General features: G+C 32.8%; 6 protein-coding genes, 4 long non-coding RNA genes and 1 pseudogene across 41 annotated transcripts; 8 read left to right on the forward strand and 3 right to left on the reverse strand.

The window, feature by feature from the left end:
• Positions 1 to 14,882: 14,882 nt before the first annotated feature.
• On the forward strand, positions 14,883 to 20,445 carry LOC112708719 (putative disease resistance RPP13-like protein 1). 11 transcript variants are annotated; one of them, XM_072203830.1, is made up of 9 exons: positions 14,883 to 17,990; positions 18,215 to 18,262; positions 18,418 to 18,452; positions 18,554 to 18,584; positions 19,186 to 19,290; positions 19,433 to 19,473; positions 19,584 to 19,688; positions 19,807 to 19,996; positions 20,189 to 20,445. In XM_072203830.1, coding segments are annotated over exons 1-3 (3,096 nt in total). In that variant the 5' UTR covers positions 14,883 to 14,944; the 3' UTR covers positions 18,420 to 18,452; positions 18,554 to 18,584; positions 19,186 to 19,290; positions 19,433 to 19,473; positions 19,584 to 19,688; positions 19,807 to 19,996; positions 20,189 to 20,445. The 11 variants fall into 11 exon arrangements, with proteins under 11 accessions (XP_072059931.1, XP_072059933.1, XP_072059932.1 ...); XM_072203832.1 differs by having other exon boundaries at positions 19,186 to 19,250; XM_072203831.1 differs by having other exon boundaries at positions 19,202 to 19,290.
• Positions 20,446 to 30,378: 9,933 nt separating this feature from the next.
• On the forward strand, positions 30,379 to 38,201 carry LOC112710017 (probable LRR receptor-like serine/threonine-protein kinase At1g05700). 2 transcript variants are annotated; one of them, XM_029288849.2, is made up of 14 exons: positions 30,379 to 30,533; positions 30,638 to 31,187; positions 34,015 to 34,502; positions 34,609 to 34,747; positions 34,861 to 34,932; positions 35,055 to 35,126; positions 35,380 to 35,460; positions 35,699 to 35,871; positions 36,014 to 36,252; positions 36,368 to 36,494; positions 36,696 to 36,764; positions 36,857 to 37,046; positions 37,172 to 37,500; positions 38,062 to 38,201. In XM_029288849.2, exons 1-14 carry the CDS (start codon positions 30,440 to 30,442, stop codon positions 38,091 to 38,093), a joined length of 2,655 nt encoding a protein of 884 aa, XP_029144682.1. In that variant the 5' UTR covers positions 30,379 to 30,439; the 3' UTR covers positions 38,094 to 38,201. The 2 variants fall into 2 exon arrangements, with proteins under 2 accessions (XP_029144682.1, XP_025617869.1); XM_025762084.2 differs by lacking the exon at positions 38,062 to 38,201 and having other exon boundaries at positions 37,172 to 37,782.
• A 20-nt stretch (positions 38,202 to 38,221) lies between these two features.
• On the forward strand, positions 38,222 to 39,407 carry LOC140175426 (uncharacterized). The gene is made up of 3 exons (XR_011866191.1): positions 38,222 to 38,293; positions 38,411 to 38,516; positions 38,707 to 39,407. It is a non-coding gene; the product is annotated as an uncharacterized lncRNA (long non-coding RNA).
• A 1,574-nt stretch (positions 39,408 to 40,981) lies between these two features.
• Positions 40,982 to 43,097, reverse strand: LOC140175425 (uncharacterized). Its single transcript, XR_011866190.1, has 3 exons — positions 42,465 to 43,097; positions 42,138 to 42,326; positions 40,982 to 41,339 (listed from the first exon to the last, which is right to left on the reverse strand). It is a non-coding gene; the product is annotated as an uncharacterized lncRNA (long non-coding RNA).
• Positions 43,098 to 45,101: 2,004 nt separating this feature from the next.
• Positions 45,102 to 52,735, forward strand: LOC112708720 (probable LRR receptor-like serine/threonine-protein kinase At1g05700; annotated as a pseudogene).
• Positions 52,736 to 69,785: 17,050 nt separating this feature from the next.
• On the forward strand, positions 69,786 to 78,358 carry LOC112708723 (LRR receptor-like serine/threonine-protein kinase IOS1). 6 transcript variants are annotated; one of them, XM_072203840.1, is made up of 14 exons: positions 69,787 to 69,941; positions 70,040 to 70,571; positions 71,807 to 72,300; positions 72,426 to 72,518; positions 74,172 to 74,243; positions 74,379 to 74,450; positions 74,523 to 74,603; positions 74,940 to 75,112; positions 75,246 to 75,484; positions 75,570 to 75,696; positions 75,922 to 75,990; positions 76,094 to 76,283; positions 76,410 to 76,779; positions 78,040 to 78,358. In XM_072203840.1, exons 4-14 carry the CDS (start codon positions 72,490 to 72,492, stop codon positions 78,061 to 78,063), a joined length of 1,446 nt encoding a protein of 481 aa, XP_072059941.1. In that variant the 5' UTR covers positions 69,787 to 69,941; positions 70,040 to 70,571; positions 71,807 to 72,300; positions 72,426 to 72,489; the 3' UTR covers positions 78,064 to 78,358. The 6 variants fall into 6 exon arrangements, with proteins under 6 accessions (XP_072059938.1, XP_072059940.1, XP_072059939.1 ...); XM_072203837.1 differs by having other exon boundaries at positions 69,786 to 70,571; positions 72,426 to 72,564; XM_072203839.1 differs by lacking the exon at positions 78,040 to 78,358 and having other exon boundaries at positions 69,786 to 70,571; positions 72,426 to 72,564; positions 76,094 to 76,114; positions 76,256 to 76,283; positions 76,410 to 77,039.
• Positions 78,359 to 82,368: 4,010 nt separating this feature from the next.
• LOC112708725 (ubiquitin carboxyl-terminal hydrolase 23) lies at positions 82,369 to 87,020 on the forward strand. 15 transcript variants are annotated; one of them, XR_011865242.1, is made up of 11 exons: positions 82,369 to 83,211; positions 83,394 to 83,484; positions 83,711 to 83,775; positions 84,083 to 84,187; positions 84,271 to 84,357; positions 84,888 to 84,998; positions 85,280 to 85,452; positions 85,632 to 85,958; positions 86,298 to 86,400; positions 86,479 to 86,579; positions 86,747 to 87,020. XR_011865242.1 is itself a non-coding variant. In XM_072202310.1 (11 exons), the coding sequence occupies exons 7-9, from the start codon at positions 85,330 to 85,332 to the stop codon at positions 86,367 to 86,369; spliced, it is 522 nt and encodes a 173-aa protein (XP_072058411.1). In that variant the 5' UTR covers positions 82,369 to 83,211; positions 83,394 to 83,484; positions 83,711 to 83,775; positions 84,083 to 84,187; positions 84,271 to 84,357; positions 84,888 to 84,998; positions 85,280 to 85,329; the 3' UTR covers positions 86,370 to 86,400; positions 86,476 to 86,579; positions 86,747 to 87,020. The 15 variants fall into 15 exon arrangements, 14 of the variants coding, with proteins under 14 accessions (XP_072058411.1, XP_072058406.1, XP_072058417.1 ...); XM_072202310.1 differs by having other exon boundaries at positions 86,476 to 86,579; XM_072202305.1 differs by lacking the exon at positions 86,298 to 86,400 and having other exon boundaries at positions 86,440 to 86,579.
• Positions 87,021 to 90,057: 3,037 nt separating this feature from the next.
• Positions 90,058 to 91,832, reverse strand: LOC112710018 (uncharacterized). Its single transcript, XR_003156615.3, has 3 exons — positions 91,490 to 91,832; positions 91,164 to 91,219; positions 90,058 to 90,926 (listed from the first exon to the last, which is right to left on the reverse strand). It is a non-coding gene; the product is annotated as an uncharacterized lncRNA (long non-coding RNA).
• Positions 91,833 to 98,533: 6,701 nt separating this feature from the next.
• Positions 98,534 to 100,586, forward strand: LOC140175018 (uncharacterized). The gene is made up of 2 exons (XM_072201909.1): positions 98,534 to 99,654; positions 100,583 to 100,586. The coding sequence occupies exons 1-2, from the start codon at positions 98,534 to 98,536 to the stop codon at positions 100,584 to 100,586; spliced, it is 1,125 nt and encodes a 374-aa protein (XP_072058010.1).
• Positions 100,587 to 100,999: 413 nt separating this feature from the next.
• LOC112708729 (probable LRR receptor-like serine/threonine-protein kinase At1g05700) lies at positions 101,000 to 112,866 on the forward strand. 2 transcript variants are annotated; one of them, XM_072203842.1, is made up of 13 exons: positions 101,000 to 101,154; positions 101,242 to 101,788; positions 108,838 to 109,328; positions 109,463 to 109,601; positions 109,729 to 109,800; positions 110,118 to 110,189; positions 110,260 to 110,340; positions 110,706 to 110,878; positions 110,999 to 111,237; positions 111,334 to 111,460; positions 111,674 to 111,742; positions 111,843 to 112,032; positions 112,151 to 112,866. In XM_072203842.1, exons 1-13 carry the CDS (start codon positions 101,061 to 101,063, stop codon positions 112,566 to 112,568), a joined length of 2,712 nt encoding a protein of 903 aa, XP_072059943.1. In that variant the 5' UTR covers positions 101,000 to 101,060; the 3' UTR covers positions 112,569 to 112,866. The 2 variants fall into 2 exon arrangements, with proteins under 2 accessions (XP_072059943.1, XP_072059942.1); XM_072203841.1 differs by having other exon boundaries at positions 101,022 to 101,154; positions 101,239 to 101,788.
• A 1,667-nt stretch (positions 112,867 to 114,533) lies between these two features.
• LOC140174934 (uncharacterized) lies at positions 114,534 to 116,855 on the reverse strand. Its single transcript, XR_011865080.1, has 3 exons — positions 116,689 to 116,855; positions 116,320 to 116,448; positions 114,534 to 114,922 (listed from the first exon to the last, which is right to left on the reverse strand). It is a non-coding gene; the product is annotated as an uncharacterized lncRNA (long non-coding RNA).
• Positions 116,856 to 121,896: the final 5,041 nt, after the last annotated feature.

Raw genomic sequence — 121,896 nt, forward strand, 5'->3', positions numbered from 1 at the left:
ACTTTACTGATGAAATATACTGGATGTTGGCCGACCTCGTCTTCTCTTATCAGGGCTGATGAGACAACCTTGTCTGCTACAGATAAGTATAGGACGAGGTCTTGTCCAGCTATGGGTCGGGTCAGAATAGGAGGTTGGCTTAAGAATTTTTTGAACTCCTGGAACGCCTCCTCGCATTCAGGGGTCCATTCAAACTGACATCCCTTTCTCAATAAGGAAAACAGTGGAAGGGATTTTAGTGCTGATCCTGCCAAAAATTTGGAGAGGGCTGCAAGTCGGCCATTCAGCTGTTGGACCTCTCTCAAACAAGTCGGGCTTTTCATCTCCAGGATGGCTCTACACTTATCGGGATTGGCTTCGATCCCTCTTTGTGTTAGCATAAATCCTAGAAATTTCCCCGCCTCCACCGCGAAGGCGCACTTTGCGGGATTTAGTCTCATCTCGTGCAGCCTTATGGTGTCAAAGACTTGTGAGAGGTCTAACAAGAGGTCGACTTCTTTCTTGGTCTTTACCAGCATGTCGTCGACGTATACTTCCATTAGGCTCCCAAGGTGAGAGGCAAACACCTTATTCATCAACCTCTGGTATGTGGCCCCTGCATTTTTCAATCCAAATGGCATGACCACGTAGCAGAAATTAGCTCTGGGTGTGATGAATGATGTCTTCTCCTGGTCTGGCTCGTACATCGGGATTTGGTTATATTCCGAGTAGGCATCCATGAACGACAAGTATTGATACCCCAAGCTGGAGTCTACTAGAGTATCGATGCTTGGCAGTGGATAAGGGTCCTTGGGACATGCATTATTTAGGTCGGTATAGTCCACACACATTCTCCATTTGCCATTTTGTTTTTTGACTAGCACTACATTGGCTAGCCATGTTGGGTACTTGACTTCTCTGATGAAGCTGGCTTCCAGGAGCGCCTGTACTTACTCCTCTACTACTAGGGCTCGTTCTGGGCCGAGCTTGCGTCTTCTTTGTTGTACAGGTCGGGATCCCAGGTAGACCGAAAGCTTATGGGACATGAGCTCGGGGTCTATCCCGGGCATGTCGGAGGCCTTCCAGGCAAAGAGATCGGAGTTATCTCTTAGGAGCTTAGTCAACCCTTGTTTTAGGGTCTCCCCTAGGTTGGCTCCTATGTGAGTATTTTTTCCTTCCTCTTCGCCGACCTGTATCTCCTCGGTTTTTCCTCCCGGTTGTGGTCGCAGCTCTTCTCTAGCCCTTGTACAGCCGAGCTCTATTGTGTGAACCTCTCTGCCTTTTCCTCTCAGGTTTAGGCTTTCATTGTAGCATTTCCTTGCCAACTTTTGGTCTCCCTTTACCGTTGCTATCCCCGCTGAAGTTGGGAATTTCATGCAAAGGTGGGGAGTGGATACCACTGCTCCGAGTCGATTAAGGGTAGCTCTGCCGATTAAAGCGTTATATGCTGACCCCGCGTCGATGACTATGAAGTCTATACTCAGAGTCTTTGATTTTTTCCCTTTTCCAAAAGTGGTGTGGAGGGGCAAAAATCCTAGTGGTTTTATTGGCGTGTCACCTAATCCATACAAGGTGTCGGGGTAGGCTCTTAATTCTTTCTCATCCAACCCTAGTTTGTCAAAAGCGGGCTTAAAAAGGATGTTCGCTGAGCTTCCTTGGTCTACTAGGGTTCTATGGAGATGGGCGTTTGCTAGGATCATAGTTATTACCACTGGATCATCGTGTCCAGGGATTATTCCTTGCCCATCCTCTTTTGTGAATGAAATGGTAGGGAGGTCGGATGATTCTCCTTCGACTTGGTAGACTCTCTTAAGATGTCTTTTGTGAGAAGATTTGGTGAGTCCCCCTCCCGCAAACCCCCCTGAGATCATATGGATATGTCTCTCTGGAGTCTGTGGTGGTGGGTCTCTTCTATCCATATCATCTCGCTTTCTCTTTCAATGACCGTCCGACCTTTCTATGAGATACTTGTCAAGCCGACCTTCTCTAGCCAGCTTTTCTATCACATTTTTAAGGTCGTAGCAGTCGTTTGTGGAGTGACCATATATTTTATGATACTCACAGTAGTCGCTGCGGCTCCCCCCTTTTTTATTTTTAATGGGTCTAGGGGGCGGTAGCCTTTCAGTATTACAAATCTCTCTGTATACATCCACTATAGAGACTTTCAGAGGAGTATGAGAGTGGTATTTTCTTGGCCTCTCGAGACCGAGTTCTTCCTTTTTCTTGGTTTCCCTCTCCCTCTCTTTTGTTGAGGGAGGGTGCCCAGGTCGCCAACTCAGGTCTCTTAACTTAGCATTCTCCTCCATATTGATGTACTTTTCAGCTCTTTCCTGTACATCACTTAGAGAGACGGGGTGTCTTTTAGATATGGACTGTGAGAAGGGGCCTTCTCTAAGTCCATTGACTAACCCCATTATGACTGCCTCTGTGGGCAGGTCTTGAATCTCTAAACATGCTTTGTTGAATCTTTCCATATAGGCTCGTAAGGATTCTCCGACTTCCTGTTTTATTCCCAGGAGGCTTCGGTGCATGTTTCACTTTGTCTTTCTGGATAGAGAACCTCATCAGAAACTTCCGTGAGAGGTCTTCAAAACTGGTGATTGACCTCGGGGGGAGGCTGTCGAACCACTTCATCGCTGCTTGCGATAGAGTGGTCGGGAAAGCTTTGCATCGTGTAGCGTCGGAGGTATCAACTAGGTACATCCGACTTTTGAAGTTGCTTAAGTGGTGCTTCGGATCCGTGGTTCCATCGTAGAGGTCCATATCGGGGCTTTTGAAGTTCCTCGGAACTTTTGCCCTCATTATGTCCTCACTGAAAGGATCCTCCCCTCCTAGGGGCGGTTCTTCTTGCTTGTCACGGGAGTTCCGGCCTTTGAGGGAGGATTCCAACTTTAAGAGTTTTCATTCTAACTCTTTTCGTCGTTCCATCTCCTCTTTTAGGTTCTTTTCGGTCTCCTTTTGTCGCTCCCGTTCTTGTTCTAACTGTTCCAGGCGACTGTGGACTAATCCCATGAGTTCAGTTGAATGGGATGGTCTCTCTTTCTTTGATTCGCGCCCTTCTGAAGAGTTTACCTTCGGATTTTTTACTCCGGAGGTACCTTCCCTGTGTTGATCATTAGTTCCCTGGTGGAGGGTAAAGTCTGCATCATTATTACCTGTGTCCAGATTCTCTTGTTCAGAATCTGACTCCACATGACCCTCTTCGGGGGATCTGTCCGCCATCACTGGTTGATCTCTCGGCTCCCCGGCAACGGCACCAATGTTACGGTGGGTAACCGGAGATTAATGGATTGGATGGTGTTGATTGGCCCAATCGCTTGAAAGAGGAAGCCTTCGTGTGGGTCTGCACCTCGGGGGCCTCCGTCCGACTTGCTCATATGAGGAGAAGGGGATGGTACCTGCAAAGACACTCCGATGCCTAAGTTAGCAAGGGTGTGAACAGGTCTAGAAAGTATTGGGACTCGGAGATACCTGAAGGGTGTCAGTGTATTTATAGTGGTGAACCAATAACCACCGTTGGAGTAGTGCCATCTTTTTAGGGCGTTAACCGTCCCATTATCTTAGGGAGGTTATGATATGGCTCTTGGAAGTAGTTAGAGAGATTCTAGGGGCAGTTACTCACTTGAATGAGTGTTTATCTGCCAGTTAACTCTCGTGCCCGACTTCTTTAGAGCAAGTCGTGGTTAGAACCGACTTCATTGGACGAAGGTCGGAATTGGGTGAGGCTCAATCCGTGGGATTAGGCCTTTTGTTTGGACCTGGACTTTTACTGTTGGGCCAGGGTATGAACAATAATAATAATAATAATAACAATAATAATAATAATAATAATAATAATAATAATAATTTTGGAAATGGAATATATAAAGGAATTTGTCTTCAAGTGGACTGACTAGAGATATAGCAGCTGATGACATCTCCAAGCTTACCATGTTAAAGTCCTTGTGAGTATCTATCTCATCTCATTTGGTTAATATTCAAATAATGTATCCCAATAAGCGATTAATATGGTCATAAATCACTCAATTCCATTGCGTTATTCTTTTTCTTCAAATTTACATTGTATGCACTATGCAGCCAATATTTAAAGGTATAGTTGTCTTAAAAATTTAAACATAAATACTGCAATATAACTAGTACAAAATAATAATAAAAGAAAAGCCACCTTAACATGGGGGATAAAATATCAGATAACAACAAACGGAAACATAAAAGGAATATATATTAAATGGTTTCAGATTAACTAAATAAGAAATTTATTTGAACCTAAAAATGTACCGTAAATACCAATATAAAAAATTATTGAAAAAGCTTTCTTGTCACAACTCACAACTTCATAAGAGATGAACCAGCAAAACATTTTATGCAGCAAAACCAAGGAATAATATCAAAATAAGAAACAAATTTATAAGTAAATCATATTTGTCATTGCATCAACTACCATTTATTTTGATACACACCAGTTCAGAATAATTTTTAGTCATTCTCTACTTACATAGATTTAAATCGAAAAGTTATAAATAATGAGAATGGAAATTAAGGACTATGCTTAATTAGATAAATAGCATTATAGGGTTGTTATACCACATGATCCTTTTCAGTTTGTGGCTTTTAGAAATTTTTAACAAGATAAATCTCAAGAACGTTGGTGATAGGTGGAAGGGTAGAGAATTCTGTCCCAAAAAATGAAAATCGATATTCACTAATTGATCCCATGGTAAACTGGTAAAGTATCATTTTAGCCTATTTATTTTTGATAAAATGATTACCCAAAAAAATCATATATTAGCCTCCAAGTATTGTCTTAATCTAATAAGTGGCAAATTAAATTGTTTTCACCCAAGATATGGGTTTTGATGTTGTCCTGAAGATATCGTATCTCATTACCATAGTCTTTCTCTGGGAAATTAAGATAACAAACTTCCTCCTTTTTTTTTTCTCTTTAAAACTAAAAAAGTGCTTAGCAGTGAACTCACTAATCATTGATATGCTATGATGTACGGACACGAAATACGCTGACACGCAAATTTTAAAATTTTATAAGACACGAGGATACGTATACATATAAAATTAATGAGTTTGGAAAACTCTAAATTAAATTGATGATGATCAAACATTATTAACAGCAAAATTATTAATCTAATTTTAATTGATATATTAATTAAATTAATTTTGCTGTGCAGGTTTTTAATTGGGTCGAAAATGAATGAATAGCAGCAAGCCCAAAATCAAAACTTGCAATCAGCCTTATTTAATGTCTCCTACATTATGGCTGAATGGTTACAATAGATGTTGGGCCAAAATAAAATTTATTACTACAAGCCCAAAAGAAAGCTTTCCTATTTATTCAATACTTGATCCAAAAATTCATCAGGAAAGCAAATGTTACTAATTGGACTAGATTAATTTTGTTGATACAAAGCCCAAGATTATTTTTGATGAATGTTTCCAAGTTTGGTCCGAAACCAAGTTAAAGAGAAAGCAAATTGGCTTCATGCTTTCCAACGGATTCCATTTCTTGTTAAGGATGGATTTCAAATTTAATATGCTAGCATTAGAAACATGAGAGAGAACTTGACTTTGATTTGATGGGAATCATTTCTATCAATGCAGCACGCTACTCTAAGGAAAGTAAAAACAACTTTGTAATGATATTGATTAACACATTCAATTGCTTTCCTTCCAAGTTGCTTATTCTCTCTCATCTCTTTCCTTCTTCTCTTTCGGTTATTGTCGAGGAAGCCATGGAAGCTACACCTACTCATCGAAAGGAAGAAGCTGCATGCATCAAGACCATCAAACTAATGATGGCAAGAAAACATATCAAAATAAAAGTATGCTGTGGCTAAGATTATTACCAAAAAGTGGTAAGATTTGGTGAGGTAATCTCGGATCTTTCATACTCAGAAAAAAGGAAAGAGAGATTCTTGGAGGCATGGCTTGTCTCTGATTCTGCTCAACCACCACAGGAAGTAGCTAGAGTGGTGAAGTGATGGAAGAGGCAGAGATTAGAGCAGATGAAGTCATCATCATCATGAAGCATCAAGGGCCAGAAAATTCATCTTGGAGAACAAGCCAAGGATGGAGCGTCTGGATTGATGAAGGGTGATGACTAAGGAAGAACTAGAGGTATTTGCATGTTGGGTTTTGCATGAGTTACCTCTTCTCTCTATGTGGCCGAACCGGTTTTGTTTTGAAGGAAAAGAAGTTAAGCTCGGTTTTGTGTTTCAACTGTGAAGGCTTCACTTCTCTATAAAAGGGGTGAACAGTCACGGTTTGATTCAAGGAGTTAGAAGTAAGCAGTGAGAGTGCAAGGGACAGAAGTCTCATAGCTACCTAAGCTTACAGATTTTCTTCTCCTTCAATGTATTCTATTTAGTATTTTTCTGTTTAATTTTGTCATGTCTTGAGTCTCATGAAAAAAGGCAAACAGTGAGGTTTGTATGAAAAAGTCATAGAGCAGAAAAAGGTAGAGAGTGCAAAATTAAAAGAAAAAGCCATAGATGTCCTTAGAGTTCATTTGTTCATCTATGTTGTGTTTCATGATTCTGTGGGAATCCCCTTGTAAGTTGGATTAGCACTTTACAATTTGTAATCTGGATGATTATAGTGAAATTCCATCATTGTTGTGATGGAGACTGGATGTAGGCTGCACTGCACTTAGCAGCTGAACCAGGATATATCTGGGTGTAATCTTCTCTCTCTTCTTCATCAATTCTGTTTCTGCTGCACATGAGCTAAAATGAAAAATGTCTCGTGCCAAGTGACGAGATAAAAGTAAAATGTCTCGTGGCTAGGGACGAGACAAAAACAGAAAAGTCTCTTCAAAGACCAAAAAGTGTAATCAAGAAAAAGGGGGTTAAGATTCAACCCCCTTCTCTTAGCCACTGAAACCATCAAAAATATAAAGTATTTTTAGATAAATCGTAATGATATTTTGATATTTTATTGATATTAAAATATAAATTAATTTTTTAATTATTTTTAATATCTTATTTTAATTATATCAAGTATTTAAAATATCTTTTTGTTTTAATAAATAATAATATATACTATATTTAAATTTATTTCAATAATATATGTTAAGAATAAGATTGGACACAGCAGACACGCGTATCGGACGAATGTCGATAAATATCGTGTTCGAAATGTGTCCGACACGCCCCGACTTTGTCACCGGCCACGTGTTATGGTAGATTTTATCAACAAGTATGTTCCTAGAAACGCTTTATTAAAAAATGAATTATTGGGTGTTAGTTACCTGAAATTGCAAGCTGTATGTATGTGTTGGCAATATGCATGCCTATTTTTTTTTGACTCAAGTCCAAACTAAATTTATGCCTGCTTTCCTTAGGTACATGCTAAGCATCATTCTTTGACTTGAATTTTTTACTACAAATTGCAACTTGGCAAAGAGTATCAAAATTCATTTTGTAATCTCACATTGGGTGTATGCATTAGTTCAGTATTTCTTTTATTGGTATGGATACACTATTTCTTTAGTTCAGTATTTCTTCTTACCATTTACATTCTGTTTAAGCGATCTGAGTTCTTACATATTTGAATTTTGGATATTCTAATGTGCTACATATCTGACAGCAAAATAGCGAGTGATGACGAAGTTCATATCTCAGAATCCATCTATGATTCAACTTGTATAATGTGTTTTTTCCTAGCTATCATAAGACCACCTAAGTTTTTACAATTTTTTTCTCTTTTTTTTTTCTTCTTATAATTGCTCCCACTATTTTAATTTGTACTTGCACAACCATCAATATAATTGTGAGAAAGACTAAAGTGAATATCCTTTAATTTGTAGCAATCTGTTACTAATTCTTATCGTGTTTGTGCTTGTAAAAGAAAAATAAAAGAAGAATATAATTACCCAGGAAGGAGAAATTTGACTATAAGTATGTGTTGCTGGAAATTCTGATGTTCCTAATATTAAAAAGATTGTAATAGTGGCAATAATTTGTAGTTCTTGTGCATGAATACGACGAATAAAGATGCAATTTACACTACTTTTCATAAGAAAAATCAAAAGGGTCCTACAAAATTCCACTATATGTATTATCATTATCAAAAGGGATAAATTATTGCATGTAGACCCACGTTGTCACAAATCATTGAAATTTTAAATTGCTGCATGTGGACCCAAGGTGCCACAAATCATTGAAATTTTAAATTATTGCATCTGCCACAATGAAATGAAGTGTTAAAAAGGTAGAGAGGTGTATCCGAAATTACCCAAAATTAAAAGTAAAACTCATATTCGTAAATTAATTAATATTAATATTACAAAAATACTACGTATACAAGTGTTTTCATTAGCCAAATTAACTAAGTTATTAAAATTTAAACTTCAGTCACGCTCTTTTTCTTTCTTTTCTCGTTTTTCTTTAAATATCGTCATCGTCGCTATCGCTACTACCATCACCATGTCGTCAGCTCGTCGCTGCTGCTACTGCCACCATCTTCTTCTTTTTTTTTTCTGTGTTCAACATTTTGTTGTTGTTCTTCTTTTTTTTCTTCTTACGTTTCTTCTTTCTTCTATTTTTAAGATCTTCTTACTGTTATTGTTGGTTCATTTCTTCTTTTTTGTAAATTAGATGTATCTTTTTTTATTGAGTGAAATTGAAAAGGTACGAATGTCTTTTATATTGTTTTTCTATGCGCAATATTTATACACTATATGTGAGAATTTGTATGTTATGTTGAACAAAAATGTGTGTTATACTTAAATATTTGTGTGCTGTAATAAACCAGAATTTGTTTAATGATTTCGGACAAATTTATGAGTTACCAGGCTATTAACTTCGATTACTTGCGTTATTTTTCTATACTCCATATTTATGTTTTTTTCTTGATTATGATTATTTATAATGATCTTAGTTTTCTTTAATTGAGTTGTTCGAAAAATTAGTGTTATTTTATGATTTTGATTTTTGTGCTATATACATGAATTTGTGTGTTATAATGAACAAAAATATATGCTACGCTTAAATATTTGTGTGCTATGATAAACTAAAATATGTTCAATGATATCTGTCAAATTAGTGTGAGGTACCAAACTATTAGTTTCGATTATTTGTGTGCTGTGAAAATGAAGGAATGTGTATGTTGTTTCACTTGGTTTGATTTACACATATGATGTAGTATGGTATATCAAAACTCAATAAAAGAATGTACACATAAATTTTGGTATAGCAAAAATTTGTGTATTACGTGCAAAAATTTGTGCTATATGCCTATATCGATAATTTTGTATTATTTTCTAATTTTTGTGTGTTATACTTCAAATTTGTGTGTTTTCTAACAAAAATTTATGTTCTAAAGTGTAAAAAAGTTTATACCTGTACTGCAAATTCTTTAAATTGTGTACTAATAGAGCACTATTTTATTTTAAAAATGATTTTTATTGTAGTTGAACCAATTTATTTAAGTTAGTTGCCAAAAAAATTTTGTACATGTAGCATTTCTTATTTCCTTTGTCATGGTTGCTCTACAGCAAATGAAAATTTTCTTAGGCATTTTTGTTTATTTTTTAATACATGATAGAATTTAAGTCAAACATCTATAAAAAAAAATTACTTAGGTTGAATTTTAGTAAACAACTTAATTAAAATTTATTTGAAAAAAGAATTTAAATAATAAATATTTATATTAAAATTAGTTTATAAATAAATTATTTTGTATTTAATTTTTTAATTTTAAAAATATTTATTTAAAAAAAATTATAAAAAAGTTTTTATTATAAAAAAATAATTTTTTTTAATTTCTTCATAAACATTTAAATAATTTTTTAAAAAATTATAATTTAATTTTAAAAATTATACTAAATATTAATACTATAACTTATCATAAATTAAAAATAAAAAAATACTTATAAACCTATTTAAATTAGTGCTTATTCTAATCAAGTAAATTAACCTTACTTAATAAATTTTTAATTTAGTTTATAAATTCACCATAAGTATTTTATCTACGCTAAACTGTTCTAGACTTCTAGCATTATTATGTTTCTCAGACCGATAAATAAATGATAAATTTTTTAAAGAAACAACTCCTTATTATTATGTTGAGAATTAAGAATGGTAATGAAATCTTATAAAATGACGCACGAAATAAATAAAAGATTTTATAACAATTGTTATGAATATTTATTAATTATTTATTATCCATGTTTTAACATTATATAAATATCTATCTATCTATTTATAATATATTAAAAGAGAACCTAAAATAATTCCATAATTACCCTTAGACATTTAATTTTGCTCTATATTGTCACATAAAAAAAAAATTTAGGTGGTATAATTTTCTATTTTTATAGTATACCATAAATTTTTTTATTATTTTATCTCTTGGTAATAACCTATTTTTGTATAATATCATAATATAATATATTAAAAAAATACAAAATAGTTCAACAATCATCCTTAGACATTTAATTTTTTTTCTATGTTGCCACAGATATAAAATTTTTTTAGGTAGCATAATTTTCTATTTTTGTAATATGCCATAAATTTCTATTATTTGATTTATTTCATCTCCTCATAATAACCAATTTTTGTACAGTGTCGTAAGATCTTTTTTAAAATATTATTTTTTTAATAGCTATAATTGAATTATAAAATTTGTTTTATTATCTTATATCAAGTGTATTGCTTCTTATTTTTCATTATAAAATTAGTGTTTAACCTTAACTTTATATTAAAAAATAAAACAAAGTAATTCTACAATTATTTTTAGACATTTGATTTTACTCTATATTGTCAAATAAATTTTTTTTTAGATGACATAATTTTCTATCTTTATAATATGTCATAGAATTCTTATTCGTTCATCCCCTTATAATAACCTATATATCTTTGTATAATATTATAATATTTTTTAATATTATTTCTCTTTAATAACTATATTGAATTATAAAATTATTTTATTATCTCATATCAAATTTATTACTTCTCATTCTTCATTATTTTTTATTATAAAATTGATGTTTAATCTTAATTTTTCATATTTTTTTACCTTTTATATTAATTCTTTTTAATAGATAAATATTTAATTAAATTATAATTTCTTCTCTCCTTTCATACTCATTATTATTTCTTATATTTACTATATAAATCAACATTCATTTCATACCTTTTTTTTATCCCCTCTTATATAATTTCATTCAGTCATACCTCTTTTTTATTTTTTCTCTCCACTCTTATTAATTTTTTGCATAGCTAGAATTTGATTTATAATCATAATATTTTTTTTTACTTTGCTAAAGATATGTACTAAATAATTGTGTGATTGTATTCATTAGTTTTCTTTTGTGTAATTATATTCATAAGACACATGAGGTCTTTGTGGCTTATATATCATTACTTCTTTTTTCTTTTAACAATTTATGTTCTTTTAATATTCTTTAGTGGTAATAATATTGTTAAAAATAATATTGTTACGATTAATGAAATTTTAATAAATATAAATTTAATTAAAATTTAATTTTTTCTCTTTTTTCATATTCATTACTCTTTTCTATATTTACTATATAAATTAACATTCATTTTGCATATATTCTTTATCTTCTGACACATAGTTTCATATTTTTTTTTCTTTTTCTCTTTTCACTTTTACTAATTTTTTGCGTTGCACAACTAAAATTTAATTTGGTTGATAACCATAACTTTTTTTAAGTTGCTAACAACGTATGTACTAAATGTTGTATGATTGTATTTATTATTTTTTCTATTTTTATGTAATTATATTCTTAGTTATATAATATTTTTATACTTATATATCACTTCTTTTTTCTTTCAAAAATTTATATTTTTTAATATTATTTAGTTCTAATAATATTATCAAAAATATATGTTATTATTATTCATAAAAAATAAATTAAAAAATTGAATGTTGTTTTTAATTATTAAAATATTAATAATATTCATATTTATATTTCATCCAACAGCTTTATCATTATAATATTTAAATATAACGAAAAAAATAAAATAAAAAACAAAAGTAAAAATTTAAAAAACAAAAATAAAAAATAACTATATAAATTTTGGTGAATAAATTTTAATTGAATTTTTTTATTATTTATAATTCAATTTATCTATAATTTTATTAATTTTATAATTATTAAATTTTGAATTAACTTTTTATTTATTTTAATTATCATTTATCATCCGTTACAAAATTTAAATTAATTTTGATATGCTACTATAAAATTTTAATTTTTTTAATCAATTAAATTAAATACATATCATTAATTATTTAATTAAATTACAAAATTTTTGTTAAATATAATTATTCTCTATATTAAAATTATATTCTTTTTTGTATTTTTCTATTAAATAATAATATTAAATCGTATATAAATTATAAAATAAATATATTGTATAATATTTTTTACAAATTAACTTCTAAATTTAACATTAACTTACATATTATCTAATAGTATTTTAAATATATTATATAATCAATTTAAGTATTTAACTCTCGACCTTAATCTAGTTACTAAAGCAAAGAACATTTTTACTTCATTATTTGTGCTCTGCAAACGGAAAACACGAGATTCCTTTTGCTTGAGAAAACCCAGAGAACTGAATACTTTCCATCGATCTAGCTACAACAACTTCTCTCAACCCCTTTCATTCTGAAGAAAATCTTATGCCCTAAGCTATTCAAGCTGTGATGTTGATGGTTTGATGAATCAGAAGGGATTAAGAGAGGGAGAGAGACAGGTTCTTCTCATTGTTGGAGAGAATGAAAAATCTTCCTTAGAAAATATTTGTTGAGTTATTACACCTTATATACTATGTACTTTTTTTTATGTAATCTCACTAAAAAATAATTACAATGGTAAACCTATTATTGATAAAGAAATAATCTAGGTAACACCCTCCCGCAAGCTAGAATTGTGTAAATCTAACAATCCTAGCTTGGAAACATTGGCAAGAAAAGGACCCGGTGGCAGAGCTTTGGTAAGAAAATCAGCAAGTTGATCCTTGGAACGAACTGGCATAAGATGAATGAGACCAGACAAATGCTTTTCACGAACAATGTGGCAGTCCACTTCAATGTGTTTAGTTCTTTCATGAAAAATGGGATTATTGGCAATGTGAATGGCTGACTGGTTGTCACAGAATAGAGTGATAGACTTTTGAAGCGGCAAGCCAATGAAATCCATTAAGAAAGATAACCAACTAGCTTCACAAGTGGCAACAGCAAGAGACCTATATTCAGCTTCTGCAGAGGACTTGGCAACTGTGGTTTGCTTTTTACTCTTCCAGCTAATGAGCGAGTTCCCAAGCATGAAGCAATAACCGGAAACGGAGCGACGAGTATCGACACAGGTAGCCCAGTCAGCATCGGCAAATCCAGTGAGATGCAGATTAGAAGTAGAGGAGAAGAAGAGACCAGTTGCAGGTCGGCCTTTTAAATATCGGAGTACACGAAAAGCAGCCTGTAGGTGAGAAGTTGTTGCACAGTCCAAAAATTGGCTCAAACGTCCCACAGCATAAGAGATATCGGGTCTAGTATTTGTGAGGTAAAGGAGTCGGCCGATGAGCTGTCTGTAAACAGTGTTGTCTGTTAAAATTGTACCTGATTCCTTTAAAAGTTTCTGACTATAATCAAATGGAGTAGAGAGAGGCTTGCAATCTAGATAACCAAAATCTCTGAGAAGGTCCATGGTGTACTTCCGCTGATAAATGTGAATTCCAGAGTTAGAGCGTGCTACTTCCATTCCCAATAAGTATTTGAGATCACCAAGATCCTTTATTTTGAATTTGTCATCCAAATCTTGCTTGATGGAATTGATTTCACCAATGTTATTCCCGGTTAAAACCAAGTCATCAACATATACTAGAATGGCAGTGAAGCTTTCAGATTGTTTCTTAATGAAGAGTGAATGATCATCAAAAAACTGCTTATAACCAGCATCCACAAGAGTCTGAGTGAGCTTAATGTTCCATTGCCTGCTTGCTTGCTTAAGCCCATATAGAGATTTTTGCAATTTACAAACCAAACCTGGTTGTGACACAGCCAAACCGGGTGGTATCTTCATATAAACTTCTTTGTCCAAATCTCCCAAAAGACAAGAAGGCTGTGGGTTGCAAATGGGTTTTACGGGTAAAATTCAATCCCGATGGCACCATAGAAAGGCACAAAACGAGGCTAGTTGCAAAAGGATTCACTCAAGTGCAAGGAGTAGATTAATGTTACCTAGATTATTTCTTTATCAATAATAGGTTTACCATTGTAATTATTTTTTAGTGAGATTACATAAAAATAATTACAATGGTAAACCTATTATTGATAAAGAAATAATCTAGGTAACACATTTTTTTCTCATCATCTGCTGCACTTGATTTTGAATCATGGCTTCAAAACTTGAAGGTGGAGCTTATCTCTCTTCTTTTGTTGATGCTATCTCAAAGAAGCTATCTTCAATACTTGAAGATGACTCTGTCCTGGAAGGAAATGACTCTGTTCTGGAGTTGCTTGAAAGGTTGGATGAAATTCTGTGTGATGTTGAACATGTGCTTGATGATGCTGAGCTGAAGCAGTTCCGTAACGACAGAGTGAAGAAGTGGCTTGTAGATCTCCAAGATGCTCTCTACATGGCTGATGACTTCCTCGATGAACTCTCCACTAAAGCTGCCATTGCCACTCCAGGTAACTCTTCTTCCTGGTCTCGCCCTGTTGATTCAATTATCGAAGATAGCGGTGTCAATGTCATCCAAAAAATAGTTTTGGCAAACTAGAGTCTCTTGTAGGACGAAAAGGTAAACTTGGACTGGAAAAGAGTGCCAAGTTGGACACATCTTGGAGAATTCCATCCACATCTCTCGTTGTTAGTTCTGACATAGTTGGTCGGGACGAAGACAAGGAGAACATAATCAAATTGCTGTTAGATGATACCTGCGATGCTGAATCACATGTAACTGTGATTCCCATTGTGGGTATGGGCGGGATAGGAAAAACTACTTTGGCTCAATTGGTTTACAATGATGCCAAAATCATGGGAAAATTTGACACCAGAGTATGGGTGTGTGTTGCTGAAAATCCTAACCCTGTTCATGTTACAAGGACAATAATAGGGGCAATAGATTCTTCTCCCTGTAACAGGGATAACTTTGATTCACTTCAAACTGATTTGAAGAAGAAGTTGACAGGCAAGACCTTTATTGTTGTTTTAGATGATGTTTGGGATGAGCAACGAAACATGTGGGAGAATTTTCTAAAACCTTTTCACTATGGGAATAACGGGAGTAAGATTCTCCTAACAACCCGTAGTGGAAATGTTGCTTCTGTGTTCGCACCTAACAGTCTACATTGCCGACTAAGTTTATTATCGGAGGAAGATTGTTGGAAAGTATTTTTGAAGCATTCATCCATTTCTACTGGTTCTAAACAATATGCAATTCTAGAGCCAATTGGTAGAAAAATTGTTGAAAAGTGTAAGGGGTTACCTTTGGCTGTGAAGACACTTGGGGGTTTATTGCGCAATAAGTATAATGAAGGAGATTGGGAGAATGTACTTGATAGTAAAATTTGGGAACTCTCGGAAGATGTCAGTCCTGCATTAAGAGTTAGTTATCACTACCTTCCTTCACATTTAAAGCGATGTTTTGTTTATTGTTCACTATATCCGGAGGATTATCAATTTGACAAAGACAAATTAATTTTGTTATGGATGGCTGAAGATCTTTTACAACCAAAGGAAAACAACACCTTAGAAAATATTGGTTGTGCATATTTTGATGAATTAGTTGCAAGGTCCTTTTTTCAACCTGTTAGTACTAACAGAAAGTTATTTATAATGCATGATCTTATGCGCGATCTAGCAACATTTTTTGCTGGGAAATTCTATTTCAAACTTAAAGAATTTGGCAATCGATGCATGATAGACAACAAAACTCGTCATTTGTCATATGTTACAAAATTTGAGGATAGCATCAAATTATTTCGAGAGGCCTATAATGGAGCAGTACACCTGAGAACATTTTTAGATTTTACTCTGCTTCGCCGTCGTCAATCAATTGATATTGAAAGCGATTCTTGGCTCTTACAACAACAATTAGGGTGTTTAAGAGTTTTGTCATTTAAACGCTCTTCTATAGAGTCATTGCCTGATTCAATCGGTGAATTGATTCTTGTGCGTTACTTGAATCTCTCTTACGCACCTATTGTGACATTGCCCGAGTCAATATGTAAATTATACAATCTCCAAACTTTGAAGTTAAAGAATTGTGCTTGGTTAAAGATGCTTCCCAGCCGCATGGAAGATCTTGTGAACATGCGTCACCTTGATATTCGAGGAACTTCTCGTTTGAAAGAGATGCCGAAGGGAATGAGCAAGTTAAAGTATCTAAACTTCTTAAGTGATTATATCATCGGCAAGCATGAAGAAAATGGGATAAGAGAACTGGGAACGCTGGACAATCTCCATGGCTCATTTTGCATTTCCAAGTTGGAGAATGTCAAGAATAGCGGTGAAGTTTTGAAGGCAAAGATGGGTAACAAGAAGCATATAAACACTCTAGAATTGAATTGGCTTCCAGATGGTGACATTGATGATGTTCAAACTGAAAGAGATATACTTGGCAAGTTACAACCTCATCAAAACTTGAAAAAGTTATCGATTGTGGGTTATCGGGGTGAAACATTCCCAGATTGGTTAGGCCTTTCATGCTACTCCCATATGACCAAATTGAGTCTGGATCGTTGTATGAATTGTTGTAAGCTTCCTTCGTTGGGACAGTTACCCTCTTTACAGCATCTGAAGTTTTCTAATCTTGATGGGTTGGAGAAAATTGATTTAGAGTTTTACAACAAAAGCAATGCATCATTTCAGCAGGAGACGCCCTTCAAATGTCTTGAAACTCTGAAAATTGTAAATATGTATAGTTGGCGGGAATGGCATTTTCCTTATGAGTTTGATGGTTTTCCTAAGCTTAGAATCCTTTCAATAAAAAGTTGTCCGGTGTTAAAGGGAGGTCTGCCTGCTCACCTTCCGGCTCTGGAGAAACTTGAGATTGTTGAATGTGAAGAGCTTGCATGTCGGCTGCCGAGGGCTCCCAAGCTTCACCAATTACTTGTAGAGGGTTCTTCTACGTCTTACTGGGGAGTGGCACCGCACAACATAGTAATTTCAGGAACCCAGCTGGCGAATTCCGTATTGGAGTGGCTACTACTGCACATCCAACTGCCACGTGTCATTGGTCTGCGTATAATTAACTATGAGTCAGCGATATCAATTTCAGGAGATTATTTGCCGGCTTCATTACAATATCTGGAAATCTCTTCTTGTTCAAAATTAACATTCTCCGAGCACGTGCAACACAAGTCGCTAACGAAGATAGAGGTAAAGGGGTGTGGTTCACTGACGTTGTTTCCAATGGCGGGCTTTCCAAATCTCACGGAACTCGAAATCAGTGAATGCCAAAGCATGGAAAAATTTCATGTTGGGGTACCACAGGCTCTTCCGAATCTCCTTTGTTTAAGGATCTCAAAGTGCCCGAGTCTAGTATCCCTGCCGTCGCTAGGGTTGGCTGCGCCCCACCTACAGGAGCTGTGTATAGAAGATTGCCGAAAAATCGATTGTTTTGCTGAGGAGTGCCTCCCTCCGAGTTTCAAAACTCTTGAGGTCATTGAGTGCGAGAAACTAGCGAGTTGGATTACATCAAATGTTTTGCAGAGTGAATGCCTTACCCATCTTAAGCTTGTTTCATGCTTTGATACAAAGCCGTTCCCAGGAGAGGGTTGCCTTCCTGCTTCTCTTGAGTGTCTTATATTGCGCGAGTTTCCAAATCTGGAGACGCTTGACTGCAAGGGGCTTCACCATCTTACCTCTCTCAAAACTTTAGCAATTGCTGACTGTGAAAAGCTTGAGAATATCACAGAAAAACATCGCCTTGCCTCCATAAAAAATATCTCCATAGGGGAAGAATGTCCTTTGCGGCGTAAGCTGGAAAAGATGGAACACCCACGGATTCAATTCATTCCATGTAAGTGTTTTTGCTCTGTTCTTCCCTAAACTCACTGCTCTCCTATTATAATCGTTTGCATCAACCATTTTCATTTCTCTTGTTAATACACCAAGTCAATGTTTATTATCTTTTCTTTCCAATTCTTTAAGGATAACAAATTAGATGCTTACAAAAGAACAAAAAGGTAAACTTTTTCATAATTGCTTCTGTATTGCTTACAGTATTTGTATGGTTTATTGCAGATGCCCAATGTGTTTTACTTACTTCTCGCTATTATGGATATACACAATGTAAGTATTTTCGCTCTGATCTTCCCTAAACTCTGTGTGCTCAGATTACAATGCTAATTATTTGCATCAACCATTTTCATTCCCTTCTTAATACACCATGTCAATGTTTATTATCTTCTCATTTCTTATGGGTGCCATTTTTTCCAATTTTTGAGGATAACAAATTAGATGCTTAGAGAAGAACAAAAAGGTAAACGTTTTCATGATCGCTTCTATATTGCTTACATTATTTGTATGATTTATTGCAGCTGAGTATGATGATTTTTCTGATACTCATTCTGCAACATGTAGTGTGCAATGAGCGCGAGTCAGTGGCATTCGGGTACGCAATACATGAAATGAATTATCTTGCTTTATTACTGAAAAGTCATACCAATTAGGAAAAAAAGGCTTACTTTTCTCATGCCATCAAATTTTTATTTTTATTTTCTTTTTAGTTCTGTCATCTTGATAAAAGTTGGGTTTTTTTCTTTTTAATATTGTATTATTAGAGGTGAAATCCTTTATCATGAATCAAATTGTGTGTTAAACACAACTATGGCCATTTACAAAACGTCAATGACGTTTTGTGTTTCTTCAATTAAAATAATATATTTTTAACAAAACGTCAGTGACGTTTTGTGTTTTAATAATTAAAATAATAGTTTTTATTACAAAACGTCAATAACGTTTTGTTTTTTTATAATTAAAAAATTTTTTTTACTACAAAACGTCAATGACGTTTTGTGCTACCACCACAACTATGTAAAACACTAAAATAATAAAATATTTTTGTATTTCACATTAAAATTAATCATATATAAATTTTTTAGCCATAAAAGTTGTCCTGTCTATTTTCCTATATATAATATTTATGAAAGTATATTTTATCTTAATTCCGTGTGTAAATGCTGGTCTAAACCTAGATTTTATTTGTTGACAAGGTACTACGTTTTTCAGCATACTCTTGCTTTGGGTCTTCCAGATTTGCGCTCATGGAATTCGATATGTATTGTTCATCTGACTCTTTTCATTTGCCAAAATAGAATGTTAGTATCCCAATGTACTTCTAAGGTGTTATATAGTTTGTCAATATCTACAAGCTCTAATATACTCATAGTTATAAGGTGTTATATAGTTTGTGAGTGCAAAAAGACATTAAATGTTGGTTTTTACTTTTTATTATTATAGGGAAGATTGAAGAGTCAACATTAATACATGGCTGAGGCAAGGTGAGAATTGGGGTGCACTAAGTTTGCATTGTCCATGTCTTGCAAAGCCACCTCTTGCACTGTCTCTCTACATTTTTATTGACTGAATAATCCTACCTTGCTTTGTTCAGGTTTATTTATGAATGGAGCAACTTGCTATACCAATGAATCTCTTGAACCACCCACTATGTCAATTAAAGAATTTGCTTCTGCTGCAAGGAAAGCAAATACTCAAGGTTACATACTGTTTATGGCTTTTTGTGCTGATATTATGCTTTATTTAAAATTTCCATCATTGCTCGTACTTGTTCCTTGTCCCTGTCTAATTATAGTTATCTCTGTTTTAAAATGTAGAGTCTAAGATTGCAAGAAGATGCATGTCGTTTCGTAGATATGATAATGCAAGCATTCGATGATAAACTAATGGTTCTTGTAAAAGGCTTCCTTCCTTGATGTATATTGACTTTGAGAAGGCGCAGTTTCAAGCATCTTGTTTGTGTGTTGGCCATTATATCTTGGTTGTGCTTACTGAAAGACATCAGATGTGGGTAATTTTCGCAAAAAAATTAAATTCATCAAATATATGTATATAAACACAGCGCTAGCTCCATAGGTTGATGTTTTCATTTTCATAAAACAAATGTTCTATTTCCTATATTTTGCCAGAATTATGGTACTATGTCATTATGCATCTTATAGTAAATTTGACAATCAAAAACTTTGGTTTCCTGTACAGGTATTGGCTTCCAATGCTTGGTTGCACCTAGCTAAAATGTCTCAAACTAGAAAATCACCTGCGTCTTTAGTGTGTGGCTTCTTGTAAATATAATTGCAATCATTAATATCAGTTCATTTTCATCACTTTGTTACACTAGAACACTGCATCACCTTCATCTTGTAATTTAATGCCTGAGCATGTGACTAAATTGTGATGTTTAATTCAGACACTCAGACTTTGTTGATAAATGAAGTTTTATTTTTAACTTATTCAAAGTGACATTATACTTTATTCTATATATGAGTTATTTATTATTTGTTGATGTTACGGTACTCTTGGATTTCATCAACCTAACCTTATATATTCAAGCAGAGTAACTTGAATTTGATATCTAATTGGAATTGAGTCCAAATTTTACATTATATTATTCTTATTAGAATGTTACCTATTTTTAATTTTTAGACCCATTTTTCTTATGTTCAGATGATAAGATGATTATATCTACCATAATTATATCTACCGATTTTTCTTTTACTCACTGTAAATTTATATTCTTTGCTTTATATATACGTATTGTATCCATTGGAACAAGTATTATCAATATGAATAAACATTTATTATTTAAAATTTCTGTGAAGCTGACTCTATCACTTGGACTACTCACTACTAGAAATCTGGGATCGAACGTGGCTAAACCCATAATATGGTTTATAAATGCAAAAGTAGGATTTCAAAGAAATTTGAGGGGTAACGTAGTCAACTTCCGTTGAATGTAGTTTATGGCATATTTAGAGTGAGGATATTTGTATCATTCTACTTTAATAATTTTAATAAGATAAATTTACTTCTTTATCGCTTTTTTTAACAATTTACTTTTAATGCAAAAAGAATACATATAATAATGTTCTTTCAAAAGAGTAAATAACTAAAAATATTTTCATTATCTAATTTCTTATAAAATATCTTTTAACTTTATTAACGACAAAAATATTTTTAAAATATAAAAAAAAAACAAATCACAAAGAAAAAATCATTTTCATTAACGAAAACGACTAATATAACATACGAAAATGACTTTCATTAAGCTTATATGACACTCTTAAAACATTTGAAATACAAATAAAATGAAAATAATAGAAACAATATTAATAAAAAAATTTTCAAATATTTGAGATAAAAAAGTATTTTATTTCTTTTTTGTTATTTTATTGGCTCAAAACGGAGGTAAATTGATATGTGATATATTTTTTTATCAAAAGTATCAGTTATACTTACGTAAAAAGATTAAAAAATATTAAAAAACATCTTGAACTTAGATATATTTAAGAGAATATAAAGTTATACTTATTAATTATTATACTCGTATATTTATTCATTTAATAAATTTATTAATAAAAAAATATATATTAATTAATATTGTAGAGTAAAAGAATAGATCATTATTTTGGACCAAAGAAATAATGTTTCTAAAGAGTTATGATTTTTCCCGGCCCCTACATGCAAGATGCAAGACAAGTACCGAAGCCCATGGTCCCATAGAGGCATGGACTAAGTCTGATTGAATAATGCATCAAGAGAATCAATCCTGTACCTGCACCTCATGCAATCACAGCTACGAATTCACATGTAGTGTTATTGAGCAGATAGACGAAGACTTAGTTAGAACAATTATTGAGGGCCTTAACTTTGTAGCTGAAGACTTGGACTTAGCTGTGTACTTTATAACAAAAAGACCAAATTGGTATGCATTGTCATTGATTGTTTTTATTGTGCTTCGATGGTTTAAGGAATGATGGGACGGTGACCATCAATAAACCATTACCACTCAAAAAATAAATAAAAAATTCTAGGACGGAACAACAGAAGCTGACTTACGGGTCAACTTCAAAATTCACATAATTTGTATATTAAAAATCTTGAGCTTTAGTTAAATAGCAGCACTGAACCACTCGTAATCTTTGTCACCCCAAACAAAATATAGGATATATATGCATGCAATGACAAAGATATTTCTGTTAGCTTAGTTTGAACACATTTTTGCGTTTTCATCTTCGCTGTGTGTAATGTAATAATTTGTTTCGTCTTTTTGTAATGCCATGATAGATGAGTTCTTTCACACGGATCCATGAACTACTGAACTAGAAATCTAGTATATATCAATGTATCTAGCTGTTAATGTTGTAAGTGTGAGAAGTATTGAAGTTAGTCCCATATTAAAGAAAGCCCGGAAGAGTGAGAAGTTTATAAGATGAGAGATCCATTAATTTGACATCTTAAAATTTTAAGTTGGATGTGGTATTTTCTATGAGAGCCGATGGAAGAGTGAGGAGTTAATTAATAATTTTAAAAAAATTGATAGTAAAAACAAAATATATAATATATATTTTATACGAATAATTATTTTTTATGTATATATATAGCATAATTATTTTTATAATTATATTTTATTATTATAAAATGTAATTAGTTTTTAAAATATTTAATGTACAAATTAAAATATTAAAATAATAATTTAAATAATAACATATAATATAAAAATTTATTTGTTTAGGCTTGATATTTTTAAAAAATTGAGTAATTTTTTTAACAATAAAATTAAAATATCTCTCTTTTTATAATATATTAGTAACAATTTTTTGAAAATTTACTTCTTATATAATTAGAAGCCACATTTTATTAATATTTATAGTTAAAAAATTCTTTTAATTAATGTAGTTATTATAAAAAAACTAAAACTAATTTTAAAAGAAGATATAATAATACTCTTTTAAATTGATTTTTAAAAAAAATATTAATTTTATTTAAATTAAGAATTAATCATTCTAAACATCTAATATAAACTTTTTAAATTAACTATTAAGTATTAAATTAAATAAAAATTATTATAAGATCATATTCAATAATTTAATAAAAATAAATAAATATTCTTGTTTTATACTATAAAAAAATTAAATAATAGTAAAAGTATTTGTCCCCACAATAATGGAATAGATCCGTCCTATTAGACTACATTTCATATAATAAGTGAAAGCTTATCTTTAGAGGAACGAAAAAAGAAAAAGAAAAGAGCTGGTTGCCCTACAGCAAATAAAAAATTTCTTACGATTTTTTTAGTTTATTTTTTAATCATATATATTATTTATATATTAAAATTAGTATTAAAATTAATTATTAATATATTTATATATAAATATATATTTTAATTTAATTTTAATATATATTTATATAATTAAATATATATTTTATATTAAAGACTAATTTTAATATAAATTTTTTAATACATAACAGAATTTGAGTCGAGAATCTAAAAAATAATAATAATTCGACAAAACAACTTATTCTGAATAAGTGAATTAACCTCACTTAATACATTTTTAATTTAGTTAATAAGTTCATCATAAGTATTTTATCTACAGTTATGCACTAAATTAGTCTAATATGTCATTATTGTTTTCAGTTTTTCGAGACAGATAAAATGATAAATCTTTAAAAGAAACAATTTTTTATTATTATGTTGAGAATTAAAATTGAAAAAATAAAAGTGAAACCTTATAAAACGACACAAGAAATAAATAAAATGGAATTTTAATTGTATTTGATTTATTCACACAAATACTTTTTTTTTCCTTTATACAGGTCATCACACTTTCCCCCTCAATAATATGACTATGAGAGGACGACGAGAGAATGAGAGAGGGGAAATACTAGGTGGGGCTAAGATTAGGTTTTCCAATTACGCTCAAAAGATTCTAGGGTTTGGAATCCAGAAGAATACCATCCCTTGAAAAATAAATTTTTTTTATATTTTTGAATAATTTATTGAAAGATATTTTAAAGATAGAATTATATCACTTATTCTATTAGACGGAAAGAATTAACGACATATATCTTTCTCGTAAACGTAAGAAAAGAATAATTTATCTTTTTGCTTTTGTACGGTACACGACGAAAGAGGGCGTTCTGAAGGCGATTACAAAGATGAATCATATGAGGGTACAAAAGTAGATAATATCTGTAGGCGAAGCTAAATTCAAAAGGCAACCACAGGAGAAGGAACGACGAGTGCATGTGAAGCAGAGAGTTCAACATGAGAGGGGGCCTAAGGAATCTGGTAGTGAGAAAGATGTGGTTTGCGCATAAGATGTGGAGGTGAAAAAGGATGCTACGCAAGTCACTGACCAATATGGGAGTGGGCGGAGGAAGAGGGTTGAAGTGTCAGTAACAGAGGAGAATATGGATTGGTTAGTGCGGAGCTTAGTAGGAAGCACTTTGAAACCCTTAGGCCTCCAATCGTTGAAAAGGGCAATTTGTAAAACTGTGCCTCATGTTGTGGAAGTCAGCGAGAGATAGGTGCTTGTAAAATTTTAATGACTTTCGATACCGTGAAGCATGCAGACGAGATGTTTACTTTCAAACTAGATAGGCTGTTACAATTTTTTTCATAGGGTTTAGAGATGGGAGAAGTCCAAACGTTGTGAGACTAGGAGAGTTTAGTTGGAATGCTATGAGGTGCCTTTATATCTCTGGACATCAGCAACGTTTAAAACCATATGAGGTTAATGGGGTGATGTTATTAGGTGTGATATAGGCACAGAAGCAGGATAATCTTTTACAGCTGGACGGATTCAAGTTAACACTTGCACTTTTGACGTCATTAGAGATTAGGTTCACATCTCTGTTGGTGATAGTGGTTTTGATGTCTTCGTTAAAGAGTTGGGTTGTAAAGCATGTGGTGCTAAAAGTACGATGCAGGGCCAAGTTGATTGTACTGTGATCAGAAACTCTAGTTCTGGTGGCAGTAGCTTGACGAAGGGGGTGGTACCGTGGGATCTGGTGGCTGACCTGATGGATTTCAATACAAAAATGATCAACGATGAAGAGGATATAATGGTCATTCATGAGGTGTTTTTGAATGATTTTAATTTTAATTATTCAAATTTAAATAATGTATTTAAGATGATTGATTCGATTAGTTGCACTGAGGGTAATGGAAAGGAGGATTATGGGGGATATGGCTTGAATGAGGAGGTGGGGTTGGAGAAAACAGTAACGCAGGATTTTCACATGTGTGGAGGCCGGGTGCTTCACGGGGCTACAAGGAGATGTGGTTTGAAACAAATGGGCTTCTCTTATAAGGGTCCAAGTAAGGTTTGTAATGCTAATGAGGGTGGTTTGGGATTGGTGTTAAGTAGCCCAAGTCTCAAAGGGTTAGAAGGTGGGCTGCGGTTTGGTGGGAATAAGCATGTGGAGTGGGTGGATGAAGACGGGGCTGAAACGGGTTGGTTGATGGGCCAAGGGTTTGATGGTTTACACCAGGTGAATAGGTTGGCTGCAATGGGTGCTGAACCGGGGCGGGTTGGTGGTTCGCGGGTCTGCAGGAAACATGGGGAGGAAACGATGCGTGCAAGGGAGCGGCTTACGCAAGCCATGCGATGCTGCCCAGAACCTCCCGTTTTTTATGCTGGTGCTGCAGGGAGAGATGATGATCCAATTGAACAGGGACCTTGGACGGCTGATGCACGAGGTTTCATGGCTGATCCGGGGTGCTGCGATCCAGGGAGTGGTGATACCGGTGATGGAGGTCCGATGGCGTCGCGGCTGGTGAAGAGGGCACGGGAGCCGACGGAACTGGAAGAAGATGGTGAGGCATTTCTCTCTTGTGGAAACCATTCGGGGATCCAGGCTCAAGGATAAACATAGAGGTACAAAATGTGGCTAATGGAGAGGGAAGTATGGTGGCTAATGCTGAGTCCAATACAGAGACAGAGTGACAAAAGGGGACAGACGATGACAGAATAACATAACAAGATCAGATAAAAGAAAATGAGAAACCTTGGGCATTGGCAGTGGAGTCGGGTGCTATTTTTTATGATGAAGAAGTGGATATTATGGTAATTTTATAAGCACATAATGAAGAACTAGCGGTGAAGAGAAAAAGGATGAAACAAAAAGAAAAGGCACGAAGGAGTCGGCCTAAGAATCACAATAAGGTGAGTAAAAATGTTTGTAAATAATTTTTAGCTGCTGAAATATTCGGGGGTTGGGGGGAGGGGATGGAAAATTCAGTATGATAAAATCTTTGAAGAACAATTATAAGCTGAACATGTTAGGTTTGGTTGAAACTAAGAGGAAGGATATTACTAATTTTGATGTTGCAAGAATTTAGGGTTATAGTATTGTGGGATGGGAGTATGTGGAGTCTGTAGGGGCTTCTAGAGCTTTGTGGATATAGTGCTTCAGAAGATGGGTTTCGGACAAAGGTGGAGGAATTGAGTGAAAAAGTGTGTCAGTACGGCCTCTATATCTGTCCTAGTTAATGGATCTCCATCTAAGCCCTTTAAAATGGAGAGGGAATTAAGACAAGGAGATCTATTCTCTCATCTTCTGTTTGTGCTTGTGATTGATGTGTTGCATAGGATGTTGGGGGAAGCCGTAAGAAATGGGCGCATTGCTTCGTTGCTGGTCAGGGGAGATCATATTGAATTGTCTCATCTCCAATTCACAGATGATACTATCTTGTTTTGCCCTCCGGAGACAGGAACAATTGCAAATTATAAGAGGATGATGCGTTACTTTGAGTTGATGTCTGGGTTGAGCATCAATTTCGATAAGTCGAATTTGACCTCAGTCAATTGTGAGCAAGAGTAGGTGGAGCATGTGTGTGGCCTTCTGGGGTGTAAGCAAGCGGCTTTACCTATTGGATACCTCGGAATCTGTTTAGGAGCGAATCTGCATTTGACAAAGACTTGGAAGCCGATCATAGACAAGGTAGAAGAGAAGCTCAGCTTATGAAAAGCAAAGGTTCTAAACAAAGTAGGTAAGCTAGTTCTCATTAAATCGGTTTTGAATAGTTTACCGATCTATTACCTTAGTCTGTACAAGATGTCGAAGGTAGTCGCTGACAATTTGGTTGCACTTTAGAGGAGATTTATGTGGTGTAAGGAGGATGGTAACTATGGTATGCCTCTAGTGAAGTGGGAAGTGGTTCAGGCTCCAAAAAAGGATGGAGGCCTGGGGTCGGAGATGCAGTGATTAGGAACACATTGCTTTTGTTTAACTGGTGGTGGCAGTTTTTAAAGGAGGATTGTTTGTTCTTGTAATAATCTGAACCCTAATGTTATGCTATCTAGTCAGACTTTACCAGGGAAGGGGATCCGTAGAAAGACATCTGTCAGTTGAATATAACAGAACAACAGGTGAAAGAAAAATTTATTGTGGCCTGGAGATGAAAGTAGGGAATGGAAGACGAACTCTGTTTTGAGAAGATAATTGGGTGCAAGGTGGGTCTCTGAAAGTTACTTTTCCAAGGCTCTTCTCTATTTCAAACCAACAATGATCTGTGATAGGAGACTATGGATTTTGGAATGGGCTGGAGTGGATTTGGAATTTTCAGTGGAAGAGAAAATTGTTCCAATGGAAGTTGAAATTGGTTCATCAATTTCATGAGAGGTTAAGGCCAGTGAAACTATCACATGGTAGAAAGGATAATATTGTGTGGAAGTTTGATAATAAAGGAATTTTTTTTACTAATTCTTTTGTGCAGGTGATACAATTGGAGACTTTTTCAAAAAAGATTACGAGCTACAACTTCACTAGTTCAATTTGGAGAGGGTTGGTACCTCTGAAAATTGAGCTCTTTAGTTAGTTTGTTCTAATCGGCAGCGTGAATACTAAAGAGAGGTTGAACAGACTAGGCGTTATTCATCAAAGTGACAATATATGTATCCTATGTAAAAAGGAGATGAAATTTGTTCATTATTTGTTTCTTTTATGTGAGTTTATGTAGTAGGTGTGGTGCGCTTGGTTGAGACGTTTTGATAGACCGTGGGCCGTCCCAAGAACAATGAAAGAACTATTTGAGAGTTGGACTGGTATGCATAACAGAAAGGATGAGCAGAAGATGTTGCTGATTAGATTCTTTGCAGTGATTTGGAATATCTAATTGGAACGAAATGACAGAATTTTCAACAAAAAAAGAGCAGGTGTTGAGGACTTACAAAGACGGACGTTTTTGAACTACAAGAAGTGGACTGGTATTGATCATTTTAGTTGTTGATGACAATATTAGAAATGACAAAAAATTGATCTTTTTGTAATTTTTTTTATTTTTTTGTTTATTGCTCCACTTTAGTGTGTTGAGCTTTTTTTATTTGAAAAAAAAAATACGTGGAGTTAAATCGTTGCTTTTATTGCTTATCTTATAGGAAATATTTCAAGTACACCGGAAGTACGGGTACACCAATTATTTTAACCGTTGATCTGAATTATAAAAAATATATAATATATATTAATTAAAATCAACTGTTAAAACAACTGGTGCACCGGTGCTCTCCGATGCGCTTGAAATATTTCCTATCTTATAACAATTATTGAGGTATCTACGAATATGCTTATCATGTTTTTAATTAATTACCGGTGTTCAAGTCCGATCCAGGCAAAGCACAGGACATCACACGAACTAAATCATTAGTAATATAGTAATAACACGTAGAATTATTATGATATTATATTATTATATTTAGATGAAAGAAAGAAAGAAAGAAAAATAATAATATTTATAAAAAATAGTTTAACGGTTTTTATGAGAAGTTATGGGTTTTTTTTAAAACGTTATATATAAATATTTCAAATTAAATAGGTTTTTTAATAGAATTTAATTTTGATATATTTTTAGTATAAAATAATTTAGGGTTGCACACGGATCGGATCGGATATAACCTAAAATTCTATCTGATCCGCACTGTATTCATCGGATCGGATCGGATACGATATCCGTATTTTTTTTAGGCTGGATCCGATCCGATCCGATCTGCATACTTGCGGATCGGATCGGATCGGATATCGGGTATATCCGCATAATTCAAAAAAATAATTTTAAGATTCTATTTGGCTATTTTTACAAAAAAATATCCAGAAAATTCATTTTTTATCTGTTTAAATCTATTTGCTCCTAAAATATTATCAATAATAGTTTTCCTGAATAACAAAAACAAAATAATAACACAAGATTTAAGTTTAATTATTCTAAGTTGAAGTACAACATGAAAAATTAAAAACAAAATATCATAAAATTCATAAAATAACACACTAAAATTCATATCACATTAGGGTTTACTTTCTTAAACTATGCTATTTATATGTGATATGCGGATATGCGGATTTGCGGATCGGATCCGCGGAAATCACGGCCAAATCCGCAATCCGATCCGACAATAGTGCGGATCCGATCCGATCCGATCTGATGGCTCTGCGGATCGGATAATATCCGTAAAATTCGGATCGGATGCGGATAATTACTGCAGATATGCGAATATTATCCGATCTATGTGCAGCCCTAAAATAATTTTATACATGTATCTAATTATGTAACATACTAATGCCACATCAGCCAAAATAATAATATTTTACATTAACTGCGTGAGTAATCATAAAAAAAGCCGAATATAATTATATGATTGTGTTTTACACATATATCAAAATTAAATTCTTTTTAATATGTATCACATGTCAAAAATAATAAATTTACTTGATTAATTTAATTCACTCTGTTTCTTATAAAAGTAATGACAAACAAATATAATAAATTAAGCTATATAAATCAAGAATTATTAAATCAATTTAGTATTTAAGCTAGGTAAATATTTTTGCTTTGAGACTTATTTTTTAGTTTATTAAATTATATCAGAAATTTTAAGAGATTAGTCAATACTTTATTTTTATATTATTAGAATTTAAAATATAGAATTTATTATTTAAAATTAATATTTAATATTTAGAATATTGACTAAATATTAACTTAAAAAAAATAAAATTTTTTAGTTATATAACATTACTCAAATTATATAATAATTATAAAAAAATTAATCTTTTATACTTATATCTTAAATTACTAGATATTAATTTATATAACCAACTTGGATTAGTTGAGTGGTCAGCTCACTCATCTGCTTAAGTAAATGTTGGGAGTTCAAATTTCGTCTTGTATATGCAGAATGCAGCAACCCATGAGCTAATGACAAATCTTTAAATGAAACTCTGAAAAATATCCAAATATATGAAAGTGATAAATTAGTACCAACAAAAAAAAAAAAACAAAAGAAAGAAAATCATAGGAAGAAATAATAAAAGCTGACTCAGGACTTTTTAATTTTTCCCTCTCCTTACGGGTCAACTTTATAATATTACATAATTTGTATATTAAAAATCTTGAGCTTTAGTTAAATAGAAGCACTGAACCCTCGCAATTTGTCACCCCAAACAAAATAGGATATGCATGCAATGGCAAAGATGATCGCAAATTCTGTTTTTCTATTGCTTGGAGCTCTTTCTTTCATAGCAACGGTCCAAGGCCAGGATCAATCAGGTTCGATTACTTACTAAAATTTGAAGAAGTCATTTTCACTTTTAAGTTTCACAATTTCTTTAATTTAATATATAGTTTAATTAATGGTTTCGATTAATTATCAGGATTTATTAGCATAGATTGTGGATTACCTGAAAATTCCAATTACACGGAGAAGAACACGGGAATCAATTACATTTCAGATGCTAATTTCATTGATTCTGGTGTGAGTAAAACTGTGTCATCCCAAGATAAGACTACTCATCCACAATATTTTAATTACCTTCGGAGTTTTCCTAATGGAATAAGAAATTGTTACAGAATAAACGTAACAAGTGTTACTAGATATTTAATCAGAGCTAGTTTTTTGTATGGAAACTATGATGGTCTTAATAAGCTTCCAGAGTTTGATCTTTATCTTGGAGTTCATTTCTGGGAGACGGTAAAATTCACAAATTCTTCAGTCAGCATAAACTATGAGATTATCCACACTCTGTCGCTGGATTATATCCATATCTGCTTGGTTAACAAAGGCACAGGGACACCATTCATTTCAGTTATAGAAATGAGGGTTTTGGGCAATCTCGACACTACTTATCGCACTATAGACTCATCTACACGATTGGCACGATTCCGAAGGTTGTATTTTAGTTCTATCACCAACTTAATATACAGGTGAGTCCTTTTGTTTTCTTTTTTTTTTTTAATATAACTGATAGATTCATATTTCAACACTTAATGGTAATAGAGACTTATTAATTAGTTGTTACATCGGTTGGAAAACTCATCCTGTGTTCACAGAATAAAACACACTAAAATAAAAAGAAAACAGAGGACTCTTTTGTGTATATACACATGTATCAATCTCATGTATATCAATAGATGAATAATAAATTATGGAAAAAGAAACTCTAAAATAACAATGTTAGTAAAATAGTAAAATAATATTTTAATCACTTTTAAATTTGTAATATTTATTATTGTGAGTCCTATTATCTTAATTTAATGGTGATTAATAATAAACTTTTTTTTTCTAAAGTAACAATACAATTTTAGAGGATTCAAATTCATAAATTATATATACATTTTGTTCTTAATATATATAAAAAGTTTTAATATTATTTAAAAATTTAATTTGGTTTAATTTTATTTTTATTATTTAAATTAAATTTTAATTCTTTCTATTTATAATTTTTTAACGGTAAAAACTCAATTACAGTTAATTTTACATAAAATTAATAACGACGAGTAGTTAAATAAAAATTTAGTCAAATCAAATAAATTATTTAACCGTTTTTAATTATTAAATCTACGTAAAATTGATTGCAGTGAATTTTCACACTTTTTAATAAAAAGTTACCATTTACTCAAAAAGTTACCATTTTTTAAGAAAAAGTTACCATTTATCTCTTCTTTATCATTACCACCGCGGCCACCACCATATACAATTTTTATGGCCGTATCAATATTCATCCCCCGCAACACACAGCTCATTCACTTTTCTGCCTCTTGCACCATTATTTGCCAGTGCCATCGTCATTATGATTTGCGATCTGGTGCAAGGAACTAGATTTGGTTTGAGCAGGGCATGACTGTCGGGGCTAGTGGTGCAGTGGTGGTAACAACGACTGCGACAAGTGTTATTGTTGTTGTTTCTAGGAGGGGGAGAAGAAGAAGAGAGAGAGTTGGTAGAGACTAGAGAGTTTGGTGGCAGCAATGGCAAACTTAAAAGAGAATAGGGAGGAAATGATGACGGGGAGCGTAGGGAGAAGGAAATGGTGTGGTGTAGGTGGAAAGAGCGGTGGCAGTGTAGGGTGGTGGCGGTGTTTTTTTTTCTAGAGGAGAAAAGAGAAGGAGACAGGCAGACAGGCCAGCTGCTATTTTTTTATTTAAATAAATATAAAAATTATATTATTTTCACCATAACATAGTTACCTCCTTTTTTAGATGAATATTAAAATATTATTAAAATTTATTATTTTTGTCATCAGTTAATTATTAATATTTTAAAATATAAAATAAAATATATAATTAAATTATTAATTTTAAAAAATTAAATAAAATAATTAAATGATAATAAAATTAATAAATTATGATAATTTTTTAACATTTAAATTTTTATTTTAAAAAATTCTAAAGTGCTTACTTTATTAAAAAGGAAGATATGCTGAGCTGATGTGTCTAGATATTGGAATTATTGAGATTAAAGTTTTTAAATAAAAGAAAAAGTAAATTGAAGCATCAGTACGTAATTGAAATAAAGCAACAATCAAATCATGTCCATATCTATATAGTTTTTAAGTTTTTTGACATTGTTACATGCATGATTTTATTCTAGAGTAAAATAAATTATTATTTTTATTTTAGTAAAAAAAATTAATCATAGAAATATAAGTCAATTTAATATTTGTTAAGAATTAAATTAATTTAATAAAATTGCATAAAATATTCAAGAAAATAATTTATTAAATTATTTATATAATTTTATCAAATTAACTTAATTTTTAATAAATATAAATTAATTTATACCCGATTTTATGTAATTTTGATTTTGAAAATATTTTTTTCATTTTTACGAAAAATTTATGAGAGTAATGCTGCTAGTTAAAAATAAAATTGGAAAAAAAAACTTGAGCAACTATTGATTGTAAGAATAATTAAGAGTAAAGTATCATTTTTGTCTCTAACGTTTGGGATAAGTCTCAAAATTATCCCGAACATTTAAATCATCCTATCTAAGTTCCTAAGGTTTTAAAATTGGCTGTTATCCTACTATTAGGAATCTGTTAACAGAATTAACGGTGGGATAAAATTGAGACGATTTTAAAAAGTTAGAGACTTAAATAGGATGAAAATATTGGGAGACAAAAATGATACATACATACAAATAAATTTTAATTTTATCCTTTAATAATATTAATTTTTTACAGTACATAGTTATTCAAATATTTTTTAACCACATCTAAATAAATTAAACTTAATCACATTACTTTTATTCTAAATAAATTTATTTTTTATAATTTTACTTTTAAATATTTTTACTCCTCATGAAATATTTGTAAAATGATTAGTACATAAACTTGCGAAAAAATATATATATATACAATAAAGTATAACTTGTACCATTTGTCTTTAATTTATCGAAATTCTTCGATGTTTAAGAGTAAAAATATTTAAAAGTAAAATTATAAACAAATAAATTTATCTAGAATGAAAGTAATGCGATTAAGTGTAATTTATATAGACGTGATTAAAAAATAATTGAATAACTGTATACAGTAAAAAATTGGTATCATTGAAGGATAAAATTAAAATTTATTTTTATGTATCGTTTTTGTTCCTAACGTTTCAAAATCGTCTCAATGTCGTCCCGAGTTAATTCTGTTAACGGACCCCACAATATTAGGGACTTAAAAAAAATTATTTTAATTTTTAAACATGAATATTAAATTGTTGTTATTATTGTATAAGTGATGGGAACAAATGTTATGTTGGTTTACAGGTATCAAGATGATCCCTATGACCGGATATGGGAGCCTTATTGGGAAAACAAGTGGAGACTAATAAGCAGCAACCATAGCAATGATGCCCTTGATCAGGATAACTTTAAACCACCGGCAGTTGTGTTGAAGACTGCAGCCACATCAATAAATGCTACTGCCTCATTAGATTTCCATTGGGACATTGATGACAATGAAACTCAGCACCAATACTATTTCTACCTACACTTCACGGAGCTTCAGCAGTTGGGTGCAGATCATACAAGATCATTCAATATCAACATGGATGGTGAGACTTGGAATACAGTTGAATCACTCAAATACGGAAAAGTATACACCAAACATGTTAGAGGACTTTCCTCTGGATGCAAACAGTGTCGCATTTCACTTATTCGGACAGAATATTCTACCCTTCCACCCATTATCAGTGCTCTTGAGATTTATTTAGCAAAAAATTTCTCATCACAGTCAGGAACCGACAAAGACGACGGTATACTATGCTGCTATTTAATTTTGTCTAAACTTAATTAGCTTGCTTCTTGCATGCGTACTCAGTACTCTAGAATATGATGAATATATTTATATATATACACCAGCGGATGCAGTCACAAACATCAAGATGGCTTATAGGGTGGACAGTAGAAACTGGCAAGGAGATCCATGTCTTCCCGATGCATACAAATGGCAAGGTGTAGACTGTAGCACTATTGATGGCTTTCTAAGAATCACATCCTTGTAAGCTTATCATTCATTAAATAACACCTAAATTAGAAAACTATTAACCGTTTAATTGCATAATTTCATTATTGAAATAATTATATTTTTTGAAAATGGAATAATATATAAAGGAATTTGTCTTCAAGTGGACTCACCGGACATATACCGACTGATATCTCCAAGCTTACTATGTTAAAGTCCTTGTGAGTATCTATCTTATCTCATTTGATCACGTATAAATAATGGACTTATGGACCCAATGATTTGATTATCTTTTAATTTTCTCCTTTTGGATTGTAACTGTGCATTTGAAATCCCCTCTCAGAGATTTATCAGACAATGGTTTAAGTGGGAATATACCTAATTTTTTGGCGCAACTGCAATCACTAGAATACTTGTAAGTCCACGTGATTTTTTTGGAAAAGTCTAGGGGCCATCAATTTTTGTGTTTTGTGGCCAGCACTTAACTATCAAAAGAAAAGTGAGTGATCTCCTACCATTTAATGTAATCTCACACCATTAAAAATACTATTGATAGCCAATTAATGGTTACAAAACATAAAAGTTGCTGCCCCCAGCACTCCTCTGATTTTTTATAGCTTATAAAATTCGATAAGGATCTATGTCATATTTGTCTTGTGCTTTTGCAGAAACTTGGCAAACAACAACCTTACAGGTTCAGTTTCAAATGAACTCCTTCAAAAACAAAGTGATGGTCGATTAACCTTGAGGTATATATTATCCTTGATACATACTTAAAACCAAGAATCAATAGTATATTATCTTGGTTCTGTATCATACTACTACTTAATATTAGAAAATGATGTCTTGAACTAGCTTTTTCTTTTATTTGAGTCTTCTAATAATAGTTAGTTAATTACTCTCACAATTTCCAGATTACAAGTTGTAACCGAATACATTAATAATAACCTTGCTTTAACTTTGTTGTCCTCTCAATGCTTATTCTAGTGTGGGGCAAAATCCAAATCTTCTATGTGGAATAACTTCATGCACCCTGCAAACAACTGCTACAAGAAAGAAAAAGAATAATGCAGTAATTACAGTGGTAGCATCAATTGCAGGGATATTGCTGCTTCTAGGGATTGCAGCAGTTATAATCTTTCGCCGAAGAAAGACATATGGTAACTGCTGCTAACTGTCTTATACAATCTTATGAATATAAAGAATATTATATATTATGAAACAGATTAAATAAGTTTGGTTGATTGTACGAGTTTTGATTCTGCGATTCTGCGAATAACTTAAAATTTTCGTGAAAATCAGATGCTGCTAACAACTTTGTGCTTGGGAGGCGTCATAATCCAATTAAGGAGTCAGAATTGGAAACTAAGCAACGAGAGTATTCATTTAATGAAGTGGTTAAGATGACCAACAATTTTGATAGGATTCTTGGCAGAGGTGGGTTCGGAACAGTTTACTATGGCTTTATTGAGGACATTGAAGTGGCTGTTAAGATGCTTTCATTATCATCAGTGCAAGGATATCAACAATTTATTGCAGAGGCAAGTGCTCAACTCAAAATATGGATAAATAGAATAAATTAAGTGAAAGAAATCTCAATCAAAATTTGTTGCTATGTTTGACCAAAACAAAAAAAAAATGGCTTTGGAATGACAGGTTAAGCTTCTAATGAGGGTGCATCACCGAAATCTGACTTCTCTTATTGGTTATTGCAACGAAGAAACTAACATAGGACTCATCTATGAATACATGAAAAATGGAGATTTAGATGAACATCTTTCAGGTACAATCATAATTATTTTTACTTTAATTGAATTAATCTTCTCAAAGTCCCTGTAATTTTACTAAACCTATAATCTAAAATTTTACTGATCTTATATTTTTTAAAAGATTTTAATTAAAAATATTCTATTACTTTAAAATACAATATAACTAAGTCTAAGAATATTATATTTCTTACTTTTTTTTTCTTTCCATCTAACAGGAAAAAACAATAGGGGAAAGTCTTTGAACTGGGAAGATAGACTTCGAATAGCAGTAGATGCAGCCCAAGGTAATCAAGAGAAAAAAGAAACAAACACATGCAAAATTCTTTATCAAATTTTAGTTCTTAACTATTCATGCATGATTGAAATTTAAATTCAGGATTGGAATATCTGCATAATGGTTGTAAGCCACCTATAATTCACAGAGATGTGAAATGTCCAAATATTCTATTAAATGAAAACTTCCATGCCAAACTGGCTGATTTTGGATTATCCAAATGTTTTGCGGCTGAAGGCGATACACATGTGTCAACCAATGTGGCCGGAACTCCAGGCTACCTAGATCCTGAGTATGTGTTTAATTTCAATTATATGATTAATTATCCATAATCATTTCGATTATTGATGAAAGACATTTTGATAAGTGATAACGAAAAATTAACTAACCAACTTATTATTTGATTTGTCGTATTAGGTACACAACATCAAATAGATTAACAGAAAAAAGTGATGTGTATAGTTTTGGAGTTGTTCTTTTAAGGATAATTACAGGTCAACCGGTGATAATAATAAAGGAAGACACAACTCATCATATAATTGAACGGGTTAATTCAATGATTGCTGAAGGGGATATAACAAAAGTTGTTGACTCAAGGTTACAAGGAGATTTTGACAATAACTCTGCATGGAAAGCGGTTGAAATAGCAATGGCCTCTGTATCTGCCACTTCGGTGCAAAGGCCATACATGAGAGATATAGTGACACAGTTGAAGGACTGTTTGGCTGCAGAGTTAGCCCGAAAACGTAATATTTGTGACCTTCAAAATGAAGATTTAGTTGAACAGTTCAGTGTGAATTTAATTAGTACTGATATGACTCCATCAGCTAGATAGGTTATGATAATTAATACTTGTACTAGAAATAAAATAGCTTGAAAATTGTGGTGCATTTTAAGTTTATTTTGTTGTAATAATGTATTTAATTTCTTAGCTATGTTGTCTTGTTGTGTCTGCATTTTAATTAAGTATATGTGATGGACACATGGAGTCCTTAGAAATTTTATTATAACAAGAACTGTTATATTCAGTTATTATCTTATATCTCTCAAGGTAGATTATTGTAACAATTTATCTAATAATTGAGTTGAAAGAAGAAAAATTATACCAGAACCTAATACTGCATGACTAAACGATATTTTTTCGATGTATTGCTCATCTGACTCTTTTCGTTTGCCAAAACTGAATGTTAGTATCCCAATATACTACTGTATATCTATCTACAATCTCTAATATACTCATATTCATAAGGTGTTATATAGTTTTTGAGTACAAAAAGAAATTAATTGTTGGATTTTATTAATTATAGGGAAGATTGAAGAGTCAACACTAAATCACTAATACATGGCTGAAGCAAGGTGAGAATTGGGTGCACTAAGTTTGCATTGTTCATGTCTTGCAAATTGCTGCTACCTCTTGCATTGTCTCTGTACATTTTTATTGACTGAATAATCCTAGCTTGTTATACCAATGAATCTCAGAACCACCCACTATGTCAATTAAAGAATTTGCTTCTGCTGCAAAGAAAGCAAATAATCAAGGTTACATACTGGTTATAGCTTTTTGTTCTGATATTATGCTTTATTCAAAATTTCCATTATTGCTCGTACTTGTTCCTTGTCTCTGTCTAATTATAGTTATCTCTGTTTTAAATGTAGAGTCTAAGATTGCAAGAAGATGCATGTCGGTTCGTAGATATGATAATGCAAGCATTCAATGATAAACTAATGGTTCTTGTGCTTCCTGAAAGACATCAGATGTTTGGTAATTTTGGCAAAAATAAAATTCATCAAATATATGTATATAAACACAGAGGTAGCTCCATAGGTTAATGTTTTCATTTTTCGTAAAACAAATGTTCTATTTCCTATATTCTGCCAGAATTATGGTACTATCTCTTTATTATGCTTTTCTCTCTAAACTTAACAATTAAAAACTTTGGTTTCCTGTACAGGTATTGAGCTTCCAAAAAGACCCTGAAAGCAGTGTGATTTCTTGCCTGAAACTATTGAAACTGCTAGCCTATGTGGTGCGGACAAAACTGGTAGCTACTCAATGCTTGGTTGCACCTAGCTAAAATGTCTCAAACTAGAAAATCACCTGCGTCTTTAGTGTGTGGCTTTTAATCAAATGAAGGAAAACTTCTTGACTCCTCAAGAAGGAAGAGCTTTTCTTCTTTCCATAAATCTTGAACCATTCAACTGATTTTTGGATATATAGAGTTATGAGGTCTGCATGAATAAAAGGCAAAGATGAGGAGGAAAGAGTCTCTCCACATGAAGGACCCAAAAATTTGGCACAAACTTGAAAATTTCCCTTATGTGGGTCATTGATGAGGTTGATAGCAGATGGAATTGATGTTCCAACATCTTGTATTTTGTTTTTATTTTCTCCTGAAGTTATTGCATGTTCTCCAACTGTATATTTTCTGCACCAAAATTTTCTTTTTTGCATCAGAAATTTCATGCAGATATATATTCAAGTGTCGTCAGTGAAGGAGTGTATAGATAAATAGCTTAGAGTACGAGGTCGATGTAGTCTTAAGTCTTAACAGAATTCAGGTACTTTCTGTTAAAGGAAACTTTCTGTTATTTTTGTTTTCTGGTGTAACAAACTCTTAGCTATAGTAGTACGTGCTCTGCTATATAACACATAGCTGTACTTGTAAATACAATTACAATCAATAATCTCGGTTCATTTTCATTACTTTGTTGATAAAATGAGGTGTTATTTTTTAACTTATTGAAAGTGGCATTATAGTATTTGTATGAATTTTTGTTGTGTTACAATCTTGGATTTCACCAAGATAACCTTATACTCAACCAGAGCAACTTGTATTTCCTGGTTCAACCATGGGCTTGATTTATGGCTGAACTCACAAATGGAACATCAAAGTGAATTTATCCATATACATATGCTATGCCTGTTTTAATGGAAGCCGAAGAGAGAATTTCTTTAGTGAAGAGGGTCACTGAATAGAGTTATTTTCTATGTATCTTTCCAAAATTTGTCCCCCTATAAATTTCCACCTTGAATTTGATGTCTAATTTAAATTCAGTCCAAATTTTACATTATATTATTCTTATTATTGCTACCTTTTTCTAGACCCATTTTTCTTATGTTCAGATGATAACATGATTATATCTACCAATTTTTCTTTTACTCGGTGTAAATTTGTATTCTTTGCTTAAAGACTTGTTTTTGTTTAAAATTTCTGTGAAGATGACTGTACTCTATGACTTGGACTTCTAGGATAGAAGGTTGCTAAACCCATAATATGGTTTATGAATACAAAAGTAGGATTTCGACGTAATTTAAGGGGTAATATAGTCAACTTCCGTTGGATGTATTTTATGGCATAGTTAGAGTAAGGATATTTGTAATTTAACATTTTTTTTTGAACTGATGTTCACATTGATCAACATTTACATAGTTTTTCTATACTTTTTCTCTTTAAATATATACCTAATTTTGTTGTACAATATTAAAAGATAAATTTACTTCATTATTTCTTCTTTTACAATTTAATTTTAGTGCAAAAAAAATACATAATTACATATAACGAACGTTCTTTCAGAATAAACAACTAAAAATTCACATCACCAAACCTACAGTCTTAAAGGTGGAGAAGCATGTGGAATGATTTCAGATTTCAGCTTCAACATCTTATATAAGTCTAGACTTGAAGTCTTGAACCCAGTCAACTGATTTTGCTTTATTTTTTACTTTTTTTTCTTTACTTGTCTTCTTTCTATTATTTTCTTTTTCTTTTTACTTTATAGTCACAAAAATAAAAGCTCACGAAAGTGTATTCTAATTTTATTAACAATAAAAATATTTTTAAAATATTTTAAAATGTAAAAAAACATACTAAATCGTGAACAAAAAGTCATTTTGTTAAGAAAAACAATTGATGTGATAATGAAAATGTTTAGGTGACTTCTGTTAAGCAGATATATGACACTTCTAAAACATTTGAAATATAAATATAAATATAAATATAAATATAAATAGCACAAAAATATAGAAATAACATTAATATTTTTTCAAATATTTAAGACAAAAAAATATTTTAATATTTTCTTTTATTTTATTAGCTCAAAAGAGAAGGGGGGTGATGCTAATACATATGATACTTTTTTTAATCATAAGTACCAGATATACTTACAAAGATTAAAAAATATCCAAAAATATCTTATTTTTGATATATTTAAGAGAATATAAAGTTATACTCATTAATCATTCTACATTTTTACTCCTATATTTATCCATTTAACAAATTTATTAATGAAAAATATTGTCACAGCCCAAAATGAGCCACGACTGGCGCTCAGGAAAAAGAGTTCCCTAGTAAGCCTAACAGATTCGAATATAAGATAAATAAAAAATGTTACAAATAATTTTTGATAAATTTACACTTTCTACAATGAATAATTACATAAATGAACAAAAATAAAATAAATAAATATAGATGGATCCTACCTGTGACATATGGAGCAGATGACGTCTAAAAACTCAACAAGGAACAGAGCCCGTTGCAGATCATTACTCGTGAATAAAAAGGTTCACATAATCAAATACTTATTCCTGAAAAATATTTAAAAAAAAAAGAGTGAGTTTTGCGACTCAGTGACTAGACAGTACATCTATAATTCACATGAGACAATCTAAACATTACTATGAAAATAATTTTAGTTAGAAAATAATAATTTATATGAATAAGCGAATCAATAAGGGAGCTCTCATACAGAAATCAAATCAAATAGTCCACACTTGGGCGGCTCCACCTCTAAGGGTAGCCCTTTCCTCTAGTGTGTCCGTACGGAATAACAGATCCAACGTGTGGCCTACACGTTAGGCTAGCAACGCCCCTGCTAGCTGAGGTCTGAGCCAGATGCATCTAGGTTAACGTCATAACCGCCGTTAACTACGGTTTTCTAATACGAGCCTCCCAAACCAATTCAAAACATATAATTTCAAATTCAACCAATCTTTGATCTTTCAAATATATATGGTATCAAATCAAATCAAATAATACTTTCTTATCAAAAATCCTTTTCAATCATATGAAATATCAAATATACTTTACAAATTCATAGTATATAAGTGAGTATTTACAATACTTTAATGTTCCAAAAGCACATATTCAATAAAATCGAATATTCTAAAATAATACAAAACTTCATCAAACATGTATATAGTCTCATGTGCAGATTAAAAATTCGAATTTCACAAAAATAATATTTAGTTCTAATAAATCCATTATTAAAGTCAGATTCAAATCCTTTGTTAATAACTTATAAATATAGTTATAAATTCACGCAACATATATCAAAATAATTATAGATGTAAAGCCAAATAATTATAAATGTAAAGCCTACTCACAACTTGGTCCTAAGGGACCGAGGAAACCAAACCCGAAATGCCGAATTAAAAGCTGAGAAAGGTTGGAATAGAATGGAACGACAGAACACAGAGTTTGGACCGAGCCGGTGGCAGCAACTTCAACTCAACAGCACCAACGACTACGTCTTGGATGTCATCTCGACAACAACAGCAGCATCGCTACCACTTCTAGCCCGTAGCAAACAGCAGCAAAAGCAAATCAATCAAGAAAGATGGCACGAAAATAGAGCGACACAGTAAGGTAGATTAAAGTGGAACAGGAATAAGAAGAGATGTCAAGTACTAGCAGAATGGGGTTTGTTTTACCAAGGGAAAGGTATAGCAGTGGTGGCTCTTGGTGGCGACGACTCCGGCAGCAACTTTCATGGCCCTAGAGACTCCGGCAACCAATGGAAAACCAAAACCAAAAGCAGAACAGAACAATCCTTCTCCGGTGACCTCCTCCACCTGCAACGGAGGCAACCCCAATGTCGGTGGAGGAACAGAAGGCTGGCTCTGTGTCACGGTGGTGGAAGGCAGTAGCATTTTGGCGACGAGCTCCAGCAGAGCTCCCCTTTCTCCCTCCCATTCGCGTCCTCCTTCTCTGCCCTAGTTGGCAACGACGATGACCTCAACCAGGGCGGCGACAGTCTCAATCAACGGCAGTGGGCGGCGACGGGCACAGCGACGATGACAAGACTCCATCCTCCCTCTTCTATGTCACGCACTTTCCTCTTTCTCCGTGGAAGGCCTGTGATCTCACTCTCATCTCTCTCGCACATCTCTTCTTTTCTCTGCGATGGCAACAGCAGCGCCCACCCCTGCTGGCATCGTCTCTTCTTTTCCTTTTCTTCTTCTTCCTTTCTTCAATCGCTCCTCCTCTGATTTCTGTTCTCCTCCCTTTCTCTCGTTCTTTCTCTTATTTGTGGGTGTATGTGTTGTAACATTAGGGATTTTTGGATTAGGGTTAAGGTGGGAAAAAGAGGGATAAGGGTAGTCTAGAAATTTTGATAAAATATGAGGGTAAGGAAGTAAAAAAAAAACACTTGGGACATTACAAATATATCAATTAATATTGTAGAGTAAATTGAATTTTAAGAATGGACAAATTATTTTGTCAAACGGGCTAGTCCGGCTCATTTAGGTCTGACCGTTAAGTCCGCGGATTAAATAGTTAGCCCGTTTAAACCCGCTTTATTCGTGGGCCATAATTTTTTAGTCTGGACCGTTTATGGTGAGTCCGATGGATTAAACGGGTCACCCCATTTATCTTTATATTTTATTTTTTTAAAAAATATTTTGACAAAAAATATCACTCTCAGATTAGAAATCTTTAAAAAATAATATATTTTTTTAATTGATGGGTTAGATTTTCGGGTCAGATCGGGAGAAATATTGGCTAAAAATGCTACTTTTTTTAAAAAAATGCAAAAAAAATAAACAGATCACTCGTTTAACTTGCAGACTAGCTCGTTTAACCCTTTTTTTTTCTTTCAGATTAATTGGGCTCGATCCATTTAACCTAAAATTTAGACGAGTTTAATTTTAGAGATAAAATCTACTTTTTTAAATAAATAAATAGACTAGTTCAATAAATTTAACCTATTTTAACGGTGCTATTATTTTGGACCAAAAGAAATATTTCTAAAAAGTTATTATTTTTCCCCTACGTCGTGCAATACAAGTATTAAAGCCTATGGTGGTCCCATGGACTAAGTCTGATTCAAGAATCAAATCAATCCTGTACCAAATCACATGTAATGTTAGGTACAGTTTATTTTGAGGTACTGATACAGAGATTAGGAGACTAATATTCAGTATTATGTTTGTTAGTTCAGAGATTTATATTAAAATTTTTGTCTTTGTCTCTAAAATTTTAGTATTTTAGTACCTCCAAAAAGTAGGAACATAAGAAAATAAAATTTTTAGAGATGAAAACTTGAAACTTTAATAACATTTTATACCTAAAATACCTTCATTTTAATTAGTTAATTCCAATTTTATCATTTGTACAAATTAAATTAGAATTTTATTCTTATTTTAATTTCTGTCTTTCATTCTACACCAAATAGAATACTAAAATTTATTTCAATCTCTGTTTCTTAATCTCTATTTCTCAGTCTCATTCTTTTCGTCTCTATCTCTCTACCAAATACTACCTTATTGAGCAAGTAGACAAAGACTTAGCTAGAATAGTAGTTATTGAGGGCATTATCTTTGTAGCTGAAGAACTTAGACTTAGCTGTGTACTTTAATTTGTAACAAAAAGACCAAATTGGTATATATTGTCTTTGATTGTTTTTATTGTGCTTCAATGATTTATGACGGCTAAAAAATTTTGATATAGAAGCAAAATGAGTATTATATTTTAACATGGTAATTTTTTGTGTTTTTTAAAATTGTGGGAGTATATAAATTGGACCATCCGATTTATGTTTAAAAAATTGAAAAAAATTCAGAGTACACAAATCGGATCATACGAGTTGTTTGATTTTAAAATTTTGTTTAAGAAATCGCATGGTCTGACTTGTGGTTGGGCAAATATGAATTTCGGATGCTAGAAAACGGACCTTCTGAATTATTTGTTGTTTTCAATTTTTTTACTGACGGAGAACTTGCATGATCCGAGTTCTGTTTCACTCACACCACATGCCTGTGAAGCACCTGTATCCCCATATACGAATCCAACACCACTTTTGCTTCCATATTCAAATTAAAAAGTGATTTATGACATGATGGGACTATCAATTACAATATATATTAAAGCAATAATAAACTATTTCCACAAAATAAATAAATAAATAAATCCTAGAAAGGAATAATAGAAGTTGACTTAGGTCAACAAAAAAGTATAAAGTGAACAAAATAGAAGCTGACTTAGGAAATTTCTTTTTAACTTTATAATATCACATAATTTGTATATTAAAAATCTTGAACTTTAGTTAATTAAATAGCAGCCATGAACCACTTGTAATCTTTGTCACCCCAAACAAATCAGATATGCAATGGCGAAGATTATCACAAATTCCCTTTTTCTACTGCTTGGAGCTCTTTCTTTCGTAGCAACGATCCAAGGCCAGGATCAATCAGGTTTGGTTACTTATTAAAATTTCAAGAGTCGTTATTTTAAGCTTCATAATTTCTTTAATGTAATAAGTTCAATTAATGGTTTCTATCACCAGGATTTATTAGCATAGACTGTGGATTACTTGAAAATTCTAACTACACTGAGAAGAATACAGGAATCAATTACATTTCAGATGCTAATTTCATTGATTCTGGTGTAAGTAAAACTGTGTCGCCCCAAGATAAGACTACTCATCCACAATACTTTACTTATCTTCGGAGCTTTCCTTATGGAACAAGAAACTGTTACAGAATAAATGTAACAAGTGTTACTAGATATTTAATCAGAGCTAGTTTCCTGTACGGAAACTATGATGGTCTTAATAAGCTTCCAGAATTTGATCTTTATCTTGGAGTTCATTTATGGGACACAGTGAAATTCACAAATTCATCAGTCAGCATAAATTATGAAATTATACACACTCTATCGACGGATTATATCCATATCTGTATGGTTAACAAAGGCACAGGGACACCGTTCATTTCAGTTATAGAAATGAGGATTTTGGACAATGCCAACTCTACTTATGTCACTGAAGACCGATCTAAATCATTGGCACGATTCCGAAGGTTGGCTTTTGGTATCACCAACTTAACATACAGGCGAGTCCTTTTTTTTCAAATATATATAATTGATTCATATTTGCAACTTAATAGTAATAGAAACTTATTACTTGTTACATTGGTTGAATTCATCGTATCTTCACAAAGTGAAAAACTATAAAATACAAAAGAAAAAACTATACAGAAGATGAGTATTTAGTTTATAATATGTACGAATTTCATTATTATGAGAATAAAGATAATTGTTATATGACTAACATTTTTTTTAATATTTAAACTAATACTGACCAACTCTATTTTAATTTTTCATATTAAAAACGTTGGGTCCTGATTTTTTTTAAAATAAATTATATACGCAATTTGTTTTTAATATTTATCAAAAATTTTAAAATTTTAAAATATTTAATTTGATTCAATTTAATTCTCAATATTTTAAATAAAATTTATTTTTTCATTTTTAATAGTTTTTTGTTTTAAGCTTTTTTATTTGTACATTTTTACTTATTTAACTCACTATACATGAAACCCAAATTTATTGTGCTGTATGAGTGTGTTTGTGTGTGTCACTCTGTGACTGTATATCAGTGTGTCTGTGCGTCTTGGATCATGTCAGGAAGTGGTTGAGTGTTGATCAAACTCCTAACAATGATTTTGATATTCACACTTTAATTCAAAGGAAGTGAAGCTTTTCCGCTCTATTTGAAGAGCGTGGTGATAATGTTCTTAATATCCCACTATTACATTATTAGGGTATGCTTTTAGTATTGAAGCTCATATTTTAAATAAATAAGTACTTATTCATAAGAATGTCGATGCTCTCATTTGGGCATGTGTTGGATTTGTGCCTTTGGTGAAGATGATAATATTTTATCAATTATTTTTAATTTGAGCTAAAATCTATCATTCATTTATTTTATTTTGATTATGAATATCACTCGTTTTAAAAATTTAAACTGACAATAATATTTTATCAATTAGTTATATTTTTAATATTTTTTCTCAAATAAAAATTATTTTTTGAACATATATATAACTTTAAAACTATATCATAATACTACTTATTTTAAAAATTTAAATTTGATGGTAATCGATGGTTAAGAGAAGAGGGTTGAATCTTAGCTTTCCTTTTTTTAAAATATTAATTTTTTATTTTTCAAAGAACTTCAGGTGATATTTCTGTTTTTTGTCTCGTGTTGAGTTGAGAGACATTTTTATTTTGTCTCGTACCGAATTGAGAAATATTTTTGTTTTTATCTTCTGATAAACAGAAACAAAAAAAAGAAGTAGAAAAGAAGAATTAACACAAGAGATATCCTGATTTAGCCACTAGATGCAATGTGGCCTACATCCAGTCTTCATCACAACAACGATGGAATTTCACTATGTTTTCACAATATTACAAACACCAATTTTTCCCTAGGAACTACCCATTCCTATCTGGAACAAATCCAGATTCTACACCCAATCTGAATTTGACTAGGATTCAACATAGCTTTCAACTACAAAATACCAACCCAACTTGCAAGGGAATCCCCACAAGATCATGAAACACAACAGAAAGATGTACAAAGAAACTCTGAGACATTTTTGGCTTTTTCTCTAATTCTGATCACTGCCTTTTTTCTCTCACTGACTTTTTCTTGCAAACCTCACCGTGTTTGCCTTTTTCACCATGAGACTCAGACAGACAAAACTAAGAAAAAGAAAACAAAATGAACACCATTGAAGGAGAAGAACTCAAGAACCTCGGATAGTTATGAGAACTCTGTGCTTTCACTTTCTCTCCTTGATTTCAACCCATGGCCGTTCACCCTTAATATAGAAGGGAAACCTTCCAAGGTTAAAACCGGTTCAACCAAACAACTTCTTCTCCAAGCAAGAGCAGCGGTGTTTCGGACACAGAAAACCAAAAATCAACATGCATGTACCTCTCTCAACCCTTTTTATGAAACTACTTCAATCTGAACCCTTGATCTTGTCTTTGGCTCCAAAAAAGAATTCAGACCCTTGATGAGCTCCTGACCTAAGACAGCTTCTTGCCTTCCATTTTTGCTTCTTCCTATGTGTAGCACAGTGACTATCTTTCTTCTTTGATGAACAAAAATGGAACTAAACTTTTTCAATTTAGATTTGCTTCTTCATCGGGGCAGATTGTTTCTTTTCTTGGCATCAAAATCTTGAAGCCATTTTTCAAAATCTTTCCTTCTAAAGTAAAGATCTTCAATAGTCTTTGTACTTCATAGCCTTTTTCTTCTGATAACTTCTTCTATCTTCTTTTACGATGGATTGACATGACCGAAAGTAAGAGAGAAGAGAAAGAAGAGAGAAGCTTTCAATGCACAATAAACTCAATTTAATTTTGAGTTTTGGTTACTAAAGAGTGCATTTAACCAAATTGAATTTTAAATTCCAATCACAAGGAGAGTAGGTAGCTGAACCAAGCCTTGATCTATTTCTTTCGTCTTCTAGTTCAGATCAATGATAATGTTGGACCAAGAGAATGTTGACTGTAGATGACATAAGAGTTGTTTCGTGTTTATTTTCTGTCTTGTACGCCCTACTGAGTGTATTGAACTTGTTTTTTCTTTCAAAAAAAAATTATAAATTAAAAAATTATTAAAAATATAAAAATTAAATTTTTAATGTATTTATTTTATATTTATTAAAAAATTATTTTAAAAAATTTATTAACAGTAATCTTATTATCTGTTTCAAGGACATATGTTAGTTAAATTATTATTATTATTATTAGTGCTAAAAAATCAGTATATTTTATGATTTATAGTAATTAATTAATTATTATTAATATTTTTAATGGTATAAAATTATATTTAATAATATAAATTTACATATTTTTTTATAATTAAATACTAATTAAATTTTAATGAAAGTGGTATGCTGTACAGGTATAAAGATGATCCATATGACCGGATATGGGAGCCTTATTGGGACCAAAAGTGGATACAATTAAGCGGTAGACTTAGCAATGATGACATGGGCCAGAATGACTTTAAACTACCAGCACTTGTCATGGAGACTTCAGCTACACCAAAAAATGCTACTGCCTCATTAGACTTCTACTGGGAGGATGATTATCATAACAATGAAACTCAGCACCAATACTATTTCTACTTTCACTTCGCTGACCTTCGGAAGCGGGCTCCAAATCAAACAAGTTCAATCAATATCACCATAAATGGCGTGTTTTGGGCAACAGAGGAACTCTTATACGCTAATGCGGATTCCACTTGTTCTGATGTCCCTTGGTATGGAAGCAAAAAGTATCACATTTCCCTTTTTCGGACAGAATCTTCCTCCCTTCCACCCATCATCAATGCTCTTGAGATTTATTCAGTGAAAGATTTCTCATCACAGTTAGAAACCCAAAAAGATGACGGTATTCTGCTGCTGTTTAATTTTGTCTAAACTTAATTAGCTTCTTCTTTTCATTCTTGTATGCATATTTAGCTTGCTTCTTGTGTACTCTTGAATCTTGATTATGATGAATATATATATATACACCAGTGGATGCAGTCACAAACATCAAGAGGGCTTGTGGGTGAACAGTAGAAACTGGGTAGGAGATCCATGTGCCCCCATTGCATACAAGTGGCAAGGTGTAGACTGTACCTCTTTTGATGGCTTTCTAAGAATCACATCCGTGTAAGTTTACAATTCATTAAATAATAATACTCCCTACATAAATTAAAAACCATTTAACCGTTTAATTACAAAAACCAACCATAAATTCATTATTGAAATAATAATTAACATTTTTGGAAATGGAATATTAAAAGGAATTTGTCTTCAAGTGGACTGACCGGAGATATACCTGCTGATATTTCCAAGCTTACCATGTTAAAATCCTTGTGAGTACCTATCGCATCTCATCTCATTTGGTTAATATATATATATATATATATATATATATATATATATATATATATATATATATATATATATATATATATATATTGTGTGTGTATATGTGTATTTTATGGTGATTATATTAGTGTTATTAAAATTAAAATCATATTTTTTAATAAATTAAATAACATTTTTAAAAAATATTGTTTAACAATAAAAAAATGACATTTTAATTCTAGTCATAATTTTTAAAATATTATAATCATAATAATCATTATAATATAGTCATATTAAAATGACCCATATATATATATATATATATATATATATATATATATATATATATATATATATATATATAATGCACTTCAATAATTTGATTACATTCGTATATTTTTTTTCTCTTTCTGGATTGTAATCGTGCATTTGAATCGCCATCTCAGAGATTTATCAAACAATGACTTAAGTGGGACTATTCCGTCTTTTCTGGCACAACTGCAATCACTGGAATACTTGTAAGTCCACATGATTTGATTGGCTATAAAATTTGATAAAGGATGTCATGTTTGTCTTCTGCCTTTGCAGAAACTTGGCTAACAACACCCTAACAGGTTCAGTTTCAAATGAACTCCTTCAAAAACAAAGTGATGGTCTATTATCCTTGAGGTATATTATCCTTGATATAAATACTTAAAACCAAGAATCAATAATATATATTTGACATTGAAGATGCTTTGCTTATATATATCATACTACTACTAATTATTAAATAATGATGCCTTGAACTAGCTTTCTCTTTATTTGGTTCTTCTAATAATAAATGCTCGCTCAATTTCTTAAGTAGTTATGACTTATGAGTAACCAAGCATAACCTTCCCTGACTTTGTGTTGTCCTATCAATAGTGTGGGGCAAAATCCAAATTTATGTGCATCAACTTCATGCAATCCGCAAACAAATGATACAAGAAAGAAGGAGAATAATGCAGTTATTGCAGTGCTAGCATCAATTGCAGGGATATTACTGCTTCTAGTGATTGCAGCAGCAGTTATAATCTTTCGCCAAAGAAAGCGATATGGTAACTGCTCAATCTTTTATAAAACAGATGAATGAAGTTTGGTTGACTTGCACAAGTTTTGATTTCCATAACTCGAAATAATCTTTGAATAATTGAAATAAATTTCATGAAAATCAGCTGCTGCTAGGAACATTATTCTTGGGAAGCGTCGTAGTTCAATTAAGGGGTCAGAATTGGAATCGAAGCAACGACAATATTCATTTAATGAGGTTGTTGAGATGACCAACAATTTTGATAGGATTCTTGGCAGAGGTGGATTCGGAACAGTTTATCATGGCTTGATTGAGAACATTCAGGTGGCTGTCAAGATGCTTTCCGTATCATCAGTGCAAGGATATCAGCAATTTATTTCAGAGGCAAGTGCTCAAATATGCATAAAAAAAAAATGATATTTGTATACTAAAATTAGTTACTAATATATTTGTGTATAAATACATATATAATTTAATTTATTTTTAATATATATTTGTATTCTAGCATGTATTTTATATTAGTGGTTGATTTTTGACTGATTTTAGTGTACAAGTAGCATAGTTGAAAAGAAAAATATAAGCGAAAGAAGAAATCTTAATGTATAACAAATTGTTGCTATAATGACAAACAAAAAATGGCTTTTGAATCGCAGGTTAAGCTTCTAATGAGAGTACATCACGGAAATCTGACTTCTCTTATTGGTTACTGCAATGAAGAAACTAATATAGGACTCATCTATGAATACATGGCAAATGGAAACTTAGACGAACATCTTTCGAGTATGTGCACAACAAATAGAATATAACTAACAATATTATATTTTTTTTGTTCATATTATTAAACAAACACATGTCAAAAGCTTCTAACATCGTGAAATCTCTTATTTTTTTTAAAGGAAAAAACAACAGGAAAAAGTCCTTGAATTGGGAAGATAGACTTCGAATAGCATTGGATGCAGCCCAAGGTTAGCAAGAAAAAAATTGCATATGCAAATTACTTCGTCGAATTTTAGTTGTTAACTATCTATGCACGTGATTGAAATTTAAATTCAGGATTGGAATATCTGCATAGTGGTTGTAAGCCACCTATAATTCACAGAGATGTGAAATGTTCAAATATCCTATTAAATGAAAACTTCCATGCCAAACTGGCGGATTTTGGATTATCCAAATGCTTTGCAGCTGAGGACGATACCCATGTGTCGACAATCGTGGCTGGAACTCCAGGCTACCTAGATCCTGAGTATGTGTTTAATTTCAATGATATGATTAATTATCCATCATTTTGATTATGGATGAAAGACATTTTGATAAGAGATAAGAAAAATTGACTAACTAAATTATTATTCGATTTGCCATGTTAGGTACACAACATCAAACAGATTGACAGAAAAAAGTGATGTGTATAGTTTTGGAGTAGTTCTCTTAAGGATAATTACAGGTCAACTAGTAATAACAGTAAGGGAAGACACAACTCATCATATAAGTCAGCTGATTAACTCTTTGGTTGCTGAAGGAGATATAACAAAAGTTGTTGACTCAAGGTTACAAGGAGATTTTGATAGTAATTCTGCATGGAGAGCGGTTGAAATAGCAATGGCGTCTGTATCTGCCACTTCGGTGGAAAGACCATACATGAGAGATATAGTGACACAGTTAAAGGAGTGTTTGGCTGGAGAATTAGCTCGAAAACATAATATTTGTAACCTTCAAAATGAAGATTTAGTTGGGCAGTTCAGTGTGAATTTAGTTAGTACTGATATGAATCCCTCAGCTAGATAGGTTTTAATTAATACTAGTCCTTGAAATAAAATAGCTTGAAAATTGTGGTGCATTTTAAGTTTATTTTGTTGTAATAATGTATTTTAGCAGTTTAGCTTGTTAGCTATTTTGTCTCTTGTTGTGTCTTCATTTTAATTAAGTATAAGTGATGGAGTTACTTAGCAATTTTATTATATCAAGAAGACAAGAAATGTTATATTTAGTTTTTTTTTTTTTTGGTATTATACGGGGCTGACGCCCAAGAAAAGAGAAGCCTACATACAAACTAAACGGGGTAAGGTAGCCCCTTTTTCATCATCTCTGAGAATACTTAGAATCTCAGGAGGAGGTAAGTCCCAAAAAACATAGTCAGTTTCTGAGTTCATACTCAATCTAGCCAGGTAATCAGCACTTCTATTTCCTTCTCTATAAATCTGTACAAAAACTATATTCCACTCTCTTCTCCTCAGTTCATTCACTTTTCTGATTATGTGGTTAGGGTGTCTCCCCAACTCCTTCCTCCCATTCAAGAGACTCACCACTGCCGCAGAATCAATCTCAGCAATAATTCTACGAAAACCCATAGTCCAAGCCAAGCTCAATCCCTTGTATACACCCCAAAACTCTGCATCAAACGCTGATCCTCCCCCAATTTTGTAAGTGAAACCCGCAATCCATCTTCCTTCTTCCGTCCGCAGGAGGCCGCCACACCCACTTGCTGGAGGAGTTCTCACTGCCGACCCGTCTGTGTTCAACTTGACCCACCCATGGGGGGTGGGTTCCAGCAGATGTTCCTCTTCATTTTTGCTCCTTGCTTTCCCACTTGGTAAGCTCTTTCTAAAGCCTCATGTATTTCCTTAACTTGTTTGATGATCTCATTGTGTGGTTGAGGTGGTCTTTGATATTGATGATTGTTTAATTCCTTATTCCTCCAGTGCCATAATCTCCAGCATGTAGTAATGAAAATATCTTTCCAGTTCAAACCAGTGTCCGCACTCCATTGCTTCTTGAGGTTAGTTTCTATCCATTGCTCCCAATTAAGTTGAAAGAATTGAGGAATAAATTCAGTATTGATAAGTTTACACCAAATAGTTGAGGCTTTAGGGCAATTTCTAAGCACATGTAATGCATCTTCAGTATCCCCATTGCAAAGTTGACAGTTTTCATTACCCCCGAAAATTCTAGCTTTCCTCTGGTTGGTCATGATTCTTCTGTGCATGGCTGTCCATAGAAAAACTTTTGCTCTTTGTGGTCCCTTCCAACTCCAAAGGTTTATCCAAGTCGAATTTTTCCATTCCGGCCAATTTGATAGAGCTTTGTATGTTGCACTAATAGAGAAGTCTCCATCTTCGGAGTGTCTCCACCCTCTTCTATCGTCCTCATTCTCAGCTCTGGGAGGGTTAATTTTAAGAATCTTCTCCGCTATATCTTGGGGTAAATTGTTAGTAAGTTTTTTCGTGTCCCACATTCCTTCTCCATTGGTCCATTCCCACACCAAACTTTCAGTGTCTACATTAGCTGGGTCACAAACTGCTTCCATGAGAGGAGCTTCTCCTTCAATCCATTGATGTTTCCAGAATAGAGTAGACAACCCATTTCCTACATATTGGATGGTGCCATTATTGAACTTGGGCCAAAGCTTTGTGATTTCTTTCCAAAATTGAGAATCTGTAGTTTTTGAAGAGTTATTACTATTTAAATTCCTCCCTTTACAATACTTGTAGGATAGAACCCGAACCCACAGTGTATTTGGATTTTCCAAAGCCTACCACATATTCTTCAAAAGGAACGCATCATTCATGGTGGTTAGATTTCTGAACCCCATCCCTCCTGCATGTTTTGGTTGACATAGAGTTTTTCAACCCACTAAGTGCATTTTCTTTTGATTCTGGTCATCACCCCAAATAAAACTCCTTTGGAGCTTTTCCACCTCTTGGCAAATCCCTCTCGGAACTCTATCATGTTGCATATTATAATTAAGGATGGGATTCAGCACAGAGTGGGCTAGAGTAAGCCTTCCAGCCAAGGAGAGGCATTTAGATTTCCAGCCCTTAAGCTTGTTTTGAACCCTTTCCAAGATATCTTTGAAATTCTCTTTTCCAGCCCTTTTATTAGTTACCATTGCTCCTAAATATTTTCCCAGTTCTTTTTGCTCTCTAAAACCAGCCTTGCAAAGAATTTCTCTTTTGACTGCTACATCCATTCCTTTAGAGAAGATTATAGAGGTTTTGTCATTGTTGATTTTGAGCCCCGATGCTTTACAGAACCTCTCCATAACTTCCATGACATTTGTAATCTGTTCCATCGTTGCTTCCGCAAAAAGTAGTAAGTCATCCGCGAACATTAGGTGTGAAATCTCAGGTCCATCCCTTCCCACTCTGATCGGCTTCCAACGTTCCTTTTGAACTTGTTCTTCAATCAAATAGGACAGCTTATCCATGCATACGACAAAAAGGTAGGGAGACATTGGATCTCCCTGCCTCAAGCCCCTGATAGGATCAAAACTGTCTGTTCTGCTACCATTCCAGATTATATTATAGCTGACCGAACTGATGCAATTCATGATTAGCAAAATCAATTGTTCTGGAATTTTAAACTCCTGTAATCTTTGTTGCACAAAACTCCAGCTCAACCTGTCATAGGCCTTTTCAAAATCTATTTTGATGGCCATGAACTGTTTCTTCCCCTTCATCCTCTTCTTATCAAATAAATAAGTCTTGTGTCTTATAACTCTCAAGGTAGATTATTTGTAACAATTTATCTAATAATTGAGTTGCAAGAAGAAAAGTTATACTACCACCAGAACCAAGTAGCATGACTAAATATGATACTTTTATTGGACCAGTCATTTTCATTGGCCCAACACAAGCAAAATCAGGCCCAACTAGATTAAATCATCTTTACAGCTCCCCACCTCTCTTTCTTCTAGAAGTAGTGACTCATCATACAAAATCTTACCGTTAGAATAAGAATCGTTTGTGATATTTACAAGTTTTGTTAGGGTTATAGTGAGGTGTACAGAATTCTCTTTGTATATATATCTATGATTCTGAAGAATGAAAACACACAACAAAATTCATAATACACAGTTTATTAATCTTTATTTCTCTGACCATTGTCTTAGTATGGTATCAGAGCTTTTAGAGCTCTGCTGATATCCAACTATGGTAAAAACCACCAACCTAAATAATCAGTCTTCTTCATCATCCTCAATTTCGATGGCTACAGCCATAGAGCCTTTCTCAAGATTTTTCTTCTCCATATTATATACATCCTAGTGAAAGTCCTACATCTGTTCTTGTATCTCCAGTGCTCACAGGAAACAATTATCATTCCTGGAGCAGAGCCTTTTCCATGGCTGTCATATCCAAAAATAAATCTGGGTTTCTTACTGGAAGCTTACCTTCTCCATCCTCTGATGATCCTCAGTTTCCACTATGGGAGTGTTGCAACAACTTGGTGCTCTCATGGCTTTACCATTCCCTTTCTCCATCTATCACTAATAGTGTGATTTATCTCTCTACTGCTTCTGCTGTCTGGGATGATCTCCGCGAGCGTTTCTCTCAGACAGACTTGCTGCGCATTGCTGAACTTCAGGAGGAGGTATATGCCCTAAAACAAGGAACGCAATCTGTCACTGATTTCTACACTTCTTTAAAAATTTTGTGGGAAGAGCTTGAAAATTCTAGACCTCTTCCTTCTTGTTCTTGTCCAGCCAAGAACCACCGCACTCAAGATTGTCATTCGCTTTTTGAAGGGACTTGATGAGCGTTTTTCTGTTGTTCGCTCCCAATTGCTCCTCTTAGATCCGCTACCTCCTATCACCAGAATTTTTGCCATGGTAATTCAACATGAGCGGCAACTCCATGCTTCTTTTGGTGTTCTGGAAGAGCCAAGGATCCTCACCGCCGCTGCAGAAAATCGCTATTCTTCTTCTGGGCAAGGTCGCTCCTTTAGTTCTGGAACAGGGCGCGGCTCCTCTTCCTCCTCCAAGATATGCACCTACTGTGGAAGGACGGGTCACACCGTGGAAGTTTGTTATAGCAAACATGGGTACCCACCCGGCCACCCTCGCCACCCGAGACGGCCACAGTTCAACGACCGGACCCCTGTCTCAGCTTCTAATTGTGCCGTTACACATTCTCCAAGTTTTGCCTCTCATGCCCTGGTGCAGCAAGATAGGGCAGCTTCAAGGGCTTCTTCAGAACCGGTTTTGGGCTTAACTCCTGCCCAGCACAGCACCTTATTGGCCTTTTTGAAACGGGCTGAGGTTCATTGTTCAGAAAACAAGGATGAAAATGCTCCTATTTCATCTCAAACTGGGCTTCTTCCTAGCCCAAGTTTGGGTACTCATTGCTTTTGTTCATCTTATACTTTTTCAGTTTTAAATAATGCTGCATCTCAATCATATTTTTCTGGTGCTTGGATAATTGATTCGGGTGCTACTGATCATATTGTTTCTAATTTGTCACATTTTATTTCATATTCAGAAATTAAGCCAATTATTGTTCATATGCCAAATGGTTCTCAAGTTGTTGCCCGTTATAAAGGGATTATTAAATTTTCATCATCTTTAATTCTTTATGACATTCTTTATTTGCCCCAATTTCACTTCAATTTAATTTCAATTTCTAAACTCACTTCTATGTTGTCTTGTGAACTCACTTTTTTCCAATTCTTTTGTATTTTTCAGGAATCGAACAACTTGAAGATGATTGGTTTGGGTAGATTAAGAGAATGATTGTATGTCCTAGAAAAAGTGTTTGGTTCCAACAACAAAGTTTTCTCTCCATCACACTCAATAAACTCCACACATTCTAACCCTCTTACCTCTTCCAACTTATGGCATTACCGTTTAGGACACCTTTCTGGGCAACGCCTTAATATTTTACATAAATAATATCCTTTTATTTCTTTACACCATGATGTTGCTTGTGATGTATGTCATCTTTCTAAGCAAAGAAAACTCTCTTTTTCACTTAGTTCAAATAGAGCAAGTCAAAGTTTTGAATTGTTACATTTGGATATTTGGGGGCCTTTTCGTAGAAATTTTGTTCACCATCACAAATATTTTTTGACCATTGTTGATGATTTTAGTCGTTTTACTTGGGTTATTCTACTAAAATCTAAAAGTGAAATACATCAACACGTTAAAAATTTTGTTAATTTGGTGGATACTCAATTTAATTCCAAGGTTAAAATTGTTCTGATAATGATCCTGAATTTCTTTTGCATGATTTTTATTCCTTAAAAGGCATTATACATCAACGAAGTTGTGTTGAAACATCTCAACAAAATGGGAGAGTTGAACGAAAACATCAACATATTTTAAATGTTGCACGTGCTCTTCTATTTCAATCAAATATTCCTCTTATTTTTTGGTCTTATGCCATTAACCATGCAGTTTATTTGATAAATAGAGTGCCATCATCAATTCTTAAATTCAAAACTCCCTTTGAGATTTTGTTTAATAAATCACCTAACTTCAATGACTTGAGAGTTTTTGGTTGCTTGTGTTATGTTTCTACTTTGACAAATAATCGTTCTAAATTTGATCCTAGAGCACACAAAGCAATTTTTCTCGGTTATCAACATGGTTTTAAAGAATATATTGTTTATGTTTTAAATGAGAAAAAAATTTTAGTGTCCAGAAATGTAGTTTTTTATGAACTTATTTTTCCTCTTGTCAAAAATAGCTCATCATCCACAGAAACCATTAGTCCTCACACACTTTCTAAGCCCATTCTTTCTTCTGATCCATCACACAATAATCAACCTTCATTGCCCATTAATTCAAACCCAATGCATCTTGACCCACTCATTCCTAGTACTGCCTCCTCCACTTCACCTAATGACCCGTTACCAATTTTTTCCCCTTTTCCCTTTCATGACCTTACCTCACCTTCCCATGGCATCCAATCTTCCTTCCCTGAAAACACACCTTCCGTGACGACCCCCCAACCATCATCTCTTACAAATGATCTTCAAGTTTCTTCTTCTCCCATGCATGATCCTCAGTCTTCTTCATCTCCTTCTCCCCAACCCATATCTTCTATCCCCTCATCACCTATAATCACACCCTCGCCTAATCCACCACCTCGCCGTAACTAGCGCCTTCCTCGGCCTCCGATTCACTTGTCAGATTATGTTTGTAATTCTTCTCTTACTTCTCAACCCTCTACATCCTCAAGTTGTCGGTATCCACTCTCTTCTGTTTTTTCAATTTTTTCACTATCTTTTGCTCACAAAACTTACATTTCGTCACTGCATTCTGAACATGAACCAAAAACCTTTCGGGAGGCTAATCAGGTTCCTCATTGGCGCCTTGCCATGAAAGAAGAGCTTGCTGCGTTGGAATTAAACAAAACTTGGTCTCTTGTTGAGTGTTCCCCAAAGGTGAAACCCATAGGTTGTCGATGGGTGTATAAAATCAAACGTCGTCCAGATGGCTCAATTGAAAGATACAAAGCACGTTTGGTGGCCAAAGGTTTCACACAGACGGAAGGGGTCGATTTTTTGGAGACATTTTCACCAGTTGTCAAACCAGCCACTGTCCGCATAGTTTTGGCTTTAGCTTCTATTAAACAATGGCCAATTCAGCAACTAGACGTCAATAATGCCTTCCTCCATGGCGATTTATCTGAATCGGTACACATGGAGCTGCCACCGGGCCTCTCTTCTAGTCTTCCAAATCAATGTTGCCGTCTCCACAAATCCTTGTATGGGTTGCGCCAGTCTAGTCGAATGTGGTATGAAAAACTCTCCATTCTTCTTCTCTTTTGTGGATATCAACAGACTGTTTTCGATTATAGTCTATTCATTAAGACTGTGGGCAGAGAAATATGTATCTTGTTAATATATGTTGATGATATTGTGGTTACTGGAAATTCCATTTATGAGATTACAACCATTAAGCGGACCTTAGACTCTCATTTTAGGATTAAGGATCTCGGGACTTTAAAATATTTTTTGGGTATTGAGGTGGCTCACTCTAGTAAAGGGATTGCACTTTCACAGCATAAATACTGCTTAGATCTTTTGACTGATTCTGGTCTTTTGGGAGCTAAGCAAATTAGTGTTCCCATGGATAGTGCAACTAAACTTTTTCAAGATGACAGTCCTCTTCTTCCAGATCCCTTTGTTTATCGTCGCTTAGTTGGTCGCTTGATTTATTTAACCACTACTCGCCCGGATATCACTTATGCAACTCAGCAGCTTAGTCAATTTTTAGCTACACCAACTCAAGCTCATTACAAAGCAGCTGTCCGTGTCCTTCGGTATCTTAAGACTAGTCCTGGCAGGGGGCTTTTCTTTCCTCAGAGTTCTAATCTCTAAATTTGCAGTTTTAGTGATTCAGATTGTTGGGAATAAGACACCATTCCCCCTTGAGAAAACACCTTTGACAGAAAAATAAAATAGATACAATCACAACGCAAGAATTTAACGTGAAAACTCCAATTACCGGAGAAAAAACCACGGCCGTTGTCAAATGACAACCAGAGAATATCACTATGTGAAAATTGTTAGAATTAATAGACTTCTTTCTCTCACCGGCACCCTAGTACACCCACACTCTCTCAAAGCAAATATCTAACTACACCTCACAACACTCTCTAATCAAAGAGTACAGAGGAAAAGAAAAATCAGATACAAGCTTAAAGTGTTTTCGACTGGTGCAAAAACAAATGGAGAACTTAGCCTCATATTTATAGCCTAGGTCACCCACTCCATTTGCTATCCTAAGCAATGTGGGACTAATTCAACCAAATCCTAACACAGATTGGGCCGGTTGCCCGGATACACGTAGATCTTTAACTGTCTATTGTTTCTTCTTGGGAGATTCTTTAGTATCATGGAAGACTATAAAACAAACTACTGTAGCCCGTTCTTCTACCGAGGCTGAATATCGTGCTCTTGCTAGTACCACTTGTGAGCTCTTATGAATTCTCAATTTGCTGAAGTTCTTTAATGTTCCTTGTGCTCGTCCTCCTCTTTTGTTTTGTGACAATCAGAGTGCTTTACATATTGCAGCGAATCCAGTTTTTCATGAGCGCACTAAACACTTGGAAGTAGACTGTCATTTGGTTCGTCAGAAGGCTCAAGCTGGGGTAATGAAGTTACTTCCTGTTCCTTCTTCTGGTCAACTTGCAGACATCTTCACAAAGCCTCTTTCTACTCAACTTTTTCACATCAATTTGTCCAAGCTGGGGATTCTTGACATATACCATCCTCCAGCTTGCGGGGGCATATTGGACCAATCATCTTCATTGGCCCAACACAAGCAAAATCAGGCCCAACCAGATTAAATCATCTTTACAGCTCCCCACCTCTCTTTCTTCTAGAAGTAGTGACTCATCATACAAAATCTTACCGTTAGAATAAGAATCGTTTGTGATATTTACAAGTTTTGCTAGGGTTATACTGAGGTGTACAGAATTCTCTTTGTATATATATCTATGATTCTGAAGAATGAAAACACACAACAAAATTCATAATACACAGTTTATTAATTTTTATTTCTCTGACCATTGTCTTAGTAACTTTCTCGATTTTTTCCCCGATTTTAAGACAGGCATTAACATATCAATAAAGCTATACATCTAAGTCATAATCCTAATTAAGGCTGGATTTGATAAAGTAAGAGGTGCTTGTGACAAATACTCATTTTGTGTTTGGTAAATTAAAAAGACAAAATACTTGTACTTGCGACTTTCAAAAGTTAGGGGTGCTTTTGAAAGCACTTTGATGGGAGCTTTTTAAAATTGGATTGTATTTATCAAATTTTATTTATTTTTCTGCACATATTTTGCGCTATTATATTGCCATTGAAATCCTCATATATTTCTAACTTCTCATCCTAACCTTCACAAATTTTAATACAGTTTTCATATATTTTTTATTTTTCAACCTAATCTTCACAAATTTCAACACAAATACATCTCTATCACATATTAGGTATAAACTTCTATCTATTTATATTATTTTTTTGTGTGTTGTTTTTGTATTTTTTTAGTAGATCTATTATGTTTGTTTATTTTTTATCTGTTCTTTGAAATGTGAAGATGTTGACTTGGTTTATGAAAACTAATCATAAAATTTTTCTTGCAGGAACATTAGTCAAATTATAATAACAATATGTATATACATTTATAAATATAGATATATAATCATAAGAGTAATTTATTTGAGATATGTGTCCGATTTTTTGTGATCCGTAAAGGTGAGCCAATATATATAGGTGAGTAATGGAAGTACCCAGTACTAACATTGGAGTACATATAAATTTTATTATTGACTAATGATAACTCTATTTATATTAGTGCAATCAAGTAAATATTTAAACTATTAATCTCTAAAATTTAACTTAGATAATTTAGTATTTTTAATGATGATATTTAGAATAAAATAAATTTTCATGATACTTATATAAAATTTTAAATTTAAAAAATAAAAAATTTTATTTATTATATTTATTTTTATTATGAATTTTTTATTTTAAAATTATTTTATTTTAAAATATTATATAAAATTTTAAAGAATTTGAAAAAATAAATTATTTTTCGTTATAAACATGTTTATTATAATTTTTTTAAGTTTTAAAAGTTGTTTTACCAAACACAATTGTGATGCTTGTACTTATTAAAAGTCATTTTTAATTTGATTTTACCAAACGCAAGTGGTGCAGCTTTTAAAAAACTGTATTTTAAAAGACAACTTTCATAAGCTACTTTCAAAAAATAAAAACTTTACCAAACCAAGCCTAAATCCGACAAAGTATTTTAAAGGTTTAATTACTTTGCGGTTCCTATAGTTTCATCAAATTTTCAACTAGGTCCCTATATTTTTTTTCTTTTCAATTGGGTTCTTAAACGTTTATTTTTTTCAATTTAGTCCTTGTTGTGATAAAAACGTTTAAAATAACAGAATATTCTATCCAAAAATCGAATATTCTCTTACTTGAATTAAAATAGTTAACTTAACCCACTTCCATTTTCTCAAAATCCCAAAACAACCCTTGGAGGAGGTGCGGCTACTGAACTCCTACGATTCCCGCGACGGAATTGACGACGGCAGAATGAGGCGGATTCAGGTGAGGGTCATCGGGATGACCTGGGCTCCACCTCCGTCAAATCGGCTCTCTGTGCCGTCGACGGTGTAATTACCGCTTCCGTTGCTCTTCTTCAGAACAAAGCCGATGTAGTTTTTAACCCAGCTCTGGTCAAGATTGGTCTCTGAGTTTTGTTTTTTTCATTTTATCCTTTTTTTTTTCGGATTTTGTTAGAAGCACTTCTTAAATTTTCTATCTTAATTACACATTTCCATTTTAAAAATCTTAACTAGTGTCAGTGTCCATGGATCTTGATACTTGATAGCAACGTCTTATTTATTTATTTTTTAAGCTTGATCGGTTACTTACAAGTAACTAACTTTGGTTGATCATTTGATCCCTCTTGTTCTTTCCCGGTTTTATTACTGTGTTGGGTCACGGTAGTTAATTAAGGTCTGTATTTAAAAATTATTATTGCTTTGGCTGCTGATAATTTGCAATCATTTGTACTTATAATCCATTTAAACCTGTAGCATATAATACTTTGATATGTTCTTCAGCTTCATCTTTTTCTCAATGTAGTTAGTGTGTATGATTATTATTTATAATTGGAGGCATGACATGTGCGGCCTGTGTAAATTCTGTAGAAGGCATTTTGAGAGATCTTCCAGGGATTAAGAGGGCTTAGTGACTTTTGCTACTTTGTTGATTGGAATATTGTCTTTGATCCTGAACTTCCCAGTCCTAGATACTTAGTTGATGGGATTGAAGGGAGAAGCAATGAAAAATTTAAATTAAGTGTTAGAAACCCTTATATAAGGATGACTTCTAAAGATGTTGAGGATAGCTCAACTATGTTTTGACTCTTCATCTCTAGCTTGCTTCTTAGTGTGAGTGTTTTTAATTCTTCCTTTGATAATCCGTGTGTATGCTTTAAATAGTTACATTCTACTTATATTTTCTTTATTTTTTTTAATCCAATGTGAATTCACTTGTTAGATCATGGCAGTACTGATTGGATAGCTACTCATTTTAAGTGCAAATAGTTATCTCTTTGAAAAAATGTTCACACAGAAATACTACGATTAAATCTGCATTTGTCTTCTTTTTTATTTTTCAAAGAAAACAAGTCAGATTATCTTCGTGAAAATACATATAAAGATTCAAACCAAGATTTGATATTGTTTCTCAGACAAAAAATCTTTATTTTCTTAAAAAATGAGTCTGTCTGCTATTTAACATTCATTTTTGGCTTGTTGCATGTCAGATTCCTCTCTTCTTCATGAAGCTAGGCCTTTCCTTATGGGTGATTGGTTGAAGTGGGAATTGGTGAGTATAATTCAATTTGTGATTGGGAAGCGTTTCTACATTGCTGCTGCCAGAGCTCTTAAAAACGGTTCGACAAACATGGATGTTCTAGTTGCTGTAGGAACTACTGCATCTTATGCTTATTCTATTTGTGCTCTTCTATATGGTGCTCTTAATGGATTTAGGGCTCCAGTATACTTTGAAACAAGTGACATGCTCGTAACATTTGTATTGTTGGGCAATTTGTATATAAATAAATAAAAAATGATTGTGACAAAATAAAAGGGATTATAGGAATATTTTCATGTCATAGAATCATTGAACAGGGATTAAAATAATAAATTTTATTGAATATTTATAGTTTTACTGAAATTTCAATTAGGTCCCTATACTTTTTTTCCTTTCAATTGGGTCCCTATATATTATTTTTTCTTTTCAAGGGTATACAAGTAATTTCATAATATACTACATTTTTTTAACGTTTAACGTTAACAGGGACTAAATTGAAAAAAAAATCATGTATAAGGACCCAATTGAAAAGAAAAAAAGTATAAGGACCTAATTGAAAATTCAGTGAAACTATAGGGACCTGCAGAGTAATTAAACCTATTTTAAATTCACACGCACACGTTTCACTGTCGTCGCTTCTTCTTCTTTCAAATTCGCACACGCAGGTTCTCTTTCTCCTTATTCTCCTTCATTTCTTGTTATCTTTCATTTTCGTTATCATCATCACCAACAACACCACCATCTCATCCTCCTCCTCCTCTTCCCCCTTCTTTTCTCATTTGAATTTCTTCTTCTCCTTCCTTTTTCTCCTCCTCATCCATCATCATATCATCGTTATCGTTATCATCATCTTCTTCGTATACATATCGTCGTTATCGTTATCGTTGTTATTGTTATCTTTAGTACTTGGTACTATTTTTGTTCTCCTTTTTAATGAATGTTAGGATATAAAATTTTTTCTTTCATTGTAATATTTTGCTAACATCTTTATTGGTTCTAATTTTCTCTGGTGCTATCATTAAATAATTTCAATTCATTTTTTAGTTTATTTGAGATTCATTTGGATTTAGAAATGAATTCGACATGTTTTTATTGATGATCGAATTTTTTTACTGCTTGTTCAAATATGAACTATTTTCGGTTCATTTGTGAATTAAATGAGGTTCATTTGAGTTGCTGTTAAGTATTGACTAAATTTTTTATTCCTTACAATCAAAATGACAAAGACGACCATCTCAAAAAAGGAGAAGTCATCTCAACATTTGGGACAAATTGTTTATTGACAACACACCTGGATTGCAAATGAACCGAAATATTATTATTATAACAACAACATTGTGTAGTAACAAATGAACCGAAAATTGTGCATTCTATAAACTCAGAAACTCCTGCATTCTATCCAAATTCAAATTCATAAACAATACTGATTTTAGCAAATAAGAATAAAATTATTCACTATCACTTTATTCAATTGCAGGGGTAAGTATTGTTTTGGTCTCTAACATTTAGGGTTAGAATCGAAACCGTCCCTCACGTGCCAGGGAGAGAGCTCGCTTCGCCACTGCCGCCGATGCTACCGACCTCGCCGCTGCACCTCCCCGTTTTTGCTTCTGCTTCTTACTTCGACTTCTGTTTTTTGCTTTGACCTTTGCTTTCTGCTTCTGCTTGAGCTTCTGTTTCTGTTTTTTCTTCTTCTGTGTCTGCTTCTGCTTCTGCTTCTATTTTTACTTCTAATTCTGATTTTGATTTGCTATTTTCTAATTTTATTATTGTTGTGTGTTGATTTTGTTGTTGAATTTGATGTTGTTTCTGAATTTGAATAATGTATTATTGTGGTGTTCTTGAATCTAATTATTAGTATTTGGTGGTGGTAAAGGTGCTGGTGGTGGTGGAGGGTAATTTTTGTCCTTAAAAAGTTAAAGTGACGATTTTAATACGAAATAAAACGTTTGGAATGATTCTAAATAAAAAATTACGTAAGGGACGGTTTCGATTCTGACCTTAAACATTAGGGACCAAAACAATACTTATCCCTTCATTTGCATTAGATTTCATTCCATTCTATTTAATTTGTTTTGAAAGTCATCCCAACCTTTGGGACAAATTGTTCATTGACCGCACACTTGGATAGTTGGACTGTAAATGAACTGAAATATTTTTATAACAATACCATTGTATAATAACAAATGAACCAAAAATTGTATATTCTATAAAGTCATAAACTCTTGTAATTTCGGTGCATTTTTTAGTTAATTGTGTAGCAATCACTATGTAATTTCGGCGCATTTGGTCTCGTTATCCTACATTATTCAAAACTCTTCTTCTTCATCCTCTTCATCTTCCGACTTTGTCATCTTCTTCATCATCTTTTTTTCTTCATCTTCTCCTTATTTCATTTTCTCAAAAGTCTTCTTGATTTATTCTTTTAAAAAGAATAAAATCAAGAAAAAGAGAAGAAAATATAAAAAATAATAATAATAAATTACTGCAATAACATGAAAAAGAGTAGGAGAAAACGAAACAAAAACAAAATGTGTAGCAACAACATCACCAATAGAAAGAGAAGGAGGCGTACGAAGAATAAACACAAAGTGAAGTGGGATTTCGTTTACGTTAGTAAAATGTGTGTACATGTTACGTATAACAAAAATAATTTTTGTTAGATTTAGACCAATTTAATTGGAGTTGATTATCAAAAATATTTAAATGCCTAGCAGTCCTCTTAACATATGTTCTCTAACTATTTTCTAAAACCTTTCTTAAAAAGTTTTATTCAACCCGGAAATTAAGGTAGTTCAAATTTTTATATCTTTCACGTTATGTTTATCCTTCAAAGCTAAAACGAAAACATAATTTGTAATCTGTAAAAGTCTAATTAAAAAAAAAAAATATGAAAGACGTGAAAAAAAAATCTAGACTAACTCCACCACATGTCAACTTCACTTCATAATGTTGCTTTTTTGTTTTTGTTGTTTTTCCATATGTAATGCAATTTTTTGTTTTCTGTATTCCAATCCTTTCATTTTATACATCTGTATATGAAATGATAATAAAAAAATATGAATAAATAAGATGTTAATTACGATCATATTGGTACAACAAAAAAAAAGTTAGTATCTTGAGTCTAAATTTAAAAACTATTAATTAAATAAAAAAAATTTGTGATAAGATTTAAACAGTTTAAAATCATCAAAAGAGTTATGTCGATAATAGACTAGATTCTTAGAATTTAGTGAAAATAACCATATTTTCTTTAAAATAATTCATATAATCGAAGTAGGTCGAACTCTTAGAATTAAAAAACTTAGAATTAAAAAACTTAATCCCCAACACATAAGACATTTTTAAATACTTAAAAGAATCGGCCCACTAGTATGTCAAGTAGTCTTTTTTTCTTATTTGTCAAACCTCTACGATATTTTTTATATTTCGCAATTTATAATATATTCTCGATGAAAATTATGTTTTAGTTTATAACTAAAAACGGTATAATTATAAAACGATCTGACGTATAAAGCGTCACCGGTTAAGGTTGTGGAAAGGAGCGATAAATATAGCTGAGAAGCAAGAAAATTTCTCTAGCCAAAGTGGCGTGGAACGGAGTGGAGAAGAAGTGAAGAACATACGTGGATATATATTTAATTAATATATAATCAATCCTGCACCTCATGACGATCACAGCTACCAATTCAACTGTTTTGGTAGTTATTGATACCAATTGGTTGATGACGTAGACGAAGACTTAGCTTAGATAGTGATCATATGGAGGACAGGCGGTGCCGAGGTAGACGAAGACTTAACTAGAATAGTTATCGAGGGCATTAACTTCGTGGCCTGGCTCTTTCATGTTGTTATTGCATGTCTCAGATTGGATGGTCCAACCCAAAACCTTGACCACAAAATTAAAAAGAAAAAAAAATCAAGTATTATTCCAGTCTCATCACATAATAATAAATTAATAATAAAGTAAAAATAAGCACATCGGATATATATTCCACGTTAGAGACAAAATAGAGCTAGATACTTAGATAGTTTGAAAGGTATGTATTATACTGTAGCTGAAGACCTAGACTTTGCTCTAGACTTTGTAACAAAAAGACCAAATTGATATTTATTGCTTCAATGATTTATGACATGACGAGACTATCAATCTATTACCAGTAGTGCTACTTTACCAATTTTTTATCTGTCAAAATTTGCCAATTTGAGTTGGGCTGGATATGAAGTTCATCTACTAAATAAAGCCACATCTAAGTTAATCATGGTTTAATCCTAATTTATCATGTGTTGCTAATAGTTGACAGACTCTCTCTTGGTAACGTATATTTTTCCATCTATTATATATCTCTAATGTTACCTCTAAAATATGTTATATATCATTTTTTTATTATAATTAAAATTAATTTTTTTTTAAATTAAGAAATTCTCCTCTTCTCCTTAGTAATTTTATAATCAAAATATATCACATGTCACTCTTTCATTATAATTGAAATTAAATTTTTCACTCTAAAATTAAAGAATTCTTCTCTTCTCCTTACTAATTTTACAACTAAAATGTACCACATGTCACTCTCTTATTACAATTGATATCAAATATTTCCCTCCAAAATTAAAGAGTTCTCCCCTCCTCCATATTCCTTTCTCTATTTCTCTCATTCCTTCAACCACTCTATCTATTTTATATATCATTATCAATATCAATGACTAATTACTAATTTGATAATCAAAATGTGCAACATGACATTCTTTAATTGTATTAAAATTAAAATTAAAATATTAAAATTAAAATTGAAATATACCTAGATTATGTATCATATATTACTATCTAATTTAATAATCAAATGTGTTACATGACACTCTCTTATTAAAATTGTGAAAAAATATTTTTTTTTTAAATTAATAAACTCCCTTCCTAAATTCTCCCATCTACGTCTTTCCATTTTTCTATTTCTCTCTACTATTTTTACTCTATATATAATTTATATTTTATATTAATAATTTGACAAATCAAAATATGTCATTCGGTATTTTTTTACAATTAAAATAATTTTTTTTAAAATTAACAAATTCTCACTCTCAATCTCTTTCTTCATCTTTATCTTTCTCTCTTTTTTTCTCATTTTCTAATTTTTCTATTTTTCTGTTCTACAGAAAATAAAATTAATAAAATAATATAATTTAAATAAAAATTATTATTATGTACATAATTTTTTAATTTTTTATTTAGTTTTAAATATTTATTACATATAATTTGGAGAAAATACTAATGTTATAATTAAAAGTTAAAATCAAGATTCAATTGTCTTAAAAAATTAATTTTAGTTAATTTTATAACTATCAATATAATTTTTTTATGCTAATATCTAATTATATTTTTATATACATAGAGAGAAAAATTTTTAAATAGCAAATATAAAAATTAATTATTTCTATTTGTGCAACAGACTTAACACCTAATTAAATGTAAAATTATACACGTTAAATTATTTTAAATTTTAGATAACAAATGTTAAAATTAATTATTAATAAAAAATTAGACTTTTTCATATAAAAATATTAATTAAAAATCTTATTATTTGATTTTGTATTTAAAGATACTTTGATCTTCTTAGTTAGAGACTTTTGTTAACCTACGACTTTTATTGTAAAAGTAATTTGATTTTATATATCTTTTGTGACATGTATAATCTATACTATTAGAACAAAATAGACCATAATTTTAAAAAATTTATATTCCCATAATATTATTACGAAAAAAATATTAGTTATAATATATATTAAAGCAATAAATTATTGCCACAAGATAAATAATAAATAAAAAATCCTACGTAGGAATAATATAGAAGCTGACGTAGGAAAATTTTTTTTTTCTCCTTCCGGGTCAACTTTAAAAATCGCACATTTTGATATTAAAAATCTTGGGCTTTAATAGCAACACTGAACCACTCGTCATCGTTGTCACCCCAAACAAAAGAGGATATGCATGCAATGGCAAAGAAGATCGCAGATTCTCTATTTCTACTGCTTGGTGCTCTTTCTTTCGTAGCCACGGTCCAAGGCCAGGATCAATCAGGTTTGATTACTTATTAAAATTTGAACAGTCATTTTAAATTTTGCAATTTCTTTAACATAATAAAGTTTCGTGATTTCTAGCATGATTCATTAGTATAGATTGTGGACTTCCTGAAAATTCCAACTATACTGAGGAGAGCACCGGAATCAATTACATTTCAGATGCTAATTTTATTGATTCTGGTGTGAGTAAGACTGTGTCGCCCCAAGATAAGACTACTCATCCACAATATTTTACTTATCTTCGAAGTTTCTCTAATGGAATAAGAAATTATTGCAGAATAAATGTAACAAGTGTTACTAGATATTTAATCAGGGCTAGTTTCCTGTACGGAAACTATGATGGTCTTAATAAGCTTCCGGAATTTGATCTTTATCTTGGAGTTCATTTTTGAGACACGGTGAAATTCACAAATTCATCAGTCAGCATAAACTATGAAATTATACACACTCTATCGACGGATTATATCCATATCTGTATGGTTAACAAAGGCAAAGGGACACCATTCATTTCAGTCATAGAAATGAGGATTTTGGACAATGTTAACATTACCTATACCACTCAAGATCCAACTGCGTCATTGGCACGTTTTCGAAGGTTGGATTTTGGTATCAGCAACTTAACATACAGGCGAGTCCCTTTTTTGTTTAAAAAATATAAGAGTCCAATGACTTATTTATACACCGTGTATAATGGACTTTATGAGTACAAAATAAACATCATTCATAATACCACTCATTCCAAAAGCTTACATCGATAAAAAAAAGTAACAGTAATGGTTATATCTTTAATATTCCCTAAACTTCCATTGTACGCATTGTATAAATATTCTATCGACTCCCGATTCATATTTTGACACTTGATAGTAATAGAAACTTAATTATTATTTGTTATATTGGTTGAATTCATCGTATCTTCACAAAGTAAAAAACTATAAAATACAAAAGAAATATACAGAAGTTGAGTCTTTAGTGTATATATGTAACCATCTCATTATTATTTGAATAAGAAAAAGCACAAAGAATTAATTTTTAGTTAGTCAGGATTTAATTTATAATTTAAAATTTAAAATTAAGGTGTATAATATAGGGTGTAGATTTAAGATAAATAAAATAATTTAAAAAAATTATTTATACACTAAAATAATATGTTGTTTAATTAATTTATTTTTAATATATATTTTATATTTTAATATATATTTTAATTTATATTAGTAGTTGATTTTATTATACATCTAATTTTAAAAAATTAGTTGAAAAAAATTAGTTACTTAACATTATTTTTTATTTTTATTATATAAAAGTTAATACAGATTTATTATCTAAAGCATTCAGACTATAATAATAACAATTTTCAATTATAAATATTTAGTAATCCTCCCTTATTATTATTTTTCTATTTCATAATTTTTCAAATGAATTGTCTAAAATATCTCAAAAAAAAATTAAATTTTAACATAACGAAATCTACTTATTAGATATATATTTTTTAATATATCATGATTAACGAAGTTTATTTATAATTTTATATTAAATTTTTTATATTTTCATTCTCAATTTTTTATATATATATTTTTAATTATCTTTCTACAATTAATTATATTATATGTTAAACTATATAAGAAATTTTTTTTATTAATATAAAGATACTAAAAAAGTACATAAGTCAATATTTAAGAAAGATGCCAACTTCAGCATACTTTATTCTTGTTGCGGAGAGAGTAGTGGTGATGAAAGTGACGATGGTTTAATAGAAAAAATAAAAATAAAAATAAAATTTATTATTATTACTATTATTATTGTTATTATCATCACTGTTGTTGTTGTTGTTGAAGTTATGAGAAGAGATGTTATGTTGGTATACAGGTATAAAGATGATCCATATGACCGGATATGGGAGCCTTATTGGGACGACAGGTGGACACAATTAAGCAGTGGACTTAGCAATGATGGCTTGAATCTGAATAGCTTTAAACCACCAGCAGTTGTGATGGAGACTGCAGCTACACCAAAAAATGCTACTGACTCATTAGACTTCCAGTGGGAGGATGATTATACAGACAACAATGAAACTCAGCACCAATACTATTTCTACTTATACTTCGCTGAGCTTCGGAAGCTGGGTGCAAATCAAACAAGCTCATTCAATATCACCTTAAATGACTCGCCTTGGGCAAGAATGGAACTTGTATACGGTATTACATACACCAGATGTAATTTAAACCCTTGGTTTGGACACAAAAACTATCACATTTCACTTTTCCGGACAGAATCTTCCTCCCTTCCGCCCATCATCAATGCTCTTGAGATTTATTTAGTGAAAGATTTCTCATCACAGTTAGAAACCCAAAAGGATGATGGTATTCTGCTGCTGTTTAATTTTGTCTAAACTTAATTAGCTTCTTCTTTTCATTCTTGTATGCATATTTAGCTTGCTTCTTGTGTACTTTTGATTTCGATGAATATATATATATACACACACCAGTGGATGCAGTCACAAACATGAAGAGGACTTATAAAGTGGACAGTAGAAACTGGGAAGGAGATCCATGTGCACCCATTGCATACAAGTGGCAAGGTGTAGACTGTACCTCTTATGATGGCTTTCTAAGAATCACATCCTTGTAAGCTTATCATTCATTAAATACAACAACAACAACAACAAAGCCTTGTCCCACTAAGTGGGGTCGGCTACATGAATCAAACGACGCCATTGTGCTCTGTCATGTATCATGTCTACAGAGAGACCGTTTACATGTAGATCTCGTTTGACCACCTCATGGATGGTCTTCTTAGGTCTTCCTCTGCCTTTCGCCCTTTGTCCATCTTCCATCTCATCCACCCTCCTGACTGGATGTTCTATCGGTCTTCTTCTCACATGTCCAAACCACCTGAGACGCGATTCAACCATCTTTTCCACAATAGGTGCTACTCCAACTCTCTCCCTTATATCTTCATTCCTTATTTTATCCAATCGCGTATGACCACTCATCCATCTCAACATCTTCATCTCTGCCACACTCAGCTTATGTTCGTGCTCCCCTTTAGCCGCCCAACACTCCGTACCATACAGCATAGCCGGTCTTATAGCGGTGCGATAGAATTTACCTTTAAGTTTTAAAGGCACTTTTTTGTCGCATATAAAACCAGATGCACTCCGCCATTTTGACCAACCTGCTTGGATCCTATGATTTACATCATGTTCAATCTCTCCATTATCCTGTATGATGCACCCAAGATACTTAAAACTTTTAACTTTTCGTAGGGTGTTCTCTCCAATTTTCACCTCTATATTGGAGTTTTCCCTTCTCAGACTGAACTTACATTCCATATATTCCGTCTTGCTACGGCTTATGCGCAGACCATACACTTCTAGAGCTTCTCTCCATAACTCCAACTTCTTATTTAGGTCTTCCCTTGACTCTCCCATAAGGACGATATCATCGGCAAAAAGCATGCACCATGGCACAGGCTCTTGGATGTGCTCTATGAGTACTTCTAAGACTAATGTGAAAAGGTATGGACTTAAGGATGATCCCTGGTGTAATCCTATACCAATAGGGAATTCCTCTGTCACACCACCTTGAGTCTTCACACTAGTTGTGGCCCCATCATACATGTCTTTAATTGCCCGAATATATGCGATCCTTACTCTCCTCTTTTCTAAAACCTTCCATAAGACCTCCCTTGGTACCCTATCATACGCTTTTTCCAAATCAATAAACACCATGTGTAGATCCCTTTTATTACTACGATACCTCTCCATCATCCTTCTTAATAGGTATATCGCTTCAGTGGTAGATCTGCCTGGCATAAATCCAAATTGGTTCTCTGTTACTTGTGTCTCTTTTCTCAACCTCCGTTCTATCACCCTTTCCCATAACTTCATAGTATGACTCATAAGCTTAATCCCTCTATAATTTCCGCAACTTTGTATATCCCCCTTATTCTTGTAGATAGGTACCAAGGTGCTCTTTCTCCACTCATCAGGCATCTTCTTTGACCTTAAAATCTCATTAAAAAGCTTGGTTAACCAGTTGATGCCTTTTCCTCCAAGACCCTTCCAAACCTCAATCGGGATATAAAAACCATGCATAAATTCATTAAATCTTATCATTCATTAAATAATAATGCATAAATTAGAAAGCTAATAACCTTTTAATTATAAAAACCATGCATAAATTCATTATTGAAATAATAATTAATATTTTTGAAAATGGAATATATAAAGGAATTTGTCTTCAAGTGGATTGACCGGACATATAGCAGCTGATATATCCAAGCTTACCATGTTAAAGTCCTTGTGAGTACCTATCTCATCTCATTTGATTAATATATAAATTAAATATTGCACCTCAATAATTTGATTACATTAGTATTCTTGTCCCCCTTCCCCTCTTTTTGGATTGTAACTGTGTCATTTGAACTGCCATCTCAGAGATTTATCAGACAATGAGTTAAGTGGGACTATTCCTTCTTTTCTGGCACAACTGCAATCACTAGAATACTTGTAAGTCCACATGATAATTTTATTGGTTATAACATTTGATAAGGATGTCATATTTCTCTTCTGCATTTGCAGGAATTTGGCAAACAACAACCTAACAGGTTCAGTTTCAAACGAACTCCTTCAAAAACAAAGTGATGGTCTATTATCCTTGAGGTATGTGACTATATGTTATCTTTGATTGATATAAATACTTGACATTGAGGATGCTTTGCTTATTATATGGCAAGGTTTTACTACATACTGCTATTAAATAATGCTGTGTTGAACAAGTTTTTTTAAGACTAACTATTCAAATATGAGATTTTTAAAATTGAAATTTTAATCCCTCCAATCACACAAAATGATTTTTATTTCTCTTAAACAATACAATTCTCCTTCATTAGTCACTAACCTATCGTAAAGTAACTTTCACAATTTTTAAGTTGTCACGAGTACCAAATATAACTAACTTTGCTTTAACTTTGTTGTCCTTTCCGATGCGTATTGTAGTGTGGGGCAAAATCCCAATCTATGTGCATCAACTTCATGCATCTCGCAATCAAATGATACAAGAAAGAAAGAGAATAATGCAGTTATTGCAGTGGTAACATCAATTGCAGGGATATTACTGCTTCTAGTGATTATAGCCGCAGTTATAATCTTCCGCCAGAGAAAGCAATATGGTAACTACTCCTAACTATCATATATATGCAATCTCTTATGAAACAGACGAATGAAGTTTGGTTGATTGCACAAGTTTTGATTTCCATAACTCGAAATAATCTGTGAATAACTGAAAATTTTCATGAAAATCAGCTGCTGCTAGGAACAGTATTCTTGGGAAGCCTCGTAGTTCAATAAAGGGGTCAGAATTGGAATCGAAGCAACGACAATATTCATTTAATGAGGTTGTTAAGATGACCAACAACTTTGATAGGATTCTTGGCAGAGGTGGATTCGGAACAGTTTATCATGGCTTTATTGAAGACATTCAAGTGGCTGTCAAGATGCTTTCCCTATCTTCAGTGCATGGATATCAACAATTTGTTGCAGAGGCAAGTGCTCAAAATATCCATAAGTGAAAGAAATCTCAATCTAAATTATATTTGACAAGAACAAAAAATGGCTTTTGAATGACAGGTTAAGCTTCTAATGAGAGTACATCATCGAAATCTGACTTCTCTTGTTGGCTATTGCAATGAAGAAACTAATATAGGACTCATCTATGAATATATGGCAAATGGAAATTTAGATGAACATCTTTCAGGTGTAATCAATCACATACAATTATTTCTATTTTAGTATATATATAGTTGAACTAATCAGAAAGTCTACATAATTTTACCAAATTTAAAAATGAACTTTTATATTTAAAAATTTATAATTAATCTTATATTTTTTAACTAAAAAATTCTGTTAGTTTATATTAGAGTATGACAAAGAATATTATTTTTTTTTTTTTTACACTGAAATCTCTTGTTTTTTTATAAAGGAAAAAACAACAGGGGAACGTCCTTGAATTGGGAAGATAGACTTCAAATAGCATTAGATGCCGCCCAAGGTTAGCGCAAGAAAAATAATTTATATGTAAATTTAATTTTTTTTGGGTCAAATTTTAGTTCTTAACTAATGACTATTTATACATGGTGGAAACTTAAATCCAGGATTGGAATATCTGCATAATGGTTGTAAGCCACCCATAATTCACATAGATGTAAAATGCACAAATATTCTATTAAATGAAAACTTCCATGCCAAACTTGCTGATTTTGGATTGTCCAAATGTTTTGTGACTGACGGGGATACACATGTATCGACAATTGTAGCCGGAACTCCAGGCTACCTAGATCCTGAGTATGTGTTTAGTTTCAATTATATAACTAATTATCCATCACATTGATTATTGAAAGAAATTTTATTAGAGATAACGAAAAATTAACTAATCAAATTATTATTCGATTCGTTGTGTACTTGTGTTAGGTACACGACATCCAACAGATTGACAGAAAAAAGCGATGTGTATAGTTTTGGAGTAGTTCTTTTAAGGATAATCACAGGTCAAGCAGTGATAATAGTAAGAGAAGACATGATTCATCATATAAGTCAACGGGTTAATTCCATGGTTGCTGAAGGGGATATAACAAAAGTTGTTGACTCAAGGTTACAAGGAGATTTTGACAGTAACTCTGCATGGAGAGCGGTTGAAATAGCAATGGCCTCTGTGTCTACCATTTCGATGGAAAGGCCATACATGAGTGATATAGTGAAAGAGCTAAAGGAGTGTTTGGCTGCAGAGTTAGCCCGAGAACATAACAGTTGTGACCTTCAAAATAAAGATTTATTTGGGCAGGTTAGTCTGAACTTGATTAGTACTGATATCACTCCCTTAGCTAGGTAGGTACATAGTTCATCCCTTATTAATACTAGTACGATAAATAAAATGGCTTGGAAATTGTGGTGCATTTTAAGTTTAGTTTGTTGTAATTATGTAATTTTAGCTTGTTAACAATTTTGTCTTTTGTTGTTGTTGGATTTTAATTAAGTATAAGCCATGAGTCGTTTGCAAATTTATTATTACAAGATCTGTTATATTCAGTTATTATCAAATAGGTCATCTGTATGTCTTATGTCATTCAAGGTAGATTATTGTGATAATTTATATATCTAATAATTGAGTTGAAGGAAAAAACATTATACCAGAACTTATTTGCATGACTAAATCTGATCTTTTCTTCCCCCCTTCCCCTTCTCAAATTGTAAGGCAGCCACCGAAGGCTAATTTGAACAAAGATCTCAAATTAGGCACTATATTCCATTTACTAAGCAAAATATAAAAAGAATGTACTAAATAATCGGAATGTGCCATGATTTAGTATATGATCAATTCTCCTACTAAATCTTTGTACTTCCTTGGGTTTGATAGTATTTTATTCATTAACAAAGCTCATGATTTAGTAGTGCATTTTCATGCAAATTCGTATTAGTAAATTGTTGTATTTGAATGGATTTTACGGGCAAACATAATGTCCAATCATATGCCACGACTTACATATAAAAACTAAAAAGAGAAGAATAATAACATCTAGTTTAGCACAATCGGATAGGAGATGGAATTAATGTTCCACGACTTACAAAATTGTTGTTTTCATTCTCTCTGGAAGTTATCACATGTTCTCCAAATGTATATTTTCTACACCAAGATTTTAATTTTTGCATCAGAAATTTCATGCAGATATTTTTTTTTCCAAGTGTCCGTCAGTGAAGGAATGTATAGATAAATAGCTTAGAGTATGAGGTAGATGTAGTCTTAACAGAATTCAGGTACTTTCTGTTATTTTTATTTTCTGGTGTAACAAACTCTTATCTATAGTAAGTAGTACGTGCTCTGCTATATATATATATATATATATATATATATATATATATATATATATATACACATAGCTGTACTTGTAAATACAATTACAATCAATAATCTCAGTTCATTTTCATCACTTTGTTACAGTAGAACACATGGCTATAATTTGTAATTTAATGTATGAGCATGTGACTAAATTGTGATGTTTCTCGAGTTTGTTGATAAATGAGGTGTTATTTGTTCATGTTACAGTACTCTTGGATCTCATCAAGCTAACCTTGTATTCAACCAGAGTAACTTGAATTTCCTAGTTCAACAATGGGCATGATATCCATATAATATATACATGCTATGCTTTCTCATTCTGCTTTTAATGGAAGCCAAAGAGAGAGTTCACTTTTGCTTCCTGCGAGTATGTAAAAGTCATTGAAATGCTCCTCTTTAGTGAAGAGGGTCACTGAATAGCCAATAGAGTTATTTTTTATGGTATCTTTTTTAAATTTGTCCCATTATAAATTTTCACCTTGACTTTGATTTCTAATTGAAATTCAGTCCAAATTTTACATTCTAGGTATCATTTAAATTTATCCTTTAAACAACTTTTTATTACATTAATTTAAAAAAAATAAAACAAATACATCCAAATAAATTTTATGTCTTTTAATTTAAAATATAAATTCAAAAAACTGTTTCAAAATAACTAAAATCCAACCATTCAATTTAATTGAATATGCTAATCCCTAATACATCCCAACATAAACTCCATGGTAAAAACAACAGAGACTTCATTCCATTAAACAATTGTAACACAGACTTAGAGCCAGTGCCTCAAACTCTTCCTCCATTGCCGGTCTCTGCCAGCACTCTCCTCCTCCCGCGTCGGTCTCCTCCCCCTACGCAGCTTTATTACGCCACGCTACTCCCCCTGCGCAGCTCTGTCGCGTCGCCTTCCTCCTCCACGCCGCTTCTCCGTGGGGCCGCCTTTCTCCTCCACACCGCTCCCTCCGTGCCAAAAGCACTCATCGGATATTTGAGTGTGGCTGTGTTGATAATTTTTGTTCACTGTTCCGCATGATTTGTAATTCTTTGTCTCCCCTATCTTATTCTTTTTTTTTCTGATTAATAAGCGTGTTTATGTTACTCTTGCTTTTTTTTTATTATTAATGAAAGGCATCATAATTTTAGATGTATTTATGCTGTTCTTGTTTTTTTTTAATTAATTAAAGCATAATTTTAAATGTGTTTATGTTGTTATTTTTTTATCCTAGTTAAATAAAAGGTTGCATAATTTTGAATGTGATTGTGTTTAAAGTTTTGGATGTGTAAATAATTTTTGTTTACTGTTTTGCATGATTTAGGCTTTGTTTGTTTATAGAGACATGACACTGAAACTGAAACAGGAATATAGAGATATAAAATTGTATTTTTTCTTCTATTATTCTTGTTAATTTTTTATAATTATATTTTTTTATTATTATATTTTTCGTCTCAAATTTTTTGAATAAAAAATGAGAGTAAATTAGATTTTCATAATTTGTTCTAGTTTCTTACCAAATAGAATACAAAAACACAAAATTTTGTGTCTCTGTCATTTATGTCTTGTTCTCAGTATCTTGTCATGTCATGTTCTCAGAAACAAACGCAGTCTTACAGTGCTTTGTCTCATTTTTCTTATTTTTTAATTTTTTGGATTAATAAAAGGCAACATAATTTTAGGAATTTTTTATTTTAATAAATTAAATCATGTAATAATTACTGAAATAAATAAATTAAAAATTTATTGCCGAAATCTATCATTCTTTTTTATCTCATTTACACTGTAAACGAGATAAGACACGCGGACGTGTAGTGCGTTGTTTCTAAGCACAGATTAACCGGCAAGTGCACCGGGTCATACCAAGTAATACCTCAGGTGAGTGAAGGTCGATCCCACAAGGATTGATGGATTAAGCAACAATGGTTAAGTGATTGACTTAGTTAGGCAAGCAGAAAAATAGTGTTTGAAAGTTCAAAGAGCATCAAACAATTGTACAGAAACTAAAATATTAAAGTAAATGGCTTGGGAATAAAATATGGAGAAAACAGTTAAGGTTTCGGAGTTATCTGATTTTTCCGGATTAACTTTTCTTACTAACTATTTTAATTATGTAGGATTTAATTTATGGCAAACTATGTATGACTAGACCCTAATTCCTTAAACATTTCTAGTCTCCTCTAAAATTCAGTAACAGCCAATTATTTGGTCAATTAATTCCAATTAGAGGGTGATAATCAAATTACAGTTTATATGCCACAAAAACTCTAATTACCCAAAGAATAAAAGGATTATATGTCACGTATCCCGTTAAATCCAGATAATTAGAATTTAGGAGAATATGTTTTCAAGCTGTTGTTCAAGTATAGAGCTTTTCCAAGTTATACAAGAACTCAAATAGAAAGAGGGTCATACTTCCGTTCTACCCAAATTCATAAGATAAAGAGCGAAAACAATTCTTAAATTATAAATCCATACATAAATTAAAATAGAAAAAGCAATAAAATCAATCCATACAATTAGACAGAGCTCCTAACCTTAACAGTGGAGGTTTATTTGCTCATGATTCAGAGAAAAAATAGGATTCTGATAAAATGTATTTTGGTAGTCTGGAATGGAATCCCCAAAAGAGAAGTTTCTTTTTCCTTTTATATCAAATCCTAATTAATTTAAAATCTATTATCTAAAACTAAAAATAATATTTGAATTTAAATCAGAATAATCAGCAAGTCTTCAGTTGATGGGTGGGGACCACTTGTTTCGTCTATTTTGCAGCTTCTAATCTGTGTCTTCTGAGTTGGAAACTGGGTCAAAACAGCCCAGAAATCGCCCCCAGCGTTTTCTGCGTTTTCTGCACGTAGCGCATTTTTCTGGTTTCTGCATAACTCGCGTACGCGAGACACCACACGCGACGCGACCAATCCCTACGGGTTGGGCATCTTGCATACGCGAGGTGGTACTTGTGTACGCGAGCAAAGGACTTTAGAGGGTTTCGTATACAACCACTTGCACGCGATGAGACCAATCCCTACAGGTTGCGCATCTCGTGTACACGGGCAAGTGGGATGCATACGCGAGCAAGGAGAAATCATCCCTTGCGTACGCGAACAAGGTGCTCGCGTACGCAAACCTTCTATTTTTAGCAATTAAGTTTTGTGATTTAAAGCTACATCTCGAACCTCTAAACCTCTGTTTTTATCCTTTTAGCCCTAGAACATAATGATAGGCCTAGTAATAAGTTAGAATTAGGAAATAGAGGTAATTTGGGGATGAAGTAAAGGTTAAAAGTGATGAGTCATATGAGAAGAATGTGTATGTTTGGAAAATATATGATACTACGGCTATGACGAACGATTATGTAATGAATATGAATGATTATAAATACTTATGTGGCTTATACACTCAATTGATCTGAGATACGAGTTTCTCTGGGTAAAGTACCGTGGCTTGCCACCACATATACCAGGTTGAGACTCGATACTCTATTGACCCTATGACGTAAGTGTGACCAAGTACTTATAAATTTCCCGGGATGTTGACCCCTATTGAGAAATGTTATATATTTGAGAAAAAGCTATGCATAGACTATTGGGGATGCGTGTCGAGAAACAGTCCATGGTTTAGCGAACCGAACTTGTCGGGTTGGCTTGATAACTGACAGATGAGCCTCATCAGCCATAGGACAGGCATACATCATGTGCATATTGTCTGCTTTGTTTGTTATGCATTATTTGGGATTGCCTAAGTGAATATATTATGTTAACTATTATAATTGCTACTTGCACTACTTGTTTCCTACCTGTGCGTACACTTGTATGTTTGTCTGTCTTTGTAAACTCACCGGAGATGGAGGAACGGAGGAAAGTTGGAAAGCTTAGGGTTGAGATTAAGTTAAGCTAGGCATAGAATTTCCTAGATTAGATGACCACCCTCTTTATGATTTTTGTTTAGTACTTTAAACTTTATAATCTGAGTGTCGGCGTTCTAGGATTGCCTCTGGCATTCCCAGGACCTTATATCTTATATGCGTGACACCTTTACCATGCTGAAAACCTCCGGTTCTCACCCCATACTATGTTGTTGTTTTTCAGATGCAGGTCGAGAGGTACCTCGCTAGGCGTCTGGACTTCTGAAGCAGAGTGGTTTCTAGGTTTCATTTTGATGTATAGTTATGTGTATATATACTTAACACTACAAAAAAACACCCATCTAGCCACACTTTTTTAAGGCTACATTTGAAAAGCGTAGCCTACTAGAATAGGCTACGCTTTTCTCCGTGTTCCTTTTTGTAGTAGAATAGGAAACACATTTGTGGCATCACTTGAAAAGTGTAGCCTTAGGTATTATAAATATCACTTATAAAGCGTAGCCTTATCTTAGGAGCTATGGGTTCACTTTTTACACCAAAGAATACACTTTTAAAGAGTAACTTATTTGTTAGATTTTAAGTGCGCTTTAAAAATGTTGCCTAATGTATCTCATGTCAAATATCCAACACTTACTAAATTTTTTTTTCAATTTTTAGCAAATGATACACATACAAACACTTGGCCAAATAAAATGAAAACATAAAATCCTACCTTGGCTTTTCCCTTATTCCGTTATTCGCGCCACCCCCAACCCAGAGAAACTCTGCGCCATCACCACTCATCACCCCCAAATCAGAGAAGACTCTGTGCCATCACCACTCACTGTAACATCACTAATTTCTAACCCTTAATCCCAAAATCCCCAAATTAACTCAGAAAATCCTAATTTTCCCAATTCCTAACCTTAACAGCCACAACCTCACCCTCCTTCAACGTAACCACCACAGCGCCGCTGCAGCTATTGCCACCTTCAGAGCTGCAGAAAGTTGTCCTCCCTACCGTCGAATGTCGCCGTTGTGTCACACATGAGAGAGAGAGAGAGACAGATTCGAGAGGAGCTACCCACGATCGCTGTCGTCGAAGCCAGGCTTGTCGCCGTCACCACCCACGAAGCTGTGAGGAGCCGTTGTCATGCTCGTGTCGCTGTGCGCCGTCGAGCTGCCCTCACCCTGAGCCGTCGATCTGTCACCACGGCTACAAGAGCTTCTCGCTAGAGCCATGACTGTCACTGAGCTTTCGTCGCCGCTGCCGTTCAAGCCACTACTGCCGTCGATTTGGAGTTGCTGTGATTGGAGCCACTAGCGGGGGTGAGTTGCTACTGCCTTGTTGCCGTCCTAGTCATATTCAACATCCACTGCCTTGAGCTGTTTCTGCCGTTGAGTTTGTTGAGTTTGGATTCCTTGTGCTACTGTAACTGTCATTATTGCTGTGGGAACCAACGTTTCTGTTTGGCTGCTGCTGAAGGTCTTCCACCATTGTTGGAGCTACCCAGAATCATCGTGGAAACTACCAAGATATATGGTTGATTTCTAATTATGCCAAGACATCATCACTAATTAAGTTTTATGTTGATTTTTTTATTTTATTTTATGTACTGACTGCATTATAACTTGTGAATCCCATTTCCTTTTTGATATTCAATGTTTTGACAAACTGCCATGGTTTATAATCTATTGATACTTGCCATTTTCATGCTTAATCAGTCTGATTTAGAGATATTTTGGAGCTGACTAAGGCTTTGATGAACAACCCAGCCGCTGCTTGTGCAATCTGATGATGAACATTTTTTTAATGGTTGAGTATATTGCTAAATTTATTGCTTTAATCACTAGGTGCTGTGTTAAGGAATAAACAAAATTTTTCTGCAACCCAGCATGTTTAAAGAGAGTCGCTAGCTTCTGCTAGGCCCATACATCTTTGTTGTATGCTATAATTGCTAGTGCTTCCTCTAATGAACTTGTATTCTATAGTTGGAAAATAATTAATGTTTCTCATATGTAAGGCTATGTTCACACTGTAGGAGCGACTGTTGTTCATCAATTCTGCCATCTTGGCTTTTTCTCTTTTCTTGGTGGTGGTTCTGTGGTATGTTTTACTTTGAATCTTTGTTTCGAATTTTTCTGTTTGTAACAAAAAAGATATGATTGTTATGATATCATGTAAGGATAGTATCCAACACTTAAGCCAATTAGAAAAAGAGTTTATGAAGGCTGTCATTAGTAAGTATTATATGAGGAATCTGGTTGTTCTTGATTTTGGAATTCAATAGAGCATTATTGGTCATCGGAATGATTAATAGAAAGTGGATTAAACTGGGTCTAATGTGTTATTGATATTGAATTAACCTTACTCAGGTGTGCAACTACAATGTCATGTTCTTATATAAATGCAGGTTTTACAAGATGTTCCAAAGTACACAATGGTAGCCGGAGAAAGAGCGGAGCTTCGGGGTCTAAATTTAGTGGGCCTGGCTCGACGTGGATTCAGCACTGCAGAGGTTATACTAACCAAAATTTTAAAATTACTTGTCTTCGATTGTTTTTCATTGCAACTAAACTTCTCTCTTGTTTAATTATCCAGATCAGGAACCTTAAAGCAGCCTATCGGAAGATATTCATGCGTGCTGATGCAAATGCCGGGTCATTCGAGGATAGGCTTGCCAAAGTGGTATTTCTCTATTTTGCTTCATCGCTATTAGGTAGCCATGATTTGTAGTAACTTAGCAATGTCACATTATAGATATAATTGCGCTGGTGTGGTTAACCACCCCCTTCCCCCGGTGGTACACGCAAAAAAAAAAAAAAAAAAAAAGTAAAGAAAACTGCATGTTGCCTTTTGTCTGATATAAATTTGTAACCTAAGGTTGTTGATAAATAGATCTCTTTTATTTCAATAGATATATATTTTTAGTGAGAATATGAAAGAAAGCATTAACATTGTATTGTGGCATTTTTTCCGTATGGTTTGCCACATGGATCATGATTGTTAAAAAATATGAAATAGAAGAAAGATACTTTCAAAAACTTCAGGGTGTAATGCATTGTGGATTAATGCTTTGGTGTTTGCTCTACGGTGTTAAATTAAGTTAACATGGTTGCCGTTTCTTTTTCCATTTTTTTAGTTTTGGAAAACGGGTCTGCATGTGAAGGAAATCATTATTGTGTTGAGTATCTTATTATGCTTTACCATAATTGCAGGCCATGTTGCTGGATTTTGTGCTCTGTGTGCAATACAGAATCATGTAAGTCATGCACTGCATGCATCTGGAAGAACATTATCCCCCGAGGATCTGGTTGGGAATCTGCGGTGTATCCTTATGTTTTGAGTTGTTTGTTTATGGATAAGCAGTTAAGAATGTTTCTTTTATTTTCACCTTCATGTTTCTTTTTGGGAAATTTGATAAGAATTAGGTTGCCTTCCTAAAAATATCCTGTTGCACTGTGTTTGTTACTTTACTTGGTTTTTGACACTAAGTATATGGAAATAAACTCTTGGCTTAGGCATACTTGATGTGCTATAGTTTGTTAGCTGAGTAGTATCACTTATTTTCATATTAGCGTGAACTTTGTACTTCCTGACCTTAGATCAGGCATATCACGAAATTTCCAAAATGCAAGGCAGGAGGATGCACATGAGTATATGGTCAACTTACTTGAGTCAATGCATAAATGCTGCCTGCCTTCTGGTGTACCAAGTGAATCACCTAGTGCTTATGAGAAAAGTTTTGTTCATAAAATATTTGGTGGTCATCTGCGAAGTCAGGTTAGATTTCTTGACTGCTGGTTTATTTTTTGTGAGCGAGGTCATTACTAATTGAGTTTAGAAATGGTCTGGTAAATATGTAACCCGTAAATTGTGATCTGTATAGAACAATATTGCTCTATAATTTTTTCCCCTGTAATGACTGATTGTCGTATACTTATGTGGTTGCTTTCTCTTAGGTGAAATGTCAGCAGTGTTCCTTTTGCTCCAACAAGTTTGATCCATTCTTAGATCTAAGCCTCAAAATTTTCAAGGCAGAATCATTGCAGAAAGCACTTGCAAATTTCACTGCTGCAGAATGGTTGGATGGAGGGGAAAGGCAATACAATTGTCAAAGATGCAAGCAGAAAGTTAGGGCTCTAAAACAGCTTACGGTTCATAAGGCACTTTATGTGCTAACTATTCACTTAAAGCGGTTCCATGCGCACAATCCTGGACAGAAGATTAAAAAGAAGGTTCGGTTTGACTGTGCTCTGGACCTAAAACCTTTTGTCAGCGGCTCATATGTAAGTTGTTCTTTTTTGCTAAGTTTTTGTGGGCATAAAATATCTCACCTTGTTAGAATTTCCTTTCGTCAGCTGATGGATATCCATTTTTGAACTGTGGAACACTAATGAAAAATAACTAAATGTACTACCATTTTTTTAAGCAAATTCATTATTTTTTAGAATTTTATTTATTTACTGATATAGCTTCTATTTTCAAAATGGCCATAAGCCCATAACCTTTCGTTTCTTACTCTCTATTGATGACTTTATATTATCTGATATGCCTTTAAGATATCATTCCGATGAATACTTTTAACTTTAATTGTTACCAACTTATTTTGTTCTATTTTTGGTCAGATCTCAATGTTTTCCAATACAGATTACTGGTTGGCCATTGGAGTTAATGGCTTATTCTTATTTAGCTGTTAGTCCTCCAAGCATGATAGCGCAATTTGAAGAGGTATGAACTAAACTAACTTTTCTGATATTGTTGTTGTAGAACTCAACTAGTGATTCTTTTGACAAATGGCTGCAGCAGCACCAAATAAAAGTACCGCCAAGAAAGATTCGAGATATCCTGAAATAGAGGAGCAAGCATTGTGCGAATCCAGTATATCAAAATACAACAATTTCTTACAGGCAAGAAACCTTTTAGAACGGTCATAGCTTTTGAGAACCTTGTGTTTCTTAGGTGATAAATCGAGTTAAAATTAATATAAAAAAAGGTGATTTCTTTGGTGGTCTTTTTATAATTACAAATGTCATTATGAATATTTTTTTAACTACTTTTCTATATAATTATGCAGGATAACAATGAAGATCAAGCTGACTATTATTGTGGTTTATTGGCTAAGATAAAGTGCTATTTAGAATCTTTACATATATGGTTGACTAATGATTTTTATTAGAAGATACTTTTATTGGCTAAGTGATATTATGGTTTTGATATAGCTATGCTTACTTTAGTTTGAGATGTATGAATTTTTACAGTTAACTTCATTCTTATACTTTTGGATCAATATTATAAATATATTTTAGTTAGAGATAATTTTTATTATATAAAGAAATTATTTAGTATAATTATGTATTTATTTTTATTTTGTAATATTCAACTCATTTAAATAAAAATGCAGAATTATTATACATGTAATCATATTAACTATTATGTTGTATTAATAATTATTAGATATATATATATATATATATATATATATATATATATATATATATATATATATATATATATATATAGAGAGAGAGAGAGAGAGAGAGAGAGAGAAAGAAAAGACCTAAAGCTACACTTATATACAGTAGTTATAGTATAAAAAAAAACGAGACCTAAGGCTACACTAATATACAGTAGCTATAGTATACAAAAAAAAAAGGGACCTAAGGCTACGTTTATAAAAAATAGCTATGGTATACAATGTGGCTACGCTTTACAAGTGATGTAGTAGTGTTGAAAAGCGTAGCCTATTTTGGAAAAATGAAAGCTGAAAAGCGTAGCCTTTGGTCCTGGACAGCATCACTTGAAAAGTGTAGTCTATTCTCAAAGGCCAAAAGCGTAGCCTTTGGTGCAGAAAAGCGTAGCCTTTGAGAATAGGCAGCGGCCGAATAGGAATCACTCCAAAAAGCGTAGCCGTAGCCCAAAAAGCATAGTCGTAGCTTAAGGCATCATTTTTTTTCACTTTTGGCTACACTTTTCAAGTGTACCTGAATAGGTGTTTTTCTTGTAGTGTAACTTTCTCTCCGACCAACTTGTTTATTTTGCTCCTCTTAGAGGTTTATGGAGAGCTAGGATTTTTGGTTATGTATTTTGGGTTTTGGGATATATATATTATCCGACCAACCTTAACTTCGCAGGCTGAGTTAGGAGTTTGTTATTTGTACTTTTGGTCCTCTTTTTCCACTTTCTGTTTATTTATACCTATGATCTTTAGTTCTTTTCGCACACAAATAATCTTGTTTCCTGAGCGTTGCGCTTTTATTTCCGCGACTTTAGTTTTCACATGTTTTTCAAAGCTCCTAGTTTATTATATCATTTCTGCTATTATATGTATATATTTTATTTAAGAGGTCGTAATATCACACCATCTCAATTTTACGGGTTAAGTGTAAAGCTCTATATGGTAGGATGTTACAGCTTTCCTAATTAGAAGTAAGCGTGTGTGAATATATTTAATTGTTAATTTTAATTTTTTAAAATTATAAAATTTAAAATTAAATAATTTATTAAAAATTTGATTTTTAATTTTTAATTTATCTTTTTTTTATTTATTATTTACAGTGTTTACAATTATTTTTTTCTATTTTTTTATCTATTTTATTTGGTCACATTGAACCTGTATTTAACAAGAAAAAATATAGGAAACAATGATGATTATAAATGATGTGAACAATCTATAATGCACGGATACTAACATATAGACGAGATACGACACGATATGAGATACACGAACACACTAATTTTAAAATTTTATATGACACAAATACACAGTATATATATAAAATATAAAATAATTTTTTAACGGCTTTTAATGTATCTTTTTAATTATATAAAATATTTAAAATATTTTTTATTTTAATAAATAATAATATATATTATTTCTAAACTCATTTCAAAAATACATGTTAAGAATAAGATTAAATATTTTAACACGTAATGATATTTAAGTGTGTTCAAATCTAAAAAAAATTATTTTTTATTAAAATACGATACACATATCAAATAAGTAACTCAACAAAATATCAAGTGATTTTGGGATGTGTAAAAAGTGACGGGGTCATGCATTAATAAAAGGCAAAGATGAGGAGAGGAAAGAATCTCTCTACACGAAGGACCCAAAACTTTGGTACAAAATTTCCCATCTTCAATAAGTGTTTCTTTCATTCTCTCCGAAGGTTATTTGCATGTTCTTCAAATGCATATTTTCTATACCAAGATTTTCTTTTGCAAAAAGAATTTCATGCCGATATATATATATTACTAATTTTACAATTAAAATGTGTCATATGTCACTTTTTTATTGTAATTGAAATCAAATATTTTTTTCCAAAATTAAGAGCTCTCCCTTTTTCTCTCTTCCTTTTTCTATTTCTCTTGTTTATTCACTTACTCTATCTCTCTTATATATCATTATCAATGACTAATTATAAATTTGACAATCAAAATATACATGACATTCTTTAATTACATTCAAATTAAATTAAAATTAAAATATTAAAATTAAAATATAACTATATTATATAATATATTTATATATTACTAATTAATTTAATAACTAAAATATGTCACGTAACACTCTCTTATTAAAATTTAAAAAAATATTTTCTTTAAAAATAAATAAATATCTTTTTTTTATTTCTCTCTCCTTCTTGTTCTGTATATATAATTTGAGAAAGTATGAGGAATCAATGGAATATTTGTACAATGTGTACAATGGAGGTTTAAGGAGTATTAGAGATATAACCATTAGTGTTATATTTTCCTATCAACTGAAGCATATGAGTACACTACAAGAAAAACACCCATTCAAGTACACTTGAAAAGTGTAGCCAAAAGTAAAAAAAAATGATGCCTTAGGCTACGGCTACGCTTTTTGGGCTACGGTTATGTTTTCTGGAGTAATTCCTATTCGGCCGTTGTCTATTCTCAAAGGCTACGCTTTTCTGCACCAAGGGCTACGCTTTTGGCTTTTGAGAATAGGCTACGCTTTTCAAGTGATGCTGTCCAGGACCAAAGGCTACGCTTTTCAACTTTCATTTTTCTAGAATAGGCTACGCTTTTTAACACTACTGCATCACTTGTAAAGCGTAGCCATATTGTATACCATAGCTACTTTTTATAAGCGTAGCCTTAGGTCCCTCTTTTTTTTTTATACTATAGCTACTTTATATAAGTGTAGCCTTAGGTCCCTCATTGTTTTTTTTTATTTTATATATATATATATATATATAATTCTAATAATTTTTTGTATAACATAATATTTAATAATATAATTATATATATAATTATGTATTTTTAATTAAATAAATTAAATATTATAAAATAAAAATAAATACACAATTATATTAGACTAAAAAATATTCTAGCAAAAGACAGCAAATACATTCTAAAGATTCACAAGCACTGGAATGTTACAATATATTAGTACATAAAACAATGGATCCAACTATCCAATTGAACAATCATTCAACAATAGAGTAAAAAAAAATGAAACATGTCTAAACTACTACTTTCCATGTATCAATGAATATAAAGAGGATTACAAATTATTGTTGTAGTTTGATATACTAGATTCGCACAATGCTTACTCCTCTATTTCAGGATATCTCGAATCTTTTTTGGCCGGTACTTTTATTTGATGCTGATGCAGCCATCTGTCACAATCCTCCTCTGATTTCGATCTGAACGTGAAATCTTGTTGATCCTACCATTCAATATTCAATATCAGGACAATCACTTGATAAACTTTGACTTCACTGGTTCACTAGTTCACCATCTACACCCACATTTAGATCCTTCTGCAACTCACCTGATTAGTTCGACCATTGCTATACTTATGAACAATACTTATCTTCAAGAAATGGAAAAGAGCTGCAATAGGGGACTGAACCGACCACTTAGAATTTAGAAACATGCAAGATTACAGCTCTTGAATCAAATAATTCCTTCCTATCAAGTTCTACAATGATCAGAATTTGAAACTAATCGACACTAACTTCTGAAACTAAAATAACTGTTATAACATATGCTAGTCTAATAGATATAGTGCAGCAAATTATCAAAATCTGAAACAAACTAACTTCTAATTTCTAACTAACCTGACAGTTACAACAAATTAACCAACTCACAAATTATCCAACCCAAAGCAAACTGAAAGTACTTTTTCATTGTCACCCTCAAGATCTAAATGTGGCTCTGTAACACTACAAGCAATTCCTCTCTTCCCTCTTTATTCCCTCTATGAGTGACTTGTTGAGTCCCTAATAAACAAGAAGACAATCAGAAACTATACATGAATGCGAGTTTTATGAAAGAGTGTGATTAGAATATTTGAGCTGAGACTTTAATGCCAAGTTATAGGAATCTATTCCAAAACAAAAAGCTGGAGCAATAATGATTTCTTCAAAGATATCCAAAGCCTAATGTCTAACAAGAATGCCATTCAACTCTTGGTCAGTTTAGATAACTGCAAGAGTGTGATTAGAACATTAACATACCTTAACTGCAAGTTCTCCAATAGCCCAGCATGCATTATTTACTATTGAAATAGCCTCTAACAAAGGAAGAAAAAATCAATATTATTTAGATTTAACATAAAATTTTTAGTACATGTCCTCTAATTATTACTTTTCTCTTAAACAATACTATTCAGATTTAGAATAAATATGTCATCACTCTCTATTATTTAGATTCACATCACCAACAGGAGCAATTATAAGTTACACAGCAACAACACCAATAATTAAATCACAACAACACAATAAAAATAAGAAAAAAAAATAACAGACAAAATTTAAACTCAGATGAGGGCCAGAACTCAAACCGAGTTGAGGGAGAGGGAGCAGTGGAGCACAGGCGATGGAATTAGAACAGACAACGGCCGTGAAACAGAGGCGACGTAATGCGACGATAAAAACGAGCTGCGACGGCAGCTGGACCAGATTTGACAGCGGCGACACAGCTTGAAGAAGAGAGCAGTGGCTAGGGTTTTTCTTTGAGAGATAAGAGCTTCAATGTCTCGGTGAGTGGTGAGCGAAGGTGAGAAGACGAAAGAGAAGGGCGACGGTGAGTGGGGTGAGCAAAGGTGAAGACGAAGGAGAAGGGCGACGGTGAGTGGTGGTTAGCGAAAGTGAGTGGTACATAGTATCATGACATGGTATTAGAGCGCTAGATTCAAAAAGGTGATATAATTTATAGAGTTCCGTTGGATGTACTGATGGAGTAAGTGTCGAAGTCCATGGTCCCATCACTAAATAATAATAAATAAAAATAGTAAAATAAGCACACGGCATATATATTCCACGTTAGAGACAAATTAAAGCCAGGCTAGTTTGAAAGGTGTATATTATATTGTAGCTGAAGACTTAGAGCAACTCCAACGGTTCAAAAATTATGAACCTCATTTACTGTGTGTCAGTAAAAAGAGAGGCTCTACCGTTGGAGCAAATAAATAATGAGGACCTTCACAAATTTCAAAGCAGGTGAAGCCCTGCTCAGAGGAACTCGGTCTCTCTCAAAAAAAATAATATTTTATTAATAAAATTAAAAGTTTAAAATTTTATATATATATATATATATATATATATATATATATATATATATATATATATAACGTTAATATGTATGATATATATGAAATATACTATATGTAACGGTTCAATACATATATATATATATATATATAGTATACTTTATATAATTAATTATTATAATTATTAATAAATTAAATATGATTTAATTTATTAATAATTATAATAATTAATTAATTAAATGATTAAATTTTTATTTAATTAATAATTTATATTATTATATTAAATTAGCCGTTGTAAAATTAGCTGTTGGAAACTAGCCGTTACTATGTTACTGTTATTATTAATAAATTAATATTTTGTTACTCTATATATACCACTTAGATACACTTCTATTCTCACACTCTCTACTACTCTTCCTCATTTTCTTCCAAGTTTACAAAATCAAAGTTCTACTACTATTATTTTTTGTTCGAAAAAATGGATCCAAACCAACTCAACTCTTTCTTCAATTACTTACAAAACTTTCCTCAATTTCCAAATACCCAACAATCTCAAACCTCAAACACTCAAGTTCCAAATCAAAACTTCGCACTACCAAATACATTTCAAAATCCAAATCCACAGAATCTTTCTAATTTCAATTTTCAAGCTCCTTATAATAATCAGTTTCCTATATTCCAACCGCAAAATCAAAATTCACAAACACCCCATTTTCCATTTTCATCCATATTTAACCCCTCTATCGGAAATGTTACTCCAACTTCCTTGCCGATTCCAACTCAATTCAGTGCATCAAGACATAACGCATTTGGTGTTGGTGGCTCTTCTAACCCATCCTCTCAGACTCCTATACAATCTAGTCCAAATTTGCCATATTCTGATTTTGCCAACCCTCGTAGATTAGATGCTATCGACCTCAATGATGATGATATTGAAGATCGGAGGCAAGATAGTATTCAACACTGGCATTGGGAAGAGGATGAGATGTTGATCAGTGCGTGGTTAAATGTCTCAATTGACCCTGTAGTGGGTACCGATCAAAAGGGGGAAACATTTTGGAGTCGAATTCATAGCTACTGTGTAGAATTTTGCACCGACATGACAAGGGGGTAGTTGCATGTAAGAAACGATGGTATAAGATCAACAAGGCTGTTGCACAATTTGCTGGTTGCTACGATCAAGCTAGTCGAAACATAAGGAGTGGTTCGAACGCTGATGATATAAAGGAGTTGGCTTATAAACTTTATTCAACAAATTATGGTCAAAAGTTCACTTTTGAGAGGCATTGGAACATGCTTCGGTTGGAGCAAAAATGGAGAAGCCAACTACCTACACAGAGTGGCGGCTCAAAGAGAACCAAGGTTAGTGCAACTGGAGCATACTCATCCTCATCAAACCCAGAAACACCGTTGGCTGACGAACCCGGTGTGGACTCTCCTGTTCGCCCACAAGGATCAAAGAAGAGCAAGAGAAGAGGTAAGGGAAAAGCACAGATGTCTGAAGATTGTAGCGAAAGAAAATCATCGGTTGTCAAAAAATTATCTCTCATGGAAGATATTAAGAATGTTAGAGAAAAGGAACTAATGGAAAGGGAAAAAGAAAGAGAAGAGGAGAAGGAACATAGAGCAAAGATGATGGCAATCAAAGAGAAGGAGATACAAATTCAAGCGGCAATGAAAGAACAAGAATTACAAACTCAGAGGTATATTAAAGAAATGGAGATAAAAGCAAAAGAAAGGGAAATGGATATGCAAATACTTAATGCTGATACATCTACAATGAGTGAGAAACGACGAGCTCTTCATGAGATTGCATGTGAGAAAATAATGGCCAAGTGGTTTACTTAATGGTTCCTTGTATTCGTAGAGTTATGTAGTATGTTCTTATTTATTTATTGCGTATTATTGGTATGTGATGTAGTTTGTTTTATTTATTTCTGATGTAAGTTTTTAAATTAGTCAATATTATTGTGTCGTTGTTGTTCATTAAAGTGACCGTTGCAAAACTAGCCGTTAATTAGCCGTTAAGTAGCCGTTAAGAAAAACTAGCCGTTGTAAAACTAGCCGTTGCAAAACTAGCCGTTGCAAAACTAGCCGTTACAAAACTAGCCGTTAAGGTACTTATTGCAGACACACTTATATATATCAACTATCAATGACTCCACAACTCCACTTCAACTCTTGTTTCTCACATCGACAGAGAACTAAAAATTACATTTCTCCATATGGCTAGAAATTTTGATGATATGTTCAATGAGGCTTTGTATGGCAAAAGAAGACGGCAAGATAACACACTCATAGATAATTGGATCGATGAGTATTTACTCGAAGATTCAGAAGAAGAAGATATCGATAGAAGCCCTATCCCAATTCCTCGTAGATGGATCAACAGAGATCGAGAAGCAGGACATGATCGCCTTTTCCGAGATTACTTTGCAGATGAACCGGTGTATAATGCTGACATTTTCCGACGGAGATTTCGAATGAGAAGAGATGTGTTCCTTCGGATAGTAGACGCTCTCTCAAACGTCTATCCGTATTTCCGACAGAGGGTTGATGCAACTGGAAGAAGAGGCTTGTCGCCACTTCAGAAATGTACCGCTGCGATACGGATGTTAGCATATGGCGTTGCAGCTGATGCTGTTGATGATTATGTGCGCATAGGCGAGAGCACTACAATCGAATGCTTGGAAAAATTTGTTGAAGGTGTCATTTCCGTGTTCCAGGATGAATACTTGCGAAAACCTAATCCAAATGACGTACAACGCCTGCTACAAATGGCGGAAGGTCGTGGCTTCCCTGGCATGTTGGGTAGCATTGACTGCATGCATTGGCAATGGAAAAATTGTCCAAAGGCATGGAAAGGTATGTACATGAGTGGTTATCGTGGGGTTGCAACCATAGTACTTGGGGTTGTAGCATCTTCAGACCTTTGGATATGGCATGCATTCTTTGGAGTTTCTGGTTCAAATAATGATATTAACGTGTTAGATCGTTCTCCAGTGTTTGATGATATTCTAAATGACCGTGCTCCGGAGGTAAATTATACTATTAATGGTAATAATTATACAATGGGATACTATTTAGCAGATGGTATTTATCCTGAATGGGCCACATTTGTCAAATCAATCTCAAAGCCACAAGGCGAGAAACGCAAGTTATTTGCACAATACCAAGAAGGGCAAAGAAAAGATGTGGAACGAGCATTCGGAGTGTTGCAAGCACGCTTTGCAATTATACGTGGTCCAGCTCGTTTTTGGGAAAAGAAAAAGCTTGCCAACATAATGAGAGCTTGTATTATATTGCATAATATGATTGTTGAGGATGAAAGAGACAGCTATGCAGGAAATTTTGCTCAAGGCTTAGAGTATGATGATGTTGAAAATGGCTTATCACAACCTCAGCTGGGAGAGGAAGATTTTGCACCATACCATCAATTTCTCCAAAGAAATGCCCAACTTCGAAATAGGCAGCAGCATAGACAATTGAAGGAGGACTTGATTGAACACATATGGCAATTTCACAATGCTTGTCGTCAACTATAGAGTTTAATTATGTTTTTCTTTGTATTAAGTAATTTTACAAATTAGTGTAACCCCGAATTCATCTATTGTGTATTATTGTTATATATGAATTTATTTAATATTAATATCTTTTAATAGTGAATTATTTTTAAATTTAAATATTTAAATTATATTATTAAAAAAAATTAATTACATTAATTACAAATATTTTAATTAATTAATTAAGTGGGACCACAACAGGGACTAAAGTTAGTTCCTCCTAATGGAGAAGAGAGAGATGCTTTGAGTTCCTATTTACTGTTTATGACGCAAAAACTGATGTGGAGTTACTTTTTATGACAGGTGGGTCATAAACAGGAACTGGAATGAGTTCCCTACTGGAGATGGTCTTAGAGCAACTCCAACGGTTCAAAAATTATGAACCTCATTTACTGTGTGTCAGTAAAAAGAGAGGCTCTACCGTTGGAGCAAATAAATAATGAGGACCTTCACAAATTTCAAAGCAGGTGAAGCCCTGCTCAGAGGGACTCGGTCTCTCTCAAAAAAAAAAAAATATTTTATTAATAAAATTAAAAGTTTAAAATTTTATATGTATATATATATATATATGTATTGAACCGTTACATATAGTATATTTCATATATATCATACATATTAACGTTATATATATATATATATATATATATATATATATATATATATATATATATATAGTATACTTTATATAATTAATTATTATAATTATTAATAAATTAAATATGATTTAATTATTATATTAAATAATTAAATCATATTTAATTTATTAATAATTATAATAATTAATTAATTAAATGATTAAATTTTTATTTAATTAATAATTTATATTATTATATTAAATTAGCCGTTGTAAAATTAGCTGTTGGAAACTAGCCGTTACTATGTTACTGCTATTAGTAATAAATTAATATTTTGTTACTCTATATATACCACTTAGATACACTTCTATTCTCACACTCTCTACTACTCTTCCTTATTTTCTTCCAAGTTTACAAAATCAAAGTTCTACTACTATTATTTTTTGTTCGAAAAAATGAATCCAAACCAACTCAACTCTTTCTTCAATTACTTACAAAACTTTCCTCAATTTCCAAATACCCAACAATCTCAAACCTCAAACACTCAAGTTCCAAATCAAAACTTCGCACTACCAAATACATTTCAAAATCCAAATCCACAGAATCTTTCTAATTTCAATTTTCAAGCTCCTTATAATAATCAGTTTCCTATATTCCAACCGCAAAATCAAAATTCACAAACACCCCATTTTCCATTTTCATCCATATTTAACCCCTCTATCGGAAATGTTACTCCAACTTCCTTGCCGATTCCAACTCAATTCAGTGCATCAAGACATAACGCATTTGGTGTTGGTGGCTCTTCTAACCCATCCTCTCAGACTCCTATACAATCTAGTCCAAATTTGCCATATTCTGATTTTGCCAACCCTCGTGGATTAGATGCTATCGACCTCAATGATGATGATATTGAAGATCGGAGGCAAGATAGTATTCAACACTGGCATTGGGAAGAGGATGAGATGTTGATCAGTGCGTGGTTAAATGTTTCAATTGACCCTGTAGTGGGTACCGATCAAAAGGGGGAAACATTTTGGAGTCGAATTCATAGCTACTGTGTAGAATTTTGCACCGACATGACAAGGGGGGTAGTTGCATGTAAGAAACGATGGTATAAGATCAACAAGGCTGTTGCACAATTTGCTGGTTGCTACGATCAAGCTAGTCGAAACATAAGGAGTGGTTCGAACGCTGATGATATAAAGGAGTTGGCTTATAAACTTTATTCAACAAATTATGGTCAAAATTTCACTTTTGAGAGGCATTGGAACATGCTTCGGTTGGAGCAAAAATGGAGAAGCCAACTACCTACACAGAGTGGCGGCTCAAAGAGAACCAAGGTTAGTGCAACTGGAGCATACTCATCCTCATCAAACCCAGAAACACCGTTGGCTGACGAAACCGGTGTGGACTCTCCCGTTCGCCCACAAGGATCAAAGAAGAGCAAGCGAAGAGGTAAGGGAAAAGCACAGATGTCTGAAGATTGTAGCGAAAGAAAATCATCGGTTGTCAAAAAATTATCTCTCATGGAAGATATTAAGAATGTTAGAGAAAAGGAACTAATGGAAAGGGAAAAAGAAAGAGAAGAGGAGAAGGAACATAGAGCAAAGATGATGGCAATCAAAGAGAAGGAGATACAAATTCAAGCGGCAATGAAAGAACAAGAATTACAAACTCAGAGGTATATTAAAGAAATGGAGATAAAAGCAAAAGAAAGGGAAATGGATATGCAAATACTTAATGCTGACACATCTACAATGAGTGAGAAACGACGAGCTCTTCATGAGATTGCATGTGAGAAAATAATGGCCAAGTGGTTTACTTAATGGTTCCTTGTATTCGTAGAGTTATGTAGTATGTTCTTATTTATTTATTGCGTATTATTGGTATGTGATGTAGTTTGTTTTATTTATTTCTGATGTAAGTTTTTAAATTAGTCAATATTATTGTGTCGTTGTTGTTCATTAAAGTGACCGTTGCAAAACTAGCCGTTAAGTAGCCGTTAAGAAAAACTAGCCGTTGCAAAACTAGCCGTTGCAAAACTAGCCGTTACAAAACTAGCCGTTAAGGTACTTATTGCAGACACACTTATATATATCAACTATCAATGACTCCACAACTCCACTTCAACTCTTGTTTCTCACATCGACAGAGAACTAAAAATTACATTTCCCCATATGGCTAGAAATTTTGATGATATGTTCAATGAGGCTTTGTATGGCAAAAGAAGACGGCAAGATAACACACTCATAGATAATTGGATCGATGAGTATTTACTCGAAGATTCAGAAGAAGAAGATATCGATAGAAGCCCTATCCCAATTCCTCGTAGATGGATCAACAGAGATCGAGAAGCAGGACATGATCGCCTTTTCCGAGATTACTTTGCAGATGAACCGGTGTATAATGCTGACATTTTTCGACGGAGATTTCGAATGAGAAGAGATGTGTTCCTTCGGATAGTAGACGCTCTCTCAAACGTCTATCCGTATTTCCGACAGAGGGTTGATGCAACTGGAAGAAGAGGCTTGTCGCCACTTCAGAAATGTACCGCTGCGATACGGATGTTAGCATATGGCGTTGCAGCTGATGCTGTTGATGATTATGTGCGCATAGGCGAGAGCACTACAATCGAATGCTTGGAAAAATTTGTTGAAGGTGTCATTTCCGTGTTCCAGGATGAATACTTGCGAAAACCTAATCCAAATGACGTACAACGCCTGCTACAAATGGCGGAAGGTCGTGGCTTCCCTGGCATGTTGGGTAGCATTGACTGCATGCATTGGCAATGGAAAAATTGTCCAAAGGCATGGAAAGGTATGTACATGAGTGGTTATCGTGGGGTTGCAACCATAGTACTTGGGGTTGTAGCATCTTCAGACCTTTGGATATGGCATGCATTCTTTGGAGTTTCTGGTTCAAATAATGATATTAACGTGTTAGATCGTTCTCCAGTGTTTGATGATATTCTAAATGACCGTGCTCCGGAGGTAAATTATACTATTAATGGTAATAATTATACAATGGGATACTATTTAGCAGATGGTATTTATCCTGAATGGGCCACATTTGTCAAATCAATCTCAAAGCCACAAGGCGAGAAACGCAAGTTATTTGCACAATACCAAGAAGGGCAAAGAAAAGATGTGGAACGAGCATTCGGAGTGTTGCAAGCACGCTTTGCAATTATACGTGGTCCAGCTCGTTTTTGGGAAAAGAAAAAGCTTGCCAACATAATGAGAGCTTGTATTATATTGCATAATATGATTGTTGAGGATGAAAGAGACAGCTATGCAGGAAATTTTGCTCAAGGCTTAGAGTATGATGATGTTGAAAATGGCTTATCACAACCTCAGCTGGGAGAGGAAGATTTTGCACCATACCATCAATTTCTCCAAAGAAATGCCCAACTTCGAAATAGGCAGCAGCATAGACAATTGAAGGAGGACTTGATTGAACACATATGGCAATTTCACAATGCTTGTCGTCAACTATAGAGTTTAATTATGTTTTTCTTTGTATTAAGTAATTTTACAAATTAGTGTAACCCCGAATTCATCTATTGTGTATTATTGTTATATATGAATTTATTTAATATTAATATCTTTTAATAGTGAATTATTTTTAAATTTAAATATTTAAATTATATTATTAAAAAAAAATTAATTACATTAATTACAAATATTTTAATTAATTAATTAAGTGGGACCACAACAGGGACTAAAGTTAGTTCCTCCTAATGGAGAAGAGAGAGATGCTTTGAGTTCCTATTTACTGTTTATGACACAAAAGCTAATGTGGAGTTACTTTTTATGACAGGTGGGCCATAAACAGGAACTGAAATGAGTTCCCTACTGGAGATGGTCTTATACTTACCTACTGTAGACTAAGTTGCTAAGTCTTGGCTTTTTCTTTCTCTCATTTTCCTCTTTGCAATAAAAAGGCCAAATTGGCATGATGGGACTATCTATTACGATATATGTTAAACCAATAAACTATAACTAACCACAAAAGAAAAAAAAATCCTAGGAAAGAACAATAGAAGCTCGCCTAGGGAAAATTTTCCTCCTTAATACGGGTCAACTTTATTAAAAATCACAACATAATATTATTCTACTCTCATCAAATAATAATAATAATAATAATAATAATAATAATAATAATAATAATAATAATAATATCGCATATATATTCGACGTTAGACAAATCAAAGCTAGGTAGTTTGAAAGGTATGTATTATATTGCAGCTGAAGACCGCTGTAGACTTTGTAACAAAAAGACCAAATTGGTATATATTGTCATTCATCGTTTTTATTGTAATTCAATGGTTGGTTTATTCAATAAATTATTCAATTACAATATATATTAAAGCAATAAATTATAAGAAATACTCGATGACATCTTTATATAAAAATAATATTGTGAACTCTTAAATAGTTAATTAAACATATTTAGTCAATTATATCAACTTATCTAATAGTCTGCAATGCTATCTTCATGTGAAAATGTCATCATAAAAATATTTACCATAAATTATTATCACAAAATAAATAATAAATAAAAAATCCTAAGAAGGAATAATATAGAAGCTGACGTAGGAATTTTTTTTCTTCTCCTTTCCGGATGAATTTTAAAAATCGCATAATTTGTATATTAAAAATCTTGAGCTTTAGTTAAATAGCAGCACTGAACCACTCATCTTTGTCACCCCAAACAAAATAGGATATGCATGCAATGGCAAAGAAGATCGCGAATTCCCTTTTTCTACTACTTGCAGCTCTTTCTTTCGTAGCCACGGTCCAAGGCCAGGATCAATCAGGTTTGATTACTTATTAAAATTTGAACAGTCATTTTAAATTTTGCAATTTCTTTAACCTACATAATAAAGTTTCGTGATTTCTAGCAGGATTCATTAGTATAGATTGTGGACTACCTGAAAATTCCAACTATACTGAGAAGAGCACCGGAATCAATTACATTTCAGATGCTAATTTTATTGATTCTGGTGTGAGTAAGACTGTGTCGCCCCAAGATAAGACTACTCATCCACAATACTTTACTTATCTTCGGAGCTTTCCTTATGGAACAAGAAACTGTTACAGAATAAATGTAATTAGTGCTACTAGATATTTAATCAGAGCTAGTTTCCTGTACGGAAACTATGATGGTCTTAATAAGCTCCCAGAATTTGATCTTTATCTTGGAGTTCATTTTTGGGACACGGTGAAATTTACAGATTCATCAGTCAGCATAAATTATGAAATTATACACACTCTATCGACGGATTATATCCATATCTGTATGGTTAATAAAGGCAAAGGGACACCATTCATTTCAGTTATAGAAATGAGGATTTTGGACAATGCCAACTCTACTTATGTCACTGAAGACGGATCTACATCATTGGCACGATTCCGAAGGTTGGCTTTTGGTATCACCAACTTAACATACAGGCGAGTCCCTTTTTTTCAAATATATATAATTCATTCATATTTGCAACTTAACAGTAATAGAAACTTATTACTTGTTACATTGGTTGAATTCATCGTATCTTCACAAAGTGAAAAACTATAAAATACAAAATAAAAAAAAGAAAAAACTATACAGATGAGTATTTAGTTTATAATATGTACGAATTTCATTATTACGAGAATAAAGATAATTGTTATATGACTAACATTTTTTTTATATTTAAACTAATACTGACCAACTCTATTTTAATTTTTTATATTAAAAACGTTGGTTCCTGATTTTTTTTAAATAAATTATATATGCAATTTGTTTTTAATATTTATCAAAAATTTTAAAATTTTAAAATATTTAATTTGATTCAATTTAATTCTCAATATTTTAAATAAATTTTATTTTTTTATTTTTAATAGTTTTATGTTTTAAGCTTTTTTATTTGTACATTTTTACTTATTTAACCCACTATATATGAAAACCAAATTTATTGTGCTGTACTCGTGTTTGTGTGTGTCACTCTGTGACTGTATATGAGTGTGTCTGTGCGTCTTGGATTATGTCAGGAAGTGGTTGAGTGTTGATCAAACTCCTAACAATGATTTTGATATTCACACTTAAATTCAAAGGAAGTGAAGCTTTTCCGCTCTATTTGAAGAGCGTGGTGATAATGTTCTTAATATCCTACTATTACATTATTAGGGTATTTTTTTAGAGTTTGTTTGGGTGAACTTTTAAAAAAAGATTTTTTTTTAGTTATTTTTTTTAGAAAATTTTATAAAAAAAAGTAAAAATAATTTTATGTTTGAGTATCTCATACAAAAAGATCTTTTTATTTATCAGTTATATTTAGGTATAACAATATAAAAGTATTTTTTTGTTTATTTATTACATGAAAAACATCTTTTTTTAAAGAGAAAAAGATCTTTCAAAAAAAATATAAATTACAACTTCTCAAAAAAAATAATTTTTTATTATTTTTTTAATATTTTTACTTTTATTACTAGAAATTTGTCAAACAAACTAAAAAATAAAAAAGATCTTTTTTTATTAAAATTTTTTTTTATCAAAATAATGATGCACAAACAAACACTTAGGATTTGTTTGGGTGAGCTTTTAAGAAAAAATCTTTTTTCGAATTATCTTTTTTTAAAAGATCTTATAGAGAAGTAAAAGTAATTTTATGTTTGGATATCTCATGTAAAAAAGTCTTTTTATCTATCAATTATGTTTGGATATAACAATATAAAAGTACTTTTTATTTATTTATTACATGAAAAATATCTTTTTTTTTAAGAAAAAAATATCTTTTAAAAAAGATGTAAATTACAGCTTCTTAAAAAAGATCTTTTTTTATTTTACTAGTATTTTTATTTTTACTACTAAAAATTTGCCAAACACGTTAAAAAATTAAAAAAGAACTTTTTTTATTAAAAAATTTTTTTTTAACAAAATAATAACGGCCAAACATGCTATTAGTATTCAAGCTCATAATTTAAATAAATAAGAACTTATTCATAAGAATGTCGATGCTCTCATTTGGGCATGTGTTGGATTTGTGCCTTTGGTGAAGATGGTAATATTTCATCAATTATTTTTAATTTGAGCTGAAAACTATCATTCATATATTTTATTTTGATTATGTCATAATATCACACATTTTAAAAATTTAAATTGACAATAATATTTCATCAATGAGTTATATTTTTAATATTTTTTCTCAAATAAAAATTATTTTTCGGACATATATATAATTTTAAAACTATGTCATAATACCACTTATTTTAAAAATTTAAACTTGATGATAATTAGTGGCTAAGAGAAAGAGGTTGAATCTTAGCCCCTTTTTTTTAATATTAATTTCTGATTTTTTAAAAAACTTCAGGAGATATTTCTGCTTTTTGTCTCGTATTGAGTTGAGAGACATTTTTGTTTGCCTCGTACCAAATTGAGAACTAGTTTTATTTTTGTCTCCTGATAAATAGAAACAGAGAAAGGAGTAGGGAAGAAGAATTAACACCAGATATATCATGGTTCAACCATTAGGTGCAATGTGGCCTACATCCAGTCTCCATCACAACAATAATGGAATTTCACTATGTTTTCACAATATCACAAACACCAATTTCTTCCTAGAAACTACCCATTCCTATCTAGGACAAATCATCACAGGATCATGAAACACAACAGAAAGATGTATAAAAAAACTCTGAGATATCTTTGGCTTTTTCTCTAATTTTGATCACTACCTTTTTTTTTCATTGGCTTTTTCTTACAAACATCACCATATTTACTTTTTTCACTATGAGACATAGACAGACAAAACTAAGAAAAAGAAAACAAAATTAATACCATTGAAAGAGAAGAACTCAGGAAGCTCGGATAGCTATGAAAACTCTGTACTTTCACTTTCTCTCTTTGATCTTAACCCTTGGTCGTTCACCTTTAATATAGAAGAAAAAGCTTCTAAAGTTGAAACCAAGAAAGGAGTACATTTAACCAAATTGAATTTTGAATTCCAATCACAAAAAAAGTAAGTAATCGAACCAAGTCTTGATCCATTTCTTCTTCTAGTTGGGATCAATGATGATGTTGGACCAAGAGAATGTTGACTTGGGCTTTGTATTAGCTTCTTAATCTAATTGTTTTACTATTCTTTTAAAAATTCAGCCACTTAGAATGAAATAATTTTGCTTAAAAGCTGAACAAACTTTAAATCACAGTGGGCTTGATTCAATTTGGTCCAATCATAAAATTTCTGCACACTAATAAAAATATTAAACAATTTATTGAAAGTAAATAATAATTTAATAATTTTTTAAATAATATTTTAATAATATTTGATCATCATTTTAATTAAATTCAACTTTTTTAAATTTAACAAAATAAATAAAAAAATAACATAAATAATTATATCTTTAATATTCTAATAGATTGTTTATATAATTGACTATTTATTATAATTAATAACCATTGACTATTGATTATAACTAATAAGTTATAAAGAGGAAGCAGAATCAGAGGAGATTTTGAATGAGAAAATTGAACATTATTTAAGGGACACTTGAATTTGATAGTGGTACGTAAATATTTTGTAATCTTTTTCTCTTTCGTATGTGTTTATCATTTAGGTTTTTTTCATTTAAATAAAATAAATTATTTATTTATTCAAATACTACACAATTCTGCCGTTTTAAATATTTAATTATGTTTTTTCTGGTAAAAAAAGTGGAAATAAAAATGATAATATTTAGATTGGTGTTAGCAACAATGAAAATGGTCAATGGATTGGAGCAATTTTTTTCTCCCTATTTTTTCAATCAAGGCCGACAAATGAATTTAGATTTTTTAAATTTTGAAATTTTAATTTAGAGGAGAAAGCATGATTTTTTATTTTTGAATAATTTTTTTTTATATTTTTTTGTTTTATTTATAAAATAAATTATAAAAGATCATACTTTATCTTCTAAAATAAAATTTAAAATTTAAAAGATTTAAATCTGACAATAATAAACCCAAAAGAAGATGAAAAAAAATCATTATCAATTGATTTACGATGAAGAGTGGGAGATGATCATAATTTTCTCTCTCAGATGATCATAAAAAACATATATATGTATTTTTTTCACTTCAAACACTAGCATAAACATTGTAATTTTTGTTTTCGCTTTTTTTACTAATAAAAATACAATTAAATACACAAATTGATAAATTTCTATACCCTAATTTAAACGAATAAAGAAAGAATTTATTTTATTTAAATTAAAAAAGCCTTTATCATTTATTTATGTGTTTGTCATATATTTATGTGAACCCACACCCTCTCTTTTTCTATAACTTCAACATGATCATTATTATGTTTTTGTTATTTTTAATTTTTATATAGATTTAATTTTATATTTTATATTTTATTAGTATGTTTATGTAATATGAAATGATTAAATATTACGTTTGATTGAAAAAATTTTATTTGTTTTGAGTAAAATCGAGTAAGATAGGGTTTGAAATTTTAGGGTGCAAATAAGATTAAGATTAAGATATTTTCAACGTGCGGACAAAATAAGATTGAATTTTAAAGAGAATTTAAATTCACGGATAGAATTATATCTATATTGCCAATCCTAAACTAGATAATGGAATAGAATGGAAAGTTGATGATTTAATAGAAAAGATAAAATTATTATTATTATTATTATTATTATTATTATTATTATTATTATTATTATTATTATTATTATTAGGGTTAAATACCTTTTTTGTTTCTAAGGTCTGAGATCAAAATTAAAATTGTTTTTGACCTTTTTTCATATTAAAATCATCTTCAACGTTACAAAATGTTATAAAATCGTCCTTTAATCGATAAACGATATTTTTTGAATAATTTTGCCCTTAAACAAAAATAAAAAATTCTCTTTATCCTCACCACTAACTCCTGTATCATCATCATCATCGCTACGCATCTCTCTTCCTCTCCTTTTCCTCGATGTCATTACCACGGCCACCATAACCATTACCACTTTCCACTGTCACCATAACCATCACACCTTCTTTCTCTCTACTACCTGTTTATCATCCTAAATTACTATCACCTACCCACAAACTAAATTCAGCAATAACAACAACTAAATTAAGCAATTTCAGTAAATTCAACAATAGCGAATTCAGCAACAACAACAAGCACAAAATAAATCAACAGCAACAGCAACATCCACAAAATAAATTAACAGAAATTGTAGATTTAACAACAATATAACAATTATCAACCGTAACTTCAAATTCAAAATCAGCAACAATAGAACTTAAAAAATAAAAAAATGATGTTTACGTTCTTCAAAAATAAAAAAATAAAAAAATAAAGAAGAAAGTGATGTGCGAAAACCTATTGCTGCTGACACTGTCGTAGCTGTGGGTGATAGAGCTCGACGTCGACAGAGTAGCTCCCACCTCAGTCACAACGTGATGGTGGAGGCTGCACTGGAATAGGAGACCCAAATCGGCAGCCTGAGCTGAAACAGCGCCGTTGAGATCAATGCCGACATAGTTATCGTCGAGGGTTAAGGAGGGGTCGGGATTGTCGAGGGAGTGGTCATAGTAAGAGATGAGGAAGGTAAGGCCGACGCCAACAGAAGAAGGGTTGAGATTGGTGATGATGGAGAGGGAGAAGAAGGTGGACAAGGATGCGGGGCGGAGATGATAAGGTAGCAGAAAGGAAGAGAAGAAGAATTGGGATTTTTGTTAGGGTGAAAGGGGGTGTTCAAAGAGAGTAGGAGGAAGGGGATGGAGAGGAAGAGATATCGGGGGTGACTAGGTGTTTGGCGGGTTTGTTTTTATTTTTTAATATTATTTTTATTAATTGTTAAGGGTAATTTGGTCAAAAAATTAAAACTGAGGTACAAAATGATGATTTTATAATGTTTTGTAATGTTGAGGATGATTTTAATAAAAAAAAGGCCGAGAACGATTTTGATTTTGACATCAGATCTTAGGGACGAAAAAAGTACTTAACCCTTATTATTATTAGAGTTTAATTAAGTTGTACTCTAAAGACACATGTTAAGATACCAAAGAAACTGGGAGGGTTAGGTGTGAGAGATGCGATGGTTCGTAACACCGCCTTATTATTTAAGTGGTGGTGGAGATTTTTTAAAAAGATTGTCCATTATGGAAGAAGATTGTGTGCTTGTACAATAATTTGAACCCTAGCCAGTTATTGTCTACTCAAGCTTTACTAGCAAAGAGGGCCTGTGAAGAGATATATGTCACCTGCAAATAGAAGGATAAAATGTCAGACAAAAGATAATTGATGGACTTGTTATGGAAGTAAGAGATGGTAGATCAACCAAAATTTGGGATGATACATGGTTACAATTAGGAAAGTTAAAAAAATTATTTTTGAAACTCGTCTTGATTTCAAATAACAAAGAATCTGTAATTGGAGACTATGGATTTTGAGATGGGATAAAGTATGTGTGAAACTTCCAATCGAGGAAACTCCGCCAATAAAAGACTGACAGTTTGAATCAATTGCTTGATATCTTGTATGCTATGAGATTGATAGCATGTGTACAAGATAGAGTGGTATGAAAATTTGACAAGGAAGGCGTTTATACTATTAATTCATTTGTGCAAGTTTTGCAGGAACAGACTTTGACGGATGATATCCTTAGCTACAAGTTCACAAATGGAATCTGGAAAAGACTGTGCCCCCTCGAGTTGAGTTGTTTATTTGGTTTGTGCCAGTAGGTCGAGTTAATACAAAGGACATCTTGAGTAGATTTGGCATCATTGATTAGAATGATAATGTTTGTGTTATGTGTAACAAGGAAGTTGAATCTGTACAACATTTGTTTGTTACGTGTGAGTATGCTTGGCAAGTATGGTGCGCATAAATTACTCATGTGGGTCGTGTTTGGAGCATCACAGGGTCCATAAAAGAACACTTTGAGAGTTGGAGGACAATGTGTATGAGAAAAGACCGAGCGTAAAACATGGTTAGGGGATTCTTCTCAGTTATATGAAATATCTTGTTGTGTAGAAATGAATTCATTTTTCAAAACAAAGCAACAGTTGTAGTTAATTGCATTGCTAGATCGTTTTGTTGCTCTAAAAAATAGTGTGAAACTAACTCATTTTACTAATGGCTATACCAGAAATGACATAAGAGTTGCTTCGTGTTTATTTTCTGTCTCATACGCTCTACTGAATGTATTGAGCTTGTTTCTTCTTTCAAAAAAATTATAAATTAAAAAAATTATTAAAAATATAAAAAATTAAATTTTTAATGTATTTATTTTATATTTATTAAAAAATATTTAAAAAAATTTATTAACAATAATCTTATTATATGTTTCAAAGACATATGTTAGTTAAATTATTATTATTATTATTATTAGTGTTAGAAAATTAATATATTTTGTGATTTAAACTAATTATTAGTTATTATTAATATTTTTAATAGTATAAAATTATATTTAATAATATAAAATTACATATTTTTTTAATTAAATATTAATTAAATTTTAATGAAAGTGGTATCCAGGTATAAAGATGATCCATATGACCGGATATGGGAGCCTTATTGGGACCAAAAGTGGACACAATTAAGCAGTAGACTTAGCAACGATGACTTGGATCAGAATGACTTTAAAGTACCAGTTGTTGTATTGGAGACTTCAGCTACACCAAAAAATGCTACTGCCTCATTAGACTTCTACTGGGAGGATGATTATCATAACAATGAAACTCAGCACCAATACTATTTCTACTTTCACTTCGCTGACCTTCGGAAGCTGGCTCCAAATCAAACAAGTTCAATCAATATCACCATAAATGGCGTGTTTTGGGCAACAGTGGAACTCTCATACGCTAATGCGGATTCCACTTATTCTAATGTCCCTTGGTATGGAAGCAAAAAGTATCACATTTCCCTTTTTCGGACAGAATCTTCCTCCCTTCCACCCATCATCAATGCTCTTGAGATTTATTCAGTGAAAGATTTCTCATCACAGTTAGAAACCCAAAAAGATGATGGTATATTCTGCTGCTGTTTAATTTTGTCTAAACTTAATTAGCTTCTTCTTTTCATTCGTGTATGCATATTATTATTTAGCTTGCTTCTCGTGTACTCTTGAATCTTGATTATGATGAATATATATACACACCAGTGGATGCAGTCACAAACATCAAGAGGACTTATAGGGTGAACAGTAGAAACTGGGAAGGAGATCCATGTGCCCCCCTTGCATACAAGTGGCAAGGTGTAGACTGTAGCTCTTTTGATGGCTTTCTGAGAATCACATCCTTGTAAGTTTATAATTCATTAAATAATAATACATAAATTAGAAACCATTTAACCGTTTAATTACAAAAACCAACCATAAATTCATTATTGAAATAATAATTAATATTTTTGGAAATGGAATATTAAAAGGAATTTGTCTTCAAGTGGACTGACCGGAGATATACCTGCTGATATTTCCAAGCTTACCATGATAAAATCCTTGTGAGTACCTATCTCATCTATCTCATTTGGTTAATATATATATATTCTATGGTGATTATATTAATTAGTGTTATTAAAATTAAAATCACATTTTTTAATAAATTAAATAACGTTTTTAAAAAATGTTGTTTAACAATAAAAAAATGACATTTTAATTCTAGTCATAATTTTTAAAATACTATAATCATAGTAAACACCATAATATAATCATACTAGAATGACCCATATATATGTATAATGCACTTCAATAATTTGATTACATTTGTATTTTTTTTCTGTTTCTGGATTGTAATTGTGCATTTGAATTGCCATCTCAGAGATTTATCAAACAATAACTTAAGTGGGACTATTCCGTCTTTTCTGGCACAACTGCAATCGCTGGAATACTTGTAAGTCCACATGCTTTGATTGGTTATAAAATTTGATAAAGGATGTCATGTTTGTCTTCTGCCTTTGCAGAAACTTGGCTAACAACACCCTAACAGGTTCAATTTCAAATGAACTCCTTCAAAAACAAAGTGATGGTCTATTATCCTTGAGGTATATTATCCTTGATATAAATACTTAAAACCAAGAATCAACAATATATATTTGACATTGAAGATGCTTTGCTTATATATATCATACTACTACTAATTAACTAAATGATAAATGCTAGGGGCTAGCAGAATTTATGTTGTATAGCCATCAATTAGTCATCATCAATATTTTTAACGGTGGGAGATGACATCTAATAGTGTAGGATTACTCATTTTCCTTTTGATGGTTAAGTGCTGGCCAGATTTCAATAAAAGTGCTAGCCCCCTAGACTTTCTCATAAATGCTCACACAATTTCTTAAGTAGTTATGAGTAACCAAACATAACCTTTCTCTGACTTTTGTTGTCCTATCAATGCTTATTCTAGTGTGGGGGAAAATCCAAATTTATGTGCATCAACTTCATGCAACCCGCAAACAAATGATACAAGAAAGAAAGAGAATAATGCAGTTATTGCAGTGGTAGCATCAATTGCAGGGATATTAGTGCTTCTAGTGATTATAGCAGCAGTTATAATCTTTCACCGGAGAAAGCGATATGGTAACTGCTCCTAAGTCCTAAATATCATATATATGGAATCTTTTATGAAACAGACGAATGAATTTGTTTTCCATAACTCGAAATAATCTGTGAATAACTGAAAATTTTCATGAAAATCAGCTGCTGCTAGGAACATTATTCTTGGGAAGCGTCGTAGTTCAATTAAGGGGACAGAATTGGAATCGAAGCAACGACAATATTCATTTAATGAGGTTGTTAAGATGACCAACAACTTTGATAGGATTCTTGGCAGAGGTGGATTCGGAACAGTTTACCATGGCTTTATTGAGGACATTCAAGTGGCTGTCAAGATGCTTTCCCTATCTTCAGTGCATGGATATCAGCAATTTGTTGCAGAGGCAAGTGCTCAAAATATCCACAAGTGAAAGAATTCTCAATCTAAATTATATTGTTGCTGTATTTGATAAAAACAAAAAATGGCTTTTGAATGACAGGTTAAGCTTCTAATGAGAGTACATCACCGAAATCTGACTTCTCTTATTGGCTACTGCAATGAAGAAACTAATATAGGGCTCATCTATGAATACATGGCAAATGGAAACTTAGATGAACATGTTTCAGGTGTGATCACGTACAACTATTTCTATTTTAGTATAGTTGAATAAATGAGAAAGTCTATATAATTTTTATCAAATTTAAAAATAAATCTTTATATTTTAAAATTTATAATTGATCTTATATTTTTTAACTAAAAAATTCTTTTATTTTATATAGAGTATAACAAAGAATATTACTTTTTTTTAACACTATGAAATCTCTTGCTTTTTTATAAAGGAAAAACGAACAGCGGAAGGTCCTTGAATTGGGAAGATAGACTTCAAATAGCATTAGATGCCGCCCAAGGTTAGTGCAAGAAAAATAATTTATATGTAAATTTAATGTTTTCGTCAAATTTTCGCTCATAACTAATAACTATCTATACATGGTGGAAACTTAAATCCAGCATTGGAATATCTGCATAATGGTTGTAAGCCACCTATAATCCACAGAGATGTAAAATGCACAAATATTCTATTAAATGAAAGCTTCCATGCCAAACTGGCTGATTTTGGATTGTCCAAATGTTTTGCGACTGACGGAGATACGCATGTATCGACAATTGTGGCCGGAACTCCAGGCTACCTAGATCCTGAGTATGTGTTTAATTTCAATGATATATTTAATTATCCATCACATTGATTATTGAAAGAAATTTTATAAGAGATAACCAAAAATTAACTAATCAAATTATTATTCGATTCGTTGTGTTAGGTACACGACATCAAACAGATTGACAGAAAAAAGTGATGTGTATAGTTTTGGAGTAGTTCTTTTAAGGATAATCACAGGTCAGCCAGTGATAATAGTAAGAGAAGACATGATTCATCATATAAGTCAACGGGTTAATTCCATGATTGCTGAAGGGGATATAACAAAAGTTGTTGACTCAAGGTTACAAGGAGATTTTGACAGTAACTCTGCATGGAGAGCAGTTGAAATAGCAATGGCCTCTGTGTCTACCATTTCGATGGAGAGGCCATACATGAGTGATATAGTGAAAGAGCTAAAGGAGTGTTTGGCTGCAGAGTTAGCTCGAAAACATAATAGTTGTGACCTTCAAAATAAAGATTTAGTTGAGCAGGTTAGTCTGAACTTGATTAGTACTGATATCACTCCCATAGCTAGGTAGGTTCATAGTTCATTCCTAATTAATACTAGTACTACTGTACCAGAAATAAAATAAAACAGCTTGGGAATTATGTTGCATTATAAGTTCAGTTTGTTGTAATAAGGTTTTCTATATTCAAGCTAGCTAGCAAGTTAGCTATTTTGTCTTTTGATTTGTCGTTTTGTATTTTATTATATATAACAAGATCTGTTATATTCAGTTATCATCAAACAAACTAAGTTTTGTGTCTTGTATTTTTTAGTGATGAGATTATCATAATCATTTATCTAATAATTGTAATGAAAGAAGAAAATTTATATATACTAGTACTTGTATATAGCATGACTAAGTTAAATGAGTGTTAACCAACTTGGATTGGTCGAGTGGTCAGTTTACTCGTCACTTTAAACAAGTGTCAGGAGTTCAAATCTCACTTTGTGCATACAGCAATCCATTGGCTAGCAGCAAACCCTTAGATAGATTAGTCCTTGAAAAAAAAAAGATTTAGGGGAGTTGGTATATATTACAATGCTTTTTTGAGGTTTCTAAACCTGGTTTAGTGTGTAAATTGAGGGAAAAAAAATCCTATTGTTTTGTACAGCAAACATTATCCCCACCCCCCTCCACATTTTCTTTTCAAATTCTTATTTTTTTTACAGCTTCATACAACAATCTTATATTAAGCCTCTCTCCTAATATAGTAGTCTTAAGAAGTGTGTGCTTTCTCTTAACTAAAAATGTTAGATAATTAATACTTTTAATCTTGTATTTATTTTATCTTTGAATCAATATTAATCAACTTTTTTATTAAAAATGTTAATATTCTCTTTTTTTTCTCTTTATTTTTTACGTTCCCCCAACGATCTTGGAGTGATCCCACTTTACATTCTTTTTTTTTTTCATTTCTGTTTTCATTTTTAACATTGACTTTGGTTTTTTTTATTGGAGTTGCCAAATGTTTAAGTATATAGGTTGTATTAGGAGGATATGGAAGCTAAGTGAGTATAAAAGATGAAATAGGAAGAATACAAAAAGCAAGGCGAAAACACTAAAGAAATTAAACTTCTTACTTGATTTATGAATTCTCAAATACAATGGTGTGCATCTCTCTGATCTCTAATTTTTCTCTAAAATCAAAATAATGAGAGTTGTATTAGTCTCTTTTCTTACAGTCTATGCCTCCTATTTGTTATAGACTTATAAGTTATACTAAGAAGTGCCATATTTTGTTAATTAGAACCAGAATTGGTTTTGAAGAAAAATGTTTTCTTCACGCTCATTAGTCATTACCAACTCGGGCAAGGAATATTTACATTCATGCACAACCACTTGCTGAGTCAGCATGACAACCAAAACAAAAAACTACCAACTAAAAGCTTACTAACCAGATTACTTTCTAAATATGGCTAACTAACTATCTGCACTAAATAAATATATGTCAAACTAGACTATTAGTTAATTACCCCCTCAATTTTCAGATACTTCTAGAGGAATAAAATCATATTTGAAATTTGTTGAGTCCTAATTTGAACATTTTTTTTAGGTTTAATAATTCTATCTGTCGGTCCTATAATTTTACTAAATTTTCAATTAGATCTCTATTTTTTTTAATTAGACTCTATATTATATCAAATTTTGTAATTAAATCTCTACCGTTAAAAAAATTAAAATTAACAAAATATTTCATTAAATAAAACGAATATCACGCATAAAATAAAAACTTAAAAACAATACATTTTATTTATTAAATTACAAAAATACCCTCAATATTTATTCACACTTACATAAAAGATAAGAAGAGAAGGAAAAAGACACCAACAGAGGACATGAGAAGAGAAAGAAAAAAAAAGAAGAATGTAACACCCTACCACCCAGAGCTTTACGCTTAAGTCGTAAAGTAGAGGTGGTGTGATATTACGACCTCTAAAATAAAATGTGAATATATAATAGCAGAAGAATTATAATATGCTAGGAGTCTTGAAAAATAGAGGAAACAAAAATCGCGAAAATAAAAGCGCAGGACTCGAGAAACGAGTTAACTTGCGTGCTAAGAAAGTTACAGCTGTCAAGTGTAAAATAACCCAAAACATGAACAGAGAGTCAAAGATACAAAATAACGAGCTCCTAACTCAGCCAGCGAAGTCAAGATTGGCTAGAGAATATATACACATATATACATACATATACATATCCAAAACCCAAATGTACATATACACAATCCTGCCTCTCCATAAACCTCTAAGAGGATAAAAAAGAACAAGTTATGTGAAGAGAAAACTAAGTACACATATATATATCACTGTATAGCAAAACTACCCAGCAACCACTCCGCTTCAAGAGTCCAGACGCCTAACGAGATGCCTCTCGATCTGCATCTGAAAAATAACAACATAGTATGGAATGAGAACCGGAGGTTCTCAGTATGGTAAAGGTGCCACACACATAATATATAAGGTCCTGGGAATGCCAGAGGCAATCCTAGAACGCCGACTCTCAGATTATAGAGCTTAAAGTATTAAACAAAAGCCATAAAAGGTGGTTTTCTAAGAATATTTAAACCTAACTTAACTTAACCTTAAATCTAAATCCCATACTGCCATTCCTCCATACCTCCACTTCCTTCAGTATTTCACAGATAATTAAACAGATATAAGCAAGCACAAGAAGGTTACAAATACAGCAGGTAACAATTACACATTTAACATGACAAATACAGTTAGACACACCCAACTAATGCACAAGCAAGTAATTCAAGTAATATGCATATGATACATGCCTATCCTATGGCTGATGAGGCTCATCTGTCGGTTATCCAGCCAACCTGACAAGTCTGAATTGTCCTTAGACTCTTCCCCGACGTGCATCCCCAAGAGTCTATGCATAGCTTTATCTCAAATAATCAATATTACTCAATGGGGGTAACATTCCCGAGAATTTATATAGTGCCCGGTCACACTTACGTCGTAGGGTCAACAGAGTATCGAGTTTTCAACTTGGTACACGTGGTGGCAAGTCACGGCACTTAATCCAGGGAACCTCGTATCTCAGATCATTAAATTATTCAAGCCATATAAATAATTCAATTATAATTCATCAACATCCACATCATTCTCAATCGCATCTCATTCATCATCATACATCAATCATATTCAATCCTTATCTTTCATTATCACACCTCCCATTCCGTTCAACAATAGTTCTAATTCAAAACATAATTCATTCTTTTCTTAATGAGTCAAACTTAAAACATGCTCATTTTCTTAATAACTCAAAATCAAATCATATAACTTTTGAATCTAAATCTTTTTAAATAATCATATAAACAAAATCTCTTATTTTTATAAAATTTCGGCAGTATCTCCTCTAAAACTCGGACTTTGCCACCCTTTTCGGGTCCAAACCTGCATTCTTTTCAATTCAATATACCCTTCCTCATCATCATAACAATCACCACAATAAATCTACCTCAAATCAACAATTATACTCATACAATATTCAAATCCATCAACCAAAATTCAACTAAGAATCATAGTTCATAAATCCTAGGCTTTTAACACAAAATACCCCATTATCACAACAACCTCCAGAATAGTTATACCTCAAATCAATAATTCACCAAATCACCAGTTAACCAACAAGCACCAAACCAACCATGTTCATCAACAGGATACTAAGCATTAAATATACACATGCAATCCAACCTATCCTATGGTCATCTAGCCTAAGTTTTCACATAACATTATATATTAATTACAAGAAACCTAAACCATACCTTAGCCGATTCCCAAGTATTATTCCAAGATAATTTTTATAAAAGAACTCGACCCTCAAAATCTCAACTAATCCGCTTCCTCCAAGTTCCAGTATTCACAATTTCAAGCTCCAATTATTTATTCACAACCTAATACACATTCATAACACATATATATATATATCCAATTTAGTACTCAAAGCTCAAATTCAATGAAATTAAAATAAAATTATTGTATTCTCACATTACCCAAGCTTCATATAAGCAAGAGTAAACGTTTTTCTCAAGCTAATTGGATCCTAAAACATCAGAAATTAAAGAAATTCAACCTTCCCATTAAAAATTCGAAAATTGGGAGAAAAGAGGGCTGGAAGTGATTAATCAAGTTACCAGTAAAATTGTTCTGAGAGAAACGTAGAGCTCGACGTGGTGAACGCGTGGCCGCAAACAGTGCAGCGATTGGAGCTCGGACGGAGAAGTTATGGCGTGTTGAAGGTTGCCGTTAGGTTTGGCGTTCTCTTCCTCCCTGGGAGCATTGCTACTTCTGTTACGTTAATGAAGGGAAATGAGCTTTTAGGCTCATTTAAATGCTGGCCGGTTGGGCCCACGGGCTCGGTTTGGGTTTGGTTCGACCGGTTCGGCTCGTTCGGTCTAATTTTTTGCCGTTTTTTTTGAAATTGGTGTCAAAATTCTCGTTTCGACGAGCTCTATCCAAATTTAATATAATATTCACATTTCTAATCCTCCTTATTAAAAACTAATTTTATTGACTAATTCTTTACTAATTTAATCGGAATTTAAAAAGAAGAAAGAAAAGGAAGACACCCACACATAGGACTAAACCCGCCGAGTCGACTCGCATAACCAGCCGAAAAAGATGAATTGGGCTGGAAAAATTGAAACCGCCACACATCAAAAGTCTATCTAACCTACACCGCTTAAACTGTGGACTTTGGCGGGGCGGGACGGGACTGGATTCCTCACTGGACTTAGACTTTTTTTGAAGAAGTCGAAAATCATCCAATACAAGTCAGGTATATTAGCAAAACAAAAAAGAAAGCTACTCTTTTCAAAAATTCTCCTACAACGCAATCAAATGGTGCCTCTCTTATACAACGTCGTCATCAAAACAGCACCATTAGGGGCAATACAGTACACAAAAGAATAATAGCCACAACAATAAAGAGAAGCCTTTCAACGTCTTCCGTTAGTAAATGTTCTTAAACGTTCCAAACCTCAAACTCACAAAAAAATCAAAAGCAAGTCTTTTTCAACCAAACGTAAAAGAGGCGATGATAGTAGTAGATAAAAACTCAACAAAAACAACCAGCAGTCCCAAACAGACAGAAATGAGAATCAAGAAAAAGAGGAAGCAAAAACCAACCTCGATGAAGACGGTAAAAAAAAGGGAGGGCACGTCTAAACAAGCAAACACACGGACGATCCTCTTCACGACGGCGAAAGCAAAAATTCTTCAAAGACCAAGATAAAGAAATCTTGGAAGAAAAAGAAGTGATTGAAATGGCACAAAGAAGTTCTTTGTGAGAAGGAAAAACAACACAGTTTTTCAGAAACAAAAAAGGGGGGAAGAAGAGCTGAAAGGTATTTTATAACAGATATAAAAAATGGAACCTTTATTTCTCTGCGAACGTGTGCGAATTTCAAGAAAAAACTGCCGCACAACGTTTGCCCACCATTAAAAGCACCATCAACATTCAAAATTTCAAACACATCGGGTAAACCGAAGTGCTAGTACCCGACGTCCACAACAGAAGCCGTGAAATATTTGACCCTGACCCGTAAAGGATCCAGGCTCAAATAGGAGTACTATTCATACCCTGCTCCAATAAATAAAAGTCAGGCCCAACAAGACAAAAGGCCCACTAATAACGTGGCCCTTTACGATAAAGTCCGACCTCTTAAAGAGGTCGGACATCAACAAAGAGGACCAACTCTACTTGATCTAACGAGTAACTGACTCTAGATATTTTTTCGCTACGTCCAGAAGGGAGATCTTAACAGATTCTTGAGATAAAAAGAATAATTATCTATCAGAAAATATAGAACTACTCCAACAAAGGTGATTAGCAGCTCTATTATAAATACACTGGAACCCCCAGGTATAACTTACGTTCTACTCTACTAAAAACCTGTCCAAAACCCTTGCTAACTTAAGTATCAGAGTCTTTTGCAGGTACTACCCCCCACCTCCTCACGAAGAACTCGGACAGGCAGCACCTAGGCACTAAACAAGTTGGACGCTGCTGATGCGTGAGCATCTTTTCTATATTTTTCTCGTGAATTTGCATCTAATTTGTTGAGTTTAATTAAGAATTAATTATGTTTTAGCCACTATGGATGCTATTTTGAGTTTTGTGCAAAATTGTTTATTTTAGGTAGCATTCGACTGGATTTGATGGAGTTTCTGCAGCTCAAGATTTAAAGGAGATAGCAGCGAGGAGCGACGCGTACGCGTGACTGACGCGTATGCGTGATTTGGATCTTTCCATGGCGACGCGTGTGCGTGACTGACGCGTACGCGTGAATTGAAGAATTGCACAGCGACGCGTACGCGTGACCGACGCGTCCACGTGACTCACAGAAAAGACCATCGACGCGTACGCGTGACATGCGCCACGTGCAGAAAACGTAGAAACTGCTGGGGGTGATTTCTGGGCCCCATTTTAGCACCCAAGTTAGGTGCGGATCCAGTGAAGCCAAGTGGTCCCCACGTTATAAGACGCGGAGTAGTTAATTAATTCTGATTTAAATTCAAATTTGAATTTGAAAAATAGGAAAAGATATTATCTTAATTTTAGATATTAGATTTTAAATTAATGAGGATGAGTTATAGAAAGGGGAGACTTCTCTTCTATTAGGTACATTCCATTAGGGGGATTCCATTAGGAAATTCTATACAAATTTACATCTAACATTTCATGAGCAACTAATCCTCCATTTTTAAGGTTAGGAACTCTGTCTATTTGTATGGATTTATTCGTTTGATCTTTCTAATTTAATCCATGTTTTGATTTAATATTTCAATAATTGTTTTCACTCTTTATTTTATGAATATTGGGTGGAACGGAAGTATGACCCATGTTCTAATTGAGTTCTTGTAAAACTTGGAAAAACTCTTTACTTGAACAACAGCTTGAAAACATGTTATATTGAATTTTTAATTGTTTGTATTTAACGGGATACGTGACATATAATCCCTTTATCTGTGGATAATTAGGATTCTTTTGGCATGCAAACTGGAATTTGATCATGTAGCTTCTAATTGGAATTAATTGACCAAGGAATTGGCAGTTAATGAATTTTAGAGGAGACTAAGAAGGTCTAAGGAATTAGGGTCTAATCACATATAGTTTGCCATGAAATTAAATTTTACATGATTAAATTAGTTAGTAATAAAAAGTAAATCCGGAAAAATAGATAACTCTAAAACCTTAACTATCTTCTCATTATATTATTCCCAACTTATTTATTTGTCTGTGTTTAATATTCTTTGAATACCAAAACACTCTTTTCTGCTTGCCTAACTAAGCGTATCAAATACTATTGTTGCTTAATCCATCAATCCTCGTGGAATCAACCCTTACTCACGTAAGGTATTACTTGGTACGACCCGGTGCACTTACCGGTTAGTAAGTGTGGTTAATAAAAACCGCACCAAGTTTTTGGCGCCGTTACCGGGGATTGATTGTGATTAACAACTATTAGTTGTGTGATTGCTTAGATTAGGCGTTTTATTTTTAATTTTATTAAAATCTATTTTTATAAAAAAAATTCTTATTTTATTTGAACCCCCTCCCCCTATTTCGTTTTAAAAAAAAAATTTCTTAAAGAAACTTGATTTTTGAAAAAAAATTTAATTAAATTTTAAATTTTCAAAAAAAAATTTGAAAAAAATTTTCTTTTTAGTAGCACCAATATTTTTCTTAATTTCTGAAATTAAGTTTGGTGTTTCCTAGTTAGTTTTATTTTAATTCTTAGAATTCTGTTCTTTCTTTTTTGCTTTTCTGTTTACCACATGGTGCGTTTAATCCTTTTTAGTGTTTTGTGCTAAAGAAGAATAATGGAGAGAGATCACATGGGTTACTACTCACACCCGAATAGTGATTCATATTATGGTGGATGGAGGAACTATCCAAATTTTGGTTGGCAAAGTCAAAACCAAAGAAAATTCAATGCTCCATGTTCCAACTATCAAGAGCCACCACCTCCATATTCATATCAAGAACCACCATCTCCCTTTCCATACCAAGAACCACCATCTCCCTTTTCATATCAAGAACCATCATCTCCTTCTTATTCATATCAAGAGCCACAATCTCCTTATTCATCTCAAATACCATCAAATCTTGAGCTCCTCATGAAAGAATTCCTACATGATATAAAGACGAGTGTCAAAAATGTAGAGAAGATGATCAAGAATCAGGAAGGAGAACAAACAAATTCCTTCCCAAGAGATACAATGCAAGATCCTATGGAAGAAAGTGAGGAAACCAATCAAAGGAGTTTATACTCCAGTGAATTAGTGAACTTTCCACCCTCACATATGGAAGAAGACGAAGATGCACAACCTCTCATGCCCTTGGTAAGCAATGAAGAAGAGATTGAATTAGAAGACAGCTACCAAGAGGAAGAGGTTGAAATTGAGGAAGCTTGCAAAGAAGTGGAAGAATTCACAAAAGAACACAAGGGAGTGGAGCTTGCAAGACCTCTCCCAAAGCCATCACCATCCAATACAACATTCAAGTGGGTAAAATTCCTACCCTTAATCCTTACTTTCCCACTTGAATATGGGCTACTAGAGACGGATGGTCAACTTAGAACTCTCTGTGGCATTAAGCGTAAGAGGAAGATGGTTAGTGGCAAGAGATGTCAAGCAAGGTTCAAAATGGTTGCATGCTCCAAATTGAAGTGTAAGGATTGGTGTAGAGCTCAATTGAATGTATCTAGAAGGTTGTTTGGATGTCTCTGTGAGAATTCAAATCGCTTGCCACCCGATGGGAACAATGGTGATACACAAGAAGACGGGTGTAAAAGCAAGGTCTGGGACCCTGGAATTCATTTCCACAATCAACACTCTTGGGACTTTGTCACTTGCTTCAGCTTGTTCAAAGGCGTTATGCGCCTGGTTTGGGATCCCAGTAGCCATTGGAATTACAAACATTGGTGGAGATTTCTGGATCAGTACAAGCACAAGCCACCATGACAAGGAGCTCACCACATGTCCAACTTAAGGACTTTAAATAAAAGTGCTTGGTGGGAGACAACCTACCGTGGTATGATCGTTTCTTTTCAGTCTTAGTTGTTTTTCGTAGTAGTTTTCTTATTTGATTTTTATTAAGTTTTTACTAATTTTCTGATCATGCAGCTATTTTAGAACAGGAACCGGATAATTTAAAAAAAAAAAGAGAAAGAGCACACGATGCGCAAGCGTCACTGACGTGAACGCGTCGATCATGTGTAAGTGAAAAATAAAAATTGACAGAGAGTTGCGCAGGAGTGGCGCCAGAATGAAGCCTTTAGCACAAACAACCCACGCGTCCGCATACCTCACGCGTGCGCGTCGTTTGTGATTTTCGC

Source organism: Arachis hypogaea, chromosome 9, assembly GCF_003086295.3.
Source record: "Arachis hypogaea cultivar Tifrunner chromosome 9, arahy.Tifrunner.gnm2.J5K5, whole genome shotgun sequence".
NCBI classification, from domain to species: domain Eukaryota; kingdom Viridiplantae; phylum Streptophyta; class Magnoliopsida; order Fabales; family Fabaceae; genus Arachis; species Arachis hypogaea.

Excerpts from the sequence above, each read along its gene's own strand:
- LOC112708723 (XM_072203838.1), top strand. The coding sequence starts at position 70,420 with ATGGTTAACAAAGGCAAAGGGACACCATTCATTTCAGTCATAGAAATG. Across the intron at positions 74,451-74,522 it reads CTGCAATCACTAGAATACTT|GAATTTGGCAAACAACAACC; the intron begins GTAAGTCCACAT and ends CTGCATTTGCAG. Across the intron at positions 76,284-76,409 it reads CCAGGCTACCTAGATCCTGA|GTACACGACATCCAACAGAT; the intron begins GTATGTGTTTAG and ends TACTTGTGTTAG.
- LOC112708719 (XM_072203825.1), top strand. The coding sequence starts at position 14,945 with ATGGGCGGGATAGGAAAAACTACTTTGGCTCAATTGGTTTACAATGAT. Across the intron at positions 17,991-18,214 it reads ACGGATTCAATTCATTCCAT|ATGCCCAATGTGTTTTACTT; the intron begins GTAAGTGTTTTT and ends GGTTTATTGCAG. Across the intron at positions 18,263-18,510 it reads CTATTATGGATATACACAAT|CTGAGTATGATGATTTTTCT; the intron begins GTAAGTATTTTC and ends GATTTATTGCAG.
- LOC140175018 (XM_072201909.1), top strand. The coding sequence starts at position 98,534 with ATGTTCAATGAGGCTTTGTATGGCAAAAGAAGACGGCAAGATAACACA.
- LOC112708729 (XM_072203841.1), top strand. The coding sequence starts at position 101,061 with ATGCATGCAATGGCAAAGAAGATCGCGAATTCCCTTTTTCTACTACTT. Across the intron at positions 109,329-109,462 it reads AGAAACCCAAAAAGATGATG|TGGATGCAGTCACAAACATC; the intron begins GTATATTCTGCT and ends TATACACACCAG. Across the intron at positions 111,238-111,333 it reads ATCAGCAATTTGTTGCAGAG|GTTAAGCTTCTAATGAGAGT; the intron begins GCAAGTGCTCAA and ends TTTGAATGACAG.
- LOC112710017 (XM_025762084.2), top strand. The coding sequence starts at position 30,440 with ATGCATGCAATGGCAAAGATGATCGCAAATTCTGTTTTTCTATTGCTT. Across the intron at positions 35,127-35,379 it reads CTGCAATCACTAGAATACTT|AAACTTGGCAAACAACAACC; the intron begins GTAAGTCCACGT and ends GTGCTTTTGCAG. Across the intron at positions 35,872-36,013 it reads TCGCCGAAGAAAGACATATG|ATGCTGCTAACAACTTTGTG; the intron begins GTAACTGCTGCT and ends CGTGAAAATCAG.
- LOC112708725 (XM_072202305.1), top strand. The coding sequence starts at position 85,330 with ATGGTCAACTTACTTGAGTCAATGCATAAATGCTGCCTGCCTTCTGGT. Across the intron at positions 85,453-85,631 it reads GTGGTCATCTGCGAAGTCAG|GTGAAATGTCAGCAGTGTTC; the intron begins GTTAGATTTCTT and ends GCTTTCTCTTAG. Across the intron at positions 85,959-86,439 it reads CTTTTGTCAGCGGCTCATAT|AACTCAACTAGTGATTCTTT; the intron begins GTAAGTTGTTCT and ends TTGTTGTTGTAG.